This window comes from Ciconia boyciana, chromosome 9 (genome assembly GCF_034638445.1).
Source record: "Ciconia boyciana chromosome 9, ASM3463844v1, whole genome shotgun sequence".
In the NCBI taxonomy this organism is placed as follows: Eukaryota; Metazoa; Chordata; class Aves; order Ciconiiformes; family Ciconiidae; genus Ciconia; species Ciconia boyciana.
The window spans coordinates 20,724,037-20,866,353 of NC_132942.1; the positions used below are offsets into that span (position 1 = coordinate 20,724,037).

General features: G+C 53.6%; 1 protein-coding gene across 4 annotated transcripts; it reads right to left on the reverse strand.

Moving 5' to 3' along the window:
• Window positions 1-28,722: 28,722 nt before the first annotated feature.
• PCDH1 (protocadherin 1) lies at window positions 28,723-83,367 on the reverse strand. Of its 4 annotated transcripts, none has more exons than XM_072871765.1 (6): window positions 81,916-81,973; window positions 76,190-76,386; window positions 75,222-76,036; window positions 71,464-73,656; window positions 54,249-54,468; window positions 28,723-29,562 (listed from the first exon to the last, which is right to left on the reverse strand). In XM_072871765.1, exons 3-6 carry the CDS (start codon window positions 76,017-76,019, stop codon window positions 29,177-29,179), a joined length of 3,597 nt encoding a protein of 1,198 aa, XP_072727866.1. In that variant the 5' UTR covers window positions 76,020-76,036; window positions 76,190-76,386; window positions 81,916-81,973; the 3' UTR covers window positions 28,723-29,176. The 4 variants fall into 4 exon arrangements, with proteins under 4 accessions (XP_072727866.1, XP_072727867.1, XP_072727865.1 ...); XM_072871767.1 differs by lacking the exon at window positions 76,190-76,386 and adding an exon at window positions 31,528-31,570 and having other exon boundaries at window positions 29,424-29,562; window positions 81,916-82,244; XM_072871766.1 differs by lacking the exons at window positions 76,190-76,386; window positions 81,916-81,973 and adding an exon at window positions 83,258-83,367.
• Between the last annotated feature and the right edge of the window lie 58,950 nt (window positions 83,368-142,317).

Genomic DNA, 142,317 nt, shown 5'->3' on the forward strand with positions numbered 1-142,317 from the left:
TTTAACACATTACAGCTCTGCACACTGTCCTTCACCGCTCATGACCCAGAGTGCTTGTCACCCTGAATGGCTCGCTCCTGTCATCTCAGAGCTGGCTCCCCTGTGAGGGGGCTATGCCTCCAACACAAACATTTCTGCAGCTGCTGACAGATAATAATTAAAAAATCAAGTGTTTAGATTGATGAGATGAATACGCCCAAGGCATTTCCAAGTAAGAAACTTCAAAGACATTTGTGCCACTTCTGAGACCTGCGACCACCCCAGCAAAGCCAAGATATATGGGAACTGTATAGAGCACAACAGGTAAAGGTGTCTGCAAGATTGAAGTTCTGGGCTGATGGGAAGGAGCAGAGAAAAGTGAGTCTGGAGCACCTTAAAATCTCAGATCTAAATCACAGGCAACTCTACAGATATAGGGTTTCTGTGCTGGCATCAGCTTAAGTGATTTGGAGGACATCATGTTCAGAGTTTGACAGATTGTCATGCGGAGACTCTATCTAAAATAGCTCATGGAAGTACATTTGTGCTAATTACCATCACTAGACCCAAAGCAAGGATTGTAGGCACTCCTCTCTGTTCTTGCCAGTGACCATATTTTGCAATTCTTTAAACGGACCGTGGGTTTTAGCAATATCTGCCAAAGGACAATGAGCAAAAGCCTCTGGAGCTTGCAAGAGCATGCTGGCAGCCTCCTGGGATGGAGGACCAGGTAGTAGCATAAAGCCAGAGGAGCCCTGTCCACTGTACTTCTCTGAGGCATGGCTGTTGCCTCCTGGCACGATTGCTGTTTTGGCTGCAAGGCTCCTCAGATGCTGCTCTTGAGCCAGGGGACTTAGGTGTCACAGATAGGCTGTGACAGTCATCCCAGAGGAGTTTTCTTTCCAAAATCTGTCTTCAGGACCTGAACTGAGAAATCTGTCCTCTCTTCTAGGAGTTGGTTGCTGCCATGGGATCCTTCCTATGAATCAGAGTGTTGGGTCAAATGGCTCTATGGTTCAAGGAGCTTGCTCTTGTTGAGAAGGACGCTCCTTTCTTCCCCAGGCCCACAGATCCAACCATTTTCCCCTGCTGTCCCTGAAACTTTAGTGAAACTGTGCCTTTTGGACAGACAGCAAATAGCTGCAATATCAGGCTATAAGGCTATTTTGGTTGATCATAATTCATTAGCGAAAACCAGAGAGACAAAGGCACACAGAAAAGATTATATGAGCAGGCAGCTGCCTGTTACCACTTGACTGAGGTTAGCATCACAGTTAAGCTACTAGTTATATAGTAACCTCATTGGGGATTTTTGACAGGAGGAGTGCCTCGCTGGTACACAAATACCGCCACATTATACCAGCAAAACTCCTTGCACAGATGAAGCTGTCCCAGGGAAGCAGCCTTTTATACCCACTGTAGGAAACCCAAACCAAGCAAGCAAACCCATCCAGACCACAGAAAGCACAGCTCTGCCCATGAATTGCTTCTGCAGGAGGGGTTTTGTGTGATCCCACACTACCCCCTCTCCCAGGAGCACTCCTGCCTGCAGATGCCTGCAGGGTTTACCTGCATGAGGAGCTCTGTCACAGCTCAGCTAGCAAGCTGCAGCATTGCCATCTAACACTCAGGAGCTCCACAGAAGAGCACTTTTAGTTTTATAAACCCTGCTCCTGGTGCTTGCTTGTACACTGAGCAATTGCACCAGCTGAAAAAATCCCCGAGAGCCAGGGCTGTGCACAGGTATGCTTGGATGGGGGGACAAGACCTGCTGACACCGCCTGCTAGTTCAGCTGCATGAAAGCTCTGGTTCGTATTTGGAGGTGGCAATGGGGAGCATGAAGGCGTCAGCAGGAGAAGGCTGGAGACTGCAAAGTTGAATGTCCAGTTTTTGAAAGTCGAGGAATGGGAAGTGAGAGAAGCCGGGCCCCTTTTGCCAAGGGAGGAGATGTTCTTGGCACTAATGATCCACTCAGCATTTCTCACGGCTGCAGCTCACTGCTGGAGGCCCTGCCCTGGAGCTGATGCCACTGTGGCACAGGCAGGATCAGAGAATCCCTTTTTTCCTTCCAGCAGATTTGCTTCTGCAGCTGGTGAGGCATAGCACGTGTGTGTGGTAGGAGATCCAGGCATTGCTAGCAGGGAAAGGCAGAAGTAGACTGATGACTGTAACAGGTTACATTCTGCTCCAACATGTTTTACTGACCAGGTTGCAGAGGAGTTTCATGTCTTTAGCCCGGAGCGCATGGTTTAGCCCCAGCACATGGCTGCAAACTCCAGAGACAACCAAGTCATCTGGACAAACTCCAGAGATGACCAAGAGGCTGTCTGGGATCTGGACATGGAGGCTGAATTTTCCACCCTTGTCCTGCTCCTCCAGTCACGCATACTGGTACATACTGGTACATACCGTGCCTCCACCTTTTGTGTTTAAACATGATAGGGACAAGGAGGAGGACAAATGGAAGAGGATCCACGTGGGGAGTGGGACACCAACCCATGGATGGAGATGTGCTCCTGGACTGGGGAGGAGCTGCTCCCCATGAGTAGCCTCTGCTTTGGAGCTCCTTGTGATCCCGGGCTTCAGGGGCCAGGGCCTGGTCCACTTAAAAGGTATTTTCAGGCTTTTATTAGGAAGAGCTGGCAAATTCTTAGTGTCTGAAGAGCACATATAAGTAATAGGTGTCCAAAATTCAGGCTCTGGGGAAGCTCCAGGAACTGCTCTGAGTCTTTCATTCCCTAGTTCAAAGACATGCAATGTTTTCAGCACTTCAGGCTGCTTTGGGAACTAACCAAAAATTCCTAGGCTACACCTCATTTGTATATAATCTGCATCTGAGTTTTGCTACGAGATAAATGCAGGCTGGCGAGAGGACACAGTTGTTTATACACCGGAGCTGGTAAGCACAGATCTTTGCAAACACAGAGAGACTTTCTGTGCAGGGTGAAGGGGCTGTCATGGTACAAATGCAGCTTCCTGAACCTCCGAAAACAAATGTTTGCTCTCCATTTTCCCTTGAGTCTGCACAGTGTGGAAAGAGGGTTAGGCAAAGGCATCCTTTCTTTGGTCACATTCCCATAGGAAGCATCTGCTACTAAACATATGTTGCTGAAAAAAACCCCACAAATACAGTCTTTTAGTTTGTTTCTGGTTCACAGGCACTTCTGTCAAATCAGGATGGGGTTCTCTGAAGCTGGGAGATGACCTGTCGGTTGTACCCTGCATAGCAATCTCAGAGTCAAGCCTGCTGGGAGCTGGGCGCAGGGTCAGTGGAACCTCTCTGTGGATCAATCAGCTGAAGGTCAGGAGCAAGCTCAGACAAGCCCTAGCAGAGCTGGCATCTATCCCAGCTGTGCCAACTTCCCAGGAAAACAGAGCGAGAGAGTGCAGGGAGAAGGGTGAGGGAGACAGAGGAATAGGTGCAGGCATGGTGCAGGAGTGGGGGAGGACAGGGGGCTCTCTGAGGGTCTCCAGTCTGGAGTGCATCTTCTGGGCAAAGGGCTTGTAGCTGCTCCTGCAGACGTTTGATGCCCTTATTCAACACTAGAACCTACCAAGAGATGAGAACATATCTTCCATGCAAAACTTGGGCAGGAGCATACAGGGACATGATTTTGCACCCCCAGTGTCTATGGCACAGTGCCTTGTGCTGTCAGGTAACTTGTGTTTGGGAAGAGACCCAGGCCTGCCATCTCATTCCTGTCCTTGTGGGGGGCCACTCAGTCTGGGCACAGTGGTGGTGTGAGAGCCACCTCCAGTCACGTGGGGTCCTTCAGAGTCAAGGTCATGCCATGCCATGTGGAGCACCCCTGTTCTCTCCTCACCCACCACCCATCACCATCACCACAGTGCCTCATACCAATCCCAAATAGCTCTTTGGGAGTGATTTCCATCCCCTCCTGGGTGACAATGCTGGTAGTTCCAGCCCCGCTCCTATCCCGCAAAGCAACCACCATCTCTGTCCCTCACTGCTGCACCCACTTGCATTTCAGGGGACCCTTTCCCAGCAAAGAGTTTAGGAATTTAAAATTATTTTGCTTGTCTTGATTGAACAGAGGGCCCAGCTTAGAGGAGACTGGTTTCTAGTTGTTGCTAATAGGAAAGAAAAATTTCCCTTTTCTTAAGCAAAGAACATCAAGAGCTGGATAAATAAGGAAAGGGCAATGTTCAGACATGGTAATTCCAGGGATGCTGGTCCCCACAAGTCTTTTCCCACCTCTCCAGAGGAAAGCTTTGAGCCCCACAGCAAGGCACAGCACAAGCCTCCTGGGGCAGTGATGGCATCTGAGTAGGGCAGAGGGATGGGGAGGCAACAGGGCATGGTGTAGCTCCTCCTATGTGGAACCCCGGGGTGTGGGACCCTCCTTCCTTGCCCCTGGGAGCAGGGTGACCTGCACAACCCAAGAGGCTCTGAGGCTGTCTTCCATAAACTGCAAAAGGCTCTGAGCCAACCCCTCCCTGCTCCTCTCGGGAGGCTTTTCCACAGCCACCCTGATCTTCTGATGGCTTCAGCAGTTTTTCCAATTTCTACTCAAAATATATTCATGAATAGTTTATCCCATTTGCTCTTGTGCCAACACTGGCCTATAGTTTAAATAACAAGCTGCCATGCTGATGTTGACCTTCCCTCCCTCTCTTTCTCCCCAAAATACTTCTAGAGAGCTACCACATGTCTTTCAGCCATCATTTTTCTGGGTTAAACATTATGGGGCAGTCCCATGGTTTATACGTGAGCTAAGCCAGGAGAAGTCTACTGCAGGGCCAGTGGGTCCGGTGAGTCTGTGCACTGAGCAGCCTGAGGTGCACAAGGAGGAAAGCATCCCACAACTGAAGTAGCTCAACAGCCTCATGAAATGCCAACACAAAGGGGCAGAACAGCATTACCTGCTTTTAGTGAGAAGAACCCTGTGTGCACAGTGCATCCCTGCACTGGTTTCCAGCAGGTGGGAGGCCTGGAGGGGGGCTCAGGCCAGGAGTCTCAGCAGGAAAGGAGGGTAGTTTCTTGGTGTTCCATCTCATGTGCTGCACAAGTTGCCCTGGTTCCTTCTCCCTTAGGTTCCTTGTCTCAGTATACTGCTAACAGTCTCTCCTCTCCAAGCTCTGCAGGTCTCTGGGCTGGCTGGCACATGGTTTTCCTTGTCAGGGATCCATCTGGGTGCTGTCCTTGCAACTGTCCACACTTTCTCTCTCCTGGATGCCCATCCATTCTTCTTTTTTTAATTTCTTCTCCCTGGCTATTGAAATCAGATGTAGAGATGATGTGGGTCCTTCCAGCCTTACTCTCATGTCATCTGATGTTTGATCCTGTCCAACATGTCAAGCTTGATCTCAGGAAGCCCAAAGGCTTCTGGTGCTCTCTGAAACCTCTAGCACAGAAACATACTGCAGATACGTGATCTTTGCACACAGCAGCACTAACTGGCACCGTCACCTCCTGGGGACACGTGCTGAGCTGGACTCTGAACTCGCCAGCTCCCCTGTATGGAGACCCTGCTACCTGCACAGCACATGGTGGGGAACCACCCCTGGACAAGAGGCTCCTTCCTGGGGAGGTTTAGATATTTGCTTGCAGTTAATGTGTGGGCATCGTGGTTCCCTGCCCCACAGCAGCTATGCTCTGGGCTTTGATAGTCTGTCTGCTCCTACCGGGCATCGTCCCCTCCCCAGTAAGGCTTCCAGCTCCCACTGCAGAGCAGGAGACCACTGGCAGCTGGCTGTGGGTCACAGCTGGCAGTCTTCGCCAAGCTGTCAAACCTTGCCCAGACTGCATTTCCAATAACTTCTTCTTCTAGACCACATCGGTGCTTGTGCCCACAGGAGTCTTTCACTGGTCTGAAGAGCTGGCTGACCAGAAACAGGGAAAAACAGGACCTGGAGAAAAGATGACTTGAAACCTGACCTGAGCAATAGGCCAGGCTTTAGAATAGATTTTAAAGGAAATTGTAATTAAAAGCATTGAAGTAAATAGAAAATGGGATTAAATACCACATGGATTTACCAAAGGCATACTGTGGCAGGTTGGCTTGATAGCTTTCTTTAAGAAGGTATCTGCTTTCCCAGACAAAAGAATTGAAGTAGATCTCATCTCCCTGAACCTCAGTCAAGCATTTGATGTAATGCACATGAGAAATTATTAATTAAACTGGTGAAGATGGGGATTAATGGAGAAATGATAAGGAACAAGGGTAAGATGGGAAATGGCTGGAGGGGAGGCAGCAATGGATAGTATTAAAACAGTAAGCACTAAGCTGCAGGCAGGCTACTAATGGAGTTTCTCAAAGATCCATTTGGGGTCTGATTTTGCTTAATATTTCCACTAATGATCTTTGCACAAAAGGTAGGAGACTGCTGATAAAACCTGCTGATGATTCAAAGGAGGAAGCCAATGCATGGCAGCAGTGGAATATCAAACAAAAGTGATTGGGTGACCTTAAAGACTGCAGTAAGAGACCTGGAAGGAAATTCAATACTACAAATGTGAGGTCAGGTACTTAGGAACTGATGCAGGAACTTCAGCTGTAGCTGGAAGTAAATGAAAAGCACAAGGAGCTTGCTGGGGGAGTCAGTCACTGAACGGCCATAAACTGCCAGTTTGGTTCAGCAGTGAAAAAGGCATGTGTGAGCCGAGCTGCAATATTTCCTGCAGAGAGAAACCCATCAGCGCTGCAGACGGTGCATTAGTGAGGCCTCATCAGGAACAGTCTAGCCAGTCCTTTGCCAACCCTGCTCGCTCTGAGACTCCCAGCGTGGCCCCCTCCCCATCTTTAGAAGAGTTTGGCCTGCCTGCCCACCAGGACGGCTCAGAGGGCATCCTGCTCCCCAGAAATGCTCCAAGGAGGGTCATGGAGGAGAATCTTTTCAGCTAATGGGTGACATTGGCACAAAGGAAAATAGGATTGAACAAGCCACGAGTCTGGTGGGGCAGTTCTGGAATAACCTGCTAGCAGCACGGGGATGAAAAGTCACAGCAAAGTGTATCAGACAGTTTGTGTGATATACTACACACCATGGTGTAAAGGCTGGAAGGGGCCTGGGACCCCATGGCTCTGCTGACCCCCCTGAGGTCTCCAGCCCTGTGACCACACAGAGCCGCTGCACACCATGCTCCAGGTTTGCATGAACGAGCCAGCTGGTATAATGCTGTTGCCTTCGTGTATCATTGCTCTTTTCCCTGCCTGCTGCCCAGAGGTTTGGCACTAAACCAGGTGAAAAGGACAGCTATCAAAGTATGTCATCTGCCACGCACTTGGCTTCTTTGCCAAACCTGGTAAGATGAGCCACTATGTGATGTGGTGGCCCAGTGTCAGTGTTGGCAAACACTGCCAAATCTCCTTCATGGACAGTCGTTGAGAGCAGGCATGTCTTGGCTTCTACTGATGGGTGATAAAACACCAGTGGACCCGTGCAGGTGTGAAGCTCAGCCGTCACCCATCCCTGCTGAAAACCCCACTTCCCTGTGCCAAGCCACAGAGCTGCCTCCCTTCAAGATGTCATTTCTTTTGGCCTCCCCAAAGCCCACAAGGCTCTGCAGCTGGCGAGAGCTGCACATGCCACTGCTGACATGCTGCATTCCCCCCACGATGTGACCTGATGAGGCTGATGTGGCAATTCTCCATCTGACCTGACAGCTCAGGAAATCCAGTCGGGCTGGCAGGACTCACACGCCACTCGCCGAGCGCAGCGGGTCCCGGTGCCGGCGCCAGCTGTTTCTGCTTCCACTTCATCATTCCTCTTGGACCAGCTCTTCAGCACTGGCAGCAGCAGCAGCTCCTTGACTCAAGACCTTGTGGACATCAGCTCTTGGAGAAAGCCTGTGCATCTGTGTCAGACCAGTGACAGGGATTGCCAGGCATCCTGCGGTGACACGGCACTTCTGCAGCACAGCAAAGTGGCTGCCTGGGCAGGATGCAAGCCTGGCTGTGGGATGCCTGGAGAGGAAACTCTGCCAGGAGAGGGTCACAGGTGCTCACAGCTCTCGGGATGCCTGAGGCTGCAAAGCCCAGCCCAGAGGGGATGGGGAGCCCCATGGCAGGTTAGAGGAACAACCACTTTCCCACAGCAGAAGATAGCTGCTGATGCCGCTGCTTCCAGCTGAACTCCTGGAGAAAAGCCACAAGGCAACCCTCATTCACCTCCTCCCAGAAGGGTCTCTCACCCCTCCTCTGAAGTACATGTTTTTACTCCATGTTTTAGGGCTGAAAACACAGCCCCACTCCTGTACTTGTGAGCAGAGGGTGAACCCAAACTACCACCATCCTTGATCAAAGAAAGCACCGTGGACTGTCTAGGCTCTGCTAATGGGAGCAGCCAGAGCAGGCACCTGGCAGAGAGAAGTGTTTTCAAAATGACCTGGGAGTCCGGTTTGGTCCTGGGTCATGCAGTTCAGCTGGAAGTGGAGCTCTGAGACTCATCCAATCTGCACTCTGGTCCCCATGATCTTCCAGCTCCCAGATCAGCAACAGCGCCCATCACTCTGCAGCACAGGGTTGTCTTAGCCAGTGTACCCACTGTGGGGTGCAGCGTCCACACACAGCCTGCCCCCCAAACCACCTGCAAATGGGCATCTACCAGTAGCTTGCCCTGCAGCTTGCTGCAGCCACCACCTCTGCTTCCCGTGCTGTTTGTACCAGGGAGAGTTTGGGAATGGGTGCGGGTTGACGGGTGTTTTTGGCCCCTGGTGCTGAGGTCATGTAGTATCCTTGTTTACTCCTGCAGACCCCCCTGGCACCCACCACCCTGCATCCTCCACAGGATGACCCCAGCTGCTGCTGCAGGTGCAGTGCTCTCTCCTGACACATCAGCAATTTCTCCATATTGTTGCTGTTATGATAGTATCCAGAAACGTGATTTGAGATCCTCGAAGCCTGGCTGGGAAGTCAATCCCACACAATATCAGCTTCATTACTTGCTATATATCCCCAAGTACATAAGAAGAAACAGGGCAGTCATACAGTGGCTAAGCAATCGCTGCCACCTTTATGTGCCTGCAAGTGCTAGAGAAGCAAGTTTGCAGCTGGGGTGAAAGGATATGCCCTGAGACTTGCAAGAGCTGGGAGCGAGTCCTTTAAAGCCTTTAGAGCCCATCTTGCAGAGATGAATGTTTTTCCACAGTGTTAAATATTGATTCATTGGTTAGGAGGCACTGAAACGATGTCTAGCTACCTGTGCCAGCGTAGGGAAAGGCTGCTTGGCGTGAGGCACGGCTGGTGGTGCAGGTACCTGCCAGCATCCAGGTGGACTGATGTGACACCTGCTTGTCATCACTGTGTGTGCTCACTCCCGCAGAGGGGGACATTTGTTCCTTGAGGTCAAGTGAACAGTGAGTCAGCCCAGAGCAGCATTTTCCTATTTCTTTTGTCCTCCTGCCTTCCATTCTGAGTCTGCCAGTAGAAATATGAATCTTTGCCTGGTTAGATGGCTGCTTTTCTCCTCTCTATAATTAGATCTTCTCATTGTCTGTTCAGTGTTTGTGTGACCGTATCTGAGGTTGGCTTCTGCTGTCAGGCAACCACGGGGCATTCCAGTCCAAGTGCTGTTGATTTCTGCTTTTATCCATCTGAAAAAAAAGAATGAATACACTGACATGTCAGTCCTGGCCCTGGTCCACACTGCAGCCAGACGCCTGTCGCTCAGCCCTGCTCGGGAGGAGTGCTGGGAGGGGAGGAAGCCAAGCTGCCCTCATGCTGCCCAAGCCACCTCTGCTGCTGGTTATGGAAATAAGAGATACAGGGTGCTACATGGGGCTGTGCATGAGAGAAGGTCTTTGCCCTCAGCCTCTCAGTGCCTGTGTTCATCCCTCTCCTGTTTGCCTTTCCAGGGGATGCCCTGGGAATGGGAACTGGTGTCTCTTCAGCATCATGAGCACAGCAGGAGATTTGCAAGTGCATTGATAGCCAGTAATGAAATTACAATGGCTCACATGGGAGACAGGCTCCTGTCTGGCTTCTGACCAGGATCCTGGCTGCTGCGGGGTGAATGGTGCCGTCACCGGCATGGGGCAGGGCAATGCAGGCAGCCACCAGCAGCAATCAGCAGGCAGGGAGGCATGGCGCTCCTGGCCTGCCGTCCATGGGGGTGGCAGGTACACAGTCTTGGCTCCCTTTTAGGCAGGGTCTGCATTTTACAGCTGCTAGCAATTTAGATGAAAAATCTCATCACTGCAGCCAAAACATGTTGGCTAAATACTGTGCAACTTTGAGTGAAAAAAAACAAAGATATTTTAAGTAACGCTTTGGTCAACAGATAGAAAACCTGGGGAGCCTGGAGACATGGAGAGGCGTGGTAGCTGGAGAGAAGGGGATTTTTAGTGCTCTGGAGCCAGGAGCGCTTGTGAGGGTGGTGGCCACAAGGGATTGAAGAGAAGACCTGGCAGGTGGCAAGGAGGCTTAAACCCAGGGAGCAGGTCCTGGAGGGGAAGTTGGGGACCTAGCACCCACCATGCTAAGGAAATGGGCGCTGCAAATGTGAGAGACTGTCAGGCATGTCCAAATTTGCTGCATGGGGAAGGGCAGCTTCATCACAGGGAGAGACCTAAAACAATCCTGAGCAAACAAAAGGATGGAGGAGCCCCAGCTGCTGCTGACCAGACTCAATTTTGCTCATTTCTAGCAGTCTGGGAACACAATTTGTGCTTTGACAGTTCCAGTTCATTATAATATCTTTTTCTTCTGACTTGATTTTGCTCTAAAATGAACTGACACCGAAGTTCATCAGTCTTACAAGACTGGAGTCATCCTAGGGAGGTGGCAGGGTGGGGCGAGACTCCTGCTTTAGGGCAGGTTGTGGGCATGTGAAGGAATTTAGCTGCAGCGCTGGTGAAAATCTGGCAGACCTGAGGTGCTCTGAGGGAAACTTGCTCATCAAATCAGCATTTCGTGATGTGTCTTGAAAAGGGATGCTTTTTTAGTTGGATTATTTCAGACAGACTTTAATGGCACAGCATGCAATGCCCATGCAGTGACACAGAGCTGTTGCACCCATGGTATGATACCGTGGGTGCACCCAAGAAACCATGGACAGAGCTGGCACCTCCAGACACAGCATCCTGCAGGAGGTGGGGTGTGGAGCCCTGTAGCTGCTTCCCCTCTCCTGACCCAGTCACTGCTACAGCCCCAGCACAGAGCAGAGGTCCCATAACCTTGCTTGGAACACACAATGCTAAACGGCTCTCTCAAAAAGTTTGGGATTTTATCTTTTATAGTGGTTTTGACCAAATCAAAAAACAGAATAAAATGTATCTATTGCCATCTTATTTTATTTTAACAGGGTTAACTGTTCTGGTGCTATCAAAATGTCTGTTTCAACATTTCCATGCTGAGGAATTTCTCTCTTTGTTCAAAATGACATTTAGGAACAAATTTAATTTAAGTGTTCTTTCTACTTCTGTTTGAAAAAGTCCAAATTGCAATGATGTATTTTGGCTTTGTTGACACTGAACATTTGGACTGATCCAAAAGAAATGCTTCCAGAACTTCATTTCTAGAAAAAAATCAGGCTTTGATGGGCCTGTTTCATTTGCAAATAAAGAAAAAAAAAAGTCACATCCTCAGCATTTCCTGTAAAAATACAGCTCCTTTCCTTCCCCCCATGGTCTCTGAGGCTGCATGGGGCAGATGTGAGGCTGTCTCCATGGGGTAACCAGCTGCTTCCTGGCTGTGGGTGCCTTTGCAGCTGGGGGTGTTGGTGCAGAGCCCCGTGAACGGTGAGGAGGGTGGTGGAGATGTGGGTGCAGGCAACATCTGGGCAGAGAGGCTGGGATACTCCCAGGATCTGGGCTGGCCGGGTCCCCAGCAGTGCGACCTCCCAGTCTGATACAAGTTGCTTTTCGGCAGAAGCCGCCCTCGGCAGATGCCACTCATCCTTCTCCCAGCTGGCTCTTTGGCAAGACCTCATTCCTACAAGCTTGGTCACCAGTGGATCAGTTATTAACATGTTTCAAGTGATGGGGAGCTTTTGGAGCCCCCTGCTAGCCCCTGGAGCACTTCAGAGGGATTTGCAGCCACTGGGATCTTGTGCCATACAGGGGACTTCAACCAGTGATGGATTAAGCCTAATATACTTACTGTTGCAGGTTAGTCTCAGCGCTTTTCTCCCGCTCTTTAAGTGATGTTTGCTTATCAGTTTACTCCATTTATCATGTGTTAGCTGGTGTGCACTAGCAACTCCAGGTCTTGCCTGCAGAGTACAGTTGATTAGGAGAGATTTCTTCTCAAAGTCTAGGGCTGCCTTACCAGCTCAGGGAGGGATGCACCTTTGCAAGGCTGTAATTAATAAAGCAGCAAGCTACGGACCCTACATCATGCCCCCTGACTCCCCTGCCTGATGGCAAGAGACGTGAGGAGGAAAGGGTGTTATTTTTGGGGTAGTATGGTAGGAGTCTGATGTACTCCCTCAACAAGGGGGCAGCTTCCAGCAAGTTACCTAACAAGAAGCACACAAAGAGCAGGCAGCACAACTGCTGGGAGATCTGATGGGATGGGAGATTACTGTCTTGGAGACAGGGAGGACAGTGACTGACTTCAGCCTGCTGGAGACGGGAGGAAAGGCAGAGTGAACTAACACTGCCAAAAAGGTTAAGGGGAATAAGATGTTTTTTACAAATATACCAGGGGAGTCTCAAATACTGGAGAGAAAGTAGGAGCCATTAATAAATTAGGAAGAAGATTAAATTAATGATGACTCTCAAATGGCTGAACTGCTGCACACCCTTCTAAAATCTGCCGTTAACAAAAAAAAAAAAAAAGATAAAGAGCGTCTACAGACAATGAGAAAAAAAAGAAAACCTTGTCAAATTGTCAGATATAATTCTTGAGCAAAGGCAGGGTGAACCTGTATGGCTCAGCAGGGCTGGGGGCATGCAGCAGGGAACAGGGTGGGACTATGCTTATGAAATAAAGCAGGGACCGACAATAGAGTTGTTTAAGTTACAGAGAAGCAGGAAATTACCAGAGGATTTGGAGAAAGGAAGTACACCAGCCTTCATGAAAATACAGTGATCCCAGCAGCGATAACTTTATGGTTCCATCTGCAAACCAACAATAGAGCCAATAGCCAGGGTCACTTCTGGAAAATAACAAAATCATGGCAGTGTCCAGTGGGACCACGAGGGCAGAGGGGGACCAGGCACAGGACCCACAGTGTCTGCAGTCTGTGCATGCGTTTTTGCCCCCATCACTTACCCCCAGCACTCCTGCCCTCTTCCCACACAGTCTTTTGTGCCAGCAATGAGAGGGCTGGTGCAAAATGCACCCCTGGTGATCAGGGAGATGTATTTTCCGCTTTCAGGCTCCTTCCTTGTGGAGCGGCCAGCTCTGGGGATCTCAGCAGCAGCTACAGTCCTGATGCTTCGGATGGAGCCACACTGGGCTTCTGGTGCTGGAAATATGACAGCTCTCACAGGGAATCTTGACAGAGGCAGCCAGAGGAACATCCTAATCAGATAGAGAGGTAGAGACAGCAATCGTAGGTACATCTGTTGGATGAATCTGGGATGGAAATGTTGAATTCTAGGTCATCTGGACAAAATGTCTTATTACACAGGAATAGGAGAAGAGCCCCCAAAGCCCTGACCCAGAGGGACAGGACAGGTTCCTGCTCTGTGACCTGCAGTCTTGGTCTCTGCAGGACCAAGCAAGCCTTGCCGGATCAGTCACACATCCTCATTGTCATGAGATTTTTTCTCCACGAGTATGAGAAACGTTGCTGGGTTTAGCCTGGAGCAGAGATTTTGGCCCAAATTTTGCAGAGAGAAAACTCTGCAGCAGTGAGTACTTACGAAAGTAGAGCCCTGGGTTTGCCCAGAAGAAGCTCTCCAGTGCCCAGTGCTCGGCTGGGGATGGAGCAGATGCCAGGGCATACAGAGGGCTGTGTCAGAGAGGGAATGCTGTGGCATGACAGGCACCAGCATGGAGAGCTGAGTGATTGCAGCCATGCCCCATGCCTCCTCTCCCTGCCCTGCTCCTGCCTGTTTTGGCAGCTCTTTTCTGCAACACTTGTCAAGGAGCAAGCGATAAGAGGGGTCTGACAAGGGCACTGAGGATTGCCCATCACATCGGAGGGTCTTGGTCTTGGAGCAGCATTTGCAAAGGAGGCTCCTACAGGCAGAGGGGATAGCCAGAGGCAAACTGTGCCTGGCATGCAAGGTGCCCCCAAGCATCCTTAGAGACCCTGGGTTCCCAGGACGGCACCCCGCAGGAACAGCCTAGGGACGTGGGGTGCCCCGGTGCAGCAGTCATGCCATGCACATCAGGGCTGCCAGGCATTGTGCTGGCACCAGCAGCCCCTGCCTGCAGCTTGTATGCCTGAGCACAGCTGGAGGCACTGCTGTCCCAAGGAGATACAGACACAATAGAGAGACACAAGGAAAATGATGAAGGGGCTGAAGGATGGGATTTAGGAGGCAGATTAAATGAACTAAATCTGCCTAGCTTTGCTGATCAATCATGCAGGCAGGAGCTGGATAATTGTATCTGAGTGTCTGAAGGGTGCAAACACTGAGGGAGAAGGAAATTACTTAGGGGACTTCAGGGCGTGAGAGGGGGAAGAGGAATGCCAGAGCCACTGACTCAGCTCTTCCTGCTGTTCATGATGGGTCTTCAGGGGCAGGGGATGGGACTGAGCCCCAACCAAACCATGCCTGGGATGCAAGGGAAGCTTCTGGCTCATGGCTGGCAGGTCAAGGAGGTCTGCAGAAATTGTATATGGGATGAGGGGAGGGTGAGGGAGTGAGGAGAACCTGGTGGGATAACAGGGCTGTGCAAGGAGAGCAGTGGGGTGAGGAAGGTGGGATGGGACTGATAAGCAACTGCAAAGATTGCATTTTCTGTTGCGTCTGTGTTGTTACAGACCTTGACTTTGGCAACATGGCTCCATGGGATGCTGCCATCAGGCCTGCATGGAGTTTGTCCAAGTCAGCTGTCTGTCCTTCTGGGCAGAAGCTGTGGTGGGAGAGGCCAGCACAGCGGAAGGTGGTCCTCTGCACAGCAGACCATACACAGTCCCTGGCCATACCATCTTCAAACACCCCAGGGATGGAGGTCACCCAAGTCCTCATCATCACAGAGAGAGCTCAGCCCAGTTGGTGCTGGGGAGGGATGGTGTTGGGTGCCTTCCCGGCAGAGGAAGGCACTCCTTTCACTCCTCCCCAGTGGCATTCACAAGGCACATCCCCCAGTGCCATGGACAAGACCTGCTGCCCTCCACGCTGCCTTCCCCAGCTGCAGAGCTGGCAGCAGCTCTGGCTTGCAGGATGGATCATTTTAACTTACCCCCCATGCCAGCCTCCCCCCATCAGTCCAGCCTGCTGGTTTATTAGAGCCTCTGGCGGATCTCTGCCTCATTCAGGCTCTTTATCTGTTTTCATTTTCTATGCACACCTCTGGGGCACTGTACAGATATAAAATAATCAAAATGGCAGTCCCCAGATAAAGGCCACTTTTGTTAGGAAAAAACAAGTTCTCATGTAAAAGCATACAAATGGCAGTTTATTTTCTATCTCAGCACCTTTTTGGATTTTGCAAACATTGAATACCTTGTGAGTCCAAAGAAAAATATCCTGGTCAGCTCTTTCACACCCATGAAACATGGTGCAGTGCAAAAAGTTCAGAGCCAGGAGTGAATAACAGCGACTTTCATTAACTGTCAAGTGAAACCAGAGGTAGGCTGAAGTGCTAATTCCAGTTGGGACCCGTTCAATAGCAAATTAACCTGCCAGTAATCTCCCAGTAGGCTACTGAACAGAGCAGAAGGAATAATTTGAAACTAGGTTTGTAGAGGTAGGTAATATCTTTTTTATTAGATCAGCAGATAATTTGTAGCCAGATATTTATTCAATGAGCCTCTGTGCGTGTGAGTGGCCATCTGCCTCTCCCTCTCCCCCCCCATATCTGAACAAACAATGAAGGCCTTTTCAGATCTTGCTGTGGACTGTTTGCACCTAGGCAAAACCCGAGTAGGGGGTCCCTGATGGACCTTGCACATCGGGAGACAGGGCTGGCAACCTGCAATGGCAAAGGCGCAAGAGCACTTTTGGTGCCGATGCTGAAGCTGGTTTCTGCAAACCCTTGCTTGCTGCACCTGTAGAAGGGGAGGGAGTGCAACACAGACTGAGGAAGGCCACAGGAATGTCTGTAAAGGCTTTTGCATTTTCCCCTCCATCGCTGGCAGGGAGAGACAGGGCAGGCCGGCAATGAGTGGCGCCGGAGGAACATTACATCACCAGCGCAGAGCCGCGTTGGCTGTGCAGCACCCGAGGAGGAGGATGCTGTCTCGTGGCAACCCCCGTGCCTGTCACATACATCAGCGTCACAGCGGATGCAATGCAGGACCAATCGTCTCTTGCAGCACCCCTCTGCCAAGAGGGGAGCTTGCCGCCATACGGTGAGGGTCCTGGGGCTTTGCTGGGCTCTAATGAGGTCTCCCATTCGATGTGGCTTCCTGGCTGCAACTCAGATCCCCACCACCCCTTGAAATGGCCTTTTCTGACACTGTGCACAAGAGTAAAGGCAGCTCCGGGCCTGGGCAGTGACAAGGCTTCTCAGCCATCAACAGGAGCAAGCATGGTGTCGGGAAATCAGATTCTAGATAGGATGGCTCACTCCCAAAATTAAGCACCATGCTGGGCCCAGCTGCAGAAACCCTGTGCTTGCCCCAGCTGATGGGTCAAGACACCCACCCTTGCCATCCACACACAGCAAAGAAGGAGCTGCTGTGGCATTGAGGGTCTTTCCTGTAATACCAGCTTCTATTTGCTCCATGCTGGGAGGCAAGGATAAAGATGCAGAGAGCTGCCAGCTGCAGCCAGCGCCGGGTCCTATGGGCACCCTCTTCCTCCAGGGTCAGGGGAGGACAGCAACTGAGTAGATACTGTCTCCACATGGAGCTGCCATCAGTCTGGGCCAATCAATTCCTCCGGGTGCCTGGGGCACGACAGCCACTGCCAGCCCATTTCACTTACCTAAGTCCTCCAGCACTCAAGACTTTCACCTTCTGGCCCCCAAAGGGAGGCAGATGAGGCAAAATATTTCTGCTTTCTCTGCTGGGGGATGCAGGGTATGGCTTCATCCATCCCCTGTGTTTAGCCAAAGGTGCCTTCCAGAGCATCCCTCCATGGTGTTCCTTCTCCCTGTGCCTCAAAGCCTGAGGTCCACCAGCAGCTCTGTTCTCTGTTTGGTCTCCATAGTCTCTGGGCATGCAACTCCATCCCACCCCATGGCTGTACCCTTGCTCCGATCTCCCCATGTGTGGTTGGTGACTGCAGGTCTGTGCGGGCGGAGGCACCCTGGCAGGAGCAGCACAGATGCTGGGATAAGAGGCAATAAAGGCTGTGAATCAGCCTGGGGCTGTCAGCCAGGGCCTCTTCTGGCAACTGGCAAGCTGCCTTCAGTCTCACAGATGAGTCCTACAGCACCAGCCTATTCAGGGACTTCTACTACTAGCCTGGAAGGGTAATGGGGATGAGGCACAAGATGAGTGCTTTCCCTGCTGGAGGATGCATGCTGGGGTGGACTGTAGGAGGAGCAGAGAGATGGGGAAGTGGCAGCAAGGCACAAGCATCCAAGGGGATCTGCTCCCTCTCGAAGGAGATGTCGGCTCCTGAGCTGCTTCGAGCCAGGGTCTTAATTTGCGACCGATTCAGCAGCATAGCAGCGTCTGCGCCAGTGGGGGGGCTGGAAGCACTCAGCATCCCCAGGCTGCTCCTGGCAGCTAGGAAAATCCCCAGTGCCTGGCAGCCGGGGCAGTGATGGAGACGGAGTGGGAGCACTTGGAGGGCCGGCGGCTGAGCAGCCACCAGCTCCTGGAAAAAAGCCACAATGGCCCCACGCTTCCTGACCACTCCACGCTCATGGGCTCCCACAGCAGCGGGGGAGATGATGCAGGAAGGAGGAAAACTGCGTGGAGGGGAGATGGAGAGAGAGGAGGAAAGGGAGAGTGGGGAAGGGCGGGAGAGGAGCGCCTGATGAAGAATACGGGAATGGGAGGCAGACAGAAAAACTAATCGAGGATGATTGAGGGAGAGAAGGAGGATGAGTGAAAGATTGAGACAGAGTGATAAAGAATATGTCAGATGGACAGGAAAACTAATAAAGAATAATAACCACACCTGGCCAAATGCAGCACACACACCTGCCTGTGGCTGCGTGTGTGAGTACAGGCAGCATGTGTCCCCCTGCCCTGTGCCCAGGGAGGACACACAGGGACATGCTCTGTGGCTGGCCACATGCATAGCCCCCCCTTGGACATATGGTCACATGCAGAGCGTCTCTGCCAGTGCAGGCCTGCATGCACACAAAGCCCTGTTGGTAGCTCCACAGAGTGCTCTCAGCTGTGCTGGGAGGACAGCATGTGTGTGCAAACCCAGGCACCGCTGGCAGCTGCTGCCCACACACTGATGCTGGTCACTATCCCCCAGTATGTGCTGTATGCAGTGTGCCACACACCCCCATGGTACCCAGGCTGCTGTTGACACCCCTTCATCCCAGGACAAGGGAAGGATGAGGGTGCTTGGAGGAAGGTTTGCCCTCAAGGCATTTGCCTCCCAGGCAGGGCAAGGATCTCATGGAGCAAATGCTCAGCTTTGCCAGGAGTGGGGAAAACCAGCTCCCAGAATGCTCAGCTGTGGCTGATTTTATTTCATGAATGTGACCCATTTGGGATCTCACCCTGTCCCAAAGGCTGTTTGACGGGCAACATCTGTGAAGGGTTCAAGCGTTGCCTCCGGTGTGCTGCTGTGCTCAGCCGTTGCTGGTGGCTGTGCTGTTGGAGCATATGCCAGCATCACATCAGGCTGGAGGTGGAGCCCTGGAACAGCAAGTAGGATTTTATCATCTCTTCACCTCCCGCAAATTTGAGTCATGAGCATAATTCAGCAGGTTTCAGGCTACAGAGAACTACGCAAGGCAGGGGAAAACAGCCTCTCCTTTGCTTTTTGCTCTTTGGAAATGGCCAGTCCTTCCCCACCCGCCTTACCACCAGCAAAGCATTTTGGGGTGCAGGTGGTGTCATCAGCATTTCGGATGAGTTAGTCCACATGGTGAGGGAGCTGTGCCATGGCAGACCTACTTTGGCAGCCAGAGAGGCTCTGGGAAAGTTTCTGTCCTTTCCAGCAAGCTTGGAAAGGGCTGGGATGAGCACAGCTTATCCTGGGAAAGGAATGCCGTGCCCTCACAGCCATGCTTGGAGGTGGCTGCTGGGCTGTGATATAAATAACGCAGGGGCTGTGGTGCCGCCGGGCCTCCCACACATGAGTGGTGGGTCTGGTTGCAGTGAGCAAGCACAGCACATGGGAGCTGCTCAATCTGTGCGCCGAGACTGCACGGAGGAGTCTGACCTGCCATGGCCAGAGGAGAAGGTCCCCTGCAAAACTGGAAACAGCAGAAACACTGGACAGGACCAGGAGCAGAGCAGTGAGTGGGATGGAGAGCATGGGGGAAGGCTTTAGTCAGAGGTAAGATAAGGCAGGGAAAGAAGGCTCCATCCCTCCTGACACCTTCCCACTCTCCTCACTGCCCTGCATCTCCCTCCTGCCTCATTGCTTCCCCTGGTCATCCCTCCCCTGCACACAAGCCCAGCCCCAGCACTTTGCATGTCCAGCTGTGCCCAGCACCTTCCCCACTGTCCTGCCCAGGCGTGGCACAGTTACAGCCGAGCACTGCTGGCACACAGCTGTTTGCTTCCTTCAAGGCTTTCTTGCTGGCTTTGATTTTTGTTGCAGCAAGGCAGTATGCGTGCAGGGGCAAGTGGAAGTTGTTGCTTGGAGTGGCGCACATGGGATGCACTGTCAGGGTGATGTGTTTAGTGTGTGGGCAAGGCAAGATGACCTTTATTATCCATTTCCTAATGACAGACATCCTCCATTTGCAAACCTCCACTGTGCTTGGGTAGAAAGCACTGAGTATTGGGGGTTTCCCCAGCTTTGCAAGTGGTTTGTGTTTGAGTCTGCCTGGGTGAAGGATGTGCCGCTGGGCTGTGATATCGCCCTGCAGGCAATGAATTGTGAGTGGGCAGACCAGACTGCCCCGATGGTTTCTCCAGATCAGATCCAAATATTCACAGGGAAACTGAGGCCTGACCCGCTCCAGCTGACTCCAAAGATGTTGCCCAAAGGCCACACAAAGTCACAGGAGAGCCCTTCATCTGCTGGACCAGCAATGAGGGACTATCCCAGTCTGTGTGGTCTTTGGAAAAGCCATTTAAGTCACTCACTGCCTGCTACCTTTCTGAGTCTGGAAAGCAGCCTGTGCAGCCCTTTCCTCAGATCTGGAATTATTTCATAGTGCAGGAGGAGATGTGAAAAGCAGCTAAGAACAAGGCTGGGAGACACAGCAGCAAGACATCTGTGAATTTCCCCTATTGACTGCAAAGAGGCTCAATGCTTGTCTACAATGGGTGCAGAGATGCTGCTGCAGCTCACCTCCATGATCTTGCCATGCAGCTGCCCACAGACACCTTCTCCTGCGTGGTAGGAGACCCAGGAGCAGTTTCTGCAGCAGCATCCCTCCATCCTTTCCAAGCTGCAGCAGCCAGGAGAGGGTGGCTGGAACCACACTGCCAGGATACCACCCTGCCCACAATGGCCTTGTGTGACAGCCACTATCTAACTAACTTTGCCTAGTTACAGCCCCCTTCCAGCTGACAGCCATCTTTGTGCCATCCCCAAGGGCTCGTCTCAGCTGTAGAGTTACAACCCCTGATGCCCAGGTTCAGTCTACACACGCAGCTGCCTGCTCACAGGCAGCTGAGCTTCCCAGACAGGGTAGCTGGTGGGGAAGGTGTTTGTTTGGCATTGTGGTTGCATGGGTTGGTAGTCTGCCCACAGCCCAGCATAAGCATGTTATAAATCACATCTGTGTGGCAATGCCAGAGAAGCAAACATCTCTGGTCCGTGTTTGCATGGTGCCGAGTGTAACACCGCAGTGGTTTATGGTGTGTCTCAGTATTATTGCAACGCTAACTAATCAACAGTAGGTGCTGATGGTCCTCCAGAGATTTCCCATGCTACCCAGAAAGACAGGCAGCATCGCAGCGCTCGAGAGCACCCCAGCTCCCTGCAGCACTGGACCTGTGACAAGACTGCTGCAAAGAGAGAACTGAGGAAGGATTTGTTGTCCACCCTGACATTGCAGACCTTCATTTTTAAAGGCTTTTGAAAAAACTTCTCCAGAGGCAAATCTGGTAATGTCACAATTTGGAGCTGTTTCATAAGTGAAAGCGGGACTCAACCAGGTTTTGCAACAGAAGCTGGCTGTCCATAATGAGATCAGGGTAGAAAGATAGGCTCAGGAAGCTAAGATATCTGATGCATCGCATCCATTAATTTGGAGAAGCCTAGGACAGCGAGTTTTAGAAACCTGCTTTTTCTGAGGAGTATGGGTGCTGAGGTATCTGTTGATTGGCACCCCAGTTGGTGTTGACAGACAGGTGGAGAGGGAAAGGCAAGCTCGGCAAGGGAGGGCAGGCACACTTCCCTCTCTACTGGAACAGAGTGTGGCTCCCATTTGCACTAATCCCATTACGTCTGTTTGCACTAAGCCCCTGCAAGCGCTCCCTTGTCGAGAGAGTGCCTGCCTTTGTGTGCGCCAGGCTCAGCTCCGCGATCGCCATGAGCAGATGGGGAAGAAGAGCACAGTCCAACCAACTGTGCCTCCGTGTATGATTAAAACATGGTGCCAGGCCATCCTGGCATGGGAGCTCAGAGGTTCACATCAGGCTAAGGGTGCTGGGGCTGGGATCAGCTCAAGAAAGGGACAGGAACAGCACTGTGGGGTGAAAGCTGCTGGGGGCTGAGCAACTGGCCATGGAGGAAACTGATAGACTTTAGCTATCTTGGACAATGCCAATTCCCTGCTAGCAGAGGGGGAAAACCTCCTGCTCTTAGATTAGCTGCTGTTAGCAGCACCCCAGCCTTCTCTCTATCAATCTGCCTATGAGAATAAACTGAGCTGTGTATTCTGCTGGGGCTTCAGTTCGAGAGCCCCCCAGAGAGGGGGCTGGGCTTGCTCTAAATCTCCTAATCCCCTTCATCACACTGCCAGACAACCAGAGACACTGCAGCAAGCTGCCTGGGTCTGGGTCCCCCTGCCTCCCTCCACCAAGCTGCTTGCAAATCCCAATCATCCTTTGGGCGATTACAGGGGCTTCTCCTGTAGCACAATATCCGATCTCCCCCAGAGGCCACCACAACATATGCAGGGCTGGGCTCCATGGCTGCCATGAGCAGAGGCAGCCCTGCTCGTCCTATTAATGGCAGTACACGGGAGGGATGAGTGAGACAGGCGTGACCTCCCCGCAGCCTAAAGCCAACCAGGGAAGAAGGGCTTTGCAGCTTCCCCACACCATGGTCCTGCTCCTCCTGCACAGTGGGCTCTGTTCCTTACAGTATCTCACCATGGGGTGTGGTTATTGAAGCCCATCACTGCCCTCTCCACGGCCAGCCCTGCTTTTGTGGCCCCACAGCTGTCCACAGCTGCCTGTGAGCATTGTGGTGTAAACACATCCCCTGCCAGAAGAGATAGTGTCCATTCTTAAACTGCTTTCAGCTCTTTTTGAACCTCTCCCCCAGGTATCAGGCTGGCACTGCAGTGGCCCAGTACCCTGCTCCCATGCCAGGAGTGCATCTGTGGCCACCATCACAGCACAGGTAGGCAGAAAAGGCTGTGCCGCTCCATTATTCTCTTGCAAGAGAGAACAATGGAGAGAGAGAATAATGTTCTCTTGCAAGAGAGAACCCGAGCAAGAAAGCCATCCTGGTGGGAACTTGTTGTCTGACCACTTCAGCCAGCTCTGTGCAGAGCTCTGCTGGCTCACTTTGTCCTCCCATCAGATCTGCTTGGCCCAGGAACTGTCTCAGGATCATTTTATTTCTTTAAAGATTCAGTGAAAATACATCAGTCAGTTCTGAGATTTCCACCTGGTTCCCTGTTTCTAGCTTGCAGAAGTGCCCATTGCTCTAGAATTGGGGAACTGAGACAAGGAAGCAAGTAAGCACAGATCTTCTGTGATTACTGACAACACTGCCTTAAACTTCACGGTGCTTTTTACTGAGCAAAGCCATGCTGGGAGAAAGCCTCAGGAGAGGCAGCCTCCATGAGGAAGATGGTGCCGCTGCACCTGGTCACTCCTGGTTAGAGCCAGAAAGAGATCCCAAACCTCATCCACTTTACCATGCAAGCACTGAAAATGAATCTGCCAGATCTGTGCAGGCAGCTGGACAGCTGAAGCTGCAAGGTCAGGCCCTCAGGAGACATGAGAATTAGTGTTTCCATCAAAATGGATGTCCCTGGACTGGCACATTCCCAGTTCCTGCTGTAAGCCAAGGACCCTATTAAACCAGAGGTACTTGAAAAACCCAGGTCAGAACAAAGCTTACGCAGCAAGCAGTTCCTTGCCCAGCCCATCTCCCTTCACATGCCATCCCCACCTGGCAGCCAGTCAGACCATCGCCCCTCTTTCTTTGCAGATGCCCCCACCCCAGGGGAGGCTGCCAAGGAGCAGGCAGGAGGAGCAGCTTCCAATCTCCTTCACCTTAGGCTAGGAATGATTCTTGTGGAGCCCCAGGCTGTGCAAACCTCCAAGGACTGGTGGAGTCAGGAGGGACACTGAGGCCATGTCACTCGACTCCATTTTTGTTGCTCATGAGGCACAGCCCAGTGGGACCATCCTGGGCTGGAGGATACCCCTTCCACGTCCACCTACCTCACTGGGCACCGAAACCCATCCCGAGGGCAGTACTGACCAGGTAGTCTTGTGTCCAAACCCCAACACATACAGGGCAGCCACATCATCCTCACCAGCAGCATCCATGAGGCCCCTTCCCACGCCAGTAATTGATGTGTGCTGCTATGGAAACCAAACAGTTTCCAGACTAGCACATAGCTGGCTGGATGTGATGCTCAGGGCTGTGCTGGAGGACTGGGAAGGCTTACTGCACTGGGGTGGGGTGAGGGGAGGGCAGGGGGTGCCAGGGGGGAGCACAGTGGAGTAGAGGAGGAGAGGCAAGGAGGGAAAAGAGGAGGTGGGTGGAATGGGGCATGCTGTGGAGGCAGAGGAGGGTAGAGCAGAGAAGGGGAAGGAGGCACAAATGGGAGGCACAGGGGGTCTGCACAGCCTGGGCTGACTGGGAGGAGGAGGGAGCATGAGGAGCAACTGTAGGGCATGGCACAAGGTCAGGTATGTTCAGGAGGGACAGGGAGGTCCTGGGACTGTGTCTCTGCTTAGGAAGACACTCTTAGGTGATCCCAGTTATCCTGGGGGCAGGTGGGTGCTGACAGCTCTGTGTGGGTGCTACCTGCCCCCCTGTGCCAGCTGTGGGAGTCTGGCACCATCCTCAATGTCTGGATCCTCTTTCCCTGGGATGGGGCATCAGCAGGCAGCGAGGCCACTTGGTGGCCTCAGAACCCCTAGAGACACATCCCTGCTGCCCAGCTGGTGTGTGCCTGTGCAGAGGCACAGCTGAGAGCCCCCCACCCCCTCATGCATGAGGACACAATCCCTCTGGAGTGGGGGGCATCGGTTCCCCTCTGCATGGCCCAGAGGAGAGCCCAGGGAGAAGGAGATGGTAGAAAAGGAGTGTCTACAAAACCCCACGGAGGGGATGATGGTCTACATCTTCATTTGGAAATTCTTCCTTCCCAGAGACACTTGCTGGCATCTTCCAAGCTGGGGGTGAGTCTTGTCTGTGCCTGGTGCTAAGACTACAGTAAGCCCAGTGCCTGCGGCTCAGCAAAGAGAGGCGCAGTGCTGTGTGTGAGCCCAACACAGCTGAGACACATAGCACCAGTATGTAACCTAACGAGGGAAGCATCTCTACTCTAAGCTAAGAAAGTACCCTGTACAGCTATTGATCTTGCCTACCGCAGTCCTGTGCGAAGGCAAGCAGGAAAACACAACAGCCACAGCTGAGCAAGCTCCCTGCAGCTGCGGTAGGAAGCAGCTGCAAATGTGCCCTGGTTTGAAGTGACCCAGCTGTTTCCAAAGGGTCTAAACTACCTAAAAAAAAATCAACCATGTTTGGTAAAGGAGCTAGTGAAATGGTGGGAAATGGCATCAGGTCTCCAAGGAGCAGTAATGGAGGTTGGAGGGAGTCTGGAGCTGGTTGGTGGGACTTTCCCTGGTTCCCACCTTAACTGGTGACAAACAAGTGCAGGCAGCCTTGGGGCTGAAGATGTCTTTTCACTGAAACATTTTGGTTTTAAATAAAGGAGACTGGTCTGTGGCAAACTGCTTTGTGGGGTTATCTTACTCGCACCTGAGCAGAAACATCCTTAAGCTGGAAAACAGGAGCAGGGAGACAAGAGCGGCCACACCAGGGCTCCTTGCACCTGGAGGAGGGCAGCAGGAGCAGGTATCTCCCCACAGCCATCAAGGTTCTTCACTGCCTCCATGTGCTTTCTTCCCTGAGGCTGCCCCAGGCCGCCCCTAAGGATGCGACACGTGAGAATAATCCATCAGGCATAGGCACGCAGGTTTTCACACTTTTATTGTAAAGCTTTAGGAAGGGCTAATTACAATGGAGTTGGTCATCTGACAGCTCAGCAAACAAACAGAACAGGAGAGAACAGAAAGGGGATCACGACGGTGTCATGCTCACTGCTCTGAACAGAAAGAATTACAAGGGAATCAATTGTGCTCACAGCGCCCGGGGAAAACCAAGCCAAAGGCCCAAAGCCTTCCCCGCACAGGGAAATGCATCACACATTGAGAGCAATACAACCTTAGCAAGAGGCATTGCCTTAGACATAGGTCACCATCTGAAAAATAGTTGGGTACTTTACTCTGCCATAGGACTTCTCCTTTAGAAAAGCTACACCTGCATGTACATAAAACTGTACAAAAAACAAGGCATCACAAGCAAGGAAATGAAATCTCGTATAAATAGAACCAACACTGAAGAGCTACAAAGGGGTCGCTTAGATCCTTGCCACGCAGCCCGCCTGCTCCCTGGCTCCCACCTTTGGTTTTACCCCTGGCTTGTCCTAGTGCAGTGTGAGATACAGTGAACCCCTCCCCAGAGGCATCGAACCCCCCTCCTCTTCCCTGTGCTTGTCGAGACTGGAGCCTGTGGGGAGCTTCCCCCTGCCACATGCACAGAGGCTTTATTCTTCTGGCTTATAATTGTGCAAATGAGCTTCTTTCTGACCGCACCTCTTCTTCACCCTCCCCCGGGACTGATCCCCAGTGACACTGTCAACTTCATCCTGGGAGAAATCCCCAGCACTGCCTCTCCCAGGACCAATGCCCAGTGCCTTCTCTTCCTCAGGGACCCATCCCTGCTGCACCCCACATAGCCTCCCATCCCTTAGCACCCCAAGGAGGACCCATTCCCACTGCCCTCTCTGTTCTTCCCCACAGACCCACCCTCACCCCCACCCATGCTCCCCCTAGACACCCATCCTATTTCCACCCCTCAGATACCCATGCCCTCTCCCCACTGTGCTCCCCTCCAAAGACCCAGCCCCACCATCCCTCTGTGCACCCCAACGAGAATCATCCCCCCCGCCACCCCTCCCGGCACCCATCCCCAGCACCCATCCCTCCCACCCCTCTGGGACCCCCTCTGCACTCAGCCCCCCATTGCACCATGCTCGAACTGAGAACATCGCCAGGTGCTCCAGGAAACAAAGACAGCAACTCCAGCTGCAGGGCTTTGAGCTTCAGGGTCCCTCTGGTGACCCCAAGTAGAAAGTAGGGAGCCCACCCGCAGGCGAGGGGCCAGGGGAAGCTGGTCTTGGACAAGCACCCCTCAGATGTGGCTACGTTGCTCTCCCAGGAGGTCCCCAAGAGGGGCACTGGACACTGCCACTGCCTGAGCTGAGGAGAGGAATGAGCAGTCGAGTTGGCAGTGGAGTCAAAGATCCTGGCCAGCACGGCCAAATTGCACATTCTGCCCAGTTTGGCCCTGAAACTACAGAGCTACAATAAAAACAAGTTCAGGAGCGTGACCTGCTCAGGCAGCCAGGCCAGGGGAATGTGGGCCCCACCAGGCAGCCACCGCAGGCAAGGGTAGAGCAGGGATGCCCAGGCGGGCAGGCGGGTGGACATCCACCGGGAGCATCGCACCCGCCTCAAGGGACCTCCGGCTGGTCAGTGGGGAGCAGCAGGAGGAGGCTGGGAGGAGGGTCCTGCCTCCCCCGGGTGGCACGCCGAGGTGCTGGGGCCACGGGCGATGCAGTGCAGCGCGATGTCGCCCAGGGAAGGTGAGGAGCAGGGCTGGGGCACGAGGGTGCGGGTGCGAGCAGGCACCTTCTGCCGCCCTTCCCTTATCACCCAGGCTCAGCTTGCACCACATCTCCTCAGGTTACCCGGAGCCTCACCAGGGAGCTGGCCGCTTCTTGCCACCACCACCGAAGCAAAGGGAGAGGAGCTGCTCAGAGAGAGGGATGCTGGAGGTGGGGAGGAGGCTGGGCAGGGGCGACCTCCAGCATGCTGCACCCTGACAGGCACTACAGTTCTGGCAGGGCAGTCTCTGACCCGCAGCAGCTGGGGCGCCCTGTCCCTGTGGTGTCCCCATGCTGGTCAAGCCCAGCAGAGCCATCTGCGAGCCCCACGGTGATGGACCGCATGGACCGAAGATGAGCCGTGAGGGGAACCGTCCTGCAGTTACCACTGGCCTCACTCCCTAAGGAAGATCCCAGAGATTAAGACGATCGATGCATGCACGAGTACGGGAAGAACAATGGTGCAGCACAGCCCCTCCCCACATCCTGGCAGGGGAGGACCGGGAAGGGCTACCCAGGAATGAGGCGCAAGTCCCCAGGACCCCTCCTGCCAGGTGTGCATGTGAAGCCCCCCAAAACAGGACTCTGCTCCCAGCTCCCGAGGGAACAGAGAGGCTCAGGAAAGCGCCCAGGCATCCCCCTCCAGGGAGCCCCTTGAGGGTTGAGGAGGTCCTCTCCCCACTGCATGTGCAGCGTTGCCCCAGTTGGGCACCCTGCAAGGGAGCCGAGGATGCCGAGGCAGCGGGGACCCGCCAGGGAAACCGGTTGACCTTTGACAATGGAAGAGAAAGCTGGATCCCGTGAGAGTGGCCCTGTGGCCTAAGGGCAGCGGGAGTCCAGCGGGCAGGGGCTTGGTGGCCCCCAGTGTGACCCTGAGACAAAGCTCCTCCTCACAAAGGCAATGGTGGCTTACAGGCGGACAGGACGGAGGTCAAAGGCTTAGCACAGCCGGCCTCATGGGCATCCCCTGCCCCGGAGGAGGCACAAGGCGATGGGCTGAGACACCACAGCCGATGATGACCTCCCTGCCAGCAGAGTTGGACTGAGGGCTTCTCCAGACCCAGCCGGTCCCTTGACTGTGGGCTTCCCCATCTCTCCTCCACCTGCCGGGCGCAGGGCCACCACCAGGGAACCCCCCCACCCCAGCAAAGCAGACCCCGCCTATGGCACTGGGCAGTCCCTAGGCACCCTGCAGCTTGTGGGCACAGTGACAATGTTCAGAAAGAGAACCAGGCTGAAAAATAGCAAAGTCCCTACAGTCCAGCTAGGACACTGCCCCTCTCCTCCAGCTCCCCAGCTGCTGTTTCAGGGACTGGTCACATCTCTATTTACAATATAGAACATGAGTGTGAGCCGGACGCTGCGCTCCCATGGGCTCTTTCACGCAGCAAACCATTCAAAGCTGCAACTTGTTCCCTGTGGTTTGTTTCTGTTCTCCTTTTTTTTTCTTTTTTTTTTTTTTGTGTTTTTTTGTTTTTGTTTAAACGTCTTTTGTTTCAAGGACAATAAAAAGTTTTGATCAGGCAGGACTTGAATGTCATTCCTAAGATTCGTATTTACAGGAGTCTACAGCAAAGAGACAGGCAGCTCTCTCCCCGTGCATGGGGACACCCCTTGTCCTATGCCCCAGGAACTCCACCAGCGCTGCGTGGACCTTTGGTACGTAAGCCCTTCTCCCCAGCCGTGCCCTCCTCACCAGGAGCCTGCCCAGCCCTCCCCAGCGATGCAGCAGTTCAGAGACATGCACCCACAAGTGCTTGGAAATTGGGTTTTGGATGCTTTCATCCTTCCCACCCACCTCCGGCCCCAGGAAACAAAGGGTTAAAAAGGCGCTCCTCTCATCCCTGCCTTGCCCTGCCCTGCTGTCCGCTGAGCCCACTGCCTGGAGAACAGGCCACCGGAGCAATAAAGCATTGAAGTTTAAAACGTTCCTCTGGACACCAGCCTCAGAAGCCTGTCTACTCCTTGCCCCTCATGCCCAGCCTCACAGGTATATCTCCCTCTTGGTGGTCTGGGACGAGGGGGTGGTGGCTGGCTGGAAGTCCGAGGTCTGGGTGAGAGGAATTTCCTCCATGGGAGAGTCCTTGCAGGGCTCATGGCTACTATTGGAGAAGGCACTGTACGTGGGGAGCAGGCGGAGGTTGGCCATTTTGGTGCTGCGCTCTTCTGAGAGTCTGGGGCTGCCATTCCCGACTTGCTCTTGACTCCCTCTGTCTTGGTAAGGCACAAAAGTGGAGAGTTTGAGGGCGTTCTTGGGCCTGCGGCTGGGGGAGGACTGGCCGGGCATCCAGCAGGTATCGGAGTGGCCAAACTCTGTGCACTCCCGGGTACAGGTCCCAGTCATGGCTACATCAGGCAGAGGCCGGAGATCTGCAGAGAAGCAAGCGAGAGCATCGTTAAGCATGCCCAGGTACCACTGGCTTGGGACGTGAGGATGGAGCACAGGGATGAGCAGCAGAGCCTGTCTCCATCCTAACCACACCCTCCTGCGGTGGGAGGGGACAGCTGGACCCATGGTCACCCAGGTAGCAAAGGCAGAGCTGGGAGGGGAACCCAGGGCTCCTGGCAGCGGATGCCTCCCATCCAAGCTCACAGACCCAGATCCCCCTGGACAAGCATCCTCCCTGCAGCAGATGTGTGCAGAGAAACAGGAGGCAGAGCATGGGGCAGAGCTCACTAAGCGCACCCCCTTTGGAGATGAGCATTATACAGGAGGGGCTCCACAGCCTGGATTTGCACAGCAGAAGCCAGGCTGCCATGGGACTCATGACCCCATAGCTGTGGGCACCACCTGGACTCTGCTAGGCTCCAAGAACTCCCTTGGTCCAGCACCTTTGGGCACCACTGACAGCTTCACCATGCAGAGACAGGGAACTGCCCTAAACACAGGCTCTTCGCTGCCCTGAGGTACAACCATGTTTCCTGAGCACCATCCCTGGGCAGCTCTGCCCTCCTCACCATCAGGCATGCCAGGCCAACTGCAAGCCTCCCCAAGCACACATCAGCAGGAGCCCCAAGCCCAGCCAGAAGTCCTCAGATGTTGGCTGATCTCCCATGGAGCCTGAAATCCCTGAGCGCAGCAAAGCACACATGGACAAACCCATGTCTACCCCCAGAGAGGATGGACATATCTGATACTCATGAGTCCCTGCCCCAGGAGCGCTCAAGCCTCTCTGTGCACCAAACACCTGCCCCTGAGAGAGCCAAGTATCTGAGGGCATCAATAGCTCCCTGCTCCTGGCATAGCTGTGAAATTCTGACCACCAGCTATACCAGTTCATGGTCTGGTGTCCTCACATACCAGTCACTCTCTACTCCAGACACTACAAGGCCTTCTTGAGCCTTGGCCATGTGTCCTTTACACAGGGAGTACCTGTCACAAGTCTTCAGAGGCCGAAACTTGGCATTGCCATGCAGAGGAAAGTGTCCCTCCAAGAGCCATCCCAGACACAAGCCATTCCTTGCCATCTACCCCAACTTGGGGCACAACATAGCCCCCTGCCACTGCCTGGGACACATCACTGCCCATTACCACAAGCACCTGCTGGCAGATCAAGCCTGGTGCTAATGCTGGGATGAAAGGGGGGGCTGCTCATGACCTTGAGACTGCTCTGACTTGCAGGTGTCCCTTCTGGTTCACAGAAGTCTTCTCCATCTCTCCACCTAGGAGCTCACTCCACTGCATTGCTGGCAAACAGCCCTGCAGACTGATGGAGGGAGATACTAAGAAGCTCTGGGCACCTGAGACATATGGGGCTTTCACCAGCTCAGGGCATGCCCCTTCCCACCAGATACACACTGGTACACATAATCCCCTTCTCCCAAAAAAGGACAGACCCACTGGCACTCCCTCAGCCCTGGGAAGAAGCAAACCAGAGCCATTCACACCGTGCTGGGGGCTCTGCCTTCGTCAGCACGTCCCACCTGCCACCAGTTCAGGGCTCTCGGACACAGGCATCCCTGAGTCACCCTGACACAGCTTTGACACACAGGCAACCCTGGGATGTGAGGAAGGTCTCTGTGGGAGAAGGCTCCATACAATGCTGGGAATGGTTGACAAGGGTCATAAGTGAGAGCTAAAGAGATGGGCATGGAAGAAGGGGCGAAGTTAGCAGCAAACCAGTGCATGAGCATATCTTATCCTAAAACAACCCCCAGTGACTATATCCCAAATTATCAGCTCCTCTGGGGGCTGAGGCACCCCAGTTTTTCCCCCTGGGTCCTGCGGAGGCTCTGGTTCCCATGCTGCTCCCCATGCTGGGAGCCGCCTCCTGTGTCCCGTCCCCTGGCGCACACGTAAGCTGTGATATCCTGGCAGAAGCCATAAGGACATACCTCAGCGCAGACCCCCTTCACAGCCTGCTCCGCTCAGGGGACTCTAATGAGGAGCAGAAAAAGGACGAGAGGGTCATATCATTGCACAGGCCCCAGCCTCCACACCCACCCTTAGGATCCTCCTGGACCCTTCAGCCTCTGCCAGCCCTCCCCGTCGCATTGCACTGAGCCCCACAACATCCCTCTGGTACCCACTGCCTTCAGGAGTCCCTTGGTCTCTCCTGGCCCTGCTCCAGCCTCCTTGAGGCTGCTTGGCCACCACTGCTGATCTCTCACCAGTTTCTCCAACCTTATCCTAGCCTCCCTGGAGGCCACTGGACCTTGCAGGACTCACATGGGAACCTGAGGCAAAGCTTGAAGCCACCTGGCTTGTGGCACCCCAAGCCCTTGTGTGCAGAGGGACTGGGGCTGTGCATCACATGGCAATGTGCACACACACACACGGATACAGCCCAGCTGGATGTGTGCTGACATGCTCATGCACCACAAATGGGCACACTCAAATGAACTCATGCGCAGGGGAGAGCCATGCTCATACTGCAGGGTGCAAAAGCAGGAGCCCAAGCATCACAGAAGACAAGATGACCGCACAGGCCAGTGTGAGAGCATAGCTTGCCAGTGCATGTCTTTGGGGTCATTCTCAGGGCTGGTCACAGACCAACTGTCCTATTTCCTGAGCATGTGGAAAGTTGTCTCATTTCTTTCTCCTAGCTACAGACAGAAAGCAAGATATGAAACCAGAGGCAAGACAGCTCAGTTTTCACCTCTACTCTGTGCAAGTCAAAGCAGAGACTGGAGCCTGTGTCCTAGATGATCCACCAGCTCTTCCTCTCAGGACAACAGGATGCCCTGGTGGCCACTGGCGTGGTCAGTTTGAGGTCATGTTACATTGTCTTTCACTCCTCTTGAACAGAGGCAATATCACTGTCTCTCTCTCATCTACTTTCTACTGGACAAATGGGATGGCTTATCATCATTTCTGCTTCCAGAAATGCCTTGGTGCTGTGCACTCCAGGGTGGGGAGTGGATGAGTGCCACTCCTTCTTGCTCTGGCAGAAGGTGCTTTGCTGAGTCTACAGAGGGTACTGGCAGGACTGAAATAAAAGCTACCTCTCCAGTGAACAAAGCTATGGTGATTTCCTCACACCAGTGGCAACTCAGAAATCACAGGATCAAGCAGGAACGCTGTGTTCAGGGTCTTTTATTCTGGTTTTCCCATTGTCTGTTTCTGGCACCGAAGTCTTTTTCCAGCGTTGTCCCTTTACTTGCAGTGAGATGCTGGCATCAGAGCTCTGCCACTAAAGGAGTGTATTATGTGCCATGAGCACAACCAGCTCTGCTTTAAAAGCCCGGGAACAGGGCAGGGTGTAATTTCTGAATAGCTGTGATTTAGAGCAAACACAACCCTATGGCCTAATTCTCTGCATATGCTGGGGGGCCAGAGACTTCAATACGCCACCACAGACAAGCAAAAATCCTTCTTTGCAGGTAAACACTGGTGGAAATTTTACCCACAAAGTGCTGATTCTAGATGCCCTGCAAGTGTGGTGAGGAGGCAAAGCGCAAACTTCACCTTGGGGTTGAGGTGCCCACTTCACCTTATGAAGTGTAGTTGGGATTTTGGATCCCTCCTCCACCCCAGGAATGCAGTTTTGTGACTCTGACCCCCTGAAATCTGACAAAGTTCCCAGGTGAAGAAGAGGATGGCCATGCCCTCTTCAGCATCTCATTCCTCCACAGCATCCTGGCCATGCAAAGTAAAAGCTATGTTTGTGCAGCTGCCCTGTTTTCCTGAGCTTTGCCCTCTCCCTGCGCTGCTTCAGATGGCTGGCCCATCCTGTTATCGGCGTTTCCATGCCAGAAGGCTGTACTTCACAGCCAGGAGGGTTGCACGGTTGTTTGGGTATTCACAGTCCTCGCAGTCTTCTGGCTCCTCCCTTTCTATAGCTTTGCATTTCTCTGGCATTCTCTTGTTATATGCCTCGGGGCTGCTCTGCCTCGGCACATTGCATAGGAATGAATCTGGGGTAGTAAAAGTCGCATCCCTTTGAACTTTTCAGATGAAAAGGGGGCACAGTTGAGGCTTCACATGGAGATTCGTTCAGAGATGCACCCTGGGCCCTTGTTCTGGCTGGAGGAGGGGAAGCTCTCTCAAGCCATGGCTCTGTCCTCGATGCTGGCGTAGCTGTTCTCATCTCCTGACATCCAGGGCACCTCTCATCTTTGTGAAGGAGACTGTGCCAGGCTGTCTCCTCCGGGAAGAGGCACATATTGGTGCTGCTGCTAATTATTTCTCTCTATATATCCCCATGGAGGGCAGGAACACATCCTGTTGCAGCCACTTGCAAGGGCTCCTCTAATAGTATTATTGCTCTTACTGGGGGATTTCAACAGCGCACTTGAGTACTGTTAGACAGGAGACAAAAGCAGGCAGCCTCATTCAGCAGTCACTTCCATCTCCTGCAACAGATGTGCAGAGGTTCACTCGCCCACTGCAAGCCAGGTAGCTTCAAGCAGAGGTTGAGAGCCAGCCTCAACCACTTTTTTTTTGTCACCATCTGCAATGTCCGCAGTCTGGTTTGGTTATCCCTGTCTTCCATTTGCATCAGACATCAGCACCATATGCATGGTGTGCAGCGCCGGGTGAGCAGGGATGATGCAGCACAGGAGGCCAGATCTTGCGGGTGAGGGGATGTAGTGGAGCAGCTCTGGGAGGAAAGACAGTGGGACTGTGGGGATGTGACACAGCAGAGCACAGCAGAGGATGCAGAGAAGCCCAGAAGAGAGGAGGAGGGAAGCACAGCATGCTAGGAGGGACTGGAGAGGTTCAGTGGTACGGAGAAATAGGGAATATGACATTATGGGGAGAGCAGCTTGGAGGCAAAGCAGGATGCTTTCCTGAAGTGTTAGATCAGAAAGACTCATCTTCCCTACCTGGTGGCATGGAGAACATCGGCCACTAATTTCAACCAGCTACCCCTGTTCAGAGTCCAAAAGCACTGTACCTCTTCTAGCCTCAGTCAGGGGGTAGAAGGGTAGAGCACACCCCATGCTGCAAACTGAGGGCTGGGGTGCAAGGTATTTCTTCAAAATGGCTGTCTTTCAGCCAGGGAAGGTTGCAGTGTTTCCCATACAGGCAGCTTTACCACCTCTATTGCCCTGGTTTGGACCCAGGGAAACACCCCTCCTCCCACACCGAGCCCTCAGAGTTCTGCCCCCAGGACCACGCCTGGGACATCCCTTACAGCGGTGACCTCCCATGACATCATATCCCAGCAGCACTGTCCTACCTGCCTGCCCCTACAGCATCTATGCAATGGGAACAGCCTCCCCGGTGCTGCTCTTTCCAACGACTCCCTTCCTACAGCACAGCTCCTGAGAGTAGGCATCATTCCCCTGTGCCACCATAGCTTACTGGTGCCATTCTCTTGCACCATCACTCCCTCCAGGTACCACTCCCTGGAGTACTCACGCCTACAGGTACCATTGCCTACAGTGCTGTTCCCTACAGGCACCATTCCCCTGTCACGGTACTGCTGACAGGTACCATTCTCCCATGCCACTGTTCTCTATAGGTACCACTCTCCTACAGCGCGACTACCTACAGGTATTGTTCCCCAACAGTGCTGTTCCCTACAGGTACTGTCCCCCACAGCGCGGTTACCAAAGGTACCACTCTCCTGTGGCGTTGCTCTCTACAGGTGCCGTTCCCCCGCAGCGCCGTTACCAGGAAGCACCATTCCCCCATGGCGCTGCTGCCTACAGGTACTGGTCCCCCACAGTGCCACGTCCCCCACGTGCCACATTCTGTGCTGCTGCTCCCTCCAGGTATTGCCTCCCCCCACTGCTGTTTTCCCTCCAGGCACTACTGCTCTAATGGTGCCATTTCCTCCAGGTACCATGTTTTACAGCGCTGTTCCCTCCAGATACCACTCCCCTGTAGTGCTGCTTCCTCCAGGCACCACAGCTTCATGGTCTGTTCCCTCTTCACTACACCCTAACAGTACAGCTATTTGGCTAGTGTGCCCCAACATCCCATTTTCTTATACCAGCAGCCCCATTGCTATGCTATGCTATGCTATGCTATGCTATTTTATGCTATGCTATTCTTCACGTCTTTGCATCCTGGCACTGCTGGAATCAGTGCCTTGCACTAACCCACCCCTTGACTTACCCCTCTCCGTGCCTTTCCCCTGCAGCTGCATGCCCAACCCAGCAGCCTAGAGGAGTCCCCCACATTGTCAGCAAGAGATGCTCAACAGCCCGTCCCCACCTGGCCAGCTCAGCGTGGGCTTCCTTTGGTGTACAGGAGCTCGGTGACTCCTTCCCAACATGTCTTCCCCTTGCAAGGGCTTTTGGGAGAGCGGAGCTATGCTGTAGGTAGCTGTGGAGCTGTGAGCTCCTTTACAAAGCCCAGACACAAGGTCCCTCTTCAAGATCCCCAGATGAGGTGGGCACGGCCACTACGTTATCCTCAGCAGAGAATGCCCACCCTCGGGACACAGGGGAGCAGAGCAGCAAGCTCGCCTTCTGCATCTCCTCAGTCCATCTCCTTTCTGGCCTCTGATTCCCACATCACGTGTGGATGTGACCAGAGCCCTCTACCTCCAGAGCAGCACAAGCACAACACCAATTTCACTTTCCAGGCCTTGGGGAAGGCTGCTGGACTGCTGCCCATTTCCACAGCAATGCTCCAGAGATCAGTGAGTACAGAAATATCGGAAGCTGAAAGCACAAGCAGATTGCTCCCCGCAATCCACGTCAGTCCCTATTTTTCCTAGACTGAGCTAACATCATCCCTACAACACCCAGGCAGACAGTTTGCAGGACGATTCCTAGCACTACAACACCCAGACAGACGGCTTCAGGGACCAATTCTAGCACTACAACACCCAGACAGATGGCTTTCCAAACTTAACATCCTCACTACAGCATGCAGACAGATGGCTTCTGGTATCTGAGACTGCCCGTAAAGGTGGTTACTGCAGTTCAACACCACACCTACAGCTCTCAGGGCAATAACGAGCAACACCCACTCTTTCAATAAATACTGAGAAAGATGCTCAGACTGATCCCAGCACACAGATGGATTTCTCCTAGGCACCAAAGTCAAGATATAACGTGCACAGCCATCTTCCTCAGACCCTACAGCACTGAGTGTCTCTCCCCTCACGCTAAACAATAGTATCTAAACACCAGTACAGACAGCTTGCTCCAAAGTTAATGGCCTGTCAGCTCACAGATGCACGCGCGGATCAAACCATGGCCTCTGGAGTATATTACAACAACACACACTAACTGCAGCACCGAAGCAAATGACTTCCCAGATCCTGCCAAGGGTATCACAGCAGAACTGGCACATAATTAATGTGGACAGATGCACCCACCAGCCTCAGCCTCACCAGCACAGGTAGTGCTAAACCACTTTGTCAGCAGCGAGGGCCTGAGCCCAGGCTCCCAGAGGACACGTTCTTCCCTTGCTTGCTGTAGCTGGAGCTTGAGGGACCACCTCCCCGCTGCCATTACACCTGCAAACTGCAGGCGGCTGTGCGACAGTGGCAGGCTGGCTGGGAAGCGCAGGCATCCCATGGCCACATCACCACAGCAATGGGAGGTGATCCCTACCCTGTGCCAGCAGCAGGAGCACCCAGATGGGTGTCTCTGAACACTGACCGTGTTCCTACAGGGACCAGGCAGGGCTCACGGGGCTCAGCGACAGACTACAGCAATCACAGGACTCCCAAAAGCACCATCTGCCCCCCAGCTTCACTGCAATCCCTGTGATACGCAGCGAAACAAATTCAATCTGCCTATAACAGATTTTGTGCTTGTGGTGCCACTTACATGTTCTCCTACCCTGACACAGTGGGGCTTCAACCTTCGCTGGACTATAAAAAGCAGAATTATTACATTAAATTACTGAATAATTATGTTAAAAACTACCTTAATAGGATTACAGGGTTCAAAGGTTAGGAAATGCCAAAATTAGGATTGTACATGCAGTCTTAATTTGCTTCATGAAAGTCTGCTTCATGATGCAGACCAGAATTACGCTCTGGTGGAAAATACTTTCCCTGTGGTCCTTTTGTGCCTCTGGGGGAGAGGACAGAACCACCTGGGAGATATACCAGGCTTTTCGGGAAGAAGAGGCTTTGCCAGTGAGACTCTACCCCACAGGCTGCAGAAACTGGGGAAGGTACAATGAAGGGGTCAACAGATCACAGATTACTTCTGTAAAGCATGGGGCTGGAGGATAGGGGGATTGCTTTGCTATTGAGAAAAAAATAGCAATTTCCTTTCCTACCTCCTTTTGGAAGTGAAATACCCGGACAGATTTCACTGCCACTTTTCAAAATATTTGGCACCTGTCCACTATGAAAAATTGTGTCCTTGCAGTTAAAGTTTGCCAAAACTTCAAACAACTTAAAACAAAGTCAAGTAATGAGCATTACTGGGCAATCCTCTTCACCCACATTGTATAAAACACAGTAACAAGTCCAGCTCCAAAATTAAATCCTGGTTCCTATATTATCCAAACACTGTCCTCTAGCCAACCAAGAACTTCTCATGACACCTACAGACAACAGACATTCAACAAACAACCACTAGAAAGGTTGAGGAGTCACACAATAACCAAACCAAACCATGCAATAGCCAAACTATCTTCCCAGTCTCATTATTTGCTCCTGCAATATCCAGCCCAGGTGAGTAACAACTGCTGTAGTACCTTCAGGAGTGCACAAAGGTCTTGACAAGAAGTTGTGGGCAGTAGAGCAGCCGCTCTTCTTTCCCCCCTGCCCAAGGAGGAGAGGCATGTCAGAGCACAGGGCTCTTCTGGCTTTTGAGTCCTCTCTTGCAAGGGCTAATGATGGTTACATAAACACTCAGAGGAACACCACCTGCTGTCCCCGGGGCTGTCAGCTCATGCATGCCTTGTATGCGCATTCCTGCTGCCCAAATACCTACACAATTGCTCCTTCCACATTCCCACCTAGCCTTTGCCGATGCCTCCCATGCATAGCATTCCTTCCAGATCCTCCCGGTGGGTGTCCCAGCCTGGGTCTGTGGGGCTGACCTGTCCCCCTGTCCAGCCAGAGGCTCCCCAGGGACACAGGGATGCATGGCCCAGAGCCTCCTGACATGCCCCCGGTATGGGTGTGCTGCCAGCTGGTGGGAGGGGGGTGACCAGAAGGGGCCAGGCACGAGAACCAGGGGCAGTGGCACCCATGCTGGTGAGAGCTCTGGCTACCTGCTGACCTAGCTACGGCATGCCTACAGCTGAAGTGCCCAGCATTCTGGGGCTCTCTCTCTGGCACTCTCCAGCCGCGGTCTGCTGCATCTGGGTGAATGGCAGGAGAGCTGAGGTCGTGGCCCTTGTGGCACCAGGTCCTGGGGAGCTCCTGTTCCATATTATTATTGTCACCTTGGTTGCTGACATACAGTGGTACTCTCACCCCATCTCCCTCCTCCTCTCAGAGCATCACTGAGACACATCATGGCTTCTAGAGGGGACTAGAGACCTGTCCTGTGGCTCCTGCAGGAGGATTTTGCTCTGTGCTCCTGCCACTCACTGCTCCAGAGGCTGGGGACACTTTTCCACTTGCACTGAAAGCCTTGGACCAGCAGTGAGGGCAAGCGTGGCAACCCACATGCCCCAGGCCACCCCACAGCTGCCAGGCATAGGATGTGTTAAGGCAGAAAATGCTTCTTACAGAAGGAACCTGAGCGGCAAAAAATCCTTGAGCTTTACCTTGTGCCTGTGCAAGGTAGGGGTATAATCCTCTCTGACCCAGCCCCTCTGCTCAGGCATGGGGCTCGGGGAAGCACATGGAGGGGTCCAGCCCACATCCCACACAGGCTTCCAGGTGAATTGCAGCACCACATCCCTGGGGCTGGCCTCAGCACCCTCTGTCTGCTGCAGCCCACAGCTCCAGCCAGCCTCCCTCCAAGGGTTAATCTTCCTCTCTAGAGCTTCTCAAAGCTAATTAGAAAGAGCCTGGGCAAGTGTGGTAGCAGACACTGCTGTACTTATCTCCCCACTTCCGGGGCTCTGCCCTTATCATTTAATTAAAGCTGCAGTCGTGCTTCCCTTCCTGGCAGCAGCTAATCAGGGAGGGCACTGGAGCTTGAGGCAGCCTTTGCCAGTTCACCAGGGAAGAAGAGGGAGAAGGGGAGGGAACATGCCCCAGGAAGGACAATAAAAGGGAGGAGAAGAAGATACAGAAGGAGTCCCTTTGTGCTAGCAGCCCGGGAACCGGGAGGGACCAAGCTCCAGCCCCAGTGCTAGTCTGCCAGCGGCCGTGCTGTGTGTGTGGGGATGCAGGGTCCTCTCAGCTCTGGATGGACCTCCGTGATGTCAGCCTGTGAGTGAGCCAAGAAAGCTGCCTCTGCCACAGGCAGGCTGGAAGGCACTACAGGCTAGCTCCATCTTCCAGCAGGAGCAGGACCCTGGATCCCTGACCCTGCCCCAAAGCAGCTCTCCCAACAAGGCATGCTCAGATGCACCCTGACACCAGAGTCCATATGTGCCACATGCCCCAGTGGCAGAGCAACCCACACTCAGTCTTCCCATAGGAAAGGAACAACCCGTGCCATGCAGTACCCAGCACCCCAAAGAAAACTGGGGACCCCCAGAGTACTGGGGAAGGGGCATGTCCAGGAAGGATGCCATCAAGCAACAGGAGGGATGGCCATCAAGCAACAGAAACTGCAGCAAGCTCCTGCACCAGGTCTCTGAGGGAGGTCAAGGATGCATAAGCCCTGAGAAATGCTGTTGTTTGAAGGCCACACAGCGGTGTGTGGGCACAGCTACACAGAGATGCATGCTGGCATACATTCAATGAGAGACTCAGCCATTTTGGGGCAAACAACCCCCAACGGATGCTGACAGCTTCCATGCCAAATTCCACACCTCTCTTCCAAAGCATGGTTAAGCTAATGGGTCTTGAAAAGAAATTCTTATAACCAGTTTGTTAGCAGGGCTGAGACAGCATGTCTTGTTCTCAAAAAACAGCTGGAACACCTCTGCTAAAACTTAAGAAAAAAAGAAAAATAAATCAACCTGAGGGAAACCCAGCATGGAAAATTCAAGCTTTAGTGTTGGAAATCTGCTGAAGTGATAAGCAATTGAAAATAAGTCTGTATAATACAAAATGTCAAGCAGCCTGAGGCTGCGCAGTCTATATAATGAGCCTCATTGCAGGTTCCAAAAGCTGCTCTGACGGCACAGACTGCTTGGGAGATGTATGCATGTGCTTGGCATGCTCTGAGAAGGAGGAATACAGCAATTGTTTCAGCCTTATGCCAACACTGTACAGTCCTTCCACTGCTCCTGAAAAGGGTGGCCCTCTCCCACCATTGCTCACCTGCTAGTTCCTCAGTCCTCCTAGTGTCCTAATCATATGAGCAAGAATTAATGCACGATATTTTCAATTTTTTTAATTAATTTGTTTTTAATGAATTTTCAGCAAGACCAGTTGTCTTACCTCACCTACAGGCTTGTGTCGGACAGGAGTGAGCAGGTAGTGCATTGCAAGGAGTGCATTGCAGCCTAGGAGTGCATTGCAAGGTGCACCAGTTTTTGTGTGCACAGGGACGACTTAGGAATACCGGTCTGGTTTTATGAGCACTCCCTGTGTTTGCTCCTTGGTGGCTGCCTTTCACTGTACGCTTGTATTAAAGCTCTTGTGTCAAGGAGAAAAGAACCAGCATACGCATGTCTGCCTTTGAACAAAACAATTGTTAAGCTCCATCAACAATTTAATAACCTTTCACTAGCAGGACAATGAATCAGGGGAAATTATTCTTGCAGGGGGGCCAGTAGCCACGAAGCAAAGCTCTGTTCAAGGCCTTTGAAGTCACATAGGTGTTTAAGTGACAAAGGAAATAACAACTTTATGAAAAGGGCTTGCCTCAACAAGGGCATCTGGAAACAAAGAAAACCAAGACCACTAGGAGAGAAGCAGAGCAGGGGAGAAGGAAAAGCCCATGAAAGAGAGTCAAGCCAAACCCCAAGGAAACTGGGAGAGGAAATGACAGTATGGATTTGCATGCATATGCTTTGTTTTCTTTCCACAGATCTTTCCTGGGCTGCTTAAGAGTAAAGTGAGCACATTCACTTGTCATTTCAGCTTCTTTACAGTCTGTTCTGACTGTAGAAACGTGGTAGTTGCCTGAACCATAATGCAGACACTGAGAAGGGAGAGGCCAGATCCTTACCAGAATTTGTGGTGGATATTTGAAGGATCAGGGGATGGGCACTAAATCAAGGGCTGATGCTCTTGGGCTGCCCTGAGGAGGAAAAGTCTGTCTGCTGACAGAGGATGCACACATAGACCGGGCTACCACACCCAGCCACAAAGAACCAAATGCACATGAAATCCAACATACAGCAATTTTGTGAGTGTTAGACCAGGGGTATGGTCATGAAAATTTAGAGGAATGATCCAATACCAAATGAGGGTGTCTGACTGCTGATTGCTCGAAGATCAAGAGCAGCCCACACAGGACAGCCTGAACCTCTGAACTACCCAGCCTATTTCCCTGCAGTGAAGAGACATGCCATAAACCCAGCTGAAAATGCACATTATTGACACCTCAAACACCCACAGACTCAGAGGTTGAAAATCTGCAGTGGAAGCTAAATGGGGAGAGATTTTGTGACTGGCACATGGCAGAAGCAGCATATGCACTGGTCAAATCCTCCTGTGGTGTGGCCAAAATACATGCCAAGAAATCAGCCCAGGTGGTTAACATTTCTGAATTGAACCACTTGCCATCTTGCTGGCATGATTCCCCACTGAGGCAATGAAAGGATTTGCAGTGCTGATGGCCACGGCCAGGGAGAAGTCACCTCCTTATGTAAAAATAGGAGGTATCACTGCCAATGCAGCTTGCTAAAGGGGCAGCTCTGAGCAAACAGGAGGATATCAGTGTGCTGATGCAAATGGGGAGGTTTAGGAACAGGGCAGACTGGTTATGGTTTGTTTGGGAAGACCCAGGAAAAAAACCCAGATCCTGATGAATACTGCTCTGCTCCATGTTTGTTGTTAAGATGGCAGAAAGGCGCTCTTGTGGGAGAGTGGGAAAAAGAAGGATAATCACTTCCGATAGGGAATATCAACCTCCAGCTATCCCTGGGTGCTGCAGTTTACATACTGCTAGAGGTTAGATGCAATAAAGTTTGCACCACTCGAGGGAGACCTGCCAGAGGCAGTCCTAAAGGCGCAGAATGAATAAAACACACTTTAAAGAACGAGTGAGGATTAAACCTGCTGCCTAATATCCTGGCAGGACAACAGGGATACATCATCGCCTTGCATTAGAGGCAGATTGGCAAAGGGGATTTGCCAGCTCTGTCACCCCCAAAGCACAGCACAAGGGAACAGCAGGATGATCACAAGAAGATTTTGATTTCATGGTTCAACAGAGATCTATGAAAACTTCCAGAATCAGTCCAAGGGCAAATTTTTACAGATTATTTTTCGAAAGGGAGAAGATGGTAAGAGCAGGTCTGCTCCTTATGCATAGTCCATAGCAATTGAAAAAATGTGTGTAGCATTGAGCAAAGCAGTGGTGTACCTGTTTGAAAGAGCAGCCCAGAACTGGACAGGTAGAGAGATCAAAAGGATCTGTGATTTGAGAGGTCTAGGATCAGCAATTGACCCTTCGAAGGAAGCCATTAATCATCATTAAGGATGTTTATGTCCCGAGGGACCAAGAAGCAAAACAATGCAAGTCCTGTGTCTTATGATGTGGTTTAGCAAAGAGAGAAAACAGGGCTTGAAGAATGAAAAATAAAACGTGTGTGGGCAGCAGGGTTTACCTGTGGCAGGGAAGTGCCTGAACATGGGAAGGGTTCTGGATCTGGCTGCTGAGGGAAACTGATAGGGTGAACAATAGCACTGAAGCAGCATTGTTATCAGGAAAGGCAAGATATTTGCCTTCTCTGACTGAGTTATCTGCATCTCTGTGGGTGCCCCTTCCTGTGTGGCTAATAAGCAGCAAGACGCTAGACATGGAATACACCATTTCTTTTGCTTTTATTCATTTTCTTTCTAGATATAATAAGTCTTGCTTTTGTCAAGATCCCTGTTGTCTGGGTAATTTCATCTAGAGATCCTCAAGGAACAGAGATCTCTATATCCCTTGAAGTTTAATATCTTGGTTTTAGTTGGCATATTTTCAAGCAATAACTTATATAGCTGAAGAAGAAAAAAAAAAGATTACTTGTATCTAATTGGCATTATACTAATTACCAGCAAAATACATCAGGCAAATATCACATCTACTCACTCTGTCATTTTACATTCCCTACTCCATCTTGTCTTTCCTCAGCAGCTATAAAACAAAACAACATGCTGTTCTGACACATCCCTGAACAAAGATCATATCCTAACCCTCTCCTTCTTTCTCTCGCAGCCTTCTTGTTTTTTCACTTCCAAGCAAGGTCATTTTAAAACAGACGCAGACATATACTGATTGAGAACTGCTGGTTTTATGAACTTGTGCCCATGTACTCCAGCATCCTGCTGTTCTCTGCTGGATCCCTTCCCCAGCCTCTCCCAGTGTTTCTTGTACAGAGGGTTTATGGCCATCCATGTAAGAACATTTTACCTTTTATATCTGAATAAGTATGTGAACACAGATAGACTAAAACAGAGACACATGTCCTCTCACACATGGGCCATCTGAGCTCATTTATTACTGACTCACAGCATTTTTGCCGGTTTGCTCTAAATTATTTTAAAAGTGAAATGTTAAACCTGATAATGCCAGTCTTACACTGGAGTAAGGCCCTCAGTGTAAATCTAAGCATCTCCAAGACCCACTATGAGCATTGTCTTCATCATTTGGCTCATTTTGAGGTTAGCCTGCTTTTGACTGGTTCAGAGCAGCTGTCTGCCAGACAAGAGCCCTGGTGCAGTTTCAGGGTGAGCACTGTGGAGGAACCCTTCCCAATGGACACGATGGACAAAGCAACACTGACTGAAAGAGTTTAGCCGAGTAAACATGAGCTGTGCTGGGGCAGTTGGCCTCAAAGCCCAAGAACAAGATCTGGCTCTTTGTTTTTAGTGATATGGCGGTGGAAGGAGCACCCATGTAGGACTCAGTATCCATCAGACACTGGGCAGTCCTGTTCTTCCATCAGTGAGGTGCAGCCCTCCTTTCCCATGAGGAGCGAGACTGAAGCCCATCGCAGAGATTATTTGGGAAGCCTGTTACCTGGTGCAAAGGCACAGCCCCTTCTTCATCCCACTGTAGTCTCCAGTGACAACAAACATGGCCAACTTGTCACTGCATGCCTCTGAGACCTGTCTAGATGTGACTGCCTGGGAAAATGGAGCCCGTCAGACATGAAGCACATAAGCTTCCCCCATTTCTGGTTGTTGAAACCTTCTTGTTCTGCTCAGACCAGATAGAGGGCTGAGGTATTGGAAAGGGAGCCCAGGTCCAACCACACTGCCCAGGGAAGAAGGAGCTGACCAGCATGTGGCTTCTCTACACTGTTGTTGTGTCGGCACTGGCCCTGAGTAGACTGCTGCATCAGCTCACATGAAATGAGCCCTGGTTCCTGCAGGGGAACCTCAGCTCTCTAAAAGGAAAGGAAAACACAGGGGCTGATATGGTTAGACAACGTCTGAGTCAAAGCAGCCTATCCTTGGTATCTCTCTCCAGATGCCATGACTAATGTTAGATTTATGGAGTGTCCTCTCTGCAAGGAAAGCAAAGAACTAGCGTTACAACCACTTACTGGAGGTGACTTCAAATCAGGATGGATGAGAGCTTGTGGGAAAGAGACAGGAAGAGAGATTCATTGATAGTGAGAGCACAAAGCATAAAATCCTGTGGAAGAGCGAACAACTGAGACTGACATTTGACCTGTCTCAATAGCAAAGCTCACATTGATTTCACCGGGGACAGGAATGAATCCCTTATCCTCCCTGTCATGCCTGCGAGAGGGATTGTGCACCTGAGGGATCTACACCTGACCGATCCTTCAAACTCAGGCACATGCTGTTTTTATGAGAAAGAAAATACAGTGTGAAGAAGCAGCAGCTTCCTCAAGAAGCTCAAACAGGAGTCTTCATAAGTTTATCCAGCATTAAGTTTAAATCCCACACTAATGCAGGTCCCTTTACATGGGAATAGGTACTGCCAAGCAGGAAGGTTTATAGAGACATTCACGAGCATTCAGAGGCAGATAAAGGGGAAATAACTGAGTTAGATCACACAGGAGCTGGAAATGGCACGTCAAATTACTTCAAAAGGAGCTTTCTAAGGAAGCAGGTCTTTGAAAACAACAAATAGTCTGGGATGCTGAGGGATCCTAGTTGTCTATTGCTTTTACACTTGGTTACTTTTTCTGGTTTAGACTTATTCTAAACCTGAACACCAACCTCATCTGGTGGCTCACTGCCCCTCTGCAAAATCCCTGCTTTCTGCAAGTTCAGCTCTTTGTGGAGCCACAGAGTAGTCAGGTTAGGAAAATTGCTCTGACTGAAGAGTAATATAGCAAAAAGAAGTGACCCAGCAAAACTTCAGCCTGATCAGCTCCCTGATCCAGTTCACCATGCAGCCAGACAAACAATTGTGTTGGCACAACAGACCACATGGCACAGGGACAGGGATGAGCAAACCAAGACAGAGAGGAGGGGAGCTGCCTATTTTGGCCCTCTTGCTAACAAAACACACAGGGTGCTGGCTATGCTTAACAGGTTCATCAACAGAAATGCTCATAACTCAGCTGCTGGCTCTCCCCCGTGGATATCCCATGGACCATCTGCAATTGCTCCAGAGTACCTGTCCAAAGGCAGGACAGTAGGTCTCAAGCCCTGTTCAAATGCATATTTTAAAATGTTATAGAAAACACAAAAGAAGAGTCTGAAGGAGCTTCATCCAACCCCTCATTCTGAGGAAATGTCCTCTCTGGAGAGCAACATGGTACAAAAGAAGAAGGGATCCACCCTCTTGTTCCTGTTGTGGATCTTCCTGTAACACAGTTTAGCAAACTTGAGTTGAATAGTTTGAGGGTGACATAAACTACTCTTTGGAAAATAGACTTTATACCAAAGAAGGGGTGTTTAGATTTGGTCCAGATAAGAATAGCTGTGCATGCCCATTTGCATGGGCATTTGCCACCATTGCCAGGCAAAAGCAAAAAACCTAAGTCCTGTGCAGACTGAGTGGCAGTAACCTATATCTCACCTTGCAGCCACCTTGTGAAGGTGAAGAGTTCCCTGTTTTAATGTCACTAGGGCTGCAGGAATGCATGCCCTGCCAGGTGAGAGCTATGACCCAGCCCCAGGCCTGCTGAGATGAAATGGTGGTGGAAAGTGTTCCTGCCCTGGACTGGAGGAGTTATATGACATTGCTTGGTCTCCCTGGTCTGGGAGACTGGGAAATCCTCCTTTCCCTGGGACAGTAGAAGTCATCTTCCCTGCATAAGCTCATTTATAGTTTTTAGATAAAAATCATATGCTCCCACCTGTTTGCAGGTGTTTCCTATAAGAAAAGTCTCAAAGTTTGCCATGGAGCTGACCAAGCCTAGTGAACAGGAAAGAGTGGTTCCAAAAAGCAAGGTGGGCTAGCTCTCAGCATATTCTCCAAGCCTGTGGTCTCTGCAGTATTGCCCAGTAAATCAGCAAATTTAGAGCAGGGTCACCTCCCTGAGATGTGCACTCATGATAGTGCAGGGAGAGGATCGTGTTGGGTAGTGCTTCCAAATGGGAGAAAAAATAAAGATTAAAAAAATGACAGGATTTTCTCCATCCAGTAGGTTCAGAGCAGAAAGAATGTGAAGGACATAAAAGAAGGGAGATGACATTCACTAACTTCCATCATCTTGCCACAGACAGCAAAAGGGAATGGAAGATGTCACAGCCCAGCCCAGGACTGCAAGGAATAGCAATCTCAAGTGCAGGAGGCACACATACAGCCATAGGGACCTATATATTCTACAAAAGAAGGCACCTTCCTACTGAAATATGAAGCTTTTTGTCTCTTGGTCATTGACTCAGAATGACTGTCCTGCCTAGATTTTTCATAATCATGTAATGCAACCACAGTTCAGGTACAGAAAGGGTGAAAAAAGTCATCAGAATCCAACAGTGAAATTTGGTTCCTTCAAATAACTCCTCTAAAGATGTCCAGGATCTGCCAAGGATCTTTGGAGAACTTGAGAACAATCTTACATGTGCACTACCACATAATCCTGTGAGACAAGAAAGACACTGTCAAAGAAATTACTAAAGCTATTTTGGACAACCTCTGAAGCAAGTAGCATCCTTCTTAGAAGGTCTTGAGAGGATTAAAGGCATTCTCTGTATCTAGTAGCAATGTACTTGCTACTCAGTCTGGGGAAGAAAAAACAGCTGTACTCTGTTTACCCTGGGATCTTCAGTACAATTAAGGAAGGTGACCTGGTTGATGTGGCATGCCACAACTGCTCTGACCTGAACGGCTCTTTTGTAAGAAAGAGTTTACCCAGACACTGGTGCTGGAAAATATGGGAAAAAATAAATAGGGTGAGAACAAGTTTGAAATTGCAGCTCAGACAGAAATGGCATGTTGAAACCAAGATGGTGTAACCCATGACCATTTGCAATCTGTCGGATGCTGTCTCTCATGATAAGAATCTTTTTCCACATCTCCCTTCAGTAGCAATTAGGAAAATCAGAAGCTGTCTTTGGGGATGAACCAACATTAAGTGCAGAAAGTAGAGAAAATCACCATTTCTTATGAAGAAATGAAGATGCCTGTAGAGCTGAAGATCACTGAGAAACCCAGACATAATTTGTAGACGTAGACAAGATGCAGAAGATGGTCACAGAGGGTATGCATACCCTAAACAAGAGCAGGACTTGGAAACTACTAGTAATGACAAAACATCTACAATAAGTAATTCCAGCCCTGATGTCAATAGTCAGTGTTAAAAAGGAAAGGGCTGAAGATCAGTTTAAAAAAAATCCCCCAATGTCTCAGCTAGAGAGGAGTCCAAGCACCAGTCAGACCCAAGCCAATGGTCCTCAGCTGGTCAGATGTGTGACCTGTTCATTCTCAGTCAGCAAAGGGGAGACTGGTGCACCGTGCCAGCCAGAGACCATCTTTCTTTACTCCATGGACAGCAGCATTTATCCTATCCTACGTGATGATACCCTCAGTTTTCTCCCACAAGGTATGAGATCTTTCAGTAACAGAAAAGGTCTGTGTACCAGACATCCTATCTGGGCTCACTGGCGTTTGACTGGGAATGGCACAGAGCTAGCTCAAATACCACATCCAAGATGGGAGCCCAGTCAAAAGCATTCCTCAGCGCTCTGCAACAAAGCAGAAATGCTGCAGGGTACGTTTGAAAAAAAATCTGCAGACTGAACATGAACTGCAGCATGAACATCTGCCTGGAACACTTTCTGCGAGACAAAAGGGACATTTAAAGATAATACAGAAAAAGAAGAATAGGTTTTAACATCTAGAGACTTCACTCTGCCAGAGGAGGAGACAGAAAGTAATTTTTTTTGTCCCATCTGCTGGCTGGAAGGAACTGAACAACAATAACAGTGAGAACCTTAAAAAGAAGCTCATGACCGGACTGACACTAAGCAGAAGACAGGAGGCAGTGCTGCAAATCCATTTCATCACCATGAGCAGTGAGAAGGGACTGTTGGCTTGGGAGTCCTCTTCTGAGCCACCCACCTTCTCATGGTGCTGTGACATTGCAGGATGCACGCACAGCCCCGTGCTAGCCAGAAGCAGCTCTGTTTGCATGCGATGGACACACATGCCTGTTGTGAGACTACGAAGACAAACACTAGCAGTCACATTATGTCTGTGCCTGGTGCTGCTATGGATGCCACTGAGTGCTGCTGGAGAGTTGCAGGCTATCATCTGGACACATCCACGCTGCTAAAAGGTTGTTGGCAAATTGGCAATCATGAAGAGAAAAAATGGTATGAAGGAACGGAAGACTTGAACTATAATCAGAAGTGTAGCAAAGGGGAGCAGGAGGAAAAAATCAACCCAGGCTGCCTTTGCAAGGGATGCCAAAAAGCAGTACATACATCCAAGATGTGCCAGATGTTGCTGCTGCCCAGGAATGGGGCTGCAGGTCTGTGCTGGTGTCATGAGCAGATGGCAATGGCTGGGAGGAGCCCAAGGAATGGTGGGAGGAAAGGAAGAGAGACCCAGCTGCCAAAATGTCTTGCCTTGGCTCTGCTCACAGCAAGGGACTTGACTCAGTTTTTGAGTGTATCAAAGAGAACTTTAAATGTTGACTTGCTTGCATGTGATCTATAAGTACGCATGAAGTGCGGTGTCTTCTAATATCATAAGATTCAATGGAAAGAAATGGGAGCTAGAGCAGCTCAAGCAGAATTTAAGTGTAGGCTTGTGAAACTGGGGGCAGAGAGGATCTACCACTGGAAGGGCTCAGCAGGGGTCTCGTACACTTGCCACCATTTGCAGTCTTCTATCAAAATGGGATCTTTCCAAAGGAGCGCTCCCGCTCAGCCATGGTGAGACGCACAAATCACAAGGCCTGTGATTTTATGGCCTGTGTCATGCAGGGGTTAGACAAGCTGCTCCTTCTGGCTTTGCAATGCATCAATCTACCAGACTTTCTTGAAACAAAGAAAAATCTGGGCTGAAAGGGGTTTATTAAGTCCAGCAGTCAAACTCTGGAAATGGTATCTCAATTCATTTTGTCAAGCTGTGCTGAGGTGTACAGAGGAGGTAGGCTGGTCTTGTCAGAAAAGCCTATAGCTATGAACCAGGCGAGAGGGTTTTACCTCTAGCTCTGCCACAAAGTCCCAAAGCCATGCTGCTCACACCTCGTACATCAGCAGCTGCCCAGAGGCAGCCGATGCAGCCTCAGCTTCACCATCCAAGAGCAGCTGGAGACCTGCCTCATGGCTCAAGAGCACTGGGATCCTACAGCATCTCTCACCTTCCGAAAAGAGCAGACCAAGGAGCTGCCAGTTTATCCTGTGGGTCACCCAAAGCTGCCAGTTTATCCCAGTGGGTCACCCAAAGCTAGCAGACATCTCAGAAATGCAGATTATAATTTTCTATTTCATTGCCCACCTATGGTGGAATTTCTTCCCTGGTAGGGGAGCTGTGAGGATAAACTCATTAACATCTGTGAAGTACAGATACTACTGTACTAAGTGCACTGTGAAAGCTCATGAGATGATTGTTAATTACATATTCAGTGTGGGGTTGTAAGGGCATGCATTAAAAGTGGCATGGGGTCCCCACTTTAAATAATGGGGATAAAACAGATTAAACATTTGCCCCTGTTCTGTGGGCTGAAGAACACAATTCAGAAATACTTCATCCAATATATTGTCATCTCAGGTACCTTTGTACCACACAGGGACAGAGTGAAACAGCCTTCATGTAACATTTCCTAAATTGTATTTGGTCCTGTAATCTTACTAAATTCTCTCCATTGTCAATGGAGAGAGACTGGCACTTTCATAATCCAAGCTCTGCATGCATTATGGCAGGGCAGATCCTCTGCACAGCAGAATCACTCCCAGGCTCCTTCCAACCAAAGCAAATCTGTGATAGAGGGGGAGCAGATGTCTTTAGCAAAAGCAACGAGTGTCCAAGTGGGAGACTAAGCTCAGTTCCCAGCTCAGTGTACCCCACAGAAGTGGATAACAGCATGGCAAAATGTTGGGGAGGAAACAGTGGGCAGGGTAGGTAAAATACCGGGAATGACAAATGCCTGGGATGACTGAGGAGCTGGCACATCAGTGCTAAGGTACAGGAGAAGTCCTCATCAGAAACATTGTAATTCCTCTGGAAAAGGACCTGGCTCAGCCCCTGCAATACAGCATTTTACTGCAGTCTGCACAGTAAAAGGTGTCCAAAAAAGGAGGACACCGATATGTGTGTTAATCAAGTGAAGAACCATCTACAAAGAAAAGGCATGGATCTGTCTTCCAGTTGAAAAGCTATAAATAGCCTTGCATACTTGCTTATCAGATTGGTTCGGCTGCAGGGATAATCTCCTGGAGAAAGCAATGGAAGCCCTGTTATGTTGGATATTTATAACTAGATGAAAGCCTAGAAAATGCACAGTCGTGTCAGTCTTGCGCTTGTGCCGTGAGATAGGGCGTGTGGGATCCAATTAGTCTCTTCAGTTTAATATAAGGTCAAGAATGGCTTAGTCTTCCCAGCTTCACGAAAAAACAAAATCTGATCTCTTTCAGGGGCTGGTGCTGCTTGAGCAGCTACAGAAGCCAAGACAAGGGCATGGTGAGACAGTCCCCCAAAAGGTCATGATGGTCCCACATCACTGGAGACTCTTTGCAGGAAGCAAGACATGACCCTTCTCTGGACAAACAAGACAGGTCTTGTTTGCACCACAGAGAGGTCTGACATGCCACGTCTTGGGTAGGCGGACCATGGGAAATGCAACTCTGATGAACTGATCTAACACGACCAGTAACTTGTCATCTCCAAATTACCTGGCCTGGTGGCAGGGTCCCCTAATAGTCTGCTTAACAGATCACAACCCTGACCCCAGCCCCTCAAGTTCGTTGAACTGCCTTTGCCAGATTATCTGCAGAGCACCAGGACTGACCAGAGTTAATGCCAGTGGATTCCCCAGAGCCTTGGCCTGCCATGGCCTCTGCACTGAACTGGGTTTATCCAGGTCAGGACAGCTGCTGGAGGCACCAGAGCCTGATTCTCAACCACTGCCACATGAAGGGAGCCAAGCCAGGACAGGCAAGCAGAACAGGGTTACGGTTATCCCCTGGGAGCCTCTGCACATGTCTGTATCATACGTGGATTTGTTCGTGGACAGGTGTGTGGTGATTTCTGTCCTCCTGGGCTGTGAACATACACAGGGTCTCTTGTGCAAGGGGAGGGAGCTGCCTACTTTATAGGAGAGGTTGGGTTTTGTGATGCTGTGGGCAGGGAGCCATGCCTGGGTGCTCTGTCTCTGTGAGAGCCACTGCTCCAGGCAGTGTCCCCTAGCCTTCCTTGGGTCTCCTCATCCCCATTGGGCAGACAATGAACATCCCAGGGACTACAGGCAGCCCTCTCTGCCCTCCATCTCCTGCTGCAGACCCTCCAGGTCCTCCTCTCTCTCTCTCTCCTCTTTCTAGTTTTAGCCCTGCTCCTCCCTTATTGTCTCTGGGTTGCCTGCCACCTTCAGGGGCTCAAACTTTCCTCTTCCAGCCCCATCATCACCATTGCCACGCTATATCCTTCAGCAGAGCCATGTAGCATCTCCTTGCCCACATGCCCTTCAAGCCTCTCTTGCAGGCACCTGGCTGGTACTCGAGGGCACTTGGCAAGTCCAGTACTGTTGTCCTGCACCAGGACTCTAGGAACCTCTCCACACTGCTCTTCCCAGTTGACTGGCTGGTACAGAAAGTGATCTGCATGGCACTCCTAGACAGGAGGGTGCCTCATATTGCAAGAGCAACAAATGGCTTTGGGAACCCTGCCAGATCTGGCAACACCATGCCTTGCTTCAATGGTCATAGCGTAGCAAACTCCAGCATTACTCCAGGAGCTAACCTGGGAAGAAGGGAGAGAGATTCCACTAGATCTTCAAGACCACAAATTACCCTGGGCCCCTTGTGTTCCTTAATAGGAGGACCCAGAAGGTTTGCAGCTCCCTAGACCAGCTGAACACACTCTCAGCCATTTTCACACCACATACAGACCTGTCTCAAAGTCAAGGTTGCTCCCAGAAGTAGGAGGAGACTTCAGGAGAACCCTTTGCACCTCCTCTTTTTCCCTCCTAGAGGTTTCTTTGAAATTGCCAGCTCCACTGCAACCTCCCCTCAATACAAGAGCACAGAAGGCAGCAGGTACAGGAAAGTAATGTTATGTGCACAGCCAGAGCCAAGTCCGAGGAAGCAACTTAAGCTGGCCAGAGAAGACAGCTCGGGGAGTAGGCTGGTTGAGGGTAGTCAGGCAGGCAGCACAGAGGCAGCACAAGGAGCAGAACTGGGCTTGAAGCTGCGCCAGCATGGAGGAAAGCCAGCTCTCCTGCAGTGAGATTGCAAACACCTCCAGTGGGGTTCTCAGGTAAAGGTGAACCCGAGCAGGAGGTGACCTGAAGGGCCTAATGAAGGCAGGACATGTCACTCTCACTCTCTGATCCTCCACTCCATGTATCTCCTCACCCCAGTCTGTGCCACTAAACCTGCTCTCCCCCTCTGCTCCCCAAGAAACTCCCGCAGCTCTGACACCCACCATAGCACGGAGAGCTGCATCATGCCCCAACTGCCCCTACTCCCCTGCCCTGCCATGGGGGCAGGCACCCATGGGACCACCTGACTGTGGCACACAAGCTCACCATTGGCTGGGCTACAACCCCCTCCACATGCTGCCTGTGCTGCCATCTTGGACCATCCTGTTGGGCACCCTGTCTACATCACACCAAACCCATCTGCCTCCTGCCAAACCCATCTGCTTCCTCACCTCTTCCCATTCCCACATCTCCTGGCCTCCCCCAGACCTCCTCCCCCTCATCCACCTCTCCCGTCTACACCAAGTCCTTGCTGCTCTCTTGCTTTGAGCCTCACCTCTTCTCCAGCCTCGCAGCCCCACCAGACTTGAGCGTGGCAAGCCTATCCCAACTGAGCTCCTCACCCCATCTCACCCACACCAGGGGAGGTGCAGCACTGAGGACAAAGAGCTTTGGGCGCAGGGTCCCCGGGGAGGGGGCAGGCACGTGTGCCATGAGCACCTACCATTCTCAGGGTGCTCCATCTCTCCGATGCTGCCGTCAGGCGTGGTGCGTTCGTAGTGATCCTCAGGCAGGGCTAGCGGCCCAATGCGAGGCCCTGACGATGATTTGCTGCTTGGGGTCTCTGACTCCTCCAGTCCGCTGTCATAGTAGCTGTGCTGGGAGGGATCCTGCAGGTCCTGAGCCTGGCTGGCTGCAGAGAACGTCACTCGGCGATGAGGTAACTGGGACAGAAGAGAAAAGCTGTTGCATCACCCACCCAGCAGATTAAAGCAAAGGGGGGGGGGGTCATCAAACCTGACCCCTAAACAGAGGCTCCTGCCCAGTGCTCCCGACAGCAGCAGGGTCCATCATCAGCCCCTGCAGCCAGCCCGACAGACACAGCACTGGGCTCCATCCCAGTCAAGAACACCCCATCAGACACCGTCCCATGCAGGGAGCACACCTTGCACAGTCCCTGCACTCCCCTGACGCAGCAGCTCCCTTCACAGCTCGTGCCCCAGCCTCCTCTTCCCCCCAGAGACCACCCTGGGCAGATGCCCTCTCCCATGACAGGCAGGCTCCAGAAAGGTCTCCCATTACCACAGCATCCTGAATCATTGGCCCCCACCTCTTCATCTGAGGTCTCCACTTTGCACTCAGACTCTGCATGCACCATTGGTGCTCTCAGAGACCCACCTGGCTGAGCCTACCTCTCCCGAGAGCCTCTCTAATGAGATCACTGCCCAGCACAGACCTACAATGACATCATCCCTCACCTTCCAGCCTCTGGCCTGACACCATCTCACATCCCAAGAGGTTCTCCATCAAGGGTCACCATCCATCGCTTCTTTTGTCTGCTTGTTAAACATTTCAAACACCCTACTTCACACTTTCTCTCCCCAGCTTTGTCTCATGCTTTGGAGGAGCTCCCTGCAAACAGCCTTTAAGCTACATCATTATCCTCCTCTAAATCCTTCCATAAAATCCTTCTTTGTCGTGATTCCGGAGGAGTGGAAAGGGTAGCACAAGTTCATAGGGCAAGAACAGGATGATGAGTGTAGAGAATGAAACACAAACACCAAGAGAGAGAAAAAGACACAAAATCACCCATAAATGTAGGAAGGAGCCCAAGAAAGGAGCTATTTGACAGGGATCTGAAGGCCATCAGGAGAGAGAGGAACCAACACACCATTTAGGTTGAATACCTTTTTTGCTGATGTCTTTACTACAACTGAGTGGCAATCAAGCATCCCACACAGCTAGCACCGAGGAAGGGGAAGGAATTGAGACTAACCAAGGGAAGCAAAACATAGGGAGCATTTAGATGAGCTAGCTGCTTTTAGGTTGGTTGGACCTGATTAAATTCACCCCAGGTGCTTAGAGACCTGATTTAAGTAACTTCAGAGCTGATAGGGCTTTTTCTTTCTTTCTTTTCGAAAAAAAGTATATTTTTAATATACTTTTTTGGAAGAATTTGTAGAGAATCAGGGAGCTTCCAGAAGACTGGAAGTGAGCTAAAATAGTGCCTGTCTTTAAAGATGAGAAAAAAGAAGAGCTGGAGAATTATAAAACAGTTAGCTTAATTTCAGTTCCTGGAAAAATACTGAAACAGATAAAAGAACTCTTTGTAAGTACCTCCAAGATAACAAGGAAATGAGTAACAGCCACTGTAGGTTTGTCACAAACAAACATGTCAAGCCGTTGAACTTCTTTCTTTGAAAAGACATCAGGCCTTGTGGATGGAGGAGGAACAGTAAATGTTATATCTTGACTTTAGGAAGTTTTTTGACACTCTTAGACGATATTCTCATAAGTAATGCAGGAAAATAGTGTAGGTGCAACATAGTACTTCTCTGCTTAGGTAATATAGTGCAATTCACTGCATGGTGGATGCAAAGCATTTAGAAAGTTGTATTCAGAAAGCAATTACTGAAGACAGGCCTTTCAGCTGGGACGATGTATCAAATGAAATTCTTCACGTTGTGTCCTGAGTCCCTTGCTAGCCTGTATTTTCATTAACTGCTTGGATGACAGATGTGGAATATATCTGTCACATTTGCACACTTGGGAAAAAGAATCACCGCACAAGCAGAAGGCTGGCTGAAGGATTGGGGGTTACAACAGATCATGGGTTGACTATCTGTCAACAGTGTCAATCTCTCACCAAAAAATGCATCTATATTGGGATGCATAAACAGGCACTTTGTCTTTAAGACACACACGTATCTGTCTGCTCTGCTGGGCTCAAGTAGGACTTCATAGGCAGAGCTGTGTCCAGTCTGGGCACCACTTTCAAGAACACATGTACCAGTTAAGCAGAGAGGAACAGAAACAAGCAGCTGTTAGAAATCATGACAAAACATAAAAACACTGAGGAAACTGGTTTGGGGAGGAGAAGGCTAAGGGTGCCAAAGGCAGCACTCTTCAAGCTCATAAAAGCCCTCTGAAAAGAGAAAGCTGATGCTTTTGACCACGGACAGACAAGAAGGAATGGCCTTCACCAGCACCAGGGAAGACCAAGGTTAGCTGTTATGGAAAAAAATGTAGGTAGGTTTAGCCAAGTGCGATAGATTGCCAAAGCAGAAGGTGCAATCTTTGTCATGAAGGTACAGGCAAGTACCTCCCAGGAGGTCTTCATGTACACCTCTGGAGGAGCTGAGGTCAAGGCAGTCCTGCCTGCAGCAGAACTGTGTGCATATGACCCTCCAGAGGTCATCTCCCAGCCCACTTTGTAGGCTGTGCACCTATGTAAAGCCTGCAAAAGCCTTCACTGCACAGATGTCACTGCCCACCATGCCAGGCAATGCTGTCCCATAGCTTCCTCCTGCACCCCAGCTGCCTGTCTGAAACTGCTTTCCTCTGCCACCGTGCTCATCCCTAGCTCAAAGCTTCTGTTTTCACTCTGTGCTTGTAAAACCCCAGACAGCTAGGGCTCCTTGGGATGCCTGCAATAATACAAACAAACAGCCTCAGAAACCCAGCCTGTGACAGCTACTATCCCTCCTCTGAGGGGTCTCCTTCCAAATAGCATCACTTTTACCTAAAAACCACCTCCTTTAAATGTCAGATCCTGCCTGGCAGCCCTTGAAAGGGCTCTTCACCTCACTGCAAAGCAAAGGCAAGCTACACTCAACCCCACTCCCTTCCAACCGACCCTGCACGGCAGTATGGCACTGACAGGGGTTAGTGCCTCCCTCGTACTCTGCACAGTCCCCGCCATGCTGTGACCAACGCACTTCAAAAATAATAGTAGCTTGTGTCTGGCTGAAGCTCTCCACCTGGAGAGCCTTGTTCCGGAGTAATGGAAAGACACTGAATCCATTCATCTGGCACTGACTTACAGAAATTGGGTTTTGTTTGACCTTTCTCTGCTAGGTTAAAGAGCCTTTCAGCACTCAAGTGTTTTCTACGCAAGAAGTTGCTTGTACAGTGCAATCAAGGCACCCTTCAATCTTCTTTTTGAGAAGTTAAACAAACTGGGTTCCTTAAGTCTCAACCTGCAAGCCAGCATATCAGTCCTGTGGCCCTCATCCTGTGGCCCCTTGCCCCAGTTTTTCCCCATTCCTGTCAGAGGCCATCCCTCCAGGACTGTTGGTGCCATCTCACCAGGCCTTTCTGCAGAGCCTTGCTTCTCCTCCTACCTCTCAGGTTTTTTCATCTGAGCACTTTGGCAGGAAAACCGCGAGTGCGAGCACGGAGCTACTCATGCATTGTGACCCTTAAATCCATTTTAAAGTCACTGCTTTCCAGGATATAAACCAGCATTCCCTATTTCTCAATGTACAGCTTTGCATTTGGCTGTGTTAAAATGCACTTTGTTTAAATGGGCCCAGTTTACCAAGCAATCTGGCTTGCTCTGCATGACTGCTCTATCCTCATCATGATCTCCCACTCCACCAATCTCCATGTCAGCTGCAAATTTTATCAGCAGTGATTTTATATTTACTTCCAGATCGTTGATTGCAACATTGAATGGCAGCGGGCACAGTACTGCTGCTGAAGAGCTCCTCCAGGAGAACCTTGTTCCATGAGGACTCCCAACCAACAACTGCTTTTCTTCGCTAAACTGTTGATAAGCCAGATCTTCATCTAACAATGCTTTACTTATAATGAGTAGTGTTAATTCAAAATAATAATAATAACAACAACAACATAACGCATTATCAACTCGGCATGTTCATCAAACTCCAAGTTGATCTGCTGCACGCTGTAATCTCACACCAACATAAAACCAGCTCTGCTGCTTCAGACCCACAGGTATGACTAGAGCAGATCCTGTTCCTCACAGTGGCCAGGAGCAGATGCCTAAGGAAAGGTTTAAGAGCTGGACATGTCATGTAATGACACTGCCCAGTATCCCTTCCCATCAAACTGCGTTGACTGACATCAGTGCCATTTCCATCATTGAGCTTCCTGCCTTAGCTATTAATCCAGTTGTTCCCTGGGGCTGGCGAGGACAGTGTGCGGTACACACAGCATCCCCATCACTATTCCAGCTGGCTCACGGCATCACTGCCCTCCCACTCCTCCTGGCCCACCCTGGGGTCCCCAGCTCCATTATCACCCCTGGATCAGAGAGGTCCTACTCCAGACCTTTGAAGACTCTTTGGTGCAAATTATTTTATTCGATTATTTCAAATATCACTATTTCAAGGAGACGATATTTTGAATGTCTTTGTTGGTTACCAACGCATTGGCAGGTACTGCATCCTACATTGTTATGTCTCAGTCCAAATTACTAGAGCTATTTATTGAATACTTTTGCATTTTTCTACATAATCAACAATTTTGCAATCTCCATTTGGAAATGACAATTACTGGATTCCATCTCTTCCTAGCACATTTTTTAAAGTACTCCTTATTGTGTTTAGCTTGTCAAAATTGATTTTCCCCCAATGTTTTTGGCTTTCCTTGTCAATTTTCTACACTCCATAACTACTCATTTCTACTAATTGCTATATACTCCCTCCCTTTTCCCTCCCCCCCCCCCCCCCCCAGTATTTATTGTTTCTCTGTTTCTAACTGCTGTCTCCACTTTGCTACTGCACTAGAATGGGATTTGGGGCAAAGCTGTCTATTTTCTTAGCTGAGGAATTGTGGCTCTGAAAAAAATCCTTTCAAGGGCTCCCCAGTGCTCGCTCTTACATTCCTGATGTGGAGACCTGCCTGTGCCAGCCTGTACATCTGAGGAGCAAACCGAGCCCCCCTGTCCCCTCACTTTCTGCAGCAGGCACCAGCACTGGCAGCTGCGTCCAGCAACAGCGGATGCTCTGATGAAGACATTCATCCTCTGGAAAATCCTGTGGATTTGTGCTGTGCTGCAGCTCAGTTTTTTTTCCTGAGCAAGGAATCGTTTGCAGTTCATACATTTAATGACCCCCATCCTCTGTGAAGTGCTCTCACGCCTTTCTGACTCCATGCCTGCTTTTGGCCTCCGTGGCATCCTGCAGCAATGAACTCTCTGCTCATGTGCTACACGGAAAACCACTTCCCTTTGGTTTTACATCTGCTGCCTGGTAATTTTTTCCTTGAACTTCTCCCACCTGCGGGGTTATGAGAAAATATGAGTAATTGCTCCTCGCTCTACCTCTTTCCAGTTTCACAGATCTGTGCTGCATCCTGCTCCGCTGTGTCCTCTGCGAGCTGCAGCACGTGAGTATGTGCAGCCTGTCTTCCTGCAGACGCCAGGCAGGTCGGGCCAGCTTTGCTGCCCTTCTCTATGCCTGTTCCAGCTCTGCCACAGCCTTTCCGCAATGGGGAAGCCCGGGTCATACCTACGGTTCAAGTTTTGGGGCTATCTGACAGTAGCAGGGACTTGTTTTGATGAGAAATTTTCTCGGGCTCTCCCCGATAGCCTTCCCTAGCCCGTTTGGTCCTGGCTGCACACCCCAAAACCCCCCATCACCAATCCCTGCCAAGGGGCTCCTCTGTCCTGATGCCCTCTACCATGAGGGTCCCCACCCACAGATGCTGGAGGGAGACTAAGGGGACCCCCTCCCTCCTCAGCCCCACTCTGCTCCCTCCTGCCTCTTCCCTTCATTGCAAACATCTCCAGTTCTCATCGGGACCCACACCAAGCTGATTCTCCTTGCTAAACACAAGGAAAACAAACTTGGCCAAAACAAGAGCAGTGTTATGAGGGAACAGGGCTGTGGGGTGTCGCACTGGCTCCCTCCAAATGCATGGCATCACCCCCTGCACAGATGGCATGGACCAAGGAGCAGGAGATGCAGTCCTGTCTGGCGGACCAGAAATTGTGCTGTTCACAAAGGAAACCTTAAAATCTGCCCCAGGCACCCTTTTCCTGCTGACAGGAATGGTGTGGTGCAACAGCCCCCACACAGGTGAGCCACACTGCTTCCCCCTGCCGAGTGCCGATTAACACTGGAGTGGTGGAAATATCAAAATTGTTAACTACCTCACTGCTGATCCGAAAGCAGGATCCGCGGCTAATGGGCTCATCTGGCAGCCTCCAATTGCTCCTGCACCTCCCCACATGCCAGAAGCCTCAATGGTCTTTCAGCCAGCTGCCAAAGGAGCTTGCTTCCCCAACAGCCACCACAATGCAGCAACTCACAGGGCTGAAAGTGAAAGGCAATGTCAGACCCAATGCCCAGAATATAAAAATAAGTGACAAGGGAGCCATTGTAGCACATGAGTTAGTCAACTTCAGATTAATTCATGAACCCCTCTCTTTTACAAACCAACCTGGAGCTATGCAACATCCCTGGTTACTGAAAAAAAAAAAAAGATAAGCCCAGGGACCATGCCCCAAACTACACAGATCCAGCTTTTCATGCATGGATGCTTTGCTACATGTGGGAATTATTTTATTTGCTAGTGTCATGTGTGGAGAGGAGCACAGCTCCAGCACAATGCAACACAGGCTTCGGAGCAGGAGGCTGAGGAGAATATTATGCCCATAGAAACCAGGGCAAGCCTTGAGGAAAGCTGGACCTGAATGGCCAAGAACCGTCCAGGGCAATGCTCTAGCTCTAGGAAACAGGACATAAGCTCAGCTCATGGCCATAAACAGTCGATCATTTTCCAGCTTGTCTGAGGAACAGCATGTGCTTCGGCTGGTGTTATGGGGTGAGAGTGAGAGCAGATAGCTCTTTCCATCCTTTCCTGTGCTACCCCAGCAGCACACTGTCCAGCCACTGCACTGATTTTTGGAGAAGAAAACCCCCTAGAGCATCCCCCACTCCTCCTGCACCCACCATCATGCCCGGGGCTGCCATACCTGCATGTGATGTGAAGAGCTCACAACACTACATGGCACCAGGCGGAGCAGCATGATGAGGGAGAGTGTTTGCATACGAGCAGCAAAGGCAAATTCTGCTCTGGCTTGGTGTCAGCCTCCTGGCACCTATGGTAACCCTCTGCTCCTCAAGGACTGCACTTCTCCCTCCTGTGCCCCTCTGGTCCCTTTTGTGGTCTGGGGATCCTGTCTGGCCCAGGGGTTCCTCCCTGCCCTGCCACAGCATCTGCAGGTCCAGATTTTCAGTGACACAAGGGCTAACTATAAACTATCATAAAGTGGACTGAACCATGCCAGAACTGCAGTTCCCAGCAGTACTGGATTGCTCCCTCTTAGCACAGCATGAAGGAATTGAGGAAAGAGCTGGTGCAGAGCAAGGGAACAGGTCCCAGGGGCTCTGCCTGTTTTGGACAAGGGAGGGATGGAGCAACCAGGCAGGACAACTGCCTGCCTGGAGCTCCAGCCAGGACAAACAAGGAAGAGAGATAGATGGACCCAGCTCTAAGCAAAGGTGTGGTCTATGCACACCTGTAAGACCCCTCCTGCATTCAAAAAAAGTGTTCAGGCCTTCCCAAAATTTTGTCATTGAAGGTGGTGTCTCCAAACAAGAACTGACAATTCTGGACAGGACTACTTGTAGACTTAAAGGCCCAGTTTTCTGATCTATCATTCTGATGATTTGCTGGGGTCACCTCCATCACAGCTACTGTGGTTGCACAAGGCACATTAGCAATGGGGCTGACAGTTCTGGTCCATCTCATGTTCATGAAGTCTTGTTGGATGGCTGTGCTTTGCCCACAAATCCTTGTGTCCATCCCCATCCCCGCGTCTGAAATGAGGGCTGTTCCCAACAACCCTTTAGCTCTTTCACTGTTGACAAATGAAGCTACAGAAGGAATCCACAACTGAGGAAAGACACACAGGAATCCATGTGAATCACACCTCCCAAAACCAGGTATTATCTGAAAAGCAACTCTTCTAAGTGGCTGTTCGCATGGCTTCCATTGCTGACAATTAGCAAGTGCTGACCTTGCAGTCAGAAGAGAGGTGCTACAAGTCCTACTGAAATAATGATAGCAGAACAGCCATCCTAAAATGGACATCAGATCCCGAGGCACTATTTAATGAATAAATCTGGGTAAAATGTGGGCTGACTCCACATAGGTGCCCTGAAGCCTCCTGAAATTTGCATGATGCTCAAAGAAGCCGCCAAAGCCTGGTGCCAACCTGCCTGGTCAGATCGAATTTATCTAACTCATAGCAAGATCTAACACAATTAGAAACCCATTTAGACAGCCTCAGGACAGAGATTGCCTAATCTCAGCCTATCAGAACTCTGAGCCCATCAAGGATGTGCAATTTGTCTTTTCTTTGGTTGAAATGAAGACTGGAAAGGAAAATATGGAAATAAATCATCTGAAGGGTGACTCATAAAATCTAAAGGGGTCATAATCTTTATGGAATAATGTCTAAATTGGACTGACTGTGGTGTCCTGAAATGTCTATCACCTTCAAGCTGATAATAGAGCCATTTTGTAGATAGTTGGTATAGAGTGAAAACTGCTCAGGACGCAGAAGGAGGTCTCATAATCACATTAAAACCATCTGAAGATCCCAGGGAGAAAAAGGTTCCAGGACTGGGAGTAACACTTGAATAAAGCCCTTGAGGAATCCAACAGCTGTACAGTTGGAAAATAATGCTGGGAAAATAATGAGCTAATCTGGCTCCCAGTTGCACCCAATGGAGCTGACAGATAGTATTGAAAGCTCTGGGGAGAGCAAAGGGTCCCAAGCCATAGACTCAGGACTCTAAAAAAAGAGAGGTAACCAGGAATGCTTCTATGGAAGACTTTGCATGGAAAAAATGTCTATTTCTTGAAATCAGATCATTTTTCAAGTGAGTTTCTTGTTTCAAAGTTGGAGCAGAGGGGATATCTTTGCTAACAAGTAAAAATGAAAAAATGATGCTCTTGCAAAGGTAACTTTCACTTCAGAATTCAAGCCAAGTATTAATTATGAAGCTAAATTCAAAAAGGTCAGTCAGAATCATGCCTTTAGAAATTATTCGGAAATATATATATATATATTTATACATCTATATCCATTGATTGACCTGAGCCAAAATAGAAAAAAAAAATTGTCAGTTCTCACTGATTTGTTTTCAAATTGAAAATTTTCCTCTGATGGCAACCCTGTTTTCTAATCACCTCTATTTCCATAGGCAAAGGGCAGAAGCTTTTCCTGCTTGGTCAAGGAATTGTGTCTATTCCAGAAGTCTGTGCACCAACATACTCTAGACATTGGCAGAGCCCTCACTTTAGTGATCTGGAACCAACCTGCACCTAATGATGCATGGTGATACTGGGTTCAAAAGCCTTCTTTTGGAGAGACCAAACAGGTAGCACAAGTAATATTTGTAAGGCTTCTTAAGGCCATTTATCTTGCCTGCACTGGTCTGGCATTACCACTCTTACTGGCACAGGACCCCTGGTATGGATGAGTTGAGGACAGCTTTCTTTTACCCTGTCCTCAACTGTCCTGTCCCTGGGTGAGCTATCAAGTCCTTGGGCCAGACCTTGCAGATTGTGGCTCAAGAAAAATTTCCTGAATATTAAAAAAGGTTTCTGAGCTCTCTTCTCTGGGCAAGAGACATCCTGATAGTCCCTAACAAACTGTGATCTACTTGAAATCCTTGGAAAAAACAACCCAAGCTCCTCCAGGCACTCCCAGGGCCTTGAATCACAACACCCTAAAAGGTCTTGCCCAGCCTGAATAATAAAGAAGGGCTCTTCAACCATCTGAAATATGGATTTTGCTTTCTACTGGGCTTGAGTGCTTTTGATGAAGAAGCAGAAAGATTAACAGATTAGTGTAAGAGGAACATCAGACATCACATTAGCAAGACATTTAGAGCACGATTTCAGTCCCCTCAGTCCCGAGCTCAGACAAGAAGTTGCCCCCACAGCAGGGACGGATATCTGTTAGAGTGTCCCTGGCAGCAACTTTGCAGCTGCTCAAGAGCATCAGGGAGTTTGGAGCGTGTGAGAACCAGGCCACGTGGGAGCTAAATAGCTCCAGGCTTTAAGATCGCTCAGGCCTTTAGAGATGTCTCCGAGGAGCTGAATCAGGGCACTCTGCTCCAACAACTTAGCTACGGAGCAGGATCAGTTCCAAGGCAGAGGTGGTGATTCGCTGCCCTCTCAAAATGGTGGCTCAAAGACAGCTTTGATGAAACCTGCCAAGATCGGCGGCTGCCCAGCCCTGCCACATTTAGATAGTAAAGCAGGAGGTGGGTATTTTGCAAATGAAGAGGTGCTCAGAAGGATGTTTACTTCCCGGGGCAGGGGCATCTTTAGGGATCTTCGGGCAGGATCCACAAGGCATGGCTGTGAACGCCAAAATGGATGTAAATGATGAGATAATATACAAGCTTTCTCCTGCCCTCCTGGAAGGTCACTGCCACAAACCTACTCTCACACCCACTCTTTCCTATGAGCATCTGAAGGACTGAGGCAGTAAACAGCTTACACCACCAAGACATTGATGCAAAACAACTAGGAGACATTTTTAAGGGATCTTGAGGAGTTGTTTTCTTTCTGTTCCTTTTTCTGACCTCTTCTTCCTCTTGTGCTCTCAACCACAGGGTTGAGTCGAGAACCCCATTAGGAAAAGAAATCTATACTACTGGTGGGATATGGAAAGCAGGTCCTCAAGGGTGCAGACTGAGACCTCCAGAAAAGTCCAGAAAGTCAGAGAGAAGAAAAGATCAACGGGGGACCTACTGGGGGGAGGCTGAGTGGGTCTGAGTCGCAGGTGACCTTGCCTCCCAGAGGTGAAACCAAGCTTCATCCAGGTTGGACTGATGGACGCTGCAACTAGCGTCAGAGGTGACAAGAAGAGGGAGACCAAGGTGCCAGAGGTGGCCTGTGCCTCTGCAGCAAGGCTCCTCCTCACCCATATTCAATCCTTCTCTGCCTCAGCAGAGCAGATTGTGTGCTTCCTGGGGCACTGAAGGAGCAGGGGACTGTGGGAAGAGTCCCTTTTGGAGTAATCTCCATCGACCATCTTGGTTACTCCCAAGAGCAGAGCTTGGGTTGTGTAACTGCAGCTTGGATGGACCGGCTTGCAGGGCAGTACGTAGGAGCACAGTTCTCCCATGAAGATGGGCTGTGCCTGGGGTTTCATGGGCAGGTGCTCTCACATGACAGGTATGCATGGGGATGGAGGGGGAGGAAGGTGCTTTGGGCTTGGCACAGGGCTCAGCTCCAGGGGCAGCGTTCAAAAGAACATGCTGGCAAGGGAGAGATTTGGCAGGGTACTGCAGGGGCTGAATGTCCAAGACCCCACAAACCATAAAGGGGAGCTCCTGCTCTTTGCAACCCACCCCGGCACAGCCACACATGAGTCAGCCCATGCACAGCTCTTGCACACAATTCATGCTGGGGGTCCCAGGTGGACACCAGCACCAGGGACACAAGTGCACAGCATCCACCTCTTCGCTGCTGCCCCACACCCTCCTAGGGCTGCCCTCCCCACCCTGAGCTGACACAGTTCCCAGGGACAGAGCCGCTCTGTGCCCCTTTGCTCCACGCATCCTTTAGCCCTCACTCTCCCTCGCAACACCCCGCCCCATCCTGCCCTACATAATGCACCCTCTCATTACCCCAGCCTCCTCTCCATCCCATCCCACAACATCCCAGCTCTGTCCTCACCCAGGAGCACCCCACCCTCTGCCCCCTTCAGCTGCATCCCACCCTCCACCCTTCACCCTACCCGTGGCCTCCTGGCTGCTCTCTGGAGGCCTGCTTTCTGGGCAGAGGGACCACAGAGTGCCCGGGGACACACCCCGTCGCAGCATTGGGTTTTGTCCCAGGATTTGGGTGACTGATTAAGCAGGCTGCAGAGCTGGGCCCCGCTCCAGGCTGGTCTGTGCGCGCAGGGGACAGCACTGCAGCTGAGAGCCCGGCCGAGCGGGCAGAGCAGTGCTGGGAATATCAATCAGACTGGGCGGCTGCCCACACAGCCAGTGCTTTCATCGCACAGAGGATCCACAGCTCGGCTGTCGGAGCCAGCCAGGGACTCAGCCCTGCGCTGCAGAGAGCTCAGCTTCCCTCTGTACCAGGGCCAGCAGACAGCCGGTCAGGACAGACTGATGGGGAGGGGAAAGCGACAGGGAAGGGAGAGGTCACTGCCTGAGCAGAGCAGGGGGAGAGATCAGGAGAGAGGAATGGAGGGGAGCAGATACAATTGTGAAAGAAAAGGCAGGCGGGGAGAAGAAGTCCCCCAGATCCAAGCTAGGGAAGCCTGTGTTCACCAGAGACCAACGCTGGCTCCAAGGGCATCAGGCAGGGGAGAGCCTGGGGGTCTGAGAAGTGAGAAGATGAGGAGGGCAGGGAGGAATGAGCAGCATCTGGCTCAGCAGGGTGGGAAGAGGGGAACTGGCCAGAGCTGCAAGGCACCCAGGCAGCCCAGCCCGATGTGAGGAGCACCAGGCACGTAGCACAGGCTGGGCGAGCCTTCAAGGGAGCAAAGGACGAGGTCCCAAGCACTGGTGGGGCCAGGACTGTTGGGCAGGAGAGACCTCATGCTCTCCTCGATGCGATAGGGACATAAAGTGCCACTGCCTCCTTGCAGACATGTTGCTTACAGAGGAGTCATCACCCGCCCGAGGCTGCACAGTACGTACATCCCACTGCCACCTCCCACCACGTACAGGCTGTGTACACCCCACTGCCACCGCTCCACGCAGTACAGCTTGCACATAACCCTGTGCCACCTCTCCCTGTGGTACTGGCTGTGTACCCCGCCGTGCCTCCTCCTGCTGCAGTACAGGCTGTCCGCACCCCACTGCCACCTCCTCCAGGCACAGGGGTGGTACCTCTCACTGTGCCACCTCCTCCTGGAGGAGACAAAGGCTGCACTCCCTGGCATCACCTACCCCTGCCGCACAGCCTGTGCATGTGCCTCCACCACCCCCTGCCACAGAGACGGTGCACACCTCCGTGCCACCCCTCCATGGGGTACAGGAGGTGACCACTATCACCTCCCACACATGGAGCGCAGGCTGAGTACACCCTGCTGTCACCTCTCCCTGCAGCACAGCCTGCACACACCCATGCTGTCTCTGGCTGTACAGGCCAGGCTGTACCATGGGGCTGCTCATCTCCCGTGGTTGAAGCTCTTCATTTTGAGGTCCCAAATGCCCCACAGTGCTCTCCCAGGCACAGGAACCCCTCCCTGCCATAAACCAAAGTCCCCCAGCACAGACCTGCCAGGAGCCACTGCACATTCGTGCCTTGCTCGTGGGGCTCTCGGTATCCTCACCAACTCCCCAGAAGCCAGCACGGTATACAACCCACTCCTCGCCCCCTCTTGTGCTCCCCCAGCTCCCACAAGCACCCCATTGATGCTCACAAGCCGCTGTGCAGTCATAGTTGTTTTGCAGAGCCCAGCCACTCTTCCCAGCACAGCTAGGGCTCAGCCCCCGCACTGCAGCCCCTGGGACCTCACCGACACACTCCTTCATTTGGTCTCTGCACACCAGAGCCAAATGTGAACCAACTCCCAATTGATCCTGGGAGCAGGAGCTGATTTGCAGTGCCTGGGAACCGTTCCCAGCACAGTGTCTTTCTGAAAGTGGGGAAAAACAGGGCAGGTCCCTCATGAACCCTCAGCTCCATCTGCAGCTTGTTGCTGGATCCATTTATCAGCTCATTCCACATGAACGACCTTGAGAAAATCCACTGATCCAGGACAGTAGGAGACTTTCCCAGACATCTGCCAACACCTAAACCTGCAATTTATGGAGACTCTAAGCTAAATTCTAAAACAAGACAATTTCATTTCTGTCCATTACAGTTACAATATTCCTCTTATCCCCCCCTGCAGAAAGTAATTAATACTGCACTGTGCTCCTGAGCCTGCAGGCAGGTGCAGGCACTTCTGCTGAGCTCACAGTAGCATGCTGAAGTTACCACCACTCCAGCCAGCTTCTCAGATAGTGGGGGGCTGTAAGGACCCAAGGCAGTCTTGGGTTTGTGCAGCCAGGAAAGAATGTAGCATAGCCTCCCCCAGTATAAAAAAGCCCTGAAGGATGGAGCCTGGGAGACGGGCAGAAGAAAGAGACACTCCCCACGCCAGTGTCTGAGAGGTTGCATTCTCACCCCGGGTTCATCAAAGAACTGCCGAGGACAAGGAAGGAAGGGAAACCTCTCTCAGAAAGTTCCCAAAGGGAAGCAGATAGCAATGCTGGAGCCAAGCCCCCAGACTGCCCTGCCCAGCCCTGCAGGGACTAGTTATTTAGGTGGTTGCTGGTGTCTCCTTTCCTCCTCTGCAGCCATTGCATCTCCCTGCAGGTCCCAGCCCTGCTTGCCTAGGAGGCCCAGACACTTCCTGGACTGTTCAAGATAAAGCCTTATGCTGTTAGCAAAACAAACTAGGAGGCTGTGAGAGCCAAGGCTGGCACAGGGCTGAAACCACCGAAGCCAGAACCACTGGTTTCCCTGGATGATCTAATGTCTCCCAGCACCACAGCTCCTCTTCTCCAGCAGCCTGGTGCAGCCGGTTGGAGCCCGTGGGGAAGAGGCAAAGCTGGTGTGACAGGCACAGGGATGTCTGCCCCAGTTTGAAAGAAAAACCACGAGAAAGAGGAAGGGGTGGCCCGGGAGGGCATCCCTGAGATGTGATATTTGGCTGGAGGGAGAGGGGTGTAGGATGGCCCCATCCAGGGGAGTGCTGTGCTGCTCCTGCCTACCAGGATCCATCCTCTCTCCAGCCCACTGGAGACGAGCCTGAGCAAGCCCCATGGCAGCAGCATCACCCCCAACCTGTCCGCCAGGAGAGGCAGAGCCGTCTTTATGGGGACTGACTCCTGACCGCATCACCCTCCCGCAGCCCCGCCACCACCAGCAAGCCTGCCTGGGAGGGCCTCTCCTTCGCTGCAAGGGTGCCCATTGCATCCCGGGGTGGGGGGAGCACCTTGCTTTAGGTGCTTCCCCTCAGCGCTGCTGATGCACTGATGCTCCATCTGCAACCGCATGCGTCCTCATTCCAGCACTGCGGCGGGTGAGAGGCAGGCATCTTCCCGCCCTTGCCAGCAGGATTTGGGTCATGCTAGCCAGGCACCGTGCAGCAGGGATCTGCTCCTCCATGCACTGGCTTTGGGACATAGTTGGGTCTCAAAACAACATGGGGATGAACCAGGAAAAGCTATGCAGGGGGATGTTGGGGTGGAAGAAAGTTGAGCTGGCTGGTCCATGGCTCAGACTGCCTCCACATCCACACATGTACATGCATGTGTGTATGTACATGCATGTGTTGTGAACCATGTCCTGGAGGAAGCTGTCTCCTTAGAGGGCCAGGAAGTGACTGGAGATGGGAGATGTCAATCTGGGAAGGGGGGGTCAGTACCACAAGGCCTCTGGACTGGCCATGCTGGGGCACGGTGGAGGGCTTGTGGAGATGGCTGGCCCACATGAACATCACTTCTGGGTGCTGCAGGGCCTGGGTGCTCTGGTGACCAAGGACATGGAAAATATGCCTGGGAAATTTCTGGGAGCAAGAGCATCTTCAGGGGCAGCAGGGAAAATAAGGCACAACCGGTCAAAAATAGAAAACTTTATTGAAGTCAAATCCAACAGGGCAGCTGAGCTCAGCCCCATGGCAGGAGCCCAGCCTGCCACTCACCAGGATACAAAGAAGGGAGCAGGGGTCTCCATAGGGCACAGAAGGTACAGCACGGTGGCGGAGTGGGTGGTCCTCACCCACGGGGCCCCAGGAAGAAGGCAAATCCACAGGCACTTATCCCCTCTCTCCCTCCCTAGCTAGTTAAGGATAGACCCGACAGGCGCCAAAGCAGAAATGTGATGCAAGCTAACTGGCCAGACAGCCCAAGGAAAAAGGGTCCTGCAACCTCCAGGCTCATCCCATGACCTCCTGGGACAGCTCCAAGCTCCAGTGCATCCCAGCAAGCAGCTCTTCCCAGTCTGCAGCCAAGACCTACCTCCACCCTGCCCCGCACACAGCAGAAACCCCCAGCTAGACCAAGAGCAGTGACCTGACTGCAGCACGCAGCAGAGACCCCAGTGCCCCGCTCCTCCAGCCCTGAGCACAAGACCCAGCCCCAGCCCCAGCACGTGGCCGGACCCATGCCACCTGGAGGAAGCGCCCTGGCTGCTGGGATCTGCTCTCCTCCTCCACAGTGGCTGCAGCACAGCTCCCACAGAGCCATAGCTCCGGGCCCGATGCTCACGCTAAGGGAAGCCTGGTTTTCACCACGCCGGTTATGGCAGAGGGCCCAAGCCTGAGGGAAGCCAGAGCCTGAGCCTGGGAAAAAGGCAGAGCTTGGCTCCTCCACCCAGCCCCACCTGCCTGGGCAGCCACAGCGGGTGCAAAACTCCCTTTCGGGCAGCTTTGCACAGGGATGGTGAAAGGTTCAGCCACACCAGGCTGGCAACAGCAAGGCTAGTGCTTTCAGTGCTGCTCCCTGGACAGGGGCAGGGCTGGAAACTGGCTGCCCAGAGCTATGGCAGGAGCAGGACCAGTTGCTCCTCGCCACGAGTCAGCCCAAGCAGAGGGATGGATGGGAGCATGGGCATTGCCCTCCTTGGTGGTCTTAGAGCCTGTCCCCAAAGGGGACCTAGGCAGGTGGGATTGCCTCCCCAGAGCTCTACATGCAGAGGCACACGCATGCAGCGCCCTTTGCATCACTGTCACCCAGGCAGCGCTGCCAGGACCCAGCCCTAGGCACTCTGACAAGGGCTCCAACGATTCTTGGCCTACCCCCCACCACCATCCCCATCCCCTCCCCGCCCCACGACCAGGCTCCATGGCTCGGCTCCGGGGTAGTCCTCTGCCAGCCCCCCAGGCCACACATGCAGGGCTGGGGGCCAGTCCACGCTCACTCCCACACCTCTGTCCAGATGGCTCCCCGGTGCAGGGAGGGGGCCGCTGCCGGCCTCAGGATGAGCTCTCCTACCTGCTTGTTGGTGTATTTCTGGGGATTGGTGCGGTAGCTGTAGTCCGAGTACTGCTCGGAGCCCGTCGAGTTGTTGTCCCCAGTGCCAACAAAGGTGTTGGTGGCCGGCAGGTCCTGCACCACTTGGTGCTTCTTGGAGGCAGAGGGCGACTGAGGCTGCAGCTGGATGGAGGGCAGTGGCGAGTTGGAGCGGTAGTGGCGACCCAGGTCTGGGCTGCCTGGCGGGTAGTTGAGGGGCAGGTGGATTCGGGGGCTGTCGCTGACAGAGTCATTCATGAGGTTGAACTTGAGTGATTTCTGCAGCCCCGTCTCCTCCTCATCCTCCGTGGGCTTAGGCGGCTTTGGGGACTTGCTCTTTTTCACCTTGCTCTTGCTCTTACCACTCTTGCTGGCCTGCTTGGGTGCGTACAGGTCCTTGGTCTCCTTCTTGCCTGCCTGGTAGCCACTCTTGGCCTCCCGCTGCCGGCAGTAGCGCACCAGGACAACCAGCACAATGACCAGGGTGACGGCCACGATGCCGGCAATGACTCCGAAAAGGATGTTGCTTCGCTGCTTGCTGCGCTCGTATTCCGGGTCTCCAGCGATGTCTATGTCAAGCGGTGTGTCCAGGCTGTGCCCCACCAGTGTGTCCAGCAGCGTGCGGTTGGCCAGAGTCTCATTGACGTAGAAGTGCACCAACGCTGTGCCGTGCCGCGAGGGCTTGCCCTTGTCATTGACGCGCACTACCAAGCGGTGCAGGCCATGGTGCTTCCGCAGGATCTCCTTCTCCAGGGTGATGTCTCCACTGTGCGGGGAGATCTGGAAGAGCTCAAAGGGGTTGCCTCCTGTGATGCTGTAGGTCAGCTCCGCATTGACACCAGAGTCAATGTCCTCTGCCTTGACCTTGCTCACCTGCTGGCCAGGGCTGGTGTGGGGCAGGATGTGTTTGTAGGTGGCATTGGAGGGTGAAGTGATGAAGGGGGCATTATCATTCTCATCCAAGACATTGATGGTCACCCCCACGTAGGCAGACCTGGGAGGATCCCCACTGTCCACCGCCTTGAGTCGGAAAGTGTACGTGCTCTGCTGCTCCCGGTCAAAAGAGATGCTGGAGAGGATGGTGCCAGTGCCATTCTGGATGACAAAATCCCCATTGTCTTGCTCCACCGACAGCTGGATGCGGGCATTTTCTCCTTTGTCAGCATCGATCACCGTCACCATGCCCACAGGGCTGAGGGGCGGCATGTTCTCCATTACTGAGAAGTTGTAGCCACTCAGCATGAACTTGGGGTCATTGTCATTCCTGTCCATGACGTTGATGGCCACAGACGCTGTGCCCTTGAGGCTGGGGCTGCCCTTGTCTGCTGCCACCACCAAGAACTCGTAGCGCTCCCGCTGCTCTCTGTCCAGCACCGCCTTCACCCGGATCTCCCCGGAGTCAGGATCAATGGTGAATGAGCCCTTGGAGGAGGGGTCTGTCACCAGGGAGTAAACCAGCTTGGCGTTGGAGCCACTGTCAGCATCGCTGGCGCTCACCTCCATCACCAGGTCATCAGGCTCATTGTTCTCGGGGAAGGCCACTTCGGTGAAGCTCTGGCTGAAGACGGGTGCGTTGTCATTCACATCCACCACCTGCACCTTCAAAGAGTTGGTGCTGGAGAGGGGCGGGTTCCCTGAGTCCACCGCCACAATCTCAATCGTGTACTCCTTCACCGACTCATAGTCCAGCGGCGTGGTGGTCTGCAGGAAATATTTCTTCTTGCTGTCGCTCCCTGTTTCACTAGCCTGCCGTAGCTGGAATGGGACATCACCAGCCACCACGCAGGTCACCACAGCATTTTCACCCTCATCTCGGTCAGACACCTGCACCAGAGCCACTGCTGTCTCTACTGGCACGTCCTCCGAGATGTTCGCCATGCCGTCCTGGTGGGTCACGAGCCCAATGCCCCGTATCTCTATAGAGGGCGCATTGTCATTCATGTCCTTGATGGTGACCACCACCTGGGTGCGGGCACTCTTGGGGTTGGCCCCCTTGTCTTTGGCCATGACAGAGAACTTGAGGATGTTGACATCCTCGCGGTCAATGGGCCCCTGCACGGTGATGAGCCCCGTGGTGCGGTCCAGGCGCAGCAGCCGGCGCACCATGTCCGAAGCTTGGTGGAAGGAGTAGTCTATTTCAGCATTGGCACCCTGGTCTGAGTCATTGGCTTTCACCTGTGGGATGGAGGGAGAAATAGTGAGCAGGAGGGCAAGGTGTCACGAGCCCCTCCACAAACCACCACGCTGACCACCACGGCCTCCTTTGGGGACGGCTGGTGGGGAAAAAACAGGATTTCCTCTTCTGGGGCCAAGGACTATGGGGCACAGAGCCTGGGACTGGCAGAGCGGCTGGGAGTGGCCCTCCGGCACAGAGGCCTTTCCTTGCTCTTCCGGCAAAACCGGCTGGGCTGGTCGGCTGCGCTCCCCTCCCGGCCAGCTCCAGCATGCAGGGAATCCTCCGGGAACCCTCACTGCCACGACCCAGGGAGCAGTGTGGAGGGATGGCTCTGGCTGCACCCACTCCGCAAAACCGTCCCCAAATAGGGGCTCAAGGTGAGGATGAGGAGGGAGGCAAGGATGTGCAGAGCCGCAGCAACTCCATCCTGGCATTCAGGGATGCAGCCAAGCAGGGACCGGGACTGCCTAAGCTCTGCATGGCACCAGCCATCCAGTTTATATGAAGCTCTGCATTCACATAAACCTGCTTCTATGCCTATTATTTGCTTTCTAGAGAAGATGAGGTTTGTCTAACATTTGCCTCCCTAATCGGCTCTCCGAGCAGACTCTTCTCTGCACCATTTGCTGCTCCGCCGTTATCTTGCTCAGCAGATTTGGATGGAGAACGAAAGTTGTTAAATGTAAATTCCACCTTTTACCTCCACTCACAAAAAAGGCGGAAGTCATTTTCCCCCTGAAAGATAAAAGCTGAGCAATGGCAGCAGTGGCGTCTCAGCCCATTCTCCTCCCAGCCGTGCAGCTCCCTTATCTGCTTCCAACTTCCATTCTCTTAACAGTGAAAAATGGATTCTTAAAAAATTCACATCAGAATTAGCAAGCACATGAGAGCTGGCCGCACTCTGCTTATTAAGATGTCAGCTGCAGATAAACTGATGTCGGCTACTATCATCTCAATGCCCCCTCCAAGCCAAATCCACTGAGATCCACCTCTCAGGCTCTCTGGGCCAGTTTGCACTGCTGCCTGAGATGGGGCAGAGCCCCTGGCCCCTGCAGACAGCAAGGCACACCCAGAGTCATGGGCAGCCCCCCCAGATGGGCAGCAGGGATTCTGCCTGTCCCCCATCTCCTGTGCAAGCCTGAGTTTCCATGGAGTGGCCAAGGGAATGCAACTTATGAAAGGGTCTGTGTCTTGCCTGCGGGAAGCACTGAGACCAGTCTGGCATGAAGCCAGACTCCCCATGGACCTTGGGTCCCAGCCTTCCCCATAACCCAGAGCCTTGCTCTCACATACCCACCAGCCCTGCTGCTGCCCTTCAGTCATGTCCTGCAGCCCAGACTCTGGCTGCACCTTCCCACACATCCTTTCCAACCTCATTTTAGCAGATGTGACATCCCAGGGCCCCAGGTGACACTGTGGGCTCCTACAGCTTGCAACCCTTCTAGGCTCCCTCCTCCCTTGAGGAACCGTGGCAGCGAGCAGCCATATAAACGCTCCCCGGGTTGTCCCTGCTGCAGCCAGGCAGGAGGGGAGCTGGGGAGGAGAAGAAAGCCCCTACACTCACCTGGAGGACAGAGTGCCCCACAGGGCTGTTTTCAGAGAGCTCCGCCTCATACAGGGCCTTCTCGAACTTGGGCGCATTGTCATTCATATCCAGGATAGTGATGCGAAGCAGGGCGCTGCTCGCCCGCGGTGGGTTGCCTCCATCCTGCACCTTGATGGTCAGATCGTAGGAGTCCCACTGCTCCCGGTCCAGGTTCCCCATGACAATCAGCTGTGGCTGCTTCTCGTCCTGATCCTCCGCCACCTGCAGCCCAAAGAGCTCCTGTGCCTCTGGACCAGCCATCAGCTCGTAGGAGGCAACACCGTTGGGGCCTGAGTCCCTGTCCATGGCCAGGGGGATAGGGAAGAGCGCCCCGATGTTGGTGTTTTCAGGGATGGAGAGAGTGAGAACAGGCGAGGCAAAGTTGGGGGTGTTGTCATTGATATCGAGCACCTCTATCTGCCCCTCAAGCAGGCGTGGGCTGCTGTTCAAGATCAGGTCAGTGATGGACACTTCAAACTCCAAGAAGCAGGGCTGTCCAGGCAGGAGGTGCTGGCACTCACGCAAGCTCTCCCGGTCAATGGAGGTCTCTGTGGTGTAGATGTCCCCAGTCTTGCCATCCACACGTAGGTACGGGGCCCCCACTTCCAGCTTGTAGAGGTGCCCCACATCCGGGAAGCCATAGTCAGAGGCCAGGCTCCCTATGAGGGTGTTGGGGGGTTGTTCCTCCTGCACTTTGTAGACCACACGCGTCCCAGAGACCAGGGCAGGGAGCTGGAACAGGAGCCACAGGCCCAGGCAGGATGCCAGCAACTTCATCCTGTGCTGCAGAGGAGCTGGAAGGAGACACAGACACCAGAGGTTAGGCAGCCCCAGGTCCCCGGGACTGCTCCACCCCAGCCCACTTCCTCGGAGTGTCCTTTTGGGTACACCCCCTGTGCCATGCACATGATACCAAAGCAGCCCCCTGAAGGGAAGGGGCTTCTCACCTGGCAGAGCTGGCCCCAGCCATGATCTCCTGGCAGCCTCCGCAAGCAAGTGCCCGGGAGGACCGGTCCTGGCTTGCAAAGTTCCTGCAACGCCCTGCTTGAGTGAGCAACCCAGTCACTGAAACCTCAGCCCTGGCTTCCTGTCACTTGCAGGAAGCCACTCCTGCCACTGTCCACCCTCTTCATCACCACGCAAACTGTAATTAGACCCAACGAGGCACACTAACAGGGTGGACTGCACGCAGCCTGCTGCCAGCAACCTGATGGGGGCCGGCCAGGCTCAGAGACAGCTTCTCACCACAGAAACATAGGAGCATTGTGTGCCACGAACTGCAGGGGCACTGCCTGCCACGCACAGTGGGGACACAGAGGCACTGCACATGTCTGCCAGCCCTGCAAAAACAGGAGCACCAAAAGGGGGGCAGGGGCTCTGCCTGCTCTGCAGGGATGCAGGGCTGCCACCCACCCAGCACTGCAGGGACACGGGGCAATGCAGGGATGCAGGGCCGCCACCCACCCGGCACTGCAGTGACACGGGGCACTGCCAGGATACAGAGTTACCTCCCATCCATCACTGCAGGGACACAGGGCACTGCCACGGCAGGGACAGAGCAGCACTGCTCTCCCTGCACTGCCGACACAGCAGCAGGGCTGACACAGCAGCACTGCCAGCTTCGCACTGCGAGATACAAAGGCACCACCCATCCGGCAGGAGCCAGGGATGCAGGAGCCCTGTGCATCATCCATCCTGCACTGCATGTGGGGCACTGCCATCCATCTGCACCCCTCGCAGAAAGAGGGGCACTGCCCACCCCTGTATTAGAGGGATACAGACTCACTGCCCATCCTGCACTGCAGGGCAGACATACCCCACAGGGCAGACCGCGTGCCTTCCCGCAGAGCAGCAGCACTGCACAGCCCCAGCACACTGCAATGGTAGGCACAGCATCTCCCCTCTGCTGCACAGTCACTAGGCAACCCCACACCCTGCACCACCAAATACTGTTCCCTTCACTCACTGCAGACACACTGTTCCTTCCCATTCCCTCCCACTCCAGACTGGGACACTGCACGCATGCAGTGGGTGCCCACCCTGCCCCACAGGGACAGCCCTGTGCTGCCCACCCAGTGCCAATGTCCACCCCACCCGCTGCAGAGGCAGTGACAGAAGTACTGCCCCTCTGCATTGCAGAGACACACACTGCACACGCTGCACCGCAGGCACCCAGCCACTGGAAACCTCCTCCCAGTATGCACACACTGCAGAGGCAGTGCCAGGCGCACCTCCAGCCCTATAGAGACTGTCCCCTTCTGCACCAAGCCACTTGCCCTGTCACCAAGCCTCTGCCTAATGCTGTGCCTGGCCACCAGCTTTCCCATCCTCTGCTTTCTGTTCTGGGAACACACCTTCCTCCAGGGTCCAGGTGTATGCATGCAGCTTCTGCTGAGCTGTGAGCATGAAGGTGTGCAGATCAGTTCACTGGCACCCAGAAACCCCAGTGGTTAGATGCCCTAAAATCAACAGGCACAAGCATCTGCCATGGCCACACAGCAGCAACCCTCTCTTGCCACTCCCATCGCTCACTCTCTCCATACTCTGCACCCAGCCTGTGGGATGGGTGAGCATTCATCCACCACCTCCCCTCCATGGTGCCACATAGCAAGTGCCTAATTCCTGGTTACCCCAGCATCATACAGATCCTCAACAAGGGGAGCATCCTGCACTGTCCACCCTGGTACTTCCTGCAAGCCAGCAGCTCTCAGTCCCTCCACCCCTCCACTTCCCCATGGACAAGTACCTCATCAGTGGCACAGAAGAGAGGAGTTCTCCCTCCACAGGTGAAAATACATCTCTGTTTCTGGAGATGAAACTATGGTCCTGAAGCCTAGCTTGACTCTGCTCCCTTGTCCTGTAAGCATCCTTCATGCAAAGAAGAGGTATTTCCACCTTGCTGAGGGCATGCATAACTGTCCAGACCAGTGCTGTGTGCAGATATCTCCAAGATGTATGTCCTCAGGAGGAAGGGAAGAGGCAAACTAGCCTTCTTCCATCCCTGCACCTGGCTGAGGATGGAGGAGGTAAGAAGCTGAGCAGAAACACAACGCATCTCTGCATCAATACAGGCAAAACCCAACAAGGCATGTACGCATACACATGTGTGTCTGTACTGAGTGTGCATGTATCCGTGTGTGCACTATGAGCATCTGAGTGTATGTGCACCTGCCCAGAGCATGACTGTGTGTCTGTAGGAAAAAGTGTACATGTGCACACATGTGCACTAGCAGGTTGTGCAGGCGTGCCACACGCGTGCACACACTGCGAGGAGCGCATCCATGCCTGTACCGGGAGAGCCTGTGCACCAGACACGAGTTTGCATTCCTGCACTGAGCGCATGTGTGTGCGCACAGAGCAACGCATGTGCCTGCATGGGGGGAGCACATGTACATGCCCCTGTTGCCACTGGGTGTGCATTTGTGTGATGTTACCCCATGCGGGTGTACTTGCACTGTGTGCATGTGGACGCCCTGGCTGGGTCACGCACGGGTCTGCCCGCGGCATGCATGTGCACTCACAGTGGACCCCACACACATGTCCACCTGCCTTAATGGGGTGTCCGAACCCACACTGAGCTTCATCACCCCATTGCCTTGTGCTCCCTTTGGAAATGGTTGTGCAGCAAGGATGGGGAGAAGGGGAAGATGGGCAGCCCCGGCTGCTAGGAAGGTGCTCCTGGAGGATGCCCCAGCCAGGAGAGGCACTTGTGCCCGCCACTGGACTGTTTGCACAAGCCTGTTTGCACTAGGCTGGGCCGCGACTGCCAATGACGTAGCACCATCCTGACTAAGCCTTGATGTGTGGTGGAAGAGCACAGGTAAAGGTGAAAGTCCCAACAGTCCCAACACGGGGCAATGCCTCGCATGGGCCTGAGCGAGCTGGGAGGGAGGACCGCAAGAGCTGGAAACGCCAGGAGCCCTGTGCCAGCCTGGAGGAGAGAGTCACCCAAGGGTGCCCAGCACCCATGCTTTCTGCTCTGAAAAAGGGGGTGGAGCCTGAACCCACACCCCATTCCCACAGGTGAAGGAAACCTCCAAAGCAGGGAGGCTGGAGGACGAGAGGGACTGGGAACCCAAGTGGGACCATCACCCCACAAATGACTGCCAGCAGGTGTGAGGGGCCCTGGGTTCACCAGGGTAAGGAATCCTGCTTGGCACCTAGGGGTGTGAATGACACAGCGCAGACATGAGAGCCCAGAGTTGGGCATGAGGAGGAGGAGGAGGAGGAAGCCTCCACCACCAGGGAAAAGCACGTCTGTGCAGGAGACAGAGGCTTCCCAGGGGCCAGTCCAAGGTATTGGGCTACTTTCCCATGGGATCTAAGGACCATCCCACACTTTCTTCTCCAGCGCCAGGCACCTTTTTCCGACCTGCTGGCAGAGCACAGAGCACTTAAAAATAAAAACCCCTCCCAAAACAAGTATTCCTCCACACAGACAATTCTCCCTACGGGGAGAGCGTGAGAGAGACTGAACCACATGAGAGAGGCGTTAGTCACGCTGCTTAATGCATGACTGGGAAGCTCTCGGAGGACAGTGGCATGCAAAATTCTACAGAATTCAGCCATCCACCCCCCAAAAAAACAAGCCCTAATGAGAGAGAGGTTATAAAACACCAAGAATTTAAGAAACTGTTTGAACAAGACTGTGCTCCCTGTGATTCCCACAGCCCCTTGGCCCCGTTCCACAGAAGGCAGCACCGCTCCGGGAATGGGCACCAAAGTCCACCCTCTTATTGCTCCCAATGGCTGATTGTGTGGCTCGGAGCCATGCTTACAAGTCTATCCAAACCCTGCACTGAGTACACAAGTACTAATCCCCCCCTACCCCCCTCAAGCTCTGCTCTGATGCTCGGAGCTGGAGCAACATCCGAGCAAACGCTAATCACAGCTCCACCGGCTCCACTCCGCACGAGAGGCTGAGATCAAGGACCATATTGTCCAAAAAACGGCCACTGATGTTCAGTCCTGCATCAAAGGCATGGATGGGCTGAATCCTGGGCATTTTGTGGCACGTCCCACAGTTTCCTTCGGCTCTGGCTGCCACTGCGGCTGCTCAACATTTATACAGGCTGGGCCCAAGCGCCCCGAGTCAGAGCACCCCACAATGAGGAACCTCACTTGCTTGTGAACACCTTTGCCCCAAAATCATCTCTTAGGATCTGCACAGTGATGAAAAGAGGGCGAAGCCCCTAGCCCTCCTTCCTCCTGCCTCGTTCTCCACCTCCTTTCCAACTCTGGCAGCCAGCAAGGAAGAGACCTGTCAGAGCCTCGGTAGGGCGGCAGCCCCCACCCTCCTACCCCGCAGGTCTCCCACAGCCCCCCCTGGATCCTGAGGGCTCCTGTCCCTCCCTGCCACCATCGCGCTCGCCATCCCGGCCTGGAGGAGAGTCCTGGGGGAAGGCAAAAATGTCGCGGGCCTGAAACACCCCGGCAGGGCCGCAGGGAGCCGGCAGCAGTGAAAGCGGCTCTTCTCCAGGACCGCAGTCCAGAGGGGCTGGGGGGACCTTGGGGAGGAGGGATAGGGGACCCCCTACCTCTCAGGGTGCTCGGGAGGGCCGCGGCTCCCGGCCCCCACCCGCCCCCGCCAGCTGGGAGGGAGGATGGAGGCCGGGCTCCGTTCCCCGGCCGCTGCGGCCGAGGCTCCCCGACACCCGGCGGGGCTGCCCGGGCTGAGGCTCCCGCAGCCGGCAGCGCCCCGGCGGCGCCGGCTCCGGGCACGAAGCGCCCCGCTCCGCCGCTCCCCGGCGAACCCCAGGGGATCAACCGGGCGCCTCCTGCCAGCCCCGCACACACACACTGCACATACACACACATACACGCACACACGCAAACACCCGCGGAAAACACACGGGAGCCGTTCTCTCGGCACCGGCTTCACACTCAGCCTCGCGTACAGGCAAGGAAACAGGGATTTTTCTAAGGCGCAGGCACGCACGCCCCACTGACACGCTCACTCGCACACACACCCTTCTGTAACACACACCAACACACACAGGCAGCCCGCTCCTCGACACGCACACCACTCGTGTAACCCACACCCCAGTGGCACACGCACAGGCACCCCGCCACAGACACAGGCGTGCACACCTGCCAGACCCCTTCGCCCCGTTCCTCGAGCACGCACACACACACACAAACACGCACACGCACAGCCCCGCTCCCAGCACCCAGCGCTCGCCCCGGTTCCCAGCCGGCTCCCAGCTCACCCGCAACTTCTCTCGCTCCCACGCACCAGCGCACCCCGAGCCGCGCTCACACTCCGGGCGCACACACCCGGGGGTGGATGGGGGACACCCACCCAGAACCACCCCCGACGGGAAAAAAACCACGCGCTCACCCCGACACAGCCGCACACCCACAGCCACCCCACGCCACCCACCCTGCCCGGGCCGGGGCTGGCCCCGCTCCGTGCCGCACAACAAGTGGCAGCGTCGGGCGGGACCGGTAACCGGGAGCCGCCCGCCGCCGCTGCCCGCGGAGCCCCGCGCCCCAGTGCCGCCGCCCGCGCACCCCGGCGCGGAGAGGCGCGGGATGCTCGCCAGCGCCGCTCCCGCCGCCGCCCGGCCCCGCGCTCCCACACAGCGGCGGGCTCCCGCCCGGGGCATCCCGCACCGCTCCGCAGCTCTCCGCGGCCGCGGGTGGGGGCTCCCGGTCCTGCCGCAGCTCTTACTTGGATGCGGACGGCGCCGCGCTCCGTGCCGGCCCCTTGCGCGCTGATCCAGCGGCGTCTGCATCGCCTCCTCCCCGCCGGGACCGGGCTCCCCCCACCCCCCCGGCTCCTCTCGATCGTTATCCACGGATGAAAACCAAATTTAAAAAAAAAAAAAAAAAAAAAAAAAAAAAAAAGAAAAGGGGGGGGCGCAAAAAAAAAATCTCCCGTGGGAACCGCCCCCCTCTCCCAGGCCGGGGCTGCGGCTCCTTCGGCAGAACGGCGGCGGCAGGGCTGGCGGCAGCCCCGGTGGGCAGCTCCGTCCGTGCCCGCCTCCGTCCCTCGGTGTGTGTGAGGATGTGCAAGGGAAGCGCAGCGCAGGCACGGCCCCTTCCCCCCCCGTCCCCGCTGCCTCCGCCTCTCGCCGCCACCACAGGGAGGTGGAGCTCCGGCTCCTTATCAGATCCCGAGCCCAGCTGGGCCGGGACGAGCGGGCATCGGCTGCCGGGCAGAGCCGCCCGCCCGTCGCACCGCGCACCGCCCGGCTCCGGGCTGCAGGCACCGCGCCAAGCCCCGTGGCGATGGAGAAGGGGGGGGGCTCCGCAGCCCCCCGGGACTCCCTCACCCCGGGAACCCATCCACTCCTCGCCCGCACACGGGTGGGACGGGTCTCCCCTTTCGCTCCCCCCCCCCGGTGCTCTTATTTATTTATTTTTCCACCTGGCGCTTCACACCCCTGCAGCCCCGCTGCACGCGGAAAGGGGGCCCGGCTGGCAGTGCACCCCGCTGTGCTAAGGGGAGGGCCCCTCTGTGGGAGGGAGCCCAACCGGGGGGCTGTGCCCACCCCTCCTGGGATCCTCCCAACCGAGCAGGGCTCCTGGCAGGCTGTAAGCAATGGCTCCTGCAGCCCTGCCCGGGTGAGGTAGTGAGGCCTGGTAAAGCAACTGTCCCCTCCCGTCACACCTCAGTGAATCATGCTTTTATTGCAGGGTGTCAGGACTTGGGAGCAGAGAGCACCTGCAAGCTCCAAAAGCACCTGCAAGCTCCTGGCTGCCCTTGCAATGCCTTCATAAGCTGTGCTACCTCATCTGGGTCCTCACTTGCCTGCTGGCCCCAGTGGGACCTCAGATGCGCGAGTGCAAGTCCCAGGGGGACTGGGGACAGTGTGCTCCAGGGATGCCCCTTCCCTCGATGCCTCCACTGGCCTCTGTGTTCCTGCAAGGAGAGCCAGTGCTCCCTGCCAGCAGGCTGGATCTGCAGCCTGGCCCTGCCAAAGGCCTCAGCGCTCTCAGGTAGGGATGCTGGGGTGGCTCTCTGCACCCTGCAAGGACTGGGCACCCCACGGGGCTGCAGGGCCGCTCACCAGGTAGCACTTGTCTTCTCAGCCACTTGTAGTGCAGATTTCTCGCCAGGATGCTGGTAAGTCCTTTCTGCTTCGCCGCAGCGTGAGGATGGGAGCATTGCTTCCCGCTGAGCTACGCCAACCTGTTGCGCAGCTCCCTTCGCTGCACACATGCTCAGCTCGGCTGCGATGACTGCACCATCTAGAGGCTGTGCCGGCCTGCTCGGAGGAGCCCTGCTTTTCCCCGGCAACAAGGGAGCTCAGCCCCTGGCAGGGCTTCTTCCTGCTGGGCAGGAGAAAGGGGCTGGAGAGTCATCCCCTCTGGGTGGAAAACCCTGCTCTTCTCCGAGACTTTCCTGTAGCAGCGCCATCTCTTCTCCTGCAGAGATGTCGGCTTCTCCGCATCAGTGTGCTGGGTTTTTTTCTTGGTGTCAATTCTCATGAAGCCAATTTAGCAGAAGATGTGAAGTGAGAACCCAAGGAAAGCCAAAGCCCACCATGGAAGGGCAGGGAAAGGAGCTGTGGGGTTTGTCAGGGTTTACCCTGCTGATACAGCGTAAGCCAGGGATCTGGACAGAGAGAGGGAATTAAACTCTCTGGAGACAATGTGAGATTTAATTTGTCAGTCACTGGCAGTCCTCCTTGGAGGGCTGGAGAGCTGTAGCAAAGTGAAGAACTGAGGAAGTGACCCTGTGGTTCCAAGGCTGTCTGTGGAACAGTGAAGGCAAACTTAAGAGATCACTGGTGATCAAAGGTTTCCATTTCGCAAGAGGCACAGGTAGTCGATAGGCAGGCTGCACAGGGAGCAGCCGGGGAAGACCAGCATGCACGCAGTTCACTAGATGACGCCTATTTATAGGGGACCAGTGCCTGCCATCTGCAGCCTCTGTTCAGGCATGTTCCTGAGAGGCAGGTCCAGGCTCTAAGAGTATGGGGAAAAAAGTGTCCCAGCCTCAGGAGCCACCTCTCTGCAGCACAGAGGAGCTGCCTGGCAAAGCCCTCACAAAGCCCAGACAGTGCCAGCAGCACCTGATGGCCAGGGGAGCTTGCGGGACACCGTGTCCAGGTCACTGGAGGCCTGGCATCCCAGGGGTGATTTGTCTGTCTCTACCTTCCTCCTCTGCACGCTGCCTTTGAAAGCGGCCAGGCTCCTCCCAGAGTGTTCCTTGCCCTCTGACAGCAAGGAAAGCCTGATACTGGCATTGCCATTCCCTGTCCTCCCTTTGCTTGGGCATTATACTATGAGTCACCAGACCTATACCATTCCTGACCAGCCTGGGAATTGTCTTTGCCATTTTCCAGAAAGCAGGGCCAGTCTAAGCAATGGGAAACCGTCAAACTGCAGGTTTGGCTGCAGAGTTAGTTTGTGAGACCCTCCAGATACTTCCCACCCACCTGCCCTGGTGCTGGCAGTGCCACCGACCCTATAGATGCTGCTGGAGGTACTGGCTTGCCCCACGCAGCCCGTACCCCATGCCGGGATGCTCTGGCATCACACAGAGACAGCTGCTTCGTCGTGCTGGTGGGGCCTTGTCAGAAGAACAAAGCCTGTGAGGGAAGAGCATCCAGCTAAATCTCTGGGAAAGCAAGAAGAAAGAGAAACACGGAGAGCAAATGAACCTTACAAGAGAATAAATACCCCCTCCCCAACACACACACGCAGCAACCTGGCTGCCGTCTGCTGCAAGGAGTTCAAAGGCTCTTCTATTCTTTCTCTCATCAGCTCTGGGCTCCACAGGAGAAGCAGCAGCACAGATTTGGGCAGCAAATGCTAATAACACAGATGTTCTGAAAATTCGCTTGTTTCTACAATTAAAAAGATCCTCAAAACCCAAATGCAAGGAAATGAGCATATTAAAGAACTTCTCCACATGCCTACCATGTAATGAAGGGCTGCAGGTTTGCGGGGGAAGGGGCTAGGCGGTTTCAGCCCAATCCGGAGTGTAAACAGGGTGCTGGGGGAGAGGCGCATCCCTCGGACCATGCCACACTGGCAAGCGCAGCCAGGAGATGTGCTGGCTGCGGGATGCAGGCAGCCAACTCCCATGCTGGGATCGATGGAGGGGCTGAACGGCTCGGATGGTCGCTGCCTGTCTTGCCTGTGGGACACTTGCTGCCAAATTATTGGGAGATTGTTTTTATTACTGTTTTAACTCTTTTTTTAACCTTGTTTTTCTCTCAGCTGCACTTTCACTCACTCATTAATTTTGGTATTTTTCTCACGGTATATAACCCCTGTCATGGCTGCCATGGCAACAGGAGGGAATGTGCTCAGCGCTAAAATATCCTCTCAAAAATAACAAAAATAAGACAACAGAAGCAGCTTCTGTGGGCTGCTGCAAATGCAGATCTGGCCCTGCTTTGTGGTGACGGGGGATGAAAGATCCTGCAAGCCAGGGAAGCCCCTGAGCTCTGGTCCTCCCACAGCGCTCAGCCCATCTTGCATCTCAGGGCCACACAGGCTCCACCATTGCCATGCTGGAAGCTACTCCTGGGATGGACCCTTGGGGCTGAACATCACGGACCTCCTTGTCCAGCCTTGAAAGCTCATCCCCTTCCTCAGGGACCACCGTCCCCAAAATATCCCTGCAAATGAGGAGGAAACATAGGTATAAGCTAGGAGAAAGGGGTGAGGGTATTGCTCAGGGGGTTTTGCTGGTCTCCAGTGGGTTTTCGGTCCACATGTGGATCCTTGGGTTGAGGAAGAAATGGTGATGTGAGGTCCCCAGAATCAGGAGCTGCAGCCAGCTTGGTGGCATGGATGTTGGGGCTTGTCACACAAACCTGTTGTCTTTTTCTGACAGGATTACCGGTCTGGTTGAGAAAGGCAATTGTGTTGATATAGTACACTCGTATTTCTCCAAGGCATTTGACTTACTTCCACCTGACATTTTGATTAAAACTTGCATTATAAGGAATTAACAGGGCACATATTAGATGGATTAAAAATGCTTCCTTGGCAGATCTCAGAGGTAGTTGCTAATGGGTAGATATCAGTAAGTAGCACTATTTCTACCTACCTCCCCCCCGGGGACCCGTTCTTTGTCCACTGCTATTAAATATTTTTATCAATGATGTAGATGAAGATATGAAATCTTTGCTGGTAAAGCTTGAAAATGACACCGAGAGTGATGAGACAGAAAGGAATGAGGATGGTTTCATGCTGAATCACCTGGTTAAATGGTCAGGGTGCATTTGAATACAGATAAACACAGGAATATATCTGGAAATGAAGCTTGCATGTTAAGCCTGCAGGCTAGATCTTGGAAAGCAATGACTCTAGGCATGCCTATACAGGGTGGAGATACGAACACTGGCTTTTAACCAGCAACCACGGGAGCTCATTTGAAGCCCTACCAGGAGTATCTGCCTCATCCAGCAATGCAAATTTGTCCGTGGAAGAGGAATTAGGGATCAGCGTGAACAGGTACCCCAAAATGAACTTGGTGTGCCCTGCTGTGGGTGTCTGAAAGGGGAGCGCTAGTAAATATCTCACTGCTGGAGCACTGTGTCTGGCACCCACACTCAGAGGAGGCAGGGAAATACCAGGAGAGCTTGAAGGAGCACCACAGACCTGACCACAGTCTGGAAAGCCAGACCTAATGATGTGATGCTAGTTAAAAAATATGTTGTCAGGTGATCTGAGGACCTGGCCTATGTCCTCCCATGTGGAAAAGATAGGGGGGAACCGTTAAATCCCACAGAAAGGTGTAACAAGAGCAGGGCTGGAGCTGAAGAGAGGCAGATTCAGCCTTGAATTGAAAGCCAGTGTCCTAGTGGTGAAAGCATTTGAAGGTTGGAAGAGCTTTTCTCAGGGAGATGACAGGCTCACAGCATTGCTCAAGCTTTTGTAAAGAGATTAGATCTCTTTTTTCGAAAGAAACCATTTAATCCAGCTTCTGGGAGAACTCTGAGGCTGACGTGCAAATGGGCTGGGGTGAGTGACCTCCCCTGGCCTCGCAGGGCCCAATCCACCTCATCCATTCCCTTCTCAGGCTGTTAGGAACAGATTGTCTGCAGTGCCCTGCAATTATTCAAGCAATGATTAATCAATCTCTTGCTTCAGGGTCCAGGCCGACTTCTGCAGAGAACAGGAAGGTTTCTCCAGTCTCCACCTATCTTCTGTGGCACCAGAGATTTCTTCAAGTAGAAACAGCAGAGCACCAAAAATTAAACCCTGCTAGCAAATTGAGCTTTGGTGCTCAAAGCCTGAGCTGATCTTGGTATTCAGGCTTGAGAGGAGCTTCCCAGAGACTATCAGACTATCAGAAGCCCGTGGGGATGCTCAGCTTCCCTGGGCTGTGAGCCACCCCCAAGGAGCAGCTCCTGCTGTTCCCAGCACCATGCCCATGCCAGACACTTGGGCTGAGGTGGCCTCCCTCCCGTCCCCTAGCTCTGGCACTTTGTTTATTCCCCTGCAGACTCAAATTCTTGCTCATGGGGCTTAGCACAGGGGTTCCTGGGCAGGAAGCAGTGAGCTGTGCTATGCAGGAGGTGTGGGGGGGTCCTTTAAATCCCCCTTCGCTGCCTCTCCACCCCTACACCCCTGGACCTGGCAAAGTGCAGGTCTAGGAGCAGGCACCCTTGGCCATGCCCTGGCCAAGACACTGGTGTGTTCATGTCCTGCTAATGCAGGAGCTGCTGAGAGTCTCGCAGAGCTGGCCCAAAGGGAGAGGCTGGAGAGGAGTAGGAAGAGGGAAGCACTCTGGAAGCACAGTTTTGCAAGGATTTAGCTGAATCTACCATGTCCCCACTGCTTTCTAAGCTGGCCTCACTTCCTCTGGAGGATCTGCTACTCATACTTCCTCTGCAAGGAGGATTACACCCATTTCTTGCTTTTGTTAGGGTCCAATGGTCTCCTGCTTGTAAGCCCACCTCCAGCCAGCCTCCAGCTGCTGCTGGGAGATGGTCCAGCCCTGGACACAGTCTCTGCAAGCAGGCACCGGTGAAAGGGGGTTTCCACATCCTCAGAACAGGAGTTGTCAGCTGTTGGGGTAGCCATGACTTCTCCCCACAAGATCCTGCCTTTTGGCTGCAGTCTAAGGGAGGCAGGAGGAAACTTGGGGAGAGGAGATTGGATCAGACTTGCCCTGCCCAGCATGACTTACACAGGGGACGGGAGATACAACAGCAGGAAACTTGGCTCAGGCTCTGACTTGTCCACAGACACTGGGCTGGGCAGGAGAGGAGCTGCTCTGCGTACAGAGGAAGGGAGGCTGGGCTCCCCTCACGCCCACTCCTGTTGGGGCAGACACGTCTCGGAGAGCCCTGGCCAGCCATGCTGTCATGCCACTTACATGACAGCCATGCTGTCATGACACTTACAGAAGCAAGTGTGCTTTTGTAGAGCTCAGGGTTGCATCAGGGGCAGCATCATGGAAGGGAGGGTGCTAGGTATTGACCGTGGGGCAGGGACCATGGTGGGGGCAGACAGACCATGTGCATGGACACCAGAAGATGGAGAGCTCAGGGACGGCATGGACTTGGCAGGAGATGGCAGGAACAGACTGAGAGGTGGGGACCCGAGGCAAGATTAGCGGATGGAGACAGCAAAGGGGAAGGGAGGTGGAGGACAGGGACCCCAAGGTGCCATGAGCATCAGCAGGGTAGAAACAAGATCACTGTGGACACGGAGGGCAGGAACAGGGAGCCCTGGCACTGGGACCTCATGGATGGGGGAGACCAGGGCAGCACAGGCTGGGAATGGAGAAGCACTGAGGCCATGTGGGCAGTATCTGGTGGGAGGTCAGTGTGCTGCCTGCTGGAGCTGGCATGTGGCCTCCCTGCACCACCAGGGAGGAGCACAGGCAGAGGCTTGGGGCCAGCTGGGGTGGGAAGTGACAGCAGTGGTGGACTTGCGTGGCCTTTGCAGTGCTGGGATGGAGGTTAGAGACTTGTGTTTGCTCTGACGGGATGATGCTCTCCCTTTATCTCTGCTCTTTGTTTGCTCTGCAATATCCCAGAGCCAACACTCTTCCAGGCCAAAATCCAGAGACATTTGAGTGAGACTCCAAGGGGAATGCAGTGCTAAACAAGTGACAAACAAGCTGGGCTCCGCTGAAAAAGTCTAACCAACACCCTCTTGCATGGGACATGGTTCCCAGCAGTGGGAGCCCTGCATGGCAGGATTGGCCACAATGGGCCTGATCCAGCCCCATGCAGAAATAGCATATCCCTAAGGGAGAGAATGAGCCTGAACTAGGAGATCTGCAGGTCTGGAGTGTGGGATCCCTATGTCAGGATCTTCACGTGGGGCTGGGGTACATGAGGATGATGGATGTGCCTGTGCTGGTGTGGGGATCCCTGTGCTGGACCTGAGATGCAATGGGTGACATACTGGGGATGGGATGCATGTCATAAGCATCGCTACGCTCTGTACCAGGGCCCACCATTTACACTCCCTGCTTGTGCCTTGGTTCCAGGTTGATGGATGCATCGCTGACACAGAGCACACAGCACATGCCCATCCTGCTTCCCCTTGTCCCTCAGCATCACCACCCTAGGCTGGGATCCAGTGTGGGCCTTCGCCCCTCTTGCCCCTTGACAAACTACTTCTCTCTCCAAAGCCCAGGAGACCCCCTGGACCATGCAGCAGCGTGTCAGCTTGTTTGCTTGGTGCCACGCAGGTGAGTGTGCTCTCCCCACAAGCAGGAAGGCCAAGGAGGCAGTGGAGAGGTGGCAGGGCTGTGTGGGTAGGGTGGCAAGACAGCTTTGGGGCAGGTTCATGAGGAGCTGTGAGCAAGATGTGTCCAGGGAGACTAGACTTTGCCCATCCTGGTAAACAAATAGCATCAATTGCTCCAAAGCAATAACTGACTCAGTCATCTGTTTCTCTTGCTAACAGACACAACCTGAAGGTCCCTGAACTTTTGTATATTTATTTTAGGACAAAAGCATTAAAGGGAAAATATCAAACAACAAATAATCTACATGCATACTGGCTTCCCAGGCATTCTCTCCTCCCCAGGGCATGCTGGCAGGTACAGCCTGTGCCGGTGAGTCCCAGATCACATAAGCATGTCTGCCTGTCCCCAAGCCCACAGCAAGATTGCTCTAGTCCCTCCACATCCACTGTTCATCCAGCATCTCAAAGCAGAACAACCCAGTCTGGGTAGTTTCCTCCAGGAGGTGAGGCTTTCTTCAGAATCCTTTGCTGCACTGGCCCTTGCATTTATTTTTCCCCTCCAGATAGGCCCTATGGGTCCTGGGGACTTGAGAATTTTTGCAGCACCTTATTGCGCAGGGTGCCCTTTGAACATCTACAGCATCTCTACATAATCCTCTAAAACACGCCTTTGTTGGCTTAGTATTGAGGCCAGTTCTATTTAATATCTTTATCAATGATCTGCACAAGGGGATCGAGTGCATGCTCAGTAAGTTTGCAGACGACACCAAGCTGGGCAGGAGTGTTGATCTGCTCGAGGGTAGGAAGGCTCTGCAGAGGGATCTGGACAGGCTGGATCGATGGGCTGGGGCCAACTGTATGAGGTTCAACAAGGCTAAGTGCCGGGTCCTGCACTTGGGCCACAGCAACCCCATGCAACGCTACAGGCTTGGGGAAGAGTGGCTGGAAAGCTGCCTGGCGGAAAAGGACCTGGGGGTGTTGGTTGACAGCTGCCTGAATATGAGCCGGCAGTGTGCCCAGGTGGCCAAGAAGGCCAATAGCATCCTGGCTTGTATCAGAAATAGCGTGGCCAGCAGGACTAGGGAAGCCTCACCTGTCCTCGGCACTGGTGAGTCTGCACCTCAAATACTGTGTTCAGTTTTGGGCCCCTCACTACAAGATAGACATTGAGGTGCTTGAGCATGTCCAAAGAAGAGCAACAAAGCTGGTGAAGGGTCTAGAGCAGAAGTCTTATGAGGAGCAGCTGAGGGAACTGGGTTTGTTTAGCCTGGAGAAAAGGAGGCTCAGGGGAGAGCTCTACCACTACCTGAAAGGAGGTTGTAGTGAGGTGGGTGTCAGTCTCTTCTCCCAAGTAACAAGCAGTAGGACAAGAGGAAATGGCCTCAAGTTGCACCAGGGGAGGCTTAGATTGGATATTAGGAAAAATTTCTTCACCGAAAGGGTTGTCAAGCATTGGAACAGGCTGCCCAGGGAAATGGTTGAGTCACCATCCCTGGAGGTATTTAAAAGATGTGTTGATGTGGTGCTTAGGGCCATGGTGTAGTGGTGGACTTGGCAGTGCTAGGTTTATGGTTGGACTTGATGATCTTAAAGGTCTTTTCTAACCTAAACAATTCTATGACTCTATGATTCTATGGTTGTCTTTCATGCCACACGATTGCCAGCATGTAGCCAGTTAGAAATGAATTGGAAAAGCTCTGTGTTGATGGGCTTTGTCTGAGGGGGGAAGTTTCAGCCTGGAGGATGGCTCCTTTGGCCTCAAGCCTGTTGAGGTCACCAAAGTGCCCAGCTTGGGATAGCTCCAGGACCACTGACCTGGTCCAATGCTCACCAGCAGCCCAGTCACTGTCCCACCAGGAGCTCCAGCTTCAGCAGTGATCGCTCACACTTGCAAACAGCCTTATTTCATCTCCAGAGGAAACTTTTCAAAGTCACCCGAGGACTTCGATTTGGGAAAGGTTTTCATTCCTGTGAAGATAAGAAACGCTCTCTTGGCACGGTGCAAGGGCCCCTGAGAGGCACCACAGCCCACGTGCATGTGAGCCTGGCAAGCAAGAGGGTGAGAGAGCAAGGCAGGCAAACAAGTGCATGCCCACTGCCTGCAGTGTGCATCACTGGTAGCCTGGCACAGGACAGGAGCTGGCCCTGCACTGCTGGAACCAGACCCTGCTCTCTGCCAGGGCCAGTGATGATGTGGGGTGACCCAGAGATAGGCTGTCTCACCCCCTGGGAAATGGGGTGGCCACCTCCAGGCACTTGGGACAGGGCTGGCAATGTGTGACGGGGAGGTGTCTCCTTGCCAGGGTCTGGGAGGGAGGTGAGCAGCACGCCTGGTGTGGCCTCTTGCAGGGATGATGGTGCAGTGGTCCAGGTGCTGCACGCAGCTCTGGGCTCCACTGCCCAGGGGCTTGTTTTAGAAATGGGTGAAGTATGTCCGGGTTTGAGAGATGTGAAATGAGAAAGTGCAAGAGGGACAGATTGATGGGATGGGCTGAGAGCGGGGTGTCAAGAGCCACGTGGGGACTGGAGAGGATAGGGACCAGGCTCTCGAGGCAGTCTGTCTGTCTCTAGGGAATGATGGGGACAGTCATGACTGGGAGGGGACCTTCTTCCTGTTACCCTCCTTGCGGCCAGAGCCTTGCCCCAGCCCTCCAGCCTCGCCCTGGCCCAGAGTAATCAAGGCTTTAATCACAAGAGGCTTTGAGCTGCAGGATCTAGGGGCCAAGAAGAAAAAGCAATCTTGGCGTCTGGGTCTTCTCCATAGCAAGCAGTAAAACTAATGTCCTTAGACAACTTGGAGAGGAGGTTTGGATAATGAGATCCCATCCATCCAGCTGAGGTCTCTGGCAAAACCACCATGGCCCGGCCAACAGGCAGAAAAGAAAGCCTTTCGGAAATCAAGACATCCCAAGCCTGAGTATGGAGATGGCTCTGTCAGAGGGATGTCACAGGGAGCTGCAGCCTTGGTAAGAGCTGGAGGAAAGTGAATTAAGTGCTGCATGGCAAGAAACCATGGTCTCTCCCACCCAGCAAATTCAATGGCACTGTGCATAAGATGTGAAAGCAACACAAGTGGAGCCAAGGGTGGGAAGTGTCACTGGGGTTAGAGAGGGCTGTGCATGCCAGATACACATTTTCAAGCAAAGGAGTAGACGAGCAGAGAAAGGAAAAACACTGGAGAGTGTTGGCATGGCTCTCAGCGAGACATTTTTAGTGAACCTGATCGCGTTACGTTTTGCTCACAAAATTAAATCTCTTGGCCTGATTACAGCAATGTCACTTGGTCCTGGAGTGGGCTGAAAAGCTGCATGCAAAGGGTGTTGTGAAGTGGTGCAAAGAGCTGGTCAGCGCCTTGTGAATGGTGAGGAAGGTGAAGGGAGCAGCGTGCCGGTGTCACCAGGGTGCTCTGTGATGGGAGGTGGCAGCACGGGAAGGGAGGATGCAAGGCACAGCCAGCACACAAGGTGCTGAAATGCAAGTGGGAAGGAGACCCTGTGCTCCTCTCCTGCTCCCTCACTCAGTGCAGGGGCTGCCCTGTGGGTTCAAAGCCCCTCAAGCTGAAGCAGGGTGGGTCCCAAATGAAAGCTCAGCTGTTGGCCCTTGTACAAAGCCCACTCCACTTCAGTGTGGCCCCACAGATGGTTGTGATGGTGCAACTAAGGAAGGCATTGGAGATACGGCGAGGACAGGGCAATTGTAACACCATGGCTCTGCCACATCAGCCCTGCATGGACACCAGCACCAGATCCCCTGGTGATGTGCACGGTCTGTCTTGGGGACGCCTGAGAGTGCAAGTGCCTCATGGAGCACCAAGAGGCTCCTGAGCTGCCTGCAGTTGCAGTTTTAGCTGGGCTGAAGGGGCAGTTCCCAGGGTGGGCAACGTGTTCCTCTTCCCTGCCCTTCTTTTGCTCTTTGTGACTCCATGCCTGTAGTATTAGTGTCCTGTGAGACACCAGACAGGCCCAGCTCAAAGGGGGTGCAGTTAAATCAAGGACACTATTGAGTTTGAGGATTGCATTGGTGGAGCAAGAGAGGGCAGGGTTAGGCAGGAGTGAACTGGAGAGATTCTGGGAGTGATGGAAGGAGCACAGGAGAGCCTGGGAGACCTGTCCTACTTTTTCAACAGTTAAGAGCCGGGGGGGGGGGGTTGTCCCTCTTGATTTCTTGTCCTCAGGCCCCTTGGCATATGCTGTGGGAAGCTGCAGTGGGGATTTCCAGACCAGCATCCCTCCAGACCAGCCTACAGTCTCTGTGGTGCCCCATGTAAATGCTCTAGAGAAAGGTGCATGAATGCCCTGGGGCACAAGGCAGGCAGAGGAGGCCCTTGAGGGAGGTGCTTGCTCTTCTTTCTGCCAAGAAAAGCCCAGGCCGGAAACATTCATCTGTGCTGGCTGCCTGCCTGTACCCCTGCCTTGTAACAACGGGGAGCTCAGCGGGACTGGTTTGGGGGCACAGTGAGCTCCAAAGGACTGGAGCAGGCAAAGAGGTACTCTCTGGGCATCAGGACCTCTGCTGATGGGTCCTGAGGGCCTGAGGTTCCGCTGGGGGCTTTGTCACAGAAGGCATTATAGAAAAGTCTTTCTCATCTGTTTTTTTGGGTGTCTTTTTTCAGTCTGAGTCAGGTATTTAAAATCCCATGGACCTTTCGATGCCCCTCCACCTAGTTAGGAAAGTGGGAGTGGAGGAAGCGATAAAACAGATCCCACAATACATTTTTATTTTGCAATCCTATTGTTAGCACTGAAAAAATAGAACCCAAACCAGCATCAATGGAAGGCAGCATGCCCAATCCCTGCTGGTGAAACCAGCCCACTCGGAGACACCCTGGCTGGCTGCAGGGGACTGATGGCTATTTGGTCATTTGGGTGTTTGGTTTATGTTCCTTATATTTCAGCCTCGTTTTCTAAGGAAGTGAGGTGACTTTAGCTCTTGGCTGATTCCACCACCGAGGGTGAGCTCTGCAGGATTTATCTTCCTTGAGGCATCCCCAGAATGGGTGGCCAGATGTGGGGAGGTGCAAAAGGTGCCTCAAAGGAGAAAAAGATACAACATGAGCGAACGGTAACCTCCTGCATGGCTGCCAGCATCTTCCTGGCACTGCAGTACCCCTGAGCCACGGTGCTGCCGGCAGGAGCCAGTTCTCAGTCAGGGGCCGGATCCTAATGTGCAAACATGCAGAATCACCAGGGATGGAGCTGCTCAGTGCTCCCACAGGCTCTTCCTTGTCTGTGTGTGAACAGTAGGTTCCCTTCTGTGCTTGAATGTGCTCCTTCCTCCCAGCAAGCGCTCCCTTGTTTGTGCAGAGCATCCACGTGGGGTGCAGCATCTTGGGGAAATGAAGAGGGAAGTGACTCTTTGGAGTGCAGTGGCAAAGCTGCAGGCCCTGGGCTATGCTGAGTCTGACCTGCTGCTGTAAGCATGAGTGCCAGCGGCTTGGCAGAGTCTAAACCCCTCTGATAAGAGTTCTGCTCTCCCCGAGGTCCTGAGGTCTGCTCACAGCTTCTGTGGCAGCCCCACCTGCTGCCAGCCCCTCCATCCTGGCCCCAAACTGTTCCTCTTGTTGCACAGGCACAACCTGTGTGTCCATGAGGGGACCAGACAATCGAATAACCTGGCCTAGAAAAGATGAGCTGCTCAAGTGATGTGCACTTGTTTGAAGTGGCTGGATATGGCAGCTCAGGAAGCCCTGCTCTACAAGATTTCCAATTACGTTTCTGCATAATTGTTTCAACCATTTCCTCGCACTGAAGCAAAACTTATTGGTTTGTAATCCCCAGCACACCCCGGGGCCTTCTTTAAAATGTAGGCCCAGCATTTACTGCCCCCGGTCTAATAGTTGGAGGATGTGAATTTTGTGTTATTGCTAAGAGCTTAGTCGCTTGGTTTTTAGCTCTTTGAGGACTCCAAATGTGTCATCCAGGCTTGGGGATTTTCTACCTTTTGTGCGTTCGAGCATCGCAGTTTTGAATCCTCCATCTCTGCCTTTTGCTTCCCCACCTGAGGAGGATGAATTTGGGAACACGGCTACCTGCTCCTGCACAAGGATTTCATTTCGGGATACCCCCCTGTTTGGCTGGGTGGTCCTGCAGCTCCACCTCATTTCCTCCATGCCCCCATCCCCAGTAGGCTCCCCTGTGCATGCGTTGCATTGACTGTATGTGCTCTCAGCCATCTCTGCCTCCCGATTTCCATCCCATGTTTTAGCCGCTGCATTTTCTCTTTCTTTCTGTTAGCTCTCTGGAGGTTAATATCTATTTTCTCAACAGCGTTTAGCTCAAATAATCTCATGCATCTGCCAATAAGAGTAATATGAACCTTCCCTGTTTGTCTTCCCAGTTGTCCCCAAAGCACTGTTAAGCAGGCTCGAGCCCGAGTCCCATCACATTGCACAGTGCCACATTCAGGTCTCTGCCTTTCCCACAGCTCTGCAGGGCCAGGCTTGAGCCTCCTTCGTCTCCATCCACCACTCCTAGGAGATGTGTCACAGTGAGAACTGCCCTTCCTTCAATCCCAGGCATGGCAGGTTTAACCACCTGCATCCATGTCTCTGGGATTGCTTTGTGGGAGTCACAGCATCCCTGAAAGGCAGGATCGGAGGCAAAGTCATGATCAGGGACTGAGGTTAAACCTGGCTTGTGAGAGACCTACAGGGGAGGACAGCCTAAATGGGAACCTCCATGGGAAGGGAAAGGGTATGCTGCCCTGCTCAGGGAGAGGGCTTGAGCTCCTGCTGATGCTAGGGCAAGCATAAGCTTTGGGCATGCATAAATGACATGCCCTGTGTGGCCTTCCAGCTGAGGTGGCATGGCAAGGCTTGGGAAGTGGGTGCACAGGGGTGCACAGGCATGGAAGGTGGTATCACCTGTCATGGACAGTACTGGAGCAGCAAGCTGATACCCCAGCAAGAACAGCTCCTGCAGTTGCTGTTTCCTCCCACCCCCACCTGCAGCCTCCTCTCATTTTACAGGCACCGCCAGAGCCTACCTGCCTCCTGTTCCAAGTGCCCCTCTGCAGAGACCATGCCACGTGCCCAGGGGACTGCTCCCAGCAGGATTTTGTGATCTTTCCCCATGACTTTCCCATTTCCGTAAGCCTTTGTGGAGGGATGGGAAGTGCTGAGCTTCAGGACGGTCTGCCAGCAGGCAGGAACCTGTGCAGGGTGGAGGGCTCCCAGGAAGGGAGGCTGACTGTGTTCAGCACAGACAGATTTCTTGCAGAGCACCAGCATCTTCAGCCAGAGGAGAGGGACATTGCAGACCATCAGTGTCTTGCCATGATTTCTGCTGATGAGCACCTGAGGGCCTGGCCCCACCTGCACAGTCCAGGTCAGCAATGAGCTGTTGAACACATGAGTTTCCCGCACCCTCCCAGACTGTCAGAAGTTAGGAAAGCATCCCTGGCAGCCCCCCATGCCCTGTGGGGTCATGCCTGGGGAGACACAACATGTGATAGAGTAACAGAAAAATGGGAATATGTCTCCACAAAAGTCCAACTGAAGCTTGGGAATGTGGTGCCAAGAAGCAACCTGTGAAGCCCTGCACACTTGGAGCATGGACAAGTGGCTTCTTCCACAAGTCCCAAATCCTGGTGCTGCTGTCCACATAGGGATGAAGAAAGGCTATCTGTGTTAGACCTGCTGCGGCTCTTGAGAAAACAGAAGGGAGCAATGTTGGGATCCAAGCAGCAGTAGATCTGATGGAGCAACAGCACCAAGGGGAGATGTGTGTCACCAGCACCAGCAACAGCTTCCCCCTGCTCCAGAGATGCTTCACCCTGCTTAATCTGGGGATCCAAGGCCCCTCTGGCATCCTCTTAACAGCACCCTGCTGTCCAGCTGCCTCCCTGCTGCAAACTCAGCCCTGCGCCATGCTGATCTGTCAGGCAGGAGGAGGCATCAGGCCAGGGCAGCTTCCTAGGACTGCCAGGTGTGGCACCCCAATGGCCTCTCCCAGGACCCTGCCATCCCTGGCCACCGGCTGCTGTGGGAGCTGGTGGCTCCATTCCCAGCCTCTGCCCCAGCCACCTCAATTTCTGTGCAGCTGTGAGCTGAATGGCACTGTTGATGGATGCTTGGATGGGCTGAGCCATCTACCCATGCTGGAGCTCCCAGTGCTCTCCTCCACGGACAAAGCCTCTTGAGTGGCTCTGAAGTTGCTGATTTCCACAGAGGAGCACTGAGCACCCTGGCTGTGAGGACACAGCCTTCCTTTGGTTATGCATGTAGCATCTCCAGACAGGGATCTCCTCTAAGAGGCAAGGCCACCACAGGGTCTCTGCAGAGCTCCCAGGGGAGGACACACACGGCTGTGCCATGATGCTACCCAGGCAGAGAAGAATAGCAGCAGAAGGCTTGTGCACAGTTATGCAGTAATATCCAAATCTGCTTACTGTCTGCCGCTGTGATTGAAGGAGTTTCTGTAATAATGTATTAGCTAAAGCTTCCAGATTATCCCAAAAACATCAGCTTTAACAAAGGGGTAATGCCTCTTTAATCCCCACATGATCCCAGTTCCCAGTCTCTGCAGGACATTAATTCATGGCTAATACACAGACCCCAGGCAGGCTGCTAATGTGGGCTGCATCCGAGGCAGGGGCCAGCGAGCTGCACGCTGCTCCTGCCTCACCAGGCCACTGTTTTGTTCCCCCTGCTCCCTGGGGGACCAAAGCAGATCTCCAGCCTATCCCCATTTTCTGAGCAGGACTCCTGGCTTTGGCCAGCTGCGGTAGATCTCAGGGCATTACAGGATGCTCCCCTCTTCCCTGCACCATGAGACAGGCAGGCTCTTGATGCTGGGTGTTGGACATTTGTTCCTCACCCCCACGTCCCTGGAGGAGGACAAGCTGGTGTAATCAGCTGCAGCTGGTTTTGTTGCACTTGGCAAACAGCTTCCTTGAGGCTTGCTGGCTGGAAATGCCATGGGCAGGGCTGACGAGGGCTGCTGGCTGAGCGCGGGAAGGTGCATCCCTTGCAAGCACCAAGACTCCAGGGGAGGCTTCACCCTGGCCCCATCCCTTGTGCCAGAGAAACTGTTGTGTCTTCTCCTGGGAGCTGGTTTTTGGAAAAAGACTGTTCAGGCTGTTGGCGGACGACAGCCTCCTGAGGCCCAGTGAAGGCAGGGCTGCAGGTCCAAAACCCAGTGTGTGTGGAGACTAGCGAGGAGACAAGAAAAGACAGGAGCTGTATGGACAAACCTAACAGGATATGTGGACCACGTGATGCCTGTCCCCTTCAGCAGGACCTTAAGAGCCAGTCTGCCCCACTGAGAGGTTGTAAAACACCATGGAAATTGCTGTTGTCATCCTGGAGTGCTGCAGCCTCTGCTCACACCCTGATACCAGCCCAGCCATGTACAGGATGAAGCTGGTTCAAGGAGAGGTCCCTCGTGAAACAGCTTCTCAGCCTTCTCCTGCACCCCGTTCTTGTTCTCCTCCAGGCCCAACTCCATGAGCATAAGAAGGGGCTATAACTGAAACTATTAATGGTGATGGTCCAAAATCTGCTTTATCAGAGAAGATATTGTGCCCTGCAAAACTATGGTTATCTGGTGGCAACATCTGGCTGATTCCAGCCAACCCTTCAAAAAGCTTTTTTTCTCCATGGCACAGAAAGCAAACCCCCTCCATCCTGATCTGCTAGGGATGTGCATGTGGTGCCAGCTCTCTTGAAAACTTTTGATGGTGGGAGGGCAAGAGAGGAACCATGGGATTTCGTAGGTACAAGCACCCTGGGTGGGCAATGCCCTTTCCACTGCCCGTCCCTCTGTGAAGCTTGGGACAAGGCTACAGCGCAAAGCACAAGGCAAAAGGCCAAGGAAAACAACCCCTACCATGGCAGCTAAGGCATCAGAGATTGTGGCTGTCCGGCCACACACGTGTGTGATCCCTGGCCATGAAAACTTTGGAGTGGTGCTTTCCATTGCACTGGTCATTCCCCCACATAGCCAAGCCCCAGGATCTGCATCTACAGGCTGCTCCAGAAGCAGTTGAGACACCTGTCTTGGAGCTACCCAAGAACGTCACAAATTGTCTTCCAGAGGTATCCATCTCCCCCACAGCCTATAAAGGGACAACTCAGAGCCGACTCAACGGGGAGGCAGTTTGAGGACACGTCCTACCCCATCTGCTGAGGCCAATAGCAATCTGGGTGAGGACCTGAGCACAGTTCAGCTGCAACCTTTGGGCAGGCTTTTCTCAGTTTCCTCTTTTGATGTGTAAATCGTCAGCTACCTCAAAGAGCTTCATGATGGCTGAATTCAGCAGCAGGTGCCTTTTTCAGATTTTTCCTTTCTCAACAATTACCTTTCTGGTATCCACGGTTACTGGATCATCCTGCATCAGGAAGGTTTCTCTGCCTGCTCGTCCATCAGCCGGCACCTGTGGGGTATTGCTCCAGATCCAGTGCTGGAGACACCCAGCTGCAACAAGAGCAGGAGGCTTCAGGGTCCCCAGAGAGAGGATCTCCCCTGGTTGCCTGTGATGCCTGACTGGCCTCAGATGCAGCCTGGCTTGCTGGGAACATGCAGGCACCTGCGCTGACCATACCTCTGTTTCTGCCGCTCCACTGTGTGCGTACAGACACCAGTGTTGCTGAGGCACCAGTGTTGGCTGAGCTCCTGAGGAAATACGCACATGGATCCATATGAACACATAAGCTCCCACCATGTGGGGATCCTGTTTGGACATGCAGAGTCCAAATGCACTACAGTTTGGCAGGGATTTTGCCCTCAATTCTTCCTAGGTGATGTGAAGGTTTTTAGATGGAGCCACACAAAAGCAATGCAACTGTGAGACACCACCTTTGAACCTGGGTTCCTGCTACAGCTGGTGATGTAGGCATAAGCCAGGGGCCATCAATGGTCATACTGGGAGCCTGGTGGAGCCAGGACCTGAAACCAGCCCTCCCACAGTGTCTGGACCTGCAGTGAGTCAGTCACCTCCTGTCTGCTCTCTGCCATGCAGGCACTGGAGGAGATGCTGCAACAGGTCCTTTTTAAGGTGGTTGCCCATGCCTGGCTGTTCCCCAGAGCTGTGTCACTGCAGGGAAGATACGCATGAGCTTGCACACACAGACACATGCACATGCACGCACACAGATGTGCACAGGGCATGTGCAAACACACATCTTATCATGGGGTGAGCAACAGAGGGTCCAGGGCAGCAAAACAGCCAGACCATCCTCCTATTCAGCCCCGGGAGATGTTCCCAAGGTTCATTTTGGCAACTGCTTTCCCAGCCTCTGTTTTCTCCCCAGCACTCAGTTCCCACACAGTTCCCGCAGCTGGCACTCTTGCGAACGCTGGTTAATGCTCCCCTGCTTCTGATCTCGGTTTCTAATGCCAGCACAAGGAGCTGCAGCAGCAAACCTGGGCCAGTGCCAGCTTCTGAAAGACTGGTTCTGACATCCTGCACCTCAGCACACTCACAGGGAATCAGCCCCTGCAATCAGGTTGGGGGAGAGGGGATGGAGGGGGAGCAGCGTGTGTTGATCTGGTCAGTGGAGCCAGGGGTCTGACACCCGTGCAAGAAGACACCCGTGCAAGGCTGTCAGAGAGGCTGGACTCACTCTCCCCACCGCGTTGCAGAGTTCAGGGCTTGCCTGCAGCCCAGCAGCCTGGCCCCGCACCAGGACGAGGCCGGTGCAGCCAGCAGCCTGCATGCACTCCACGTGCAGGCACAGTGCTCCCTGCTCGGGTTCCCAGCAAGCGTGACGCTACGCTTGGCCCTGTGCCCCAGAGCTGCCTCCAGCAGGGCTCTCCCCCATGCCAGGGAATGTGTGATCCTTGCAGCGAGGACTTCACGTGCCAGGGAGGCTCCAGCAGCCTGCGGAGGTTTAGGAAAGGCACGGGGCTCCCTGCAGAGAGCTACCCCAACAGGTTGGATAGCATTTTCCTTCAGAGCACCATTTCACAGCTACAGGGTGTTTTCTCCCCAGACACGTGTGCAGGAGGTGTGCAGGCAGGCACAGAGGAGCAGGACAGACAGGCAGGGAGCTTGGATGCAGGCCTGGGAATACCAGGAGCTGAGCCAAGGGGCTGGCATAAGAAAAAGTGGGTCCAAACTGGGCATGGACACATGGAGGCTAGAAAGAGGAGGCAGCTCTTGCCTGATTAGAGATGGCATCTCCCAGGGGTGCAGGGAGACAGGTCACTGAAATGCTTTCACACAGAGCCTGAGCATGGCCTTGATGGTGGTGCCTGTGCTAAATGGGGATGGATTTGTGACCCTGGAAGTTCACCTGTGCTTCTACCTACAGGTCATGACCATTTGGCTTGTGTCTCTTGCATTTCTAACCAAGCCATGCAGCTCCCCTCTGACATGGGGAGAGTCAACTGGACCTTTGGGCATAGGAGCAGGGAGAGCCTGCAGGACCAGTGCCCAGGAGCTCGAGGGTTAGTGATGGTACCTTTAGCACGTTTCAGCTCTGTGCCATCACTCCTGCCATGTAAGCATCCTGCCACCCTAATTAGAAATACTTTAACAACAAATAAATGCCACATACCACCCACAGCAAGGGGGAGTGGAAAGCTAAAAATACCCTCCCCTTACGGCTGCCAGCAAACCCCAGCAGGCCACCTGCTAGGGGAAAGCCAGAACCACCAAGAGTGGAGACAAGCACCCACCACACGCTAAGGAATATAAATGAGTCTTGCAGCGTGACCTGGTGCTGCCGGTGTGGGCTCTGCGGCACGGCCCTCGCAGTGGAGATGAGTGCGCAGGCAGCTCAGCCCAGCTGGCAGCTCCCCACGCTGCCTCCAGACACAGTGGGAGGTGCAGCTCCTGGGGAGACAGGCTTGGAAAATACCAGGGGGGTTATATCCTTCCCTGTCTTCTCCCCAGGGTGGCACAGAGGAACAGCCAGGCCAGGAGGAAATGCGTCAGCAAGGGCATCAGTGCTGATGGCAGAGGGGCTGGGGAGCTGGCAGGGACACTGCTGTAGTGGGGGGACATTGCTGGTGGGATAGGGGCATTGCAGTGGGGGCTACAGCAGAGGCGTTGCTGTGGAGTTGGGGTAGGGACGTTTGCTCTGTCGTCGCAGCTTGTTCTGCACTGGAGGCAGATGAATACAGCATCAGCAGTGATTGAGGTGTAGGGATGAGGACAGTGGAGAGATCCATCTGAGCCTGCAACACCTTGGATAATGTATCCCCAGTTCTAGATGGTGGAGATGGCACCTTCCCACCAGTGGCTGCAGGGAAGGGCATCGGTGACCTGTGGAGACCCACAAAGCAGGGAGGCATGGGCAGCACAGGGGGATACGGAGATGCATGGAGGTGTAGATGGAGCAGGAGCTGCTGGTTCCAGCACTGCATGGCACTCCCGCCCCCAGAAAGATCCTGCAAACTCAACCCCTCTCTGCCCTCCTCTAACCATTACTCATCAAAGTGCCTATAAAGAGCAAGGTTTGCTCCCCACTTTGAAAGCTCCTGGACTCTCAGGGATGGCCGATATAGACTACAATTCCTCTGATGTCTGGGTAGGCAGCACCTCAGGAGATGCAGAAGGCACAGGGGCTGGGTATGCCAGAGCTGCTCCCTCCAGCTCCCCTGCTCAGGTAAACACCTGGGACCTCAGGAAATGGATCTGAAGGGCCACACGCTGCCTTTCATGCAACAAAATGAAAACAAGAGGTCCTGGAGGGCACAACACAGTGTAAAGAGCATGAAACTATAAAACATCTCGCAGCTCCCTGCCTGCCTAGCTCTGGAGAGATCAACCCACTCAGCCCGAATGATGAGAGATGGAAAAGGAGCAAACCAGAAGAGCTTTGTCTCTGTTCCAACCCATCGGAAATTTGAAACTTGACAACAATGCATGAGAGATTTTCACCCTATTGTTACAGATTATCGGTGCATGAAAATGCCTGCTGCACTTCGCACCAGACCCATGGAGCAAACCTGCTCTGAATGCCCACGTTGAGAAAATGCAAGCAAGCCCCAGTGAGCAGCAAGCATCCCATCAACACCAGAAAGCCCACAGCTTCCTGCAGCATCACCAGACCACCAGATAAGCAGGACCCAGAGCCCCTTGGAAAGCTGCAGGCAGGCTTTTGCTTAGGATGGCTTTGCTTGGGCTGCATTTCACTCCCCAGATGTGACCACTCTTCTCCCGTACATCCTCCATGGATTCAGGCTTTCAAGTCCTGCTGCTTGTGTTTGCGAGACCTAGGGGCCCACGCAAGCTCACCCCATCCTCCAGCAGGACAGGCAATTTGCCCAGGGGAAGTCAAGCCTGAAGGACCCTGAGTTTCCCACAGAAGAGGAATTTAGCTAGAAAGACAAAACTGACGTAGCAACCCTCAGCCAGTGGCAGTCCTCAAGACACAGGAAGCCACAGAGGAGCTGCATTGCAAAGAACTGAATCATACAGTCTTTCTTCCTGTCTCATGTCAAATATAATGCACATGAAAAAAAAAAAAGCAAGGACTAGGTTTTCCCTTCTTTCACACAATGATGATGCTGGTGTGCTGGTGGCATGGTGGGAACCAGCCTGACTCCTTCTGGGGTGAGGCTCAACCCTGTAAAGCCTGTAAGAGTCTCACCTTGCTGTCTGGAGGTTTTCTAACCTGCACAGAGTTTCCTCACCAGGTACAGGGCAGGCAAGATCCTTTCTGCCGGTATCTGCTCTGGAATTAGGGCACCCACACATAATGGGTGCCACATCACAGGTTATGAGCTGTTATTATGGCATGTTTATTCAATCAATCGGTAGTTGAATAGCTGGGGTTAGGAAAGGCTCTGATTCAGCACCTGGGTGAGCTAATTTGAGGGCAGCGTTTCCTATCCCTGCTCCCTGTTCTGGCTGCACTGCCAGACTGGTTGCATTGCTGGTGAAGTAGCTGCTGAGCCTCCACGGCAAAAGACAGCCACCACAAACAGATCGCGGGTCTCCTCCACATGCTGGGCAGTGATTTATGGCCACGCAGCAGCTTTGCACAGGCAGGGGGGTCACCCCCCAGTGGGAACACCCATGGGACCAGGCAGGGTGGTCACGGCGGGGGTTGTCACACCCACCAGCCAGAGGTGGTCCCTTCCACTCGTGAATCTGCCCCTGCTCCCTGAAACATTCATGCTTGAGACTTCCCCAGAGGACGCGGAGACCAGCAAAAGTGCTGTTCATTGCTATGCCACATTTTCATCAGTGGTCTGGAAGTAAATCTAAAATCTTACTGCTAATATTTGCAGCTAACACACGAGCCTGGCAGAGCAGTAAATAGTGATGAAGAGACAGCAGTCTTCAGGCCAGCACAGGCCAATCCAACCATCCTATTTAATACAACCAGCTGAGAGTTATAACTACGAACAAGGAATGCGGGCTGTTCCTGCCAAACTGAGGTTGGTTTTTTTAGAAGAAATATGTGGGAGCCATAGCAAGTGAGCATTAGCATCCCTGCAAGCACTGGGGAGAGGTCAGCTGTGGTCCTAAGCAGAGGAGGGGAGAGCAGACACAGGTGGTTCACGCATGTGCTAAGAAATGCTGAGCCTCAGCTCCGGCCTGAGGTGGCATGTGAGGTTCGCAGCATTAGCTCTTGCCTTTCCCAAAGGTGCACCCAGCTCCACACCAATGAACCCCCCTGCCTGGGGAGGAGGTAGTCAAGCCACAGAGAAAGACAAGGTAGACGTCTGCAGGAGCATCTGCCCTGGCAGCACAGCCCTGGCCAAGGGGTGTGCACAGTCCTGCAACCTGCTGATGAGCAGGGCAGGGGCACAGATCATGCCAAGCAACTGATGTGAGATGCAGTGCCCTCAAATCACCAAGGATTTCCTTGTCAGCTCCCTGGCAGTCCAGGCAGGAGGTTCCTGCCCTCCCTGTGTTTCTGAGGCTGGAGCACTGGCCAGGCCCTGGTTGCCAAGATGGGTTTAAGTTCCCATGAAAGGCAGATAAACGTGTCCTGAAGAGCAAGAAAGCAATGGGAGCAATGGGGGCAGGGGGGAGAGGGGCTTGCTACTGGATATAGCCCTAGGGAAAAGGCTGCAGAAATACTTCCATCTGCAGGGAAAGCCCATCTGCCCTGAGAACAAACAGTCTCACTCCCTCCTTGTGCTGGCACTGGCCACGTGGAGGCTGTGCAGCAGACAGCTCAGCAAGCTACCCATCTAGGAAGTGATACAGCAAAAGGAAAAAGAGAAAAGGAGCATTTTTTTTCACCAAACTGACTCATGTCTGCATTGTCATGTCTGCATGTTGGGGGTGGTAGGACCATGCAGCTAGGGATGGGGTGGCAGAGCAGCTCCACCCCTTCTGGTTCTCTGGCTGGCTTGGGCAGGCTGCAGCCTGGTGTAAACGCCTCTGGGAGGTGACCCGGTGTTCTGGTGTGTGTCCTGCCTGCACTGGCACCAATGCCAGGTCAGGGTATCCTATCCCACATCCCCTCACTCCTGCCCCAATGTCACCCAGCACTTGGGTGCAGCTGTGCAGATGGCCAGGCAGGTCAGATCCAGATCCAGGAACTAATTCAGGCTAAAAATAGCCCTTTCTTTCGCCATATATATCCATGTATTTTAACCTGGCTCAGTTCTGCGAACTGGTTCCCTGCACGACCCCCAGCCAAACCGGCTGATGTTCCCAGGGAGCACACAGCCAGGAGCAGAAGAGCCCAATGCCGTCCCACCCTACCCCAGTTGCTCCATTACTACTTGCTCAGGATCAGTGCAGCGGGAAATTACACCTCTGTCACCACTGCCAGTGGGGTGAGCAAGGCTAGCAGTGGAGAGAGACCCCTCCAACACAGGGGACCCACAAAATCGCTGAGCCGCTGTAGCCAAAGTAGGAATCCCCCTTGCAGTCAGTTGCTCAGTCTCCTCCAGCCAGCGCTCTGGAGGTGAGCTGCGTTCAGCCCAAGAGCACGTCCCCATGCTCGCTTGCACACAGGTTTAAAGAGGATGACAAACAGCCTCTGCTTTCTCACATTTGCCTTTGGGAGAGAGCAGGCGTGTGCACAGAGCCATGTAGGAGAGCTAAGCAGAGTGGGTGAACAGGGCTGGAGCAATTTGCATCTGTTAATGCGCCTGAGCTCTGCATAGCCTCCCAAGGTGGACTGCAGCCCTGCGCTGAGCAGGGCTCCCACCTCACCCGCCACTCCTGCCTGGCACCCTTCCTTGCTTTTCCACCCTGCTTTCTGCCCTCTTGCACTCCAGCCAGCTCCCAGGGCTGCATCCCTGCAAGATCATCCTCCTCCCCGCACCCCAGCCCCCAGCTGGCCTCCTGCCAAGCCGCGGCAACTCCCCACCCCGCTACCAGTAAAGCGGAGAGTGCTGGGATCCCTGCCAGACCCCCATCTCCTGCACTTCAGCTTCCAGCTAAATGCCAGAAACGTGATCTCCAGAGCCTGCCAGGTTACAGGGAGGGACGTTTTCTCCTGCCGCCCCATGCCACTGCCCACAGCTATGGCAATGGGGTGTCTGGTGTGGTCCATGCCTCACTGTGGGGTGCATCACCAGTGGTCCTGCTGCCGTGAGCACCTGGGCCTCCGCTCTCCCCCTGCCTGGGAACTTTCTGGTGAACCAAAACCCACCGGAGCCTGCTGAGTTTCAGAGCTGCTTGCAAGAAAACCCCTTGACGGGCACCAGCAGGTCAGGGATGCAGAGGGAGGCAGCTCACGCTTCAGAGGCGTTGGGAGGAATGGGGCAGGACCCTAAAAAGCCTGAAGAGAGCTGAGATCACACCCAAGCCAGGAGAGTCTCCTGCTCCTTGTGTAACCTTTCTCTGTGCAAATCAATGGTGGTCATCCCCCTCCTTGAAAAATCACCAGCTGGACGAGTAATGCCCAGGACATGGGTGACTTAACTGGGTGCACGGGGCACTGGCACTGTGGGGTGCTCAGACCACATCCCCACATCCCCACTGCCCCCCCATGGCCTCCCAGGCTGTGGGCCTAAGGAACCCAATGGGAAGTCGGATGCTGTGTGGACCTAGGGACAGAGCACAGTGTCACCAGTGACTCTCACCACAGCACCCACGCACCCTGGGGCACCACAGGGACACCTGCAGGAGCTTCTGGTGCTGGCATCCTCTTCCTCAGCCAACGGGGAAGAGGCAGCAGTGCAAAGCAGAGGACCAGTCACCACCAGCCACGCTCTGTCAGGGAGCTCCATCTGGCTTTGTCGTGGAAACCTTCACTGAAGGGGCATCTCCTCCTCTCACCAACCTGACATACTCTGCTGTGCCAAGGATTTTTCTTTTTTTTCCCATTTTTTCCTTGTTCTCATCATTCCAAGCTAGTGCTGATCACTGCCTGTCAAGGGTTTGTAAGTCACGGCACAGGTTCCTGCGGTGCTTCTCTGCCCATTCCCCAGCACACAGACCTGCACAAACCACCCCACAGGCAAACCCCTCTGTGCCTCATGTGCTCCCACTGTCTGGGCAGTGCCATGCTCTGCAGCTCAACTGGGTTTGACCGGCCTCCAGAGACATTTGAGTGATGTCCCCTCCCAATCCTGCTACTGCCTGACACCGACACACCCGACAGCAAGCTCTGCAAGGGACTAAGACAACAACTGTCACCTACCAGTTCTGCACCGGGAGACAAAGCAATAGGAAGGATGGGCATGAATGGTCCCTGGGTTGTTAACAGCAGTGTGTGCACTCACCAACATGGGAGTCTTTCATCATAAAGCATGCAAAAACATTGCAAAATGTCCTATTTTCAAAAACAACTATGTAAAAGACAAGAAATGCAAAGTCAGGTCTCTGCTTTCAAACCTCCTTCCTCCACCTGGGAATAAGAAAGCCAGGGTTAGTGCAAGCTGCTCTGGCCTGACCCTCACACATGCCAGGCTAACCCACTGCTGGCAAGGCAGGGTGTTATCAAAAGCTGGACACACCTTGCTGACATTGCCTGAAAGGGCTGTGTTACCCTTCCAGAGGCCAGAGGAGACAAGATTCTGCCCTGTGGCCATCCCTTGGATGCAACATTGGAGCTAGACTGTGTGTATGTGTTGCTGGTTTTGCAATGTGGTGTATCACCTGGCTTGGTAGTCACACAGCAATGGGATCCATCATCATTGTGAAAAGCTGCATCTTCCTCTGCTTGATGAAGGACACAAAGTCCACATGAACTCCAGTCAGCTCCCCACATCACACAGCCCTTGATCCCCTTCGTTCATGGCCAGCAGAGCTGGAGCCGCCTGGGGTGAGAGTGGCATTATCCAATCGCCGAGCCAGTATCGGCAGCACTCACCGAGTCCCCAGAGCACCCGGTCCTTGGCTCTGCTCGCAGGAGGGAGCATGTTACCTCTGACGTGCCCAGCCACCCCACTCTGCATGGCTACGCCACATGGGTCTGGGCTGTGGGATGCAGGGGGCCCGAGTATTTTTATCCCCTGCATGTGTGCGTGAGTCACTCATTTGTGTCTCTTCAATATTAAACCATTCTGGCACAGTGCAAGCTCGGGGGGAGTGAGCAGTGGAAAAGGATTTAAAATAAAGCTCTCCGTACAGGCTGGAGGAGGGGAAAGGATGAAAACCATTTCCACTTCCCCCAGCCCCCAGAAAGTAGCCGTCTCCCCGACTCAATCCACCCAACCCGCCCTCCTCTGCAGATCATCTCCAGCTGAACCCCAGACCTGCAAATCTTTCTCCAGGCATGGCCAGTTCTCAGCACAGCCTGGTCCCCTCCAAAAGACCGAAGAAGTGGCTGGGAATGAGCTGGCCCTCAGCAGGAGCTGGGCACGGACACGTGGCCGGGGGAGACCTGACGTCCCAGTTTGCTGGGTCTGTCCTGGGGTCCAAGTGTGGCCATGCCCAAAGCGGCATTTACACATTTTCTTTGCAAAGGAGACATTTTCCCCAAATGTAACTTATACCTCTGCAAAATGCCAGTGTCTGGGAGACTCACAGTAAAGTGACACATTGGCAATTGCATGCGTGTGCTTCCCAGTATGTCCCTCTCCCTTGTGCGTGCGTGCAGTCGTGTCTCTGCAAGTGTGAATTTACCCCTGCAACTTCCCTGGGGGCGCATGCCTGCATGCACCCATGCGCTGAAGGCGTGCTGCCAGTGTGTTTGTGTGCACAGTACTATTGCCAGCAGCAGGCAAGGTCAGTCCTGGCTCTGCCCAGCCAAACCTCCAAAGAGGCAGATCCTCCCTCCTCTCTAACAACCTATGCCAGGGGAAGAAGTTTTTCCTTACATCCAGCACAAGCCACCAAGGTGCAACCTCTGTCCGCCTGGGCTACCGTCTGCCACCATGGAGATGTTCATCTCCAACATCTTTGCCACTTCTCTTTAGATAGTTGCATGCTGCTGTTAGCTACCTCCTGGCCAGCTAAACCAGCCCAAATCCCACAGGCTCACCTCGTGCAACATGGGGCATAGGCCAGTAAGAGCTTGTAACCCCCTTGCAGGGGTTTACCTGTGAGGCAGCGAGGGAAGAGAAGAGGGTGGTGGGACCTGAGCAGAGCTTTGTGTCCATCTGAGATGGTAAAGACAGATGTGACTTTAGGATCTTGGTTGCAGGTAAGGAGCAGAGGTCTGGGGGCTGCTCTGCTCCCTGCGGCCCCCCAAGCTCTGGTGCTGCTGGCCCAGGAGCATCAGCCTTCAGGAGCTGCAGGGCAGGCGTCCTACTGTGGCCCCCTTGCTCATCGCAGCCTCTAATCTGCCCTCAGCCATGCCGCTCGTGGGGCTTTGCCAGGAATGGAGCCAAGTCCTTTATAGCTGGATCAGTTCAGTGACCTGGGCTGCAGCATAACACAGCAAGCAGATATATTGGCAGAGGATGAGGGCTGAGACATGGAAGCCCAGAAACCATCCCTGGTACTGCCACCACCACACAGGGCTGCCTGCTGTTGCACCCACTTACACGGAGCATTGCACCCAGCCGGAGACCCAGGGCCGAAGTCTCCAGCTGCCGTTCCTTGGCTTTTCTAGCTTCTAACCTCGGGTAGGGTTTGCATTTTCAGCTTCACTCCTGCACTGATAGACTGGGGGAGAGCTCTTCCTCTGATTCTGCTTCCAGTCCCAATGAGCTCCTTGTGCTGGGCTCCAGCAGTTCCTACCCCAGAGCAGTAATTCAGAGGAGCTGGGGTCCTGGGGACAGCTTGGGGAGCAAGGGACTCACAGGAGCACCTCAGCTCAGTGGGAAACCAGGCAGAGAGAGCCCAGCAGCCTTGAGTGGCAGGAGGTGAGCATGGGATGCAGGCACCAGCTCTGCCTGCTGCACCATCCTCGCTGTGGAGGGCTGCATGGGGTCAGGAGCTGCTGCACTGACACACAGCCTGTACCCCAGATCTGCTAGTTTGTGGTGCTGGGGTGGCACAGAGGGTCCCATGGCCAGAAGCTGCTGGCCAATGTGTCAAGGATGAGAGGTCCCTGCTGGGCATGGGGACTTGGGGACAGCTCATGATGGTTTTTCACATCTCCCTGCTCTCTGAGAGCTTCACACACATTGCCTCCACTCTCTGCCTGCTGCATGGATCGTTGGGCTGAGGTTGTGTGGGAATGAGGTAAAAGGCAGCTAAGCTGTGTGGATGGGGAAGATGGGGTCAGGCCAGGCTTGGGCTCAGTACGGGGTGAGTTTGCATCCCACTGACAGGGCTAGGGACCCATGAGGGACTGGCAGCCCTCGGAGATGGGAGCATGAGTTCAGGGCATCTCCAGAGCCCTCCCAGACAGTTGAGGGACTGAGTCCTTTTGGCTCAGTGCTTGTTTGCTGTGTGGCACCAGTAAGCAACCCTGCATCCTGCAGCACCCCCCACAACACTCCTAATCGCCCTAATCCTTTGAAACAAAGTATTAATCCCATGGAGCTCAGTAAAGCAAAGCGGGGTTACTGTGCCGTGCTATGGCCAAACAGTGCTCTAATCTCAGAACAAACTGCTCTAATCCTGGCGCAAAGCTCCCTGCCCCCCGCCTGCTGGAAGATCTGTAAGCGATCTGCACCGGGGGTCAGGGATGCAGCTTGGGGCACTGATGGACTGGGGCCACCCTTGGCTGGTCACCTCAGGGTGGCACCCCGGGATGCTGTAGCTGGGAGGGAGGATGTGGGGGGATGGGATGTCCCCATGCAGCTGTGAGGATGCTCTGGCTGAGGGGAATGGGCCTGGGGACATCCGAGGTGACGCTGCTGGCACCGTTGCTGAGGCAGCCGGGCACCTGAGCCCTCTCCCCTCCGTGCTGGACAGCTCTTGGCAAGGGCCGCACTGGGCTCCTGCCCACCCCATCGATTGGCTTCAGCAATATTTAAAGCTCCCATTTAATTTCCAAATGGAGAGGAGTGGTTTCCACTTGGCTGGCTGGCTGTGAGCATTTCCAGGTCTGCTGGGCTCCAGCACACACACCTGCACCAGCACCGATGGGGTGGCGGGCAGAGAGGGGGGACAGAGTGCCTGGTGGGGGTGACAGAGGTGTCAATGTGCCCAAAAGAAGATCCCTGCTTTTGCAGCGCAGCTGACTGTGCCTTGCTGGGATGAGGCTACTCGGAGCAGCACAGGGTGTGAGCAGTGCCAGGAGCTGCAGAGCCTGAGCTGGCCAAGCCACACATGCCTGGCAGCCTGCCTGTGGGGCCATTTCAGTGCACAGGCAGACGGGGAGGGCTCTGCAAGCAGTAATTGCCTACCTCTCCCCACCAGGCAGGAGGAAGATTATTCCCCCAGGGCTTTGCGCCCTCCCCTGCCATTGCTTAGTTCATTTCTGCAGCACCAGGGAGCACCCCAGCAGCAGCTGGTCCTGGCCCTCCCAGTGCCCTAGCCCCCACAGCACCATAGCAGCACCCAGGTCTCCTCATCACTTGGTGGCAGGTTCCAAAGCAGCCTGCAGAGACATCGGTCACATCAGCTTTCCCAGAGCAAGGCAGCACCGGGGCTCGCACCTCATGTTGCAAATCCCTAGCTCAGCATCCTCCCCGGTGGGTGATGTCCACTGGCATTTCAGGGGTGAGAGTCCCAGGTCTCATCCCTAACAGTGTGCAGGAGAAGTTACTTTATCCAAACCGGGCAGCAGCAAGAACAGCTCCCCTGGGAGCAGTCTTCATACCTCAGTCCATAATGTTCTCTGGCCAGTGTGATTCAGTGCCTGTTTGTATAAATCTGTTCCCCTAATAGCCTTTGAAGCCCGCGCATGCAGTTAAAATACCGGCTGAAATATTTATTGAGTCAATTTTCAACTAACATAAACTCTGTGCTTACTAAGTAAAAAAATCACTCTCATTTTCTGTGAATCCCAGAAATGCAAATACAGCAGTCAGTGCCAGGCAGGCTGGGCTGCCATCTGCCCCAGGGCTGCTGCTGACCGCAGAGTCAGCCCCGAGCCCACCCCATCCCTCGGGCTGTGGGGTACAAAGGGGAGATGCTCTGTACTTTTGCACTGCCTCTGCCAGCTTCTGGCGCCCGCTGGTGCCTGTGGCCCTGACGAGCTGTGCGTGCTCTCCCCCATCCCTGCTTTCTGCCTGGGTACATCTGCTCCTTGCACAAGGGATCTTTGTTAGCTCCTCCAGTGCTGGTTTAGCAGCTGCTTTGGACCTTTGCTTTGCAAACATCCAGGCCATGTGTCTGCAGCCTGCTCTGCCTGGGCTCAGCCCCTGGCAGCGCTGATGGTCCCTGGGAGCTGGGCTTCCTCAGCCAGAGCAGCTTTGCTGGGACTCTGCAGTAAGGAGCCTTTGTCTTCCTCGTGAGGGAGTGGGGAGGGGGGAAAAGATTTGCAATGAAAATGGAGTGGTTGCTATTTGAATATCCCCAGCAAAAGAGCCATTAGCACTAATAACAGCTTCCAGCACAGCACAGAGGGCACTTCCCGTCCGCAGCCTCAGAGCACTTTGCACTGAGCCATTTCACCATCACATGAGATATGAGGAGCGCAGAAGCACCTTATCCGGGAGCGCTGGCTGGTGCAGGGATACCAAGGCTGCCCCTTCCACTGCCCTCCCAGCGCTGCCAGGGGCTGAAATGGGAGGGCACAGGAAATGGGACCCAGCTCCCTGCCCCACAGCCGTGGCGCTGGGGCAGACAGTGCCCTGGCATAGGTGGCATTTCACTTGTCCTCTCCACTGGGGACTTTCTGTCACCCCTTGAAGGTCTCTCAGGGACTCTGTGGTTGGAGATGGGTTGCAGAGTTCATCCTGCAAGGGCTTCCCCCAGCTCCTAGAGGTGACCTGGCCTGTGGACAGAGAGGGTGTGATGAGCTGAGCAGAGAGGCACCTGCCAGCCCAGAGATGCCAACAGAGCCTGACAAGGGCCAGGACCTCATTCCACCCAGTGCTAAGGATGCAAGGAGTGGGAGAGGGACAAGCAGGGAGCTGATGTGGTGTGAGCTTCCCTTGCCATGGTGCAAGCTGGGGCAGGGGCTTGTGGGGAGATTTTCCACGCAAAAACTGCAGGTCTGAAGCTGAGATCTTCCTGTAACGGAGCTGAGCTAGAGCACCGCACTGAGAGGGGCCGGGGAGACAAGCTCCGACAGGCTCCAGTGATAAGCAGGAATTAGAAATGCATTAGAAGCTGCTTCAAAGCCCTCCAGATCGGAGCAGCTCATCTGATGCCGCAAATGCTCTCTGCTGAAAGGCAGGCAAAGCAGGCAGTCACATGGGTGCTCCCAGCTCTGTGTCCCCAGGGTGACATGGGCTCACTGGCCACCATGCTGCCAGCTGGCTGGTACCAGGACTGTGCATCCACCCTGGCCCTGGGTACAAGGGCCATGTCCTGGTAAAGAGCCATGCTTGCCAGCACCCACAGGCATGCTGAGGGTGCCAGGGGATCGGACCCGCCTCTGCACCCAGCTCTTCACAGGTCCCAGCCGCTGGTGTGTTTGCTTGGATGCAGGTCTGGTGTTGATGCTCCTGGTAAGTCATCCCTGGGTGCTGGGGGCAGAGCAGATCTGGGGGCTGCACACAGTGTTTGTGACCTGAGGCTGCAGCTAGGAGCAGGTCAAGTTCTCCTGGGGATGCTGCTGTCAGGGTAGTGGGACCCTGATGGGGAGGTGACAGATGATGTTGCCATCCTGCCCTGAGTGGCTGGTGCTGGCCCCTCACCATGCACAGCCAGGCTTGCTCATGGGGTTGGGTTTCTGTCTGTCTTTCCAACATCCAGAGTCCGTAGAGCCCAGGTTTGCTGGGCTGGACTCTCCAGCCCTGCTCTTCCAGCCAGATGTTGAGCGGACATTAGGCAATGCTCCTTGTTGCATTGGCGCTGGGAAAGGCTGGGTTCAGCTGCGATGTGCCCCCTCTCCAGATTATACATCCCAGCTCTGTTTAGGAATCACGCTCCTCCTCGCTCCCCATAGCAGGATGTTTACCCTGGGTCTATTTTATAAACCTTGCCAGGGAAGCAAATATCCCAGTTTTGAGTCCCACAGGGCAATGCAGAGGCCCAGGCACTGTGGTGGGATCTCAGCCAAGGACGTTTCCACTGGAGAATCTTGTAGAGGGGAGAGGCCAGCCCTCAGGCCCATCCTGCACAGGACTGAGCCCTCCTGTATGTAAGGGGACTGAGGATGGTCAGCCCTGCAAAGCACTGAGCCCTTGCCCCGAAGGTGAAGGGAGGGTACTGTGTCAGGGTGTGGAGGTTAAGGCTGGGGTCCTGCTCCTCCCACCAGCCCCAGGGCCCATTTGCATGCTGTTTATTTTTATCCTGTGCTTGATGGATTGGTGCACAGCTTCGATGCTGCCAGATGATTTTCCACCAGTTCCATCACATAGCAATTTAAGGTTAGTCCTGACTGCCAGAGTGAGTCAAAAGCTTTTAAAAAGCCTATAAAACAAGCATCTATCTTGCCCTGATTTTATCCACTTCTTTGTTTATTGCTGAGGTCACTGGCTCATGTCTCAGGGAGGAATCCAGGTCACCGGTGCCAGTGACGTGGGATGAGGGAGGCACTCCCTGCCTGGCTCTTGGTGGAGCTGGGACATCTCTGCCTTTGCGTATGAGTCCACACAATGGCTGCTTGCCTCTTGATGCATGCAGAGCAGGGCTGCATGCCTAAGAACAGACCATGAGGAACACACAGACTGGAAGGTGCCTGTGTTTTCAGAGAGCAGTGACACTGAAAGGCTGTGAGCATCAGGAAACTGCAGGAGCTAGGCCTAAAAATACCTCCCGGAGAGGAGCTTTCTCCTTGCAGAGTTCAGCAGGCAACAGCGAGACCCAAGCAGTGGCTGAGAAGGACTCAAGGGAGCAGGAGGCTTATCCCCATCAGGGCAGGGGGTAACCTGGGGGTCACCAGCTAGATGATGCTGGAGATGCCCTGCTGTTGGGTTTTGGGAGGCGCTGGGTGTCTTTTCACCAAAACCATCCCTATCTCTGCTGTCAGGTCAGATGGTGGTGGGGCCCCCTGCTAAGCAGCAGCTGGATGCCCCTCCAGACCACTGCTGGGAGGTCTCCAGAGGGCACACGGAGGCACAGGGACACCTACTGTGCTTCACAGAGGTTCAGGCAATAGCTTAGGATCAGCATGGCCAAAATGCATCCCTTAATCCTCTTCCCAGGCCTCCCTCCTCCGGCTTCAGCAGTTGCCATGGAAAGCACCACAGAACACTTCTTCTCACCCCCTACCCTGAGTGAGACCCTCCTCCCAGCCCTCTCTCTCTCAATTTTTGCATTCCAGGTGTAAATCCTGCTGGTTTTCCCAATGTCCTCAAACTTTCCCAGCCTGGCTTTCATCATCTGTGTCCCTTCCTCCCACCTGGAACAGTCTTCATCTCTCCATGCTCCCACCCAAATCTGCCACAGCCATCCCCAAAGAGTCAGCACTGTCAGCCAGCCCTCCCTGCACAGACACCCACCTCACTGCTCCCAAATCCCACCTCCTGCCAGGCTGGCACATGTCCTTGCTGTATCCCTCCCTGCCTTTCCCCCAGGATGGGGACCGTGGTCCTTTGGGAGAGGTATCACCCTGGCACCGATGTGGCTACGTGGCCCCAGTGCCAGCATTGTGGGGAGGAAATGGCAGCTCCAAGACCATGGTGGTGAAGAAAGCCCAGGCTATAGATAAGTGCATAGTTATACAGGCAAGTGCACACACCCATCTGGGCAGCCAAGAGGGCACAGGGGCTCAGACTGCTGCTCACTGAGCCATGTCCTGGCTCCTTCTGCTCACTCCCAGCCCAGGCTGTGTGCCAAGCCAGGCTGGAGTTTTGGGAGAGTTATTTTTAAGACAGCTGATTTGGGGATGTGGCTTGCAGTGAGGATCCACAGGGCCAGTGCAATTTAAGAGACAGCAGACTGCAGTTTGGAGAGGGGAAGGAGCAGGTGGATGGACAGGATCCTTTTATCAGGCATCTCTGATGTTTCCAGGGGATCCCAGCTTGCTTCACAATCAGGGAAGGGCAACAGGGAACAGGAGGGCACCCAGGCTACATCAGGAGGAGAGGACACATGCCTGCACATCACCTCTCTGCTCACCTCCAGTGACCCCCGGGCTGCAGAGCAGCTCTGCCTGTGCTTCACTTGGTGGTCCCTGGGGAGGATGCAGCAAAGTGGTACCAGCAGCATGCTCAGCTCTGACGAGGAGGAGGAGATGCCCTCTGAGGTCTGGGCTGGGTGCATGATGAATGTGGCTGGTACCCTCACAGACTGGGGTGCTGTGGGTGTTTCGGGGTGTGACGTGGGTGTTTAGGGGTGTGCCATGGGGAAGTTGCTGTAACTCCCTCCTGGCCTCACAGCTCATAGAGCTGGTGATCTGTGCTTTCATATGGAGCATGGACTCCTGAAATCCAGCCCAGCCCCAAGATTTTGGTTCCTCTATGGCCCCCTATTTGGCCCCTCCAAGGGAACAAGGGGAAGGCACAGCTGCCTCCATGCCATGCATCATGGAGATGCCCAAACTATATGTGAATGAGCTGGTTCTTCCTTGCAAAACTGCACAGATCCCAGTCTGCACCCTGCACCCCACATCCCAGCCTGCATTACCTGTCCAGGATGTACTGAGATGGAAATGCTGGTGTGAGAGTGAGTGGGGCATCCTTTCAGCTACCTGGAAGGCTGCTGGTTGCTGTCTGCTGCCCACCTCAGGAGGGGCATTTCATGGCTGGGATGGTATTGCAGATAACTCCAGTAGCCAACAAAAGGCTAAAAGCCATTTTGCTAAAAGCTTTGCAGGAATAGACATTATAACCTGCTGTTACCCAGCTGCCTCCCCGGGGAGGCATGCCCCTGGGAGCAACAGTCTGTGCGGGGAAGGGCCCCGGCGCAGCTGCGGTTGCCCATGCCAGCTATCTGCTGAACCCTGTGTCAATGCACCTTACCCCCCGGCCTGAGCACCGCCTACTGCAGCCTCCAAAACATCCAAAGGTTGTGTGCAAAAATGCGTGCGCGCCCCTCTCCGCCCTCCCTTGAGCACACAAGCGACCCCAAGGGAAAGCAAGTGAGAAATCATCACCCATTAGTTGCTTGCAAAAGCGAACCTTCATGAGATTGCTTTCAAAAAGTGTCACTCTAGAGCAGGCAGGCCCTACCCGAGCAGGCGCTGGTGAGCTGGCTGATGTCCCAGAGCTCAGAGGTGAACCCGGGAGGACAATAGCTGCATTCTAAACCAGCCCAGCATCAGAAACCAAGCCTGGAGCTCAGACCGTTTCTTTCTGTGATGGAAAGCGGGATCAACACATCTTCCCGTGCCCCAGGCCAAACCGCTGCCCTGGGAACAAGCTTGACACGAGGATCAGAGAAGGGGAGGTCTGTGCGGGCTCCAGCAGCACTGGAGCAAAGCTGGGCTCTGCAGGAGGGGTCCCTGCCTGGCTGCTCCCCTGGTTTCCCCCCTGCCAATGCCTGGCTGCAGAACGGGCTGCAGACTGTGGGTCAGCCTAGGGCTGCTGTCCCCACCATGCGAGATGGCTTGGCACAGGCCCTGGCACCTGCCTGCACACTGCTCTCTCCGAGGATGTAGATCTTACACCCAGCTGTCCCCTCCCTCCTCCTCCTCTCTGTGCAGCCAGCCAGTGGGACCTGGCTACCCATCTCACTGCAGATGGGCAGCTCCAGGCTCTGGAAATGCACAGGCACTGGGATTCTGGAGAGCCCAGTTTGGACCAACACCTCTGATTTTGGATGAGCGGTGGCCATCTGTCTGCACGATGACCTTCAAGCCCACTGCCTCCCCCTTGGCATACTGGGAAGAACAGGGTCCATCCTGGGATCCTTTGGTTTGACCCCAGCAAAGGGCTGAGTATTTCCTTGCCCCTTGTCATCATGAGCTGCAGGACTCCAAAGAGTGGCAAAGGGGGTCAAGGATGTTTGCGGTCCATGGCTGTGATCCAGCAAGCATTTATGGAGGACAGGAAAGCTTAAACATCTTGAAACAGGGTCTGTGAGGCTCCAGGGGAAGGAGAGGGGGCTCCATCCATGTCTCCCCATGTGCTCACAAGGGTTTGACCCACCCTGACAAGACCACAGCCTTAAAAGTGGATATGGGGCTCCTACACCCAGCTCCACGCCGCAGCAAGCCAATGATGGTGCCAGGGCTGTATCTCTGCTGCTGGAAGGTCCCTGTCTACTGCCCAGGTCCCCACCACCCCCAGCATCCATGCCATCCCTGCTGCCCTGGGGGGACCCCTGCAGCTCAGGCAGCCCCAGCCTGGCCAGGGGCTCCTCTGGAGGTGAGGCAGAGCTGGACTGGCAGGAAGCACCGGGAGCTGGTAATGGCAACATGTCCACCCATTTGTCTGTAATTAAAAGTTGTGTGTAGAGATTTCCTATGACACGTCCCGTGAGTCCAGCTGCAGACACAGCACCGCTGAAACCAGGAGATGCTAATGAGTGCTTCTGCATATTAAATACCTTGTTTACACTAAGACAACAGCCGGTGTAGCTGGGGGAGGGAGAGGAGGTGGCTGTAATCTTCACTCATGCTTTCTGCCCTGGAAGCTTGCTGCCTGCCAGCCCCTCAGGAAGCTGCTGAACCTGGGTTTGGCCAGGGTCTGGCTGCAAGGGTGGTCCAGGGCTCTCAGCAGCGATGCTACCACCCTGTCTCAAGCTCTCTGTGTTGGCTTCATCATCCCATCTCTGCTGTGGTCTTCCTCTCTGCTGTGAGCCAGTGAGGGCAGGATGCTCTGCAGCACTCAAATCTGCCCAGGGGTCCCCTGCATGGTGCTGAGGCTAGGGGGCTCTGGGGGGCAAGGGGCTCAGCTGCCCAACCTGCCCTAAGCCTCCCAGTGTCCACTCTGCAAAAGAGCTTGTCTCGACTGCTCCCTGGGCATGGGATCCTGGAGGGAAGCAGTAAAGGGGAATCTCTACCCAGGAGAAGGGTGCAGGGTCAGGGTCACAACAGGACTCACCATGCCCAAGACCTGGCTACAACACTGTTCTCCACTGCCCAGCACCTCCTGTTTACAAGAGATGCAGGAAAGGTGCACAGCCTTTCACTGCCCCATGTCCCAGGGCTGGAGACCACTGCATCCTGGGCACAAGGCAGGCAGGATCTCACCATGCCAAGAGCGAGAGTGCTGGCACTGGGATCCAGCTGGGGTGAGGGATTTGCTAGCACAGCTGGCCCTTCCCCACCAGCATGGGAGTCAGGGAGGTGAGGAGCTTCAGGGTCTGTCCTGGCCAATGGTGGTGTTGGGCTGCTGTGGAGACACAGCCCCTGTCCCCTTCCCACCCAGGTGTTCCTCATTGCACTGCTGCGACAACAGGCACCCCAACCCCATGGGACCCTTCATGGCCCCAGGAGAGCCCCTTGTGTCCCTGCAGAACAGCTGGCAGGGCAAGGCACAAGGTAAACAGCTCCAGCCCTGGTGACCCCCAGGCCTGCTAGGCTGGGGGAAAGCTCTCAGCAGGGCAGAACACAGGCAGCTCCCTCCATCAGCATGCAAAAAGCTGGACAAGCCTGGAGGGAAACAGCTCCAAGGACATCAAACAGCTTCAGGACCACAGTCCTTTCCCCCATCTGACCCCAAGGTCCCTGCCCAGGCTGTGTGTCACCCTTCCCAAAGCGTCTGCCACATCCCCTGCCAGCAGCCACAGTCTCCATCCTGCACCCTGCAAGCTCCTGCACCCAGTGCCACCCCAACTACCAGAACATCTTGGGCTGGAAGAGCCCTGCCTGCTCCCCCATTGCTGAGGCACCCTCGGGAGACTGCTGAGTACCCATTGCCCTGAAACCGCAGCTTCAGCTCTGCTGCTCATTTTTGCTGCCTTCAGGAGAGCATCTCGCTGCCCTGCTGCTGGAGCTACATGCACGCAGGCCTCACATGTGCTGCTTGACATCCTTGCCCAGCATTATTCCAGATCCTCCTGCTAAACATGTCCTGTGAGGCCAGGCTTGGTTGAATGATTGAAGTGATGGCTGACAGGTTGCCTGAGCTGGGCGCTGTGGAAGTGTTTCTTCCTCCAGCTTCCTCCAGGGACAGGCGAACATCAGCACCAGGAGCTGCAGGAGCAGCCTGAGAAGGGCTCCACTTTGCAAAGGCAGACCTAGTGTCAAGGGAAAGCTGAGCCCAGGATCCTAGGAGACACGCACCCTACAACCCAGAGGTAGCAGCTAGACCAAAGCATCATTGGCGTTGTCTTTTCCCCTTGTTCCCTGTAGTGCCTGGAGCAACTTCTTGAAGTGTGTTCCCCTGCCGCACATGCCTGAACAAGCCAAGCAAAGGTAAAGCCTGCGAATGGGGCTACAGATGCCTCTGTGGAGGAGACTGCAGGCAGATGCAAGAGCAGTGGGAATGCAGAGCTGTGTTAGCTCGTGTCGGGCTGCTGAGGAGTCAGGGCAAGCAAGCAGTCCTCTGCCGTGCAGAGGAAAAGGCAAGGGACTGCAGGATCCAAGCATGTCCAGGGTGACAGCAGCAGGTCTTCTCTGCAGCTGTATTCAACCCTGCTCTGCTCCCAGCACCTCCAGAGCCCCAGACCTCTGCTGTCCACACTCCAGACACTGCAGGAGCCTGCCCAGACCCCCTGACCCCTTACCCCACTGGCTGTGGCTGTACCCTAGGTGAGAAAGACCCTTGGGGATAAGAGATGCACCATGGGGTGAGCTTAGAGGGGCTGGGTCAGAAAGGCTTGCTGGTCCAGGGAGCATTCCTCATGTGTGCCCACAGGTGATGGACAATCTGCACATAGACTGCACCAGCCAGGGCTTGCTCAACGGCACTCTGCGCTCCAGGGCACTGTCTTTCCAGGGCACCCCCATGAAAAAGCCCCTTTATCTACCTTCAGGGCACCACCACTTCTTCCCCAGTCAGTCTTACAGCTTATGTGAGAGAGGGGCATGTTTGCACCTGTGCCTGGTCCCCTCCAAGGTCTTCCCCATCTTCTGCAGGGCTGCTTGGGCAGAGCTGTGCTGGGGCTGGGCAGATCTGCTTGGAGGGAGAGGCACCAGGGTCTGCTGTGGAGCACACAGTCAGGTGTAGGACTGAGATAGGCTTGACCCCAATGCTCATGGTCTTCAGATGCTGTGGTGCAGTGGGAAGTCTGTATCAAAGCTTTTTGGGGAAGCAGAGGCCTTCTGGGGTTCAAGAGAGTCTTGGGGAAGTGGGGTGAGCCTCTGGGACATGTCCCCTTCTCCTGGTGCCCTGTGTGCACAGCATGGGGCACAGCAACCTGCTGTGCTTGGCACATAGGTGGCCCTGCCCGGGCATGCATCTCTGGGTGACAGGTGTACCCCGCCATGGGTCTGTCTGCCCATGCAGGTCCCCAAAGGCTGCAGCTCACATGCCACTGCGAGCAGCCAAAGTGCCACCAAGTGCCAGGTGCTGGTCCCTGCCCGCACTCACCGAAGTGCCTGGGTGATGCATTTCCCTGCCACCCACCTCCATGATGGGCTGGGGGCTAGCTGGAGTGGAGCAGAACAGCTCAGGGCCACAGTGTGTGGGTATCTGCCCTTGCCCCCCACTAGCGGGTTCCCCATCCCACCTGCACCCCTGAGCCTTGCCTGCCCCTCCCACAGCTCTCCCCAGCCCATCCAGGCCTTGCTTTATATGGAGTTGCCAATTGCAAGTGTTTTAAATGTTAATGACGATGTTTCAGATTTGTAGTGGAAACTAATTAAAATTGTTATTGTTAGCGGGTTTGAATTGCCCAGGTGTGAATCATTATCCTCATTAAAATAATCAGGGAGACAGGGATGTGACAGGAGAGCAGATGGATGAGAAGCAGCCTGAGCCAGCGACCTGGGTGGCTGGGGAGCCCTGATGCCTGTGGGGAGCATGGGCAACCCTGCCCAGGGTGGCATGGCCCCCTGGGTCCAGTCAACCCCAGCATCCCCTGAATGGGGGATGCCCCACGGAAGGTGCTCCACTCACGGCACCACATGCCAGGGGCTGCAGGGTGCTGCAAGTGGGGTGCTGGGATTTGTCAGAGCAGGAGCAACAGTGGGGAGAGGCTGCAGGACAGGATGGGGTCATCACTACATCAGCCCCCCGGCTTCCCTCCTGCTTATACCTGAGCCAGCCTGCAGCGCTTCCTCACTGTGCTTCTCCGTGTCCGCCCAGCATAGCGTGTGCCAGGGGAAGGGGATGGTCCCCTGGCTGCCTGGATTCAATGGAGCAGCAGGGTCTGGTCCCTGCTTGGTGCATCAGGAATGGGACTGTATGTCCCAGAACAGCGTGCCCCAGCCTCGGAACATGAATGGTTGCTGGAGGCTGTGGAGCCCTGCCTGCACCCTTGCTCGCAGCTGCCAGAAGTGGGAAACATTGCGTAGCTCATCGGCCAGCCCTGCTGGAGCCAGCCGGGCTGTGAAGCGCCCAGGGCTGGTCCTGCCCTGGGTGGATTCACACTGCCGCATCTGGTACAGCCCCTACAGCCTGTCTGCAGGGAACAAGGGCCCTTTTCTGGCGGATGAATGGGCTCAGTGTGTGTGGCTCCCCCCAAGACCCCGCAGCCCCAGACTGGCCACTGCTGGGCGGCAGGGCTGGGGTCAGGGGTACCCTGCGGGCACGGCGCAGCAGGGCAGCTATTCAGGGAAAGAGCATGGCCCTTCCAGTGCTCAAGGTTGCCTTTGTGCCATGCGTCCCAGAGTAGGGGCTCCCCTGGGGACAGCGGTGACACCAAACAGAGGAATCATGGCACATGGCCAGCGCTGGGGCTCTTTACCCTCAGCCTCTCCCCTGTGCAGCTGGTTGTGTCCCACTGCTTGTCCCCTGTGGGGCCAGCTGTGTGGAGTGGCCCTGGAGATGCACTTGCTGGTCCCCTGCCACTGACCACCAGGACTCCAGCCCGGAAAGGTGGCACTGGGAGCTGTGGGGCAGCTCTTTTGCCAGGGCAGGTTGGAGCACATCTCTTGGGCACTGGCCATGGATGACTGCAGGGATGTGTTGGCCAGGTGGCACTCAAGGCTAGCTTATCTGATGATGTTTTCATCTATTGACAAATCTATTATTGATGATACACTTTCCTGGACTTGGCAGAGCTCTGTCCATGCTCCAGTCATACCCATCAAATAAATCTCAGCCAGGCTTTGCCATCACTGCTGAATTAATTATCCCCAGATTGTTTTTTCATAAATATTTGACAAGAACTAACAATGCAAGGCGTGAAGCCCCCTGGTAATTCTGTGGCTCCAAATTACCCTTAAAATGTAGCTGTCACCTCCAGCACCGCAGGGCTAGGGCTGCTTTGGGGTAGAAGTAAAGGCCGGGGCAGGACCTTGATTGAGGACTGGCTGCTCCCCCTGGGATTTTGGGATTTCACACAATTAGATGTAAATGGGGCACAGCACTGAGACCCATCTAATTCATTTATCAAAGGCAGCCTGAAGCAACAAGGACAGCAAACTGATCCCAAATGGATGGATGCGCGTTTGGGACAAGGATCCTTCCTGCAAGGGTGCAGTGCTCCTGTGGCTCTGCACAGAAGTGATGCTTGACCCTCTCTGCGATAGCACAGCCAGGCTGCTGAGCAGTGGGGCATATGATTGGGATGTTTGGATGTTATTCAGCAGAAAGTCTTGGAATGACGCTTGTTTCATGTCTTTGAGCTGTGATTAGGCATGGAGTGGAGGCCCTGAAATGGGTAACTTGGTATGGGGTGATCTGTGGGGCATGTGTACCTCTGCCCCCCAAGCCTCTTTTCACACTCTTTTCAAACAGTTTGATGTCTTCAAACTGTCCCTGCCCTTCCTGGAGGCCCCACAAGCTCTCTTCAGGGCACAGAGCCACAACCTCTATGCCATGCCACTGAAAAAGCTGTGGGTCTCAGGCTTGGGGACAGGCTTCAGGCATCCAGCCTGCGCAGTGCCTGGATGGAGGGCTTGCTGCAGGTTTTGGGGATGGGCACCTGGGAGCAGGATGCAACCCTGTGCCAGGAGGCTGGCACCCTGCTGAAGGAGGTCCAGGGCTGCACAGCTCAGGGGCTGTGCACCCCTGCACGTGCCCACCATGCACACCCACCCCAGCCATGCTTCAGCAGTAGTGCTGAGGTACTGGGAGGGAGTGGACACCCAAAAGCAGTCACACAAATTGCCAACGGCCAGAAGGGTGGCAGAACCGAAACAAAACCAAAGCAATAACTGGAGGCATTACACGTCTGGCTAAAATGGAATCTAGGAGAAAAACTGAAAGCTTCCCAGAAAAGCTTGCAAAGCAGCCTGCAGTCAGGAGGGAAATCTTTGCTGGAGCAGAACCCACCACAAAGCAGCCCGAGCAGCTGGTCTGCAGATCTCCCTGATTGCCCAGTCTGAGGACACAACCAGCAGACAGGATGCTGTTGGCTCAGCAGCATAGGACAGCAGATACCAAAAGAGTCTTCAGAGACTTCCGAGTAGCTCACAGAAATGAGCAAGCACGAGGACTTCAGGAGCTAAAGTGAAAATGGTCTCATTGGTTGCACTCTGGTCCAAGACCGGCTGTCAGCCTCAGAGCAGAGGCTGGACCACTATTCTGGAAGGACCAGGCTGTCCCAACACAACAGCATCCTTCCTCCTCTCTCTTGGTCACCTCACAGCCCAAATGCGGGCAGGTAGCAGGTGCCATGGACTTACCCTCACCAGAGGCTGCTCACACCTGGCAGAAGTCCTGGCATCCGCTTTGGGAAAGGCATGAGCTGAGAAGGACAGAGCTCAGAGCAAAAATTTGTAGGATAACACTGCCTTTGCTGGCAGGAGGAATACCTCTGGGCAGACCCACGCACACTGCAAGGACTCCTGGGATAAACTAGCAATGGACTAAAGTACGGATGCTGAGCTAGGATGGGACTGGCAAATTAAAATGAGAGAAAGGAGGCCAAAAGCACCTAGAGATGCTGAGACTGGCTCTCAGGCTGGAATCTTCTTTGCAGATATGTGCTGGGAGGGGACTAAGACATGTGCTGGGGATGGGAGCATGAAGCCTGCACATAGGGAACGGGGCTGGCATAGGGAAGGGTGACTCTAAGCTGGTTTTAGGAGTTATCAAACAATTAAAGATGTGATAAATTTAGTTTGTGGAACAGGAAATTGGCAATAATGCAGAAATGAAAGGAAGCAGTTGAGCTAACTGTTGGGCACTCTACAAAATTGGCTATAAAAAAGAAGGACTGCCATAAATATAAGGGCAGCCAGGAGAGGACATTGCTGGTAATGAAACCCCTGCTCTCCATGTGGGAAATGGGGAGGCACAGAGCTGAAGCTATGAAGATATCAACCACGGCTGTGGTAATTCAGGATGCACAGCTGAACAGTGATAATGGGAGGCCAGAAGCAAAGTGCGTGCTGGGTTAGCTCACCCCTGCTCTGAATTGATGTTATTAGACCAAGATGCTTAAGAAACTAAAAAAAAAACCCCACTCCACCATGCTAAGGGTGCTGACCAGAGTGTTGGCCTGAGCTCCCATGGAAAGAGTCTCCAAGGAAAGGAACCCGTGCACAAGCTGGGAAAGTGCCACTCTGGTATTCGGGCAGGCATCAGGATAACGGGTGAGCTAATTGCCTTGGATTGCATTGCATTAAACAAGCACATAATAAATGCTGGGATTGGGGTCAGGCAAGTGCAGCCCATGGAAATTGCTTTTGAAGCTAGAGGCCCAGTGATCAGCAGTCTGTAGGGAAGCTCTCGGCAGCAAACGCAGTGCTCTGCCACCACTGGAGCCATTCTCCTCCTGTGCAAGCAACAGCAACAACAGTGTCATGACAAAACCAAGCTAATGAATTTTTAAGATTGACTGGAACTATTTTCAGCTGATCCAGGACAAAACATTCAGCAAAATTCCAGCTATAGGAGGAAAAAAAAAACCAGCTGCTTTGTGTTCAAGAGGCAGGAAACAGACTCTCATGGGACACTGACACATGAAGGGCCCCTTGGGCTGGTGCCCACGACCCCTGCTCTCCTTCTGCCTTTGTATAGAGATGGCTGGGGGGGATTTGCTCTGCTCTGCTGCCAAGCGCTGAGCCTGGGAGGGTTTGGCTTTCCTGGGCCACCAACAAACAGCTCCTCCAGGCTGGTGGCCATCCCTAGTGGGGCACAGTTAAGCATCCTCTGCAGCTCCGCATTTGCTGATAGCTGGGAGCTTGAGCCTGGCTGAGCTATGTCACGTGGAGGAACTTCACAGCGGAGGACATGGCCTTGGTCACCATGGATGTCCTTGTGCCAGACAAGCTGTGCTTCATTAAGGCATGGTGACTTCTTCTGAGGATGTGTCCCAAGCAAAAAGCTAGTCTGGGGAAGTGCTTTGCAATGTCCACCACAGAGAGGTGGTCTCTCTCACCACAGCCACTTGGAGCTGCTGGGCTGTCCTACAGCCCCCTCCCAACCCCTAAACAGGTGTGGTGGGGACCCAAAAGGGGCATGTGCATGGCAGAGGAGGATTCTGGGGGGGGTCTCTGGGAAACTATGGGGAACTTAGGGGTCCCCAGACACATCAGCTCTGGGTAGCTGCTGTAGCAGACCAGCTCAGGACCCTGTATGGTCGCCTCCACTCAGGGCACTCTCTGAGCCTGCTTTTATCCCACTCCTGACTCATCCCCTGGACAGCGGCATGAATGCCAGCCCACACCCACCCCCTGGCCCTCCTGCTCCCCTGCAGCCATCCTTCAGCCCTTCCTTGCCCTGCAGCACCCAGGCAGTGGGTCTGCCCACCTCCATGACCAAGACAGCTTCTAAACTTCCATGCTAATCTTCATTTCAACAGCAATGAGGTTGGCTTCAGTCACAGAGTCCTGAGGGAAAGGCAGAACAGAGGAAATACTGTTTTATAAAGCCCCCCTCCGCCCCATCTGCTGTGGCCCTGTACCTCCATCTCAACAAATGTCACTTCCTCTGCACTAAGGCAGCCCCCCTCTCAGCTCCCTGCTGGGTCCCTGCCCCTCTGAGCAGCACCCAGCCATGCTGTGCTGCAGGTTCCCCCAAGCTGAGCAATCCTGCCCCGTTCCTTCCCTATACCCAGCCCACCCCCACTATCTGGGTGCTTAGCAGAGACCATGGGCTGCTGCAAGCTGGATGGTTGCAGAGGGATTGATGCAACCCTGGCAGTGCCCAGACCTCCCACAGCATCTCTGCAGCCACCTGCACCATGCCTTGCCCTATGTGCCTGCATGAAACACTAGGGTGAGCATGGTGGGGGGTACAGACTTGGGGTCAAAGCCTTCAGCACCTGGGGAGCAGCAGCATGCAGGCTTCTGCTGGTTGCAGGGCTCCTGGCTCAGAGGGGGTCTTGCTTTGGGGACCTCTGCAGTCCTCAACACCCTGACACAGCCGGGGGAGAGCCCCAGCCACGGGAGAGTGACCTGGATCCTACACGAGACACACAGCATAGGCTGGTGCCTTTGCAGAAAATTGGTCCAAGACTAAAAATACTCTCACCTTTCAGTGCAGATTCAGGCAGCAAAGCAACAAGCTCATCATGTGGTAGCAGCCAGAGCTGGGAAGGGAACTTGCATCAGGCACTCACCATAGCGAGGTCCACAGGGGAGCGGTGGGCACGTGCAAGCTGGTCTGCAGAGGTTCCCCGGGTGCAGGGGGGTGGCTGAGGCTAACGGAGCTATAGCAGAAAGTCTGCGGCAAAGAAGAGGGGATGGATGAGTCACCTCATCTGCAGAGAGCTGGAGGTCACACTCAGCCCATGTCCCACCGCTAATTAATGCCAACACTAAATACAAACATAGCCATGTTACTCACTAATGGGACATGGACAGGCTGAAATGCAGAACTGTCACCAGCACTTGCTTTAAAAACAAAGCAAACTCCCACGTGGAAACCTCCAGCTCCACTTGAAGCTGCTAATTCATTCCCCTTCCTGCTGCTCAGTCTGCAGACAAGCCCCAGCATGTGTGATGAGCCCCAGCAGCCAGCTCCAGAGCTGCCCGTGCCCACCCTTAACTCTGCTGTGCGCCGTGAAAAGAGCAGCCCTGACGCCAGGAGAGCGTGGCAAGAAGGGCCAGGGAAAAAGGGGAGAGCATAGAAAGAGCTGGAGGCCTGTGAAAGGATGCACAGCAGGATGCAACTCTAAGACACAGGGTTATCTGATGGAGAGGTACCCAGAGAAGGTCCATGGAAGAACAGCTGCTGGCTAAACCACGCAGGGCTTGGGAGGGCGCATGGGGCCATGCTGCAGCGCTGTGGCCCTTTCCTGGGTCATGAACCCAGCCGTGACAGCCATGGGAGTTTTTATGGAGTGCAGCTCTCTGCTGCCACAGTAGGCAGCCAGCTGGCCATGTTTTATTAATGCACAGTGCTTAATGCAGCTAGTCGCCATGACCCCTGCAGTCCGTAGGCGATGGAAATCAATATCTTCTCACAAGGCACTGTATAATCTGTGTGGTAGCATGTGCACTGCTGACTTACTGGAAAGGCCATCCTGCTCTGCCAGGGTCAGCCTGGCACAGGGCAGCACAAACCGTTTGCCCCCACTGTTCTCAAGGGGCTGGGCATCAGCATTGGCTGGTGACATGTGGTCATTTTGGGGGAACATCCACTATAGTTTAATTTAAATAATGAGACTGAATCCCCACTTTGAACTCAAATGGGCCCTGTGAAGCCCCCAGACCAGCACCCTGGGATGAGTGGAGGTGGCTGGCTGCTGGCCACTGTGTACCACCCTGCTGCCCTGGTGTGCACCCAGGTTTGCAAGCGATGCCTGTGGACTGCGGCTCCTGCTCCCAGATGGGGCTTTTCCTGCCATCTCCAGGACAAGCTCTGCCTTGTGCAGAAGCAAAGAAGAAAAAAACTGCACTGCAGCATGGACCCAGCTGGCCCAAAGAGAGCCATATTCATGCCATGGGGCAATGAAGCCCAGCAATCCCCCACACCGTGACTCCCAGCAACGGGGAATCCCATCTTGCTGCCTGCTCATTCGACCACCAGGGGCTTGAGAGAGATCCTGGTACCAGCATCGCTGCCACAGGCTGCTGCACTGGGTGCACAGGCAAGGACAGGGTGCCCCAGCAGCACCTCTATCCCTGGGGTCCAGCAAAGCCCCTGCAGTACTGTGGGGCCCTGGGATACCAGGGAGCCGTGGGTGATGCGTCTGCCTCGCTGGCAGCCCCCACGCACCCCTCGATCACCTGAGCCCAGTTGCCTGGCCACCTATGGGTAATCCATCTGCTGAACATGTTACAGGCCATTAGCTTTAACTAGAGGGAGTTGCGGGGAGAATCATTGAAGGAAAAGTTCACAACACAACTCATAAAGCACCTCATTAGGTCTCCTTCCTATACAAGAATGCAGCTCCTGCTGCATCCTGACCTCTTGAAGGTCTGGTGCTCTTGCTCCCGATAAGGAGACATTAATTTTTTTCTCAGGAGGCAGGTGATGGCTGAAGGTGGCACCAATGGGGTGCTGCTCTGGCATGGTGACCTGTGGCTGGATGGTATTTATCCCACCACTGTCCTGCCCAAGTGCCCTACAGACCCCGCTCCTGCAGGACAGCTCTTCACGCCCAGGGCATACAGAAGGGGCGAGCATGATGCAAACCCACCACTGAGTGGTGGGGATGTAGCAGGCATCTGCCCTGATGCAGACACTGGGACCAGCGTTAGCCCCTGCCTGTCACCTGCCCTGCTTTACCCATGTGGTCCCACTTGCTGCATGGGAGCCAGCGGCACATTCAGGGCTGCTGGCACTTTTATCTTGCACTCCTGGGGCTTCATTACAACTAAAATTGGACTCCACCCCCTCTGTCTCTCTTTGCACTCCTCCACATGCTCATGAGAGCCTTGCTGCCAGGCAGCGCCAGTGCACCAGGGCAAGGGTGTTCACCACCCTCCAGGGGCCATAGGGAGTCCAAAAGGAGGCCAAGGGCTGCACTGGGGGATTTGCCATCCAGAGTGTCCTACAGTGGCACATTGGGGTCTCCTATGTTGATTCCTGCCTCTCCAGAGAGTTTGCAGGGGTGAGTCCAGTGCCCAGGCTGTCTCCTGACTGTGCTCATCAGTGACTGGAGATGGTGGTCATGTGCAGGCCTCTGTTGCCACCCTTGGCCACCGCCAGGCACAGACACTGCTTGCAGAGACCAATTTTGCATCTCCTTTACAGGCTGCCTCTCACAGCTACACAAGGTCCCTTTTGCTTTCCTCTCCCAGCACCCGTGGGAAGCTGCTGCAGGCTCCCGGCACCTGGGACCCTTTCCCAGAAATGTCTGCACAGGAGCCTGGGGGGACACCACTTGGATGTGCCATGGAAAGGAAAGTGCCAAGAGCTGTTCTCATTACTGACTGCTCTTTTTGCTTCCAGTGTCTGTTTCATATCACTGGCTCTTTTTAGGTTTTCTTCATCCTATCCTCACCCTTGAAAATCTCCAAGGTCTTGCCACCCATTGGCATGGAAGGCACCTGCCAGACCCACCTCTGCTCTGAAGCCGGCAGGGTGCTGTGCTGTGCCCCAGCAGCCAAATGCCAAGGTACAGAGGTGTGCGCAGCAGCACCCAGGTCCCAGCATAGATCCCACAGCAGGGCAAGGCTGAGTGCTTCAGAAGCAACTGCTGGCCAGGCAACCACATAAGAGGAGACTGGACATCCCAGCAAACAGTGGCAACCCTGGACAGCAGGGCATCTCTGTGGGACCCAGAGCTCCCAGATGGATTCAGTGCTTCCCATCCTTGCAGGCAGGCAGTACTTCAAGAAGTGAATTGGACCCCATTGGAGCAGGGAAACATCCTGGGTAAGAGGGAAGCAGGCATGGAGGTGACCTTTTCTTGGATAGGGCTGGAGATGTGAAAAAGAAAGCTGTGATGCTACTGGTGATGGATCCCTGCGGGAAAGGAAAGCAGTAATTGCCAATCATTTGCATCTCTCTCCATCTGCAGGCTTAGCAAGGGGCTTGTCCAGAGGGGAGAGAGGCAGGGCAGAGAGGAGGCAGAACCCGACGGGCAGACATTGAGACCGATGCCTTATTAGACAAGGGATCACTGAGGATGGCAGTATAGCAGGGAACACTTCTAACCACTCACGGGAGCCTTGGAGAGGGCACGGGAGAGCCTCCAGGTCCCACTCTTGCCCTTTGAGCTATGTTGTTTTGGGACAAGCTGTCACCCTCCTGCACCACGAGATGCTGGAGTGCGTGGGCAGGGCTCAGAGGAGATGGCAGCAGATTTCACATCTAAATCAGACTCCTTCTCTGCCTAATCTCAGCTAGTACAAGTGGCTTAACCCATCAGACCAATTCCAAATCCTCCTCTCCTCCTCCTGATCCCACCTAAGCCCTGAGTTTTCCCCCCTTGATAATCTCTAATTCAGTGGGATCATGGGATTGCTCTGCCAACTGCACAAATCCAGATGCTTTGCTTCTGCATGGGGACCCAAATGGGAATGGATGCAGATGGTGAATCTTGAAGACATCCTCCTGCTCTCCACTACTGCCCCAGTCCTGCCATTCCCCTCCTGTGGACCCTAGAGCATAGCAAAGAGCTCAGGAAAGCAAAGCCTCAGCACTACACAGGCAGAGATGCCCACATCCCATGAAACCCCTGGGTTCCCATGGCAGAGCACAGGGCCTATACATCCCTCTGGGGACCAGGATGGGACTGGCCAGAGCTGGTCCACACTGACATATGTATAGGGGACGGGTGTACATGGACACAGTCTGTGTGTGGGCTCCAGGACATCTCCAGCCATGGGGTGCTCTGTCTGCGGGATGGGAAACAGGGCCAGGCAGCTCCACCAAGCCCCAGCCCCAACACCAAGGGCAGGGGATGCTCTGCTCCGCCAGCCATGTCCTTCAGCATCTGTGCAACACCCTCTCTGCCTGGCATCTTGCTTCTGAGCCAGCTTCACCCATGCAGCTGTGGGGACCAGAGCGGCAGGCAAGGAGCTGGAAGCATCTCCTGCTAGAAACTGTACCCAATGGCACATGCAGTGGGATGCCCTGACCCCAACCAACACACTAATCCCACTTCATCCCCTTCTCTGCTCCTGCCCCAGGGCTTACAGAACTGGACGTATCTTTGCACAAAAGCAGGTGACAGGCTGGAAAGCCCCTGCCTAGCTCATAGCACGTCTGAGTCACATCTTCCCTCTCTGGACACTTTGTCCAAGGGGAAAATCCTGACATCAGGGGTTGGGCTGCTTGCCTCAGTCTCCATGTGGCACGTGGAGAGCCAGCAGTGCCTCGCCACCCAGCACGGGTGGGCACTGCCCGGCCACAGCAGCGGCACACATCCCCATACCACCCCTTCTTGTAGGGACACATACTTGTCGTTGCCACTCTCCCAAATTTTCCTCTGTAAAATCTCTTCTAAGCTGTGAAATCCCTGCCTGCCAGGAATTAGTCTTAGTGTTGCTATCTTTCAGCCATTTTGAAGACATTTCCTTCACATCCTTCTATTTGCATTTTTTTTTTATCCTGGATTCCCTATAATGTTTTTCACCCCCAGGAGTGGGCTCTCTGTGCTTTTTATCTTTGGAAATACAGGCAAAGTGCCACATAGCATCACATTTAAGGAGGGATGGAGGAATAAGCGATTGCTGTTGGAGCACAGTGGGCTTGGCTCTGATTTCACATAGGGGTTTCCTTCATCTCTCCTACAATAGCCTTATGTCTAATGATATTTGTCTAATTAGAAACATGCCCAACTGTTTTACACAGTAGGAAAATGGGCTGTTTGGCAATGCTGATGTATATCACAGTGATGAGGGATATGCAGAGCCCTGAAATAGATGAGATTTAGATGAGAGAGAAAGATTATATTCAGGTGCTCTGTTCTGTCAGAGAGCCTTTGATTTGGTGGATTGTGTAGCATGAAAGGCCAAGCTTGTTACAGCCTTTGTGTGACTAAGAGTAAGATATTAAAGTTTGATGCGCTGCTCTAGGAGACACTATGTGATGGGTAGAGAAGACTTGCTAGTCATTGTAGGAGCTGTGTAGGGCCTTTAGGATCTTTGGGGTCTGTTTGTTATATATTTCCTTGCCTAATGGTTTGCACATGAGCAGAGTGCTAAGGTCGGAGTCTGGATTGCTTATGTGACCTTGGCATATGATTTTCATATGGAGGAACATTTGGTTCTGTGCATTGAGTGGCTTCTCATGAATTGCATGCAGTGACCCTGGGTGTCAGCGAGCAATCATCTCAGTTATTTCATTTCTTACACTTTAAAAAGAGTTATGGCTCATATTACCGGGATGTTTCCTCTGCACAGAATCCTACAACGGTGGGCGGGAAGGCTTCTTGGAGGTTCCTGGTCCCCTCTTGGGACTATATCCGACACTAGCTCAGGCCACGGTTACACCTAGCTGAGCCTTGAAAGTCTCCAAGGACAGAGACACCTTCATATCTCCCAGTGAACTGCTGTGTCTGGGGGGGACATGCAGCAGGGTTTGGCCTTGGACTGGGTTTGCAGCAGCTCATTTCACCCAGGAGCCCCCTGCCCATTTGGCACGTCCCCCTTTCCTTTCCCCACAGATAGGATGGATGGAGCAGGACTGTCGCCAGCTGTGATAGTACCCTGCTGTTACACACCCCAGCCCTTGGTCCTGCAGAGCTGTGCACAGCCATGAGCAGGGCACTGGTCCCCAGGGAGAGGCCAGCAAGCCTGTGATGTCAAAGCTACCTGAGGCTTCCTGAATGATGGATCCTGGACAACTGCAAGTCAAACATAGCCAGAGAGGTCTCTTCAGGCAAACCCTGGGGGCTCTGAGCCTACTGGGCAGCGTGTCCTTCCCAGAGCTGTCTGGGTCGCAACCCTGGAGCAGCCTGGGGGAGTTGTTGCAGGTGTGTGTTTGCATTTGGCTGTCAGTGCACGGGGCCAAGCCTCTTCCCCAGCCCCTCAGCAGTGCAGGGCAGAGAAAATAGGTGTAGCACAGCCGCTTTTGCTGGTGTGCCCTCTGTGAGCATCACGCCTGCATGGGGGAGTCTTTCCAACACTTAGCACTGTGGCAGGTCCATCCCAAGGATGCTCCAAGGACTGTGGGCTCCAGACCTAAAGCCAGCTGGGGTGCAGGGAGGAAGCAATCAGTCCCGAGGACAGCCCAGCTGTGACACATTTCCTAGGACTAAGTCTTCCATTCTTGCTTTAACCTTTTCTGGTGACTTGTGGTGGCTGTGTTAAACAATTATATGCCTGCAACATGACAGTGATTTGTTTAAAGAGCCCACACTTGTCCTTGTTAACGCTCACTTGGTGCTCTGACAGTCCTGTCAAAAGCTTCTGCACGTTTTTCAGTTCTCTCCCTCATTTGCTCCTGTCACCATGGGGAAACATCCAGATAACAACGGCCCTGGTGGCATTTGAGCAGCTCAGGGGCCTTGGCTCGGCTTCATCGTCCCTGCCTGGCACACCGGGCAGTCACTGGTGAGCCTGGGGATGCACGGCTGCATCCTGAGCCTGGCACAGACCACCTGGCTGCCCCGCTGCCCTGGTGTAGCCCAGTGCAGAAGCATCACCAATGAGCCTGTGGGTATCAAAGGGCTGCCCAGGGCTCGAGACCAGAGCACAATGCTGGCCCTGTGCCCTGGTGCCACTTCTCAGCCTGGACTTCACATGGACAGATCCTGGGGACGGGCTGGGCAAGGAGCGGGCGCTGGTTCCTGTCCAGCGGTAGGCATCGGTGGAGCTGGTAGTCTGGGCATTTGACAGCTGTCCCAAAGACAGGGTTTTCCAGCTAAAATAGAATGGCAAGGAGCTCAGGTCCCCGCTGTCCTCTCACCAGTGGATGACTGTGCAGAAAGGGGATGCTGCTGTCACCAGCTCTGGCTGCCAGGCTTCAAACTGAACATAACCAGTGTAGGCAGAGCATTAGGCATGCAGAGACTGGTCCTCTCTGGAGACATGGCTGGGAGCGAGGTGCCTTTCAGAGCATTTAGAAGCTAATGCTTCAGTGTCCAGGGAACTCCCACATGGATGAACTTTGGGGCTGAGCAGGGCATCAGAGAGAGTAGGTAGATTTATGCTGAGGTTTGGGTAAATTGTAGTGAGCTTGAAGGTGGATTGACAGGGCTGGGAGCACCACGCAGCAGACTCAGTATGCAAATGGAGCAGCCTGCTCCAAGAGCTGAGCCCTGCCCCGGAGTTAACGGGCAATTCAAGTGGTTCCTCTGCTGTAACATCTGTGGATACCCCAAAGGAGGAAACAGGCAGGTGGGGCAGTGGAAATTAAACTCAAAGACAGGTACCCATAACTATCTGCAACCCTGCACTGAGCTGGGCAGCCCTTCCCAACCCGTGCAATCTCCTCCCCTTGGGTACGAGCAACACGTGCCTTCTCCTTCTCAGCCTCCTCACACACAGACATCCCCTGCACCCTTCCCGGGGGTGTCCTGACCAGTCTGCTCTCCCTGTGCACCAATAAGGGTTCATGGGTGCCATCTCGAATACCGCTGCCTCGCCTGGGACCCAGCCATCCCACCCTGCCCCTTCAGTGATGCCCGCCCACCCCGGCACATCAGATACTGGCCCGGATCTACTGAGCCACAGGGAGATGATGAGCCCAGAGAAACCCATTTCCCAGAGATAATGTTATATTTTCAGAGTGCATGTAGACAAATACAGCCAAATGTTCCCCTCCCTGAAGCCATCAAAGCACCAATGACTCCGTAATATTTAATGGCTTGTTTTGCTCCCTAAATGATACAATGAAAAGGATTATTAATGTTAATAGCGTTCTTATCATATTTTAATAGCATCATGTATAACTGAAATGTCATCTCAGCACATATTTCTCTTCCTCTCACCCAGGGCGCAGAGTAATCATACTCCAGAGATGTGGTGAAGGAAGAGACATTGGGCAACGGGGTGGGAAGGGGGGCTGGAGCCCGAGGCTGAGCTGGACTCAGAGACTGAGCTGGCTGGAGAGAAGGGATGCAAGGCCATGTGAAGAACCGCTCCCCTGCAGGCAGGGTGAGGAGGGGAAACCGAAGGCCCACGAGGGGTGATAGGCAGAGGAAGGGTGCATGAGATGGGCAGGGGATGGATGTGGAAGATGTGCAGGGGCAGGATGCATGAGATGGGCAGGGGAAGGACGCACAAGGCAACTCCAGCCAGGCCCCAGGGCATGCACAGAAATCCTGGGCATTGAAGGGGACGCTCATATCAAGGGTGTGAAAAAGGCACTCACCCCCTGCAGTCACCAGGTCCAGCTGATCCCTCAGGCCCGGAAAAGGCTGGATACCCCAGATGAGGACGGTCAGGCCATCACTCCCCCAGGAACAGGGCAGGATCCCCCAAGACCTGCCAAACCTGTTACTGTTACCAGTTCTTTTCCTGAAACATTGGACTCCATCAAGGGCAACTGTCAGTGATATACTCCAGTTTTCAGTGTATCATTTCTCAGTCCAGTAAGCATTAGCCTTTTTTATTTTTCCCATCCAATCCATCTTATATATTAGTTTAACTAGGCTGAAATCCCACATTTTTCATGTGGGGTTTGGTTTTCCTTGCATTCAGCCCTCATGTCCTTGCCAGGCAGGGGCTGCGGTGGCTGGAGGCTGAGTGCACAGGGGCCCCTTCAGGTAGAGCCAAGCTCAAGGACAATGTCATTGCTTTTTCCCAATCCCCAACACAAGTCATTGCATTGCCACAAAGGAATTGCAAAAAGAAGACCCAGAAAGATTCAAGGAGCAGCCGTGAGTGGCTAAAGTTGCCCAAAAAGCTCTGCACCTGTAAGAGCTTTGCACCTGTGAAAGCTTGCACTACGGTATGTATGGTTATGAGTCTTCCTCGTTGTCCCATGGCCAAGTGTTGTGCACAGCCCGACGTCTGCACTTGTCCATGTGCAGCATCCTGCCCTCACTGACACTTGCGCACCCACATTTACTTCTCATCCTGTCCTACAGACATGAGGGCACTGCTTGTGCACAGCCGCATAAGCATCTGCCCTCAGGACCTGGGAACCTCCTCCACAGATGTGTGAGCACGCATACACACACGTGCACAGACACCCCTCCCAAAGGCAGCCTGCTTTTGTGCTGTGAGATGAAAGGGGGCAGCTCGACTCTGACCTGCTCATATTTCACTAAAATGTTATTTTAACACTTAAAAGGGTAGAAAATACCATCAGCGGCTCTTCATTTATCAGATCGATGCATGGGGAGCCAGGCACGCATGCTCTCCACATTAATGAGCCCAGGAGCTGGCTGCAGCTTCCCAGCACAGTCCTAGCACTCAGGCTGCAGGGGTATGGGGAAGCAGGGAAGGGGTGCTGGTAACCCAGGGGCTAGATGCCGTCTTTTCTCCTCTAGAGAAGGCTGTGGGTGCTCAGTGTCTCCCATGGTGCCTGGGGGACCTGAGTGGGGAACGGAGGACAAACCCACAAGGAGGACATCAATGATGGAGACCTGATGGAGGTCTCCAGCCTCCAGCCCCCAGCAAATGCACCAGGAATGTTGAACAAGCACATCCTGGATTTCCCCTCCTGCTCCCAAGATCACAGCAGATTGCTGGAGCCAGAAACTCAGGCAGAGGGCTACTGCCTGGGATGAGGAGGTGCTGGCTCTCCTTCCCAGCTGGGAAGGGTCCTACCAGGCAGCCTAGCCAGGGACCACGCCATGGGACTGCAGCTGGATTTATCTCCCAGGCTTCTGGTGCATGCCCACAGCTGCTTGACTTCTCTCAGTGCCAGGGGACCTCAAGCTTGGTCCCTCTCTGTCCCAGAGCTGTGGAGGAGAGCCACTTTCAGGAAAGGACCCCCTTCACTCCTCCTCACCTGCTGCCCCACTCCATGTGGCACCACCTCCCTATGTCCTGCATGGATGCATGTGGAGGAAGAGCAGATATAGGGCTTTTCTTCCCACAGGACACAGTGATGTGATGACTCCACTCAGCAGAGAGATCCAGAAAGGTGCCACATGGACACCATCCTATAGACAATGACAGTGTAAGACAGCACTCTCCTCCAGACAGCCCCAGGGATGGAGACACTCGTACGGGGACTGTAATGCTACCCAGCAAAGCCACAGTCACCACAGGAACTTTGCCCACATTGCAGCAATAAAATCTGCATCTCCACTGGGAAGTCTTTTCTTGTGAACTTGCCGGTACCTCTGTGCCAGCAAAGTACTGTAACCATCCTCAAAGCTGAGGACAAAGGACAATTATAAAGATCAGGCGGTGTCAGAGGAACTACAGGGACCAGTGCTAGGTTTGCTTGTTTAACACCTTTGTTAATAATCTTGGCAGAGAGAGTCAACAGAAGAACCAACTGTGAGGGATTTGCAGGTACTTTCCAGTGTGAAAGCAATATTTTGCCGGGGTTGAATTTTTCACAGCCCTCAGGGTACTTGCAAAAATGGCTTTGAGTCCTAAGGATCTCACAATTTTACGACAACGATTTTACTCATTACTTTTTCTTCTCTGACTTAGAAGACATCACCAGAAGGCTTCCTGAAGGGCCCTGGAGGCCACGGACACAGACAAAGGTCAGGCCTCCCATGCACACGGGGAATAGCTCCCATTGCTGACAGACTCCTTGCACAAAGAGCTGCTCTGCAGACATGCAGATGGGCACATTTGCACTGAGCCCAACCTACCTTAAACTGGACCTGTGCCAAGGATGGGATTATCTGTGTGTTTGCAGTGCCCTGGACCACCAAGCCCAGGGCTGATATTTGCTGTGAAACTATAAGAGGTGCCATGTCCTGTCTATTTTCATACAGGACATGGGGCGAGTCATGTAATAAAGAAAAACCTTTTTACATGAGACGTCCTGCAATGCTTTCAGTGGCTGTTGGATCTTGGGGGCATCCCATGTTGGGTCTCAAAGCATCCCATGATGGAGCAAAGCAAAATCATCCCATGAACTGCCTGTTCACATAACATGCACTATGAGTAGTGTCATATGAAATATGTTCTCCCAATACAGCTGAAAACATAATCAGAAAAAAATCAAGAGTTGTGCAGAAAGCTAGCGAAAATGATTTAAAAACAGAAACAAGAGCAATATTACCAATTTCAATGAATACCAAGCGGTATTCATTGAAATGAGTAGGGGACACGCTCTCCTAAATAACACATTCCTGAAATTTGCAGATGAAACTTCTCTTTGAGAAGAGATCAAAATGCCAAAGAGGATAGAGGACACACTGAGCGGGTCCCACTGAGACTGCAGGCAGTCGGAGGCAGAATGCAATCCACTTGGAAAAACACAGCCAGGCCATTTAGGAGAAAATGATCCAAATCACGGTCTGAGTCACTGGCAGGGGGAGCCCCATCATGCAGTGAGGCTGAGCAAGACTTAACACTGCTCTTGAGCAGGGGCTCACCACACCACTGTTTTCTCACCATCCATCTTATGTTTCCAGAGGATCAGAATCTGGCTGGAAAATCCTTCTGCTGTTCATAGAGTATTTTAAGCCAGGCTGGCGCTCTGCGAGCCCTGGGGATGTTGCCACCCCAGGGGAGGGTGGCAACTGCTTATGGGAAGATAAGGTAGGATGAATGCCAGGAGCTTTATTAAGCACACACAGCCCAAAATACAGCCTCTGCCCCAGTGCCCTGGGCTCCCAGCATCGTGCCAGAGATCTGTGTCCTGGGTGCACATCAGCAGCCCCAGCCATCCGGTTGTTGCACACCCAGCCTGGCAGCAGCTCTGGGGTGCACCCACCGCACAGATCCTCACCACGCTGATCCCAGTCTCAGAACTGTGTACCCTGCTGCTGGACTGTCTGCCCACAAGTTGCTCCTCAGTCTTGGTCTCCCTCGAGAGTCTCTGGATGGCTCTTGTGCCTGCTTGCGCAGGGATTTCCTTCAGCAAACCGCCAGACTGGCCAGCAACGGGGGTTGAACGCGATGGAGACCTGGACCGGCGATGGGAGCTCTTCTCAAACAGCAGCTCTGACATGGTCCGTGTTGTAGCTGTATCACTGAGTCAGTGGGCATATGGCAAACCATTCACTAAATAAAAAAATTAAATTATCCAAGACTATAAAACAGTCAATTTAGAGTGATATCCTGACTGTAATAGGGCAATAGCATTTCATTTACTGCTACAACAGCAACCTTGCAAAGGAACAGAGGTTTTGAGGGGGTGGCATGGGGCACCCCAAATGCCTGCATGTTTAGGAGAGAGCTAAGGCTGACACAACTGGGGGGTGTCCCTGGGCTGCCAGCTGGCAGCCCATCAGCTCCCATCCGTGAGCAAGGGCTGCTGTGGTAGTCCCTCCTCTCAGCCCCACTGTTCTCAGGTTGGGTTGCAGGCTCACCGCAGGCACTCCAGTCTCTGCGATGTGGAGCATTAATGTCACATTAGCCTAATGGGCAGTTTTCTCATTTCCAGGTTCCACATCTTCATTTACCAGGCGGAAATAAGATGTTTGTGCCACGGACAGCGTCACCTATCAGCATGAAATGCTGTTGCTCTTCCCTCTCCTTCTCAGAGTTTGGAAAATGGAAGAATACTTTGTAATCTGGTTATATGTACCCTGCACATCTTACACCTCCCACTTTTCTTGTAGCTGCTGTTTCTAATCATGGAAATGGGTTGAAGCCTGGCCTGGGTGTGAAGGATGGGAGGTCCAGGGTCTTTTGCAACCCCTTGTTTCTCCAGAAGCACCATTCCTCCAGGGCCCCACCACAGCATCCCTACAGGAGCCACATTTCTGGAAATGTGGAGGCAGCAAACACCAGGCTTGAGTATTTAGCGATGAACTCCCTGGAGTGATGGCCAAAAAAGCTGTTTAAAAAGAGATATGGAGGAGGGGGCTGTGATCATCCCTGAGGCATCAAAACAGGCTGGGCAGGACAGAGAGGGAGTGGAGAAGAGCTTAAGCCACCCTTTGTTGCTGCAAAGTACTCAGCAGCCTTAACCGTCTCTCTTCTTTTTTCCTTCAAACCAGATCAACTCAGCAGTTCAGCTTGCATCCCCATTGCAGTGCTGCAGGAACTGTGCACCGGTGCTGTGGGTTATCTGGGGAAGCTGTGTTAACAGCAGGCACGAGAGCAGCCTGCCTTGGGCACAGACCTGGAGCAGCCTTGCGGCCTGTGTGCCACCCTGCTGCTGTCTCTCTCTGTGCTGGTCAGACCTGCTCGCCCTGTCTTGCTTCACAAGCCCACAGAGCAGGGCTGGCTGCTCATTGTGTGTCCCTTTCTTTGCCCTTTGGGCTGCTTGTCTGCCTTTACGGCCGCCAGCTGCCCTGCTGCACAGATGTGAGCCTCACCGGGTGCTGGCAGAGCCACGAGGGCATCCCTGGGCTCCTCTCCTTGTCTGCTTGTATTGCAGGGTGCAGGCAGGAGTCGTGCGCAGAGCAAGGGCAGCCTCTCTAGCAACTTGTTTATATG

What these genes read in the sequence shown, in the direction of transcription:
- PCDH1 (XM_072871764.1), bottom strand. Translation starts at nt 81,979, where the DNA reads ATGCAGACGCCGCTGGATCAGCGCGCAAGGGGCCGGCACGGAGCGCGG. An exon ending in GCGGCGCCGTCCGCATCCAA is followed by an intron (nt 76,037 to 81,915) that starts GTAAGAGCTGCG and finishes GTCTCCTTCCAG; the next exon opens with CTCCTCTGCAGCACAGGATG. An exon ending in TGGGGCACTCTGTCCTCCAG is followed by an intron (nt 73,657 to 75,221) that starts GTGAGTGTAGGG and finishes TCCATCCCACAG; the next exon opens with GTGAAAGCCAATGACTCAGA.